Source organism: Drosophila ficusphila, unplaced genomic scaffold (assembly GCF_018152265.1).
Source record: "Drosophila ficusphila isolate 14025-0441.05 unplaced genomic scaffold, ASM1815226v1 contig_198, whole genome shotgun sequence".
Taxonomy (NCBI): Eukaryota; Metazoa; Arthropoda; class Insecta; order Diptera; family Drosophilidae; genus Drosophila; species Drosophila ficusphila.
In genome coordinates this window covers 8,015,885-8,123,979 of record NW_025064092.1, presented here as the reverse complement: position 1 = coordinate 8,123,979, position 108,095 = coordinate 8,015,885, and the positions used below count along the sequence as shown (strand labels likewise).

The following is a 108,095-nucleotide window of genomic DNA, read 5'->3' as shown; positions in this document are numbered from 1 at the left end:
ATTTTTCAGTTACTTCCTTACAAGCTGTTGACCAAAAATTACAATACTTTTTGAAAGGGCATGGCATAATAAGATGGGACTCGGAAGCGTATAAGACTTGAGTATTTGTTTTTGCCTGTTGTCGCCGCTGCTGTTGTTGGCGTTTCTGTTGTTGTTTCTGTTGTTGTTGCTGTTATTGTTGCCATTGTTGCTGCCACTGCCGGCGTCTCTGCCGGCGTCGCTGCCTACCTTCTGCCGCCGTACCGCGCACTTAAAAGTCGTTGAAATTCGATCGCCGAGCGGCAAACGAACTCAGAACGTTGCCGCTGCGCAGACGCAAAGCACGCGCCCCAACACACACACACACACGCACAACAACGGATCGCACCGCCACGCCCCCGCCGCCCCGAAAAACGCCTATGCAAGCCGGCTTGCAGGAATTTTTGGAAAAATTGTACATCAAAGTTTCAAGCTTGCAGGAATCGAAAATTCAAGTTTCCTGGAATTTTGTAAATTTCAATTAACATTACAATACCTCGATTTTTTTTTTCGAATTTTATTTTTTATCTTGTGCATTTTGTGTGTGCGTGAACAATTTTAAGTGCCAACTATTTACGGAGTGCAGCGTAAATTACACGAAAATATTCAGGTAATTTACCCAAGTTCAAGTTTATGGTCAACAATTTGTGAAACTTATTTTTTAAGTGACTGTTTTTCCTGTGGATTTTTTTGATGATCAATTATTAAATAATAAGGAAAAGTGAAGTTAAATATAGTTCAGCAAACAAGAAATTTAATTTCAAGAGCTCAAAGTTATTTTCAGAGTAAAAGTGAAATTTGTCCGAAAGAAAATACTTTTGGATTCGTTTTTGGAAACTAATTAATCAGTTGTAGGCATATTTTTTCGTAAGCCTAATTGCTTTAAATTTTTTGTTTAATTATTATAGGCGTAACTTATCCCTACGCTTGTTGCATTTAAAATTCAGAGGCAGAACAAAAAGTATCATAAAAGTAAACAGGAGGCGTTTTTATGCCCAAAATAATACCACATAAAAGTGAGCAGAAAGCGTTTCATAAAAACGTCGCCGAGAAATATTAGGAGTTCAGCGACACTGGCCAGCGAAATTCCGATTGCACCTGTTCGTCAATGCGGAGTGCTCCTTTTTCCCTTTTTCCCACCTCGCTCTGCTGTCATTCAAACAATCGAATTAGCCCCGAATCTCCCGAGAAGCCCCGTCCCAACTGTTGGACTGTTGAACTGAAAAGTGGACAAGTACCTGATCGGCATGCCGAAGTGGAAATGGAAGGCCCAGCGGAATGGTCAAAAGGGGATCCAAGTGCAGTTAATGCCATAGAACCCGCTACGAGCTTTACGCGTGCATTTCAATGAGCTGTGAGCTGTGAGTAACCGAGGGCCCAAATAATCGAGAAGACCCCCGAAAACTCTTAGCCGTGACTCAAAGTGTCTCGCCTGCACAGAAATCACTGCTCTGTCAGCCTATATAGCGTATATAGCATATAGACAAGCCCTGTATCATGGGCCTCACGTTGGCGGCTCTCCGTTTTTGGAGCTCGGCATTTTGGGCAGCCCGATAGAAAGCAAAAGTTCGATTATTTCGATTGTTGCGCAAGACAATTTCGTTTTCGTTGCAACTTTCTACCGAAAACGGTGAGGATGGTTGTTTAATTACTAAAGTGCAATGGTGAATAAATAAATTTTTAAGGTTTAAGCTTGGGAAACTTATTTGTCAGTTCAAATTACTGTAACTGCTTCTTCTTTTGATCCTAGAATATATATAGAAATTATAGTTTAAAGAACTGAATTTTTCTCAGTGCAGCTTGCAAGGGATCTCGATAACCATCAGCTGATAACTCCGCGAGCCTCCTTCGCTGCCATTCCAAAACTGACCTTCGTTGGGGCCGTTACGACGGTAACTGACCCCCCGTTTCGCTTTCGATTAACACTTTTTAAATACCAAGAGTGACAAGGATGCCCAGCCAGCCAGCCAGCCAGTTCCAGTTGCCAGACTCAGTTTTTTTGCCATTCATTTCATTTTCTGGACTCGAAAGAGATTGGCACGCTTGTTCTCACGCCTGTCAGTTGGCCATAAATTTCAGGCGGGAGTGCTAACAAAAGAAATTTTCAAAACGGAAATATCTGTGCGATGCCTCAAACCAAACTGGATATTTTGCCTAACTATTTGGGCGGTCTTTGTGCATTTCGGCCGACTCGATTCTAAGCCATTAATTGGGCCATTTGTTTTCGACAATCGTTGGCAAGTTGGCAAGCTTGATTCATTTGCGGTTTTTTTTTCTGGACAACTGGACAACAGCAGTCCAATTGACACAATGACACATTTTTTTTTGCCTTGAAGTCGGCTGGCTATATAGCATTGATTCGATCCGATCACCGATCGCCGATCAATTGAAGCCCTGTCTTGATTATAAAATTTACGCATGTTTGATGCTCCATGCTTTGCATGCTTGCCAACGTGATTGAAATTCGTGAGGAGTCCGGGCCATCGAATTGGACACCCAATATACCCCATAACACCCGCACTTCCCCCTGGAAAAGAATCACCTCGATCTATCAGAGAAGTCGTACACGAAGACAAAATAAAATTAGGCTAAAAGGAAGGGTGTTTAACAGCTATAAAAGAAATAGAAATAAATTACATTTTTGTAATGATATTAATTAATCTGAAAACATCAAATCGTTATTTAAATTAACTGAATTTAACAGAAAAAATATCTGAGTTTAAAATTCAACAACAAAGAGTTGATTTCATACTTTTTTTTTTTGTTTTTTTGACAAACACTTACAGGTGTGTTAAACAAATTTATGTTTTATTTAGGCAGAAAGTAGAGCTATCAAAGAACCATCAGGCAGAACAAGAAATGCGCGATGTAAACAAATTTCGTATACAAAATATTCGTCTCATGGCTTTAGATTTATTTCTTTGTGCCAATTCCGAACTTACCGCTCCCCCAACCAATTAGTGATTTTTCGAAAAGCAATTAAGAAGGAGAAATGCTAGAAAATAGCTTTTATAAACCGATTTACATTCTACAGTTCCAGTTTGCAAATCAGTTGAATAATTTTTCGGGCGACCTCCAAAAGGGGTCTTATAATATTATCAGGGGGAATTCACGGGGTAAAGGGAGTTGCGGATGATCAATTTGTCATGCCGCTTACAGAATCGTGACTTGTACGAAAATATTGACGTGTGGTGTTTATTATAATGCGTATCGATATCATTATTTGTGATTTATTCATGTCGCCCATTCGCCAAGTTCTTCTTTTGTGTGGGCCTTTATACTCGATTACTCATTCTTGTCCGGCGCCATAATAATAGAGTACCTTCGAAATCGAATTGTTAATTTGGCAAGCGGAAGAAATAATTGAAAAACACTTAAACTTCTTTTTGGTGGTCTGGCTGTGATCGAATTATAAATTTTATATTCATATGTTTGATTTAAGGGCTTAGTCTTTCTTTTTTTATTAAATTTTGTTGTATGTTTTATGTTATTTTCTCAATTACTATATCGTTTTTTACTCGAAATTAAGTGCAATTAAAATTCGATTTTATTAAGGGATTTACACAATGTAGGCCAACGTTTTGCTCAATTTCGCAACGCCCTATTTCCCTTCGCCTGACTTTTGACACTTCGTGAGTTTGCCCATCTGACAACTTTATTACTTGCCTTGCTTTTGGCCACTGTCACGCCCCCAAAAACTGAGGTCCCAAGTACAAGACATCGATTGCATAAGGTGATATATAGTACATTAAGTACATTCCTCTTTTTGCACTTCATTCGAGTGATTTTTTTGCAGTTTTCAAGGGGGGTTGAGTCCGGTCCTGCAATTCGATTGCGTAATGAAAACACACGCAATGTTAATAAAACAACAAACAATCAGCGGCCAATGTTGGTGGGCCCTTTTTTTTTTGGGCCGTGCAATTTGGTTAATTTACAACTTAATTTCTGCCATGGTTTTCAATTTATCGTCGCCCGGCTGGAAATGTCGTACATTTTAATTTGGCCATCAGCATTGGCCTGACAATTATGATAAACGTTGCTGGTTGTTGGTTATTGCAAGGACGTTTTTTTTTTTTTTTTTTTTTTTGCTCTGATTTTTCAGATTTTTTCCTCCTGGTTTTCTCCATCGCTTTTTGCGCTTGCACAGCATTTACTCCTTTTCGGTAGACGATAAATAGCCTTTTTCTCGTCGATTTTTACCTTGTCGTGCAACACGCTCATTTAACGCCAAGCAGTTTCCACCTGGCGGCTTATTGATTTCGGCGGTCCAATTAAAAATCAAGCACTCATGCCTAATTACATCGGCGGCAAAAATCGGATGGTTGGGGTTTAATCAAAGGAGACCTTAACCCTTAACCCTGTGCCTCGTTATTAACACTTTAAATTTATTACTTTAAATAGTATTCTAAAGTAAAGACCAGAAAAATCGTAAGCCCTTTAGCCAAATAACCGTTTGGCCTTTTAAATTAATATTAACACTTACATTTCTTAGAGGGTTAAAGCAGAACATTTTCCGCTTGCAGGAACTGCTAACTGAGTTTAACGATAATTCGAGGACTTAGTCATCAAATAATCAGTCACCGTAAGGTTTTATTTACTCCCTGCCAACATTGTTTTCAGTTTTGTTGATTTTTCGTTGACAACTGCTCGTTGAAATGCAATAAAAAATCAATATATTAATAATAAATTTATGAGATATAAAATCACATTTACAGCCAATTTCCTTATGCCCCCGAAACATCCCTGCAAAAATTATAATTGTGGCTCGTTAAACAACCAAGTTTACTGCCACACAGAGTCAACGGCCAAAAGGCTAAAAACAACGACAAAAAGAAAATATTTACTAAAACATTTCGGAATATATTGAGATTCCTCGGCGTCTTCTTCTTTCTTGTTTTGGTCTTTTGCCGATGGACAAATCAATTCGATTATAAGCCATATTGATATCAGGGAATGGGTTAGGCTAGAGTCCAGAATGCTGGGCTTTAAAAATGCAAATAAATAAGAGCACACTGGGAGAAATTAGGGTGCTTGTTCATCACTCTATTTTTAAACACACTACTTGATTATATTAAAAACAAAAAACAGTTTGAGCCACAATAGTTTCTTTGATATTTTTGTCTGAAAGATCAACCCATAGCACACTAACTGACTTTCAAAAACCTTTTTTGCTCAGTGAACCCTTTGCTTATAATGAGAATCGAGCCCGATCATCTGCATATATATTTTTAGCCCAGAAATCTCCGCTCGCTTTCGTATTTCGTATTTTGATTTCGTTGGGGGCCGGACCAAGTTCAAGTGCTTTGCGTATGGTAAACCCGTTTCTGCAGCAGATCCCCCCTTCGCCCGGAATCGAATCTGCGCAGACTAGATGATGCCATTAAAAGTAATGCTCGAAATTGAAAAACCTCACCAAAAAAAAAACACCAGGCATTGACAGTTTTTTCTGGTTTTTTTAGCGCCTTGACAAGCGAGCAAACATGTTTAACATAAAAGATAAGCCTCAAAGGGAACGAGAGCAGGGCAAAAAAAAAGTTATTTAAACAAAAAGTGGCAAATATACTTGCATTTATCCCCGTCTGTCTGGGTCCTTTTGAGACTGTGTGCGTGTGTGTGCGTGTGTGTGCGTGTGTGGGGGCATGAATTTATTTATAAAGGGCACCGGCCATAAAGTCGAAAAGCGGATCAGGTGGACGTCCTTGCAATCTGCAGCTAATTCAGCAAGTACTGCTCACCTCACAGTGGTTTATAAAAATTATTTCCCTCTAAGCAAACTAAAGTTTTTATTTAAATAACTAAAATGACATGTTGCCATATATATTTCTTGTTTTCGGACAGAAGCAATTTATTACCACTACATATTTATTTACGAAAGACAAAAATTGTAATAATTGTTATTGAAATAATCCTACAAGGATCTATGACACTTCACTGAGTTCCACTGTTTGGTCATCTCGAAAACTCGTTTGTTGATAAAGCGCATTCGATTTTAAGCCCTCCGTCTGGTGCACTATATCATGTTTCCCCGTCTGCTTTCTAGGCACCTGGGAATCGGGACTCGGGGATGTGGACGTGGATGCGACACTTGACAGCCGCCAAAATGGGCGTTTTGCCAGTGGGCGTGGTAAGTAGTTAGTTGGTCGGCCGCAGGTCAGTCAACCGAGAACACTTAATCCCCGGCTATACGTTTTCGTAGCTGGGACTGGTGCTCCTCCAAATGGCGATTTCGGTGCGGGGACACGGTCGTCTGATGGATCCGCCGGCGAGGAACGCCATGTGGCGATTTGGCTATCCCAATCCGGTGAACTACAACGACAACGAGCTCTTCTGCGGCGGCTATGCGGTTCAATGGGAGCAGAACAAGGGCCGCTGTGGCGTCTGCGGGGATGCCTATCACGTAAAGAAGCCGCGACCCCACGAAGCTGGCGGGGAGTACGCCAAGGGCATCATCTCCCGCTACTACACCTCGGGCCAGGAGATCGATGTCGAGGTGGAGCTGACCGCCAATCACTACGGCCGCTTCGAGATGTTCCTCTGCCCGAACAACAATCCGCGCCAGGAGGCCACCCAAAAGTGCTTCGACCGATATCCCCTGCTCATCTCCGGCAGTCGGGAGCACCGCTACCTCATCCCGCGCGACGCCAAGAAGAAGGATATATTCAGATACCGGGTGCGACTGCCTCCCTATGTCACCTGCACCCAGTGCGTCCTCCAGTGGACCTACTACACCGCCAACATGTGGGGCACCTGCGCCAACGGAACCGAGGCAGTCGGATGCGGCAAGGCGGGTGAGCATCCCTCTAGTTGGAGTAATGGCTTATGAACATTTTCCAAGAGTATTTACTAATTATTAACAATTACCAACTTGGAAAAGATTAATTGACAATTTTGGTAAAAAAAATACTACATTTTTAGTGGTTTTTCGGTTGTAATAGGGCCAAAAAGTTACTTACAGCGGAACCAAACATTGTTTTAAACACCTTATGACCACAGTTAACGAGCCCAATCACTTTTTGGACGATTAAAAAAAATTTTTTTTTTGACAATTTTTGCAATTTTGGTAAGGGGTAACATCGCCATTTTTTGCGAAAAATGGCAAAATTTCAACTTTTTTGGGTGTTTATACCATCGGAATCAGAATTTTATTACGAATTCAACGATGTATGCCATTCCACATTTGGAAGAGTACTTCCTGAGATATTGCAAAAAAACTCGGTTTTTTGTTGGCAATTTTATGTAGTTTTGGGCAAAACAAACATTTTCGCATTTTTGGTTAAAATCATTTTTTGCGAAAAATGGTTTGCCATTTTTTTATTTCAAAATTTTTAGGTGTGAATGCCATCGGATTCAGAATTTTATTACAAATTCATCAGTGCATAATATTATATATTTAGATCACTACATACCGAGATAGCGACCAAAAACGAAGTTTTTTTTATGATTTTATGCCTTTTTTCCATATATTTCATTCCATACAGCTGTCATTTGAACAATCATCGAAAATATAAAAACTCAAAAGAAAAAATCGACAAATTTTTGATGTTGTTTAGCCTTTATTTTGCATGTACGACATACCAAAGGTTCGGCAAGCCGAAGCTAGCTTCCTTTCTGGCTTTCTATTATATTGTATTATTTATTTGAAAACTGTTTTCTAGAAACCTTCCGCAACTGCGCTGATATAGCGATTGTCTCGAACACCGGCGGTGGCATTCCGCCGATCTTTGTAAACAACAAGTCACCATATCTGCTCTACTATCGGGATTATCGGGCGCCGGAGGACAACAATATCTTTCCACTTATTGTGCGGTAAGTGAGGCGTTGGAAATCTTAAAATTAATTCATTATGCTAGTCTACAGTTGTGTATTGTCGATCTCATATTTTCCAAAGCTTTCAGTTCCTGTTTATTTATTTATTGTTATTTATTTATACTCTCTGGAATTGTACTTTGTCTTCTCCATCTTCACAGCTTTTTTTATGATTTTCTGTATTAACAAATCAATTTTCTGTGATACTTCCTAAGATATTTATTTATACACAATTAACTTTCAATATTCACTTGTAAGTACGCTGTCTCTTCCGATTCTTTTAAACCGCTTCCGTCTAAACCTAACCGATTCAATGTTCTTTCTCTAACGAAATGTGTGTTTTTGTTGAGAGATTAGCGAGCACAATTTTAACTCTTGCTTTGGTTTCTAGCAATGCCACGCGGCATGCGCGCAAACGAGGCAAGGCTTAACCGCTTACCCGCTAGACAGCTTTCCCGATACCCGCTTAAAACCGCTTATCCGCTTCCCGCTTCGAAAACAGCTTCGAAAACTACTTTTCTAGCCTAGTCGAAACTGCAACCGAAAAATCAGAAAAAACTCAAAACACAGAACAATCCCGCTGGAATACCCGCTCAAAATCGATTCAGAGTTCATAACGAAACGGGTAAAGGTAAATTTTACGATCGCCTTACATTTTAAGTCTGCAAACGGTTATGGTCCACACACACTGCTGTATATAAATAAATGCTTAAATAAACACAAAACCTATACATAAATGCATTTATATTGTTTCGCTTAACCGGTTCGCCTAACCGATACGATACCTCGGGTGCTGGGGCATATAGTATATGTTTCACATTGCACATGAAATTTTATTAACATTGATCGACTTGCCACCACTGAGGCGCAGTAAAAGAACAAAAAATTCGAAAATCTAAGTGTGAACTCGAACACCGAATCGGTTTTCGGTTTTCGATTTCTGTGGATTGACTGTACATCCTCTCTGCCCATTAGGTGTTACTTAAGTCCAACGTTCTAACTTCACTGATCGAAATATTGCACAATTTTGGAAGAAGAGCTGGGAGATGGATGCTGTTGTGTCGTGTGTGTGTGTTTCTGTGTGGGGTTGCTTTAGCAACTGACATCGGGATAGGTAAAAGCCATGATTAGAACTAGAATAACAGCAACCTGGACCGTTCCGACCAGCACGGTTTTGAGCAACTGCATCCGGACCTTGGGCTCAACGCGAATTTGAATGGGCGGTTCCGGCGCCACTCGCCGTATGACGACCCTCGTCTTCTTCGGGAAGAGCTCCTCGAACTCTTGACGTCGCAGCTTGAGTTTCACCTCCTCCGACTTCTTTCTCTTGGCCAATCTGGGACTCGGATTGGGTGTGAAATCGGGCGAGTCGAGCTCCGTTTCCGTTTCTGCTTCCGGTTCCGGTTCCCCTTTCGGTTCCGTCTTCGGATTGCCCGGATTGCCCTTCCTCTTTCGCGGCGACTCGAGTTCCGTTTGCGTGGTATTGTGCACTTGGCTCAGACTTCGTGGCGCTCTGGCCAGCTGATCGCCGGCGGCCACGCCCACCGATAGCCGTGAGTAGGCAATGGCACCGCCGTAATTGGCCAAGGTAGTCCCACCACCGCCGCCGCCCGACTCCCGCGTGGCCAATTCGAATCCCTCGAGGGCGCTCCCGCCGGCAGTCTTTGCATCCGTGTAGGCGAGACTATTGAAGAACATCTGATCCTGGTCGAGGAGATTGAAGGGCTTGCCAGCGCCCGCCAGGAGGGGGGCCTGAGCTGCTGGAGCAGCACGTTCGGGTTCTCCCGCAGCTTGCGGAAGTTGGTGCGCTGCAGCGGCACCGTTTCCATCGTTTCCAGCTCCCGCAGGGGCGGCTCCTCCCGCGGAGCTGGCAGGTAGAAGCACTGCAGGTCGTCGGCCTTCTTCATTTCGGTCAGGGTCTTCGTCTCGATGCGGAACTCCTGCACCAGGCCAAAGTGATAGGCCCGGGCCACGATCTGCACCCGCTGCTGCACCAGCGGCGTCTGTTCGATGCGCAGGCAACCCAACTTGGTGATGGGCAGCTCCTCCGGCTGGAAGGGACTCGAGCGCGGCGTGTAGAACTGGCAGGAGGAGGACTGCCTATTCACATCCTCAACGATTTGGTAGCTCCTCCGTTTCGCCGGCGCCAACGGTTTCGGGATGTTCGAGGCCCGCAAGGTGGCCTCCAGCTTCTCGCCCAGCTGCTGGAGCATCCGGATCTCGTGCTGCAACGTCGGCAGATTCTGGCACACCTCGTCCAGGTCCAGCTGGCGCTGCTCCCGCTGCCGCTGGTCCTGCTCCAGCTGGCGCAGGTGGCGCTGCCTCAGCCGCACCTCCCGCAGCTCGGAGCGCAGACGCTCCTGGCTGACCGCCGAGCGGGCCTCCAGCTGCTGCTGGCGCAGCTGCAGCGCCTCCAGCGTGGGGCTGTCCAGTTGGCTCGAGGTGCTGGTGCTCGACGACTGGGTCACCGCCTCCAGCGGCAGCAGCTTGAAGCCCCCGCTGCGCAGAGCCTCCGCGGAGGCGGTTCTCTGCAGCTTCAGCGAGTCCTCCAGCAGCGATAGATCCTCCTCCAGCGGATGGTTGAGGTGCTCGCAACTGTTGCGTAGTCGCCGGACGGTCAGCAGATCCTTGACCTTCTTCACCGGCTTGCACAGGTAGACGAAGCTCTTGTTCTGGTCGTCCGGCAAACGGATGGCCTTGGCCAGCTTGATCTTGTGGCGCTCCGAGGAGCTGCTGCTTGCACTCAGGAACTCATCTGGAACACCTGGAACCGGTCCATTTGCTCCCCCGGTTCTTCGCACCGGACTGCTGCTCTTGCTGTCGAGCGGCGAGTTCATGAAGTGGCCGCTCTTCAGGCTGCCCAGTGTGATCTGCGACTGCTCCAACTTGCCTTCGGCCTCCGGGAGCCTCAAGCGATTCGGGTTCCGATTGGGCGACTTGGCCGGCAGCCTGGCCACTCGCGGCAGAAAGCTGCGCTGCCTTCGCGGCGTACTGCTCGGATTCGGGACGTTGGTGCTCTGAGCCAGTGGAGTGGTGGGTGGAACCACCTTCGGTGGTTGTGGATAGCGCTGTTTCGGCGACAACTGGTTGACCGGCAGGGACCAATCCTGTCCAGCTGGCGGGGCAGAGCGTCGGGGGTTTTGACCTGAAGCAAACACAACGAATCAAGCAATTAATAGTGATTACTTTTACTGCTGAATATAATAGTTTTGTTAGCAATAGAGTTTTGTCTTTTGCCAAATTTAGTTTCCAGGTCTCTGGAGTATATCTGGAGTCTAGACCTTTCTACTAAGGGAATGGTTACCCATTACTCACCAGTCGATGGTCCGCGTGACAGCATCTCGGTTCGGGTGTAGGTCGTCTTGCGGCGCACCGTCTGCACCGATGGCGATTGGAAATGGCCTCCGTTCTGGGACTGATTTTGAGCCTGGTTCTGTGTGTGTGTCCCTCCAGTGGCGCCAGTCGCCTGCATCTGGATGACCTGCTGCAGGCCCTCGTGACCCCGATCCATTTGCCGCATCTGGTTGATGCGGTTGCGATTCATTGTTGCTTCGGCTGGCCGGCGATCTGTTGCGGCATCTGCGATCTTCGGATCTTCGGTTGTGAAAAGTGGAATATTGTTTGGCCGGAAATGTTGTTATGTGAGTGGAAGCTGGCGACTGCCTTGAGTATTTGTATTAGCTGACTGGTCAAATGAACAACGTGTAGACAGGAGCTCAGATGACGTCCATGTTGGAATGAAATTAGAGCGACAGCCCGACGAAAAAATAATGGCTACTGCGATATTTGCTCGTTCATTAACTTGCTCAATATTTTATCGAATTTATAAATGGCAAATGAATGTTTGTGAAATACGTGAAGTGAAGTTGCTGAACTACAGTTCCATATCTGTCGGATTATTGGATTACTATTCGCTTATCGTGGACTTAAAACAAACAAGTTATCAATTGAGTAGGTAAATAGGTAAAATCGTTTTATTTGAATCGCTACATTTGGCCACTACTTGTTCGCCGTGTTGGCGTCCCTGAGACATTGGGCCAACAAGGAGCTGGCCAAGGCGCGCTTCTGCAGCATTTCGTACTGCCGGACAACGGGGTGTTCCTTTGGCACAGCCGGACTGGCCTCCCTGCGATCCGGCGAAAGGGGCGTGCCCAGCTGCCAACTGTAGGCGTTGCTCGTTGCCAGGCGGACCGGCGGCGGTGCTCTGGTGCTTGCTACACTGCGAGTTCGATTCTGGTTACCGGGCTGGGGACGAGCGGAAGAGGATGCGGCCTGGAGGATGCGCTTGTTGCAGTCGGAGATGGCGTTGCCGTAGCTAATCCGCAGCCCCGCCAAGTAGCGGCGCTGCTCGGCCCGACGACGATCCTCCTCGAACAACTGCATCTCGCGTCGAAGGTCCTCCTCCTCTTCTCCAAGCTGGCCTCCTGCTCCAAAACAGGGAATTTATCAGCACGCAGTAAAAGGTCACAGCTTACTGTTTGATACTGTTCTATATTCTATATGTTCTAGCTTGGGTTGCTTGCTTTTTCAAGGAAATACTGCTGGGTTTTTTTGGGGGGGTTGAAACAGGAATTAACGTTTAAAGGTAATGTCTTTTTTTTCAGGTAAAAAACGTAACTTAAGAACTTTCCCTTTTTTGTTGTATAACTATATATGCTTTTGTTATTAAACTCTCATCTGCACTTTCAGTGACCAGAAGTGCATAGGTGCTCCGGCCTTCAGATCCCTGCCAGGAATCGACAACTGGTGCGAGATCAACTGCCTGCGCTATCCGCCCAATTGTCCCGAGGATGCCTGTCATTGCCCGTAAGTAATCCCAAAATAAGACCATAACGAAATCGATTTCAAATAACCATTTAAATTTGAACCTGCAGGCAAGAGTGCGTGGCCATCGGCGAGCTGGAGGGCCAGGAGGGAGCCGACACGTACTGCATGGACAAGTGCCTCAACTACGGCTCGGAGTGTCCGCGCGACAGATGCCGCTGTTACTAATCCGGCCCAGCGATTCCGGATTACGAGCCACAGCTGTGCTGCCCACCCATTGCCACCCAGCCCCAGGAGGATTGCGCGATGCGAGATCCAATGAATTGAATTTAATTGACAACATATTAACTTATTTCGTGTTGAACTTCAATGGTTTGGGATGGCTCTGTATGGGGTTTATACTGATGTTTTTCTGTTTATGTTTCTGTTTTTGTTTTTGCTTCTGTTTTGGTTTATGTTTTGGTTTCCGGGAACACTGGAGCAGTCTACTCCCGCCTGTAGGCATCGTGCAAAAAGGGGCGTGTGAAGGCCTCGAGGAGTTCGCGTTGCTCTCGCAGCCGCCTGGTCTGCGCCGTCGGGGTCTCCGTGCTATCGATGTAGCGCCGTGCCCGGAACAGGGCCGAAACCGTGCTGCCCAGCTGCTGCCAGCGTTCGGTGGCCCGCGATTCGATCTGCAACGGTTCGGGGAGGACTTTCAGCAGGCTCGGCTGGGGAACAACAGCCTGGACTTCTTCCGGCGGCGCCACAGGATCGCCCGCGGGATCTGCGGGTGCCTCGACCATCGCTGGAGGAGATTCGCTCGGCGGCAATGGCATTGTCTGGCTGGAAATGAGCACCTCGGCGCGCTCCTCGCGAGCATCGTCCTCGCTGTCCGGCGGCAGAGCGATGAAACTGCCACTGCCACTGGCACAGTTGCGAACTTGGGCAAAACTCGAGGCGATCCGACGCAGTGGCACATCTCCGTCCTCCTTCGGCGGCTCTTCATTCGTTTCCACAGGAAGATTCGTGGACGTAGGTTGGCTGCCAGGCAAAACACCGCTGCCACTCTGCTTCGAGCGCATCCTGTTTAGATTTGTTTTGGAGACTTGGTTGCCATAACTGCGGCGCATCTCGGCGCGTTCGCGACGAAACTGCTCGACTTTGGTGGCAACCAGTTGGTCCCTGGATACCAGATAATGCGGCTTCTGTTTAATCTCCTTGATGATCGGCATCGCGATTCTATTAACGCGGTACAAGCAAAAAAAAAAGCGGGAACCAAAACGTACTGGGAATTTTGATTGCCGATGGGTTTCGAATAACGATTGGCAAATTGTCCCTAGAAATAACTGGGAATCGAAACACTTTTCACACAGAATGCTTTAATCTTAAAATTCGGAGGATTTAAAAGCTAAGCAATAACCCATTTTACTTCGCTTTGAATCACATACTTAATAAATCATCTTAAATGAAGCCTTAATTTATTTCTTCGCTCATGTATGAAAAATGAGAAAAGATAAGTTGGGAAGAGCAACGAAAGTTAGGCAATTTGGAAGTCCTACAACTTCCCTATTTAAAAGAAAATACCTGATTGGTTTCAGGATTTTTCTTTTGGAGAATTCATAACTTTTTCTTCAGACCACTAACTAATCCCTGATAGGATATTAAAAACAGGATTCGCTTAAATAATGCAATGCACTCGATAAGAATATTACGAACTATTGATACCTGAAGTGTACACTAGAACTGCAGCCGCTTCTTCTGGGCCAGTCCATTGCCTCTTACGGTGGTCTCCACCAGCTTTCGCTTGAGCGGGGGCTTCTCGTCGCCGCCCTGCGGATTGGCGCCCTCCTTGGCGGCCAATATGGCCGAGGGCATGGGCAGCTTCGGACCCACCGTCGGAGCGGGTTTGTTGCCGAAATACGGCATACTAAGCGCCTCCCGGCAGGACACCCGCCGCAGCGGATTCATGGCAAACAGGCACCGCATCAGGTGGATCAGGTCATTGCCAGCGGCGGTAAAGATGTCCTCTAGCGGAGTGCCGGGAAAGTTTCTGAACTGCAGGTAGTCGTGCAGCTTGCCCAAATGCGGCCACTCCACATCCGAGGGGGTTCCCAGCGTGGCGAAGATCCTGGTCAGCTGGTCCAGGTCCGAGTCTCCAGGCATGAAGGGTACCCGCAACATCAGCTCGGCCAGAATGCAGCCCACGGCCCACATATCCACACCGGTTCCATATTGCCGGGCGCCGAACAGAAGTTCCGGCGACCGATACCATCGGGTGACCACGTGGTGTGTTAAAATGCGATTCGGCGAGCCGAACGACTTGGCCAGGCCAAAATCACCGATCTTTAGGACGCCGTCGCTGTTGACCAGCAAATTGTTCGGCTTCAAATCGCGATGGAGTATCCAATTGAGATGTAGATACTCCAAACCCTTCAGCGTCATTATGGCATAGGCCTTGATGTTCGCCTGAGTGAGGATAATCTTGGTATCTTTGATGATTACCTCCAGGTCGGTGTCCATAAAGTCAAAAACAAGCGAGACATTTGAGAGCTGGCCGAAAACGTCGACCAATCCAATTATGTTCTCGTGCTGCAGCTCCTGGAGGATCTTAATCTCCCGCAGAGCTGTCCTATTGATGCCGTCGCGTGCATCCTCGCGGGATCCCTTCTTGATCTTCTTCACGGCCACAATTTGACTAGTCACCGTGTCGCGGGCCTTATAAACTATGGCAAACTGAAAGGGAAAATCTTATTTATTTTAGGTTTTCGGGTTGGTTCTTTTTACTTTGCTTAACTCACCTGACCCTCGCCGAGGAAGGACAACTTGGCGTAGCGATCCTTCTTGTCGTTGAGGTTCGGTAGCATCGTTGCTTCTTAAGATTCATAAATAACACAAAAATAAAGAAATGCCGCGCGGCCAAAACAAAACAAATTTCGCACAAGTTATCGATGACCGATTACCAATAGACGTCGGCGGTTGTTACGCCATCAGTGTTCAAAAAAGGCAAGCTAGTTTTTAGGTCATAAGATTACAAAATTATATTTAATAGTGTAAACTAATTATGAACTATATATTAAAATTATATATAAAAAAAACAATCGACACAACAGATAATTTAACGAAAGATATATATATTTACATACAATCAAAATTATATATGTAGCCATATATGAGTTCGAAATAAAATTGCTAGAAAAATAGTAATAGTAGTTGTAATTTGGTTTTAATATAAATTTTTAAAGTGTAAAATAAAGTTATTTTCATAAATCTAGCTACTTTTAATTAGCTCCCACATCGACTATGCAACACTGTAGTAAGCCGGTGCTGCAACGCGTTGACAGTTCTGGCATTTTTCAACACCGGCTGCACCAAAAGGGAGCATTTTTTTACGAGATATAAAGTTTGCTTGTTTTTGTCCACTTAATTGAATAAAAGACTGGCAAAATGGACGTGCGCCCCAATCAGACGATCTATATCAACAACCTGAACGAAAAGATCAAGAAGGAAGAGCTGAAAAAGTCGCTGTACGCGATTTTCTCACAGTTCGGCCAAATCCTTGATATTGTGGCACTCAAAACACTGAAAATGCGCGGCCAGGCATTTGTGATCTTTAAGGAAATTGGGAGCGCCTCGAACGCCCTGCGCACGATGCAGGGATTCCCCTTCTACGATAAGCCCATGCAGATAGCCTACTCGAAGTCCGACTCGGACATTGTGGCCAAGCTGAAGGGAACCTTCAAGGAGCGACCCAAGAAGATCAAGCCACCAAAACCGGCCCCAGGTGCCGAGGAGAAGAAGTGAGTATTCTTTGGGTCAGTCAAGCTGCTGCTTGATCCTTAGGCTTTTCGTGTTTGTGCCCTGTCATGGCCCACCATTTTGTGGAGTTTTTAAGGCCTGCGACCGGTCTCTCGCACTTTGTGTCCAGTTTGGGACACCTTTTTTTTCACTCTTCAAGAAAGAGCTCTTACTTATCCTTAACCATTTTCTGCCACACAGGGACAAGAAGAAGAAGCCGAGCAGCGCCGAGAATTCGAACCCGAACACACAGACAGAGCAGCCGCCCAACCAGATTCTCTTCCTAACCAACCTGCCCGAGGAGACCAACGAGATGATGCTGTCGATGTTGTTCAACCAATTCCCTGGCTTCAAGGAGGTGCGTCTCGTGCCGAATCGCCACGACATCGCCTTCGTTGAGTTCACCACGGAGCTTCAAAGTAACGCCGCCAAGGAGGCGCTGCAGGGATTCAAGATCACGCCGACGCACGCCATGAAAATCACTTTCGCCAAGAAGTGAGCTCAGCGCTTACACAGACTGTGTGTAATTTGGGCGACTCGGATGTTCGATATCCAATATAATGTTCTTAATTTAAAGTATAGAATAAATCAATATATACCTACAATGGTAATAATGAATTAAACTAGTGGGAATAAGGATATATGTAAATGCATATGCTCTTTTATAAGGACTAGCAATGAATCTATTCCCCTCTTCTTCCGTTTCGTGAATGCCTCTAACACGTATTACAACAAAGCTGAGAAATAGTTGGAAAACGTCCGAATATCCACTAGTTTCGATAAGTTAAAATAAAGAGTAAAATTAAATTGGCAACTGATTATTTGTTTCCTTATTAAAACCCCCACACCAGAAAACAAAAACAATTGTACTGAGTTTGCAATCCCATATACTCTGTTTTGAAAAATCGATCGTAAAGCAGTTTAAAATAAATCTGTAAAAGTACCGCAATATGTAAATAAATAGTTTTAGGGTGTTGAAATTGGGTGACCACTCGAAATCCTGCACAGACGCTTTTGCGACTATCTGGCAGCTGCGTTAAGCGATCCATTTTGGGGCGGCCATTTTGTTTTGCTCCAAGAGAGGCGCCAAAATTGCAATATTCAGCTAAAATTGGCGCGAATTCCACTCTCCAAGCACGTTTTCGGACCTATAAAAGCCCGCATGGAACAGCGGAGGTTACCAGTGAAGCTCCAAAGGGTTGCCACGTTGCACGCGAAGTTCTTGAAGTTAACACCTTAAAACCGCAAAGTTCTTGATTAGATAATTACCACCTTTAAGCCGCAGTACTTCTAATCCGCGAAAATGTCTTCTGTCCGCACAATGAGCGATTATTACAAGAAGATCGAGTCGGCGGGGGACAAACTAGTCGTCTTGGATTTCTACGCCGATTGGTGCGGTCCCTGCAAGCAAATCGAAAGCACCGTCAAGTCACTGGCCAGGAAGTACTCGTCCAAGGCTGTCGTAATCAAGGTCAACGTGGACAAGTTCGAAGGGCTGTCGGAACGCTACAATGTCCGCAGCATGCCCACGTTCGTCTTCCTTAAGAGCAACCACCGCGTGGGCTCGTTTTCCGGTGCCGATGAGGACAAGCTCGCCAACATGATGTCCAAGTTGGTGAAGTAGTAAGCGGACAACCCTATCATTAGTATTTCGGAGCAGGCTCTCACCTAGATTCAAACCATAATTGTACTTGTCTTAACTTATGTTTTATGTGATGTATAGCTTGTAAGCGATGTGTGAGTGGGAGATCCGCGTGTGGATAATTTTAATAAAATTCAATAACTTAACGTAACCTAACCTCAATCTTGATATATGTATGTCTTTAGTGCGTGAAGGCGTGTCTGCGACACAACCTCGTAAGTCCTATGCTTGTAATCTTGTTTAGGGTCAACTCGAAACGCCATCAAAATTTTTAAAACGATTTGTGAGTGAGAGATGCGCTATCATTCTGAACACCTTTCAAAAGCAAAAATTTAACCTGACCTAACTTTAATTTTGATATATGTATATCTTTAATTAAGCTTAAGCACCTAGCAATTCGATCAATAAACTGTAACCACTCAACCTTAATCTTGCACGTCTTTTTTATGTGGCTGAAGGGGGTATTTTTCAGGCTAAGTAATAGTTTGAGAAGGAATCAAAAACCCAATTACCAAGTAACCCATGACATTTCACTTCGAAGTTTAGGTGTAAAGTCAGAAACCTATAGTGGCGACTAGTCAGTAGGCTTCGGGTATTCATGTCACTGGTGTTTCTCCTTTCGTTGGCACTTGCTAACAAATCTTAAAATAACACACATGAAAAAATCAGTTTCGTCAGTTGTATTTCGCTAAAAAAAAATAACTTTTGAAAACTGCTAAATTGCCCAGAGCCATTGGAGTGCTTTTTCCGCGACACACAAACAATAAGTACATCAATCAAATAGACCAATAAACACGAAACAAGTAGCACCAACCTAGAGCTACACATACGGACACCATAATGTCGTACCAGATCAAATCAACGCCGTTTTTCCGGCGGATGTTCAACAACAGCAAAAAGAACGGACAGTTGCAGAAGTTGCGGGACGAGTACGAAAGGATCCAGGAGTTCAACGATCGCACCCTCGAGATGAAGATGCGCGACCTGCGCCTCAAGCGGCTCTTCCGCGAAATCGAGGAAATGAAGGAGGGGGCGGGTGGTGCCGATGCTGATCCGGGCACTAAAGCTGCTCCAGGTGCTGGTGGTACTTCATCTCCATCCTCGCGTGCCAGGCGATCCCACGGCGGAGATGGACGCACTCTCAACCGGCGCCACTACTCGATGGGGAACAGTCTGCGGGAGCAACGGATCCACGACCTTCGCGTGGAGACCCTAACCCGTGCACGGGAGCTGGGCAAGGAGATCTCGCGCCGGAATGCTCTGATGGCCGAGGCCGGAACCGGGAGATTCCTGCGTAGCGAGATCCGGCTGACGGCCAAAATGCAGGCGGCGGAGGACGCCCGTCGGGATGCCGACGATCGCCGGGAACGGGCCGCCAAGCGCATCTCGTACGGCAACGACATGTCCCGCCAGAACATCCAGCGGCTGCTCCTTAGTCGCCAGCGGCGCCTCCTCGGCGGCAGTCGCTCCCCGGCGGGCTTTAATGAGGTGCCCCACCACCTGGACATGAGGTACTTGTAGCGCCCTAAAACATCTTACAGATTTATATCGCTTCCATTGGCTGCGTATTTTCTTGGTTGAGCATTTCAGGTTCCTTTTTATTTATTTTTGCATTTATTTTCCCACAGGCCAATCTTTCCAAACTTTCCTCTGAACTTCAATCAACTGCGGGACGAGCAGGAAGAGGCGGACGCACTGGAGGCGCAGCCCTCATGCTCCACCATTGAGGAGGAGCCCCCAATGACGTCCGAGGAGGAGCGGGACAGCGAGGAGCGTCGGATTCGAGAGCTTCGCAACCGGAATCCCGAATTGGCCGCAGAGCTCGAGCGCCGGCGGCGGCGACGGCAGGAGGACGACGAGGCCGAGGAGGAGGAGCAGCTGCAGCGGCGGCGACGACAACTCCGCCACGAGGACACCTCGCCCCTCCGGCTGACCCGCATCTCGCTCAGTTCGATCGGAAAGGAGAATGGTATCATGAACGCCAGCAGCGCCGCGGCTACAGCAGGCACCTCGCCAATGGATCTGAGGTGTTCCTATCGAGAGCAGGACGATGCCTCCGCGGACTCCGACCAGGAGATGCACACCGCACCGCTGGCCAACGAGGATCGCCTCGAAGAATCCCGATGTGCGCTCATCTCGTTTCGCCAGCCGCCGCGGGGAGTGCCCAAAGTGAGGGATGCTGAAAACGAAAACGAATCCCTGGACGCGCTTAACAACTGGCACAAGATTTCGCTGATGCTGCCCTGGTTCAAGGCCTTTCCCGACCTCAAGTCGTCGCCCACCCTCCGGATGGGCACCGATGACGCGACGAATTGCGAGCGAGTGGCGCCAGCAACTGGCGCGGATCCCATGTACTCCAACCAGTTTGGCGATGCCGACGCCCACGACGAGCAGGAGATGGAGGAGCAATCGTCGCCGTTTCCGCCGCCCGACCGCGAGTTTGTGCTCTCCACCTTCGAGTTCGTTGGGATTAGAGAGCGATAGAATTCGGTAGCACTCTCCACGTATTCTAGAGAAGAAGAGGTTGGTACTGAAACACAATCTTCCATGTGCTATTTACATCTATAATCAAATGGTTCATTCCAGGGGAACCGAACCTCCAGGCGCCTTTCGTAGCTACAAAACCATTTTTTAGCACCATCCGCAGTCTTTGGCAAAAAATGTGCTTTGTAACTGCATCGATACCCCGACGACTTCAAATGCCAACAAGCAAATCGTTTAAATATTTTTCGGCAAGAAAAAGTACTTTTCCCTGTTTTTCATTCGGTAAATAAATTCTGTGTAATAGGATAGAAAACACTTTGATTTTTTGTTCGGGCTTTGCCAAAAGGAATAAATAAAAACAAAAACGTTTTTGGACTTGTCTGTAAATAGTTTTACAATGCTTTACGATAACAAAAAGAATTGATAGCTTTAAAAAGTTTACTTTTTTTTTTTTAGAAATTTCTACTTTTTAAAAGCGAAAAAGTCCACATAGCTTAGTCAACTATAGAAAATTCTTCTCGCTCTTCATTCTTGTCCATTTCAATGTGCTCAGCTCGATCTTCATAAGTATTTTTTTGCTCTTCTGGATCATTGTCACCTTGTCGTTCCTTTGGTCCGCTAATCGGCTCTTCAGCCTCTTTGTCCTTCGCCATCTCCAGCTTTTCCAGAACCGACCGGTTATGAGCCTCTCTTTCCTCTCGGCTGGCATTTCTGTATATCTGAATCCATTTTTCCTGCTCTTTTCGGTAGGCTGGCATCCAAGCGGCCAGCGCTTCTAGGAGGCCAGCTTGAAAGGGATTCGGTAACTTGGGCAGCTGGTATTCCTTGTAGAAAGAGGGGGAGTAGATGATGTCGTCGAACGTCCACTCGAACTCTTCATCGTCCCAGGGAAACAGACGGGACTCCAGCATTTCGAAACTTTTAAAAAAGCAAAATTAGCAATAGCAGATAGCATATATGGGTTAAATCCCACTCCCACCTGGGCAAACGCTCTCTCAGGTAGCGAACTCTTCTTCCGCAGTTGTAGTCGATGGTCCTCTGGCTGTAGTGGTTGCTTTCACCAGCTAGATTCGCAGCGACCAGCATCTGATTGATTGTGGGGTCGAAGGATTTCGTTTGTGAGACTCTTAGAAAAAGTACGCCCTCATCCTCGTCCAATTCAGTGACCTCGGCGAAAAGATGGGCATTGCGGGTTAGGCGCCGAAACTGAGACGTACTGTCAGGTGACCAGTGGACGCCCAGTGGATGGATGTGCGAGAGAGTTCCCCGCGCAGCCAGGGGCGGCGCTTCCGTAAACCATTCGGGCAGGAATCTTAAGTCACCGGGCTGCACTTGAGCCGCCGATGCATAGTCCAAGTAGTATATGGAAACCCAGTCGGCATCTTTTGGCGGAGTGACCAATATCTTTGCTCTCCGCCATTGCGTGTTATGTTTTGCTGCGCATATGTAACCGGCTTTCAAGAAGTACTCCGCCATCCTGTAGCCGCTGACATCCTCAGTGTTATTATTATAAAATTGACTGTGGATGTTACAAAAAAGAGACATGTTGATTGATCTAAAGCATATTTGTTCCATGTGCTTACTTTATACGCAGGTTCATGTCTTCCAGAAAACAAATATCGTACATTGTGCCCACAAAATGAAACCAAAACTGAAACGGACTATAAACCTTGGGGGTTAGTAAAGAAAGAAATTTTAAAATCGCACATTAAATGGTTCTAGTTCCACCAACTTCGCAAATGGAGATTGTGATGAGTTCTTTTGCTCGGCAGTTGTCCTCCATGCTCAAAGTGGGAAGCTTCTTGCCTAGTTTGACGGCATCTCGGGGTCTGTCCACCATGAACACATTATCCCTCTTAAATTATAAGCTAAATATATATCTAAGCAAGTAGTGTTGGCTTTAGCTTACCAAACAGCTTTTGGGAAATGCAGCGCGGAGTTCGATGCGTTCCAAAAACCTCAACATTCGTTCCTCTGTCGTTCCTTCTTCGTTATCCTGATCCTTCACTGTAAAGTCCTCGATATTATTGGCAAAGGGATTTTTGTCGACTAAATCCTCCTCATCACTGTCAGGGTCGGGTAGTTCTATAACTTTCTCTAAGTCCGGTTCTTTGGGCGACTCTTCACCCAACGAAATGAGCCATTTCTGTAGGTATTCCTTCCTGCCGTCCGGAACTTGCTTAGTACTTCCGGTATTTAGCTTGGCTTTCGGGCTTACCACCTCTATGGTTTCTGCTTTGGTTGCGTTTAAAGCCATCTTATCCAGCAAACAAGGGAAACCGAGGTGGGAGTATTAAGTATGTTTACAAACTCTTTAAAAGGTTTCTTACCTGATCAATTTGATCTTCACATGTTTCTGCCATAGGTAAAAACGGCTGAGCAGCAGACTCCACGGAACTAAGTTGATCAGTTTTGGGTTCAGTACTAACCTAAAAGAGAAACATGCTTGTTTTTTTTTTTAATTTTTCACTCATATAAAACAGTTATTGACCGTATTTAGCTTTCCACACGAATTCTTAATAGTCGTTTGTTGGATACTATTTAGCCGCTTCATTTTAGCCGTTTCATTTTGGCGCATGACATCCTTCACGAGTTTTCTTACTCGAGTTTTTAGGGGCGTAGTGTCGGTCAATTTACCCTTCATAGTTTTTTTTCTTAAAAAATTGGCAAGTTTTTGTTTTCCAATAACTTGGCTGGGAATGAAACCGTAATTTAAACTGGCGCCGGCTCTGGCAACGCTAGCATTAATTGGGAAATGGGGATGGACAAATCGATCGATGGTTGCAAAGCTTTATTCGATAGCTAACCGCTAGACTTATCGAAACTGCTGTTTGCTGCGTTTGTTTACGCACGTGTTGCCTTAATTTTTTTTGTTTTTTACTGGATTTTTAATAATCCTGGTCAGAAAATGGATAGCGAAAATGACGACTACGAGATCACCGATTCGGAGCAGGAGTACGATAAGGAGGAGCGTGAGCTCCTGGAGGATTTGCGCAAACAGCGCAACAAACGCCAGCAGCAGGATCCCCACCAGGAAGTCCTGGCGTTCAGTGACTCGGACGATGACGATAATGTGGCGGAACTGATGCGAGACAGCGACATCGAGGGTGCCGAGGACGATGACGGCGATCTGCCGAACACAATGGACTGGGGTAGCAAAAGAAGCACGTACTACAACACGGATTTCGTGGACCAGGACTACAGCAGCTACAATGCCCAGGAAGAGGAGCAGGCCCGCGCCGAGGAGGAGGAGGCCAAGAAGATTCAGTTGCGCCTGGCCAAGCGGCTCAGCGAGGCTGACTTTCAGCTGGACGATGTCCAGGCACCTGCAGCAAGCAGCGACGAGGAGGAAGCTGCCGAGGTCACCAAGGTGACAACCGATTTGACCGGATTAACGCCACGCGAACGCCTGCAGCTTCTGCAAAAGGATTCACCGGAGTTCATAGGCCTCACCCAGGACTTTCAGCAGCATCTGCAGGAGGTCAAGGACCTGATCACACCGGTTCTTAACTACGTGCGCAATCACGATGTTCCCATGGTGCCGGCCCTCAAATACGCCAGTCTCTACCACACCGTTCTCTCCACCTACTGCTCCAATGTGGCCTTCTACTTGCTGCTAAAGGCGCGCCGAAGCAACGTTAAATTCCACCCGGTGGTCAAGCGACTGGTGCAGCTCAAGCAACTGCGGGAGCAGCTGACGCCGCGCTACGAGGAATACATACGGCCGCAGCTGGAGGCTTTGCTGGAGCGGATTGCGGACGGCGATGCCTTCACCGTGCTGGATGTGGAGCAGCGCAAGGCCAAGCTGCAGATCCTTAACAAGTACAGCAACGGCGAACTGGCGGAGGTTAGCTCGGGTGACGAGGAGGAGAAGAAGCAGAAGGATCGCGAGGACAGAGAGGAGCAGGACGAGGAGGACGCAGAGGAAGGTGAAGAGCAGGAGGAGGAGGTCGCCCGACGCGGCATCACCTACCAGATGGCGAAGAACAAGGGTCTCACGCCGCACCGCAAGAAGGAGCTGCGCAATCCGCGTGTCAAGCACCGCGGCAAATACCGCAAGGCGCTCATCCGGCGCAAAGGAGCCGTGCGCACGGTGCGCAAGGAGCTCCAGCGCTACGGCGGCGAGATGTCCGGCATTAAGGCCACCGTCAGCAAGAGCGTCAAGTTCCGCGTATAGTTCAACTAGCCATTATCTAATAAATCGACAACTATCCCCTTGTTTTAATCAACGCTGTTTTGTACATTTTATTTCGGTTTCGGTACATTTAAAGTCATCTACGTGGCATTTTCTGGCATTCCAGGATTCACAGACATCGGGATTTCTCAATTACAGGGCTAACATTTATAAAACATGTACTTATATTCATAGTTTCTGTTTTTTTTCTCTCGACAACAAACTGAGATGTTCTTTTTATTCTTTTGATTATTCAAAAAATAAGTGTCTTAGTTCTGCTTGATTTTGTACAATTAATTTGGTTCAGTTTGTGTTGCCTAAATCTTATTATCTAAAATCCAAATATTCGTGTTTGAATACCAACTAACAGCTGCGGTAAACAATGGCTCACTGCCGGCTTTGCCGGCGGGCTAACGATGGCCTATTCTTTCAAGAAGAGCTTCCGGAAATCGTCGTTGGACTTCGGCGCTGCAGCAGCGGATGAGTTCTCCTCCTTGCTGCCTGCTCCGTTCGCCTCTGGCTCCGAGGAGTCATCGGCGGCCAAGGAGGTAGACGAAGAGGTCGGCTCGCCGGCGCCGTCTTGCTCCTGGGCGACCTCCAGGCGGCGCTTCTTGGCCGCGGCCTCCTGGCGCACGACTGTCGACGGGATCAGCGAGGTGGGCACACGTCTTTTGGGCGCCACACTGGGCTTGGGGGCATCGGAGGCGGAGCCTCTGGGCGGTGGATTCGAAATAGCCACGGAAATCTGGAAAATCCAAGCCATTAAAGGGCCAAGTAACGAAAACGAAAGCGGCAAGCACTCACATTCATGCCCTTAAATAAATAACCATCCTTTCCAGCCACCGCTCTTTGAGCTTCTCCCGGCTGCTCGAACTCCACATAGGCAATGCCCTTGAACTGTTTGTTTCTATTGAGGAAAAACACATTAAATATTTATAAGACGGAATACTTGTCTTAAACTCACTGCTTGTGGACCAGACGCACATCTTTTATGTTGCCAAATGGCGCGAACAGCTCCTGCACTTCGGCACTGGTGGACGCCGGATGGAGGTTCCTCACAAATATCTTGTTTAGCTCTATACTCTCTGCAAAGCGAAACTTATTTAGTCGGATTGTGTGGATGGTGTTAACGACTGGAACCTTACGCGAATACTTGAAGTTGCTTTCTCGAGGCTCTGCTGGCGGAGGAGCAGTGAGTCTGGCCTTTGAAGCTGGCGGCGGTCCATGCGGTGATTCGTTTCTGGGAGCGGACGGAGGATGCGGCCTCTTGGTTCCCCGCTGCGTCTGTTGCTGCTGCTGATGCGCCTGACGACGCCGCTGCTCGCGATTCAGGGGCTCGCGATTTTGTTGCGGCTGCGGGCGAGTCTGTTGCTGGTGGGAATTTGGTTTGCGACGCAGGTTGTTGTATTCGCGCGGCAAATCGAGGGCCTGACAGGCCGCTATCGATTCGTAAGTACCATAGCAGCGCTCGTAACGTCGGTACAGCTCCTGGACCACAAGGCCGTTCTCCAAGGCGGGCTGCGACAGAGCTTCCCGGAGTATGTCCCGTGTGCCCTGGCCGGCATTGTACTCGCTCTCCATCTGAGCGTAACCCAACCAGAGCAGTCCGCGATGTGAGCTGCCGGGATAACCTGAAAGAGGAGGGGATGGGGAAGTAATTAGATTACCTCAACAGTTTGGTGGGCGACCTTTACTCACCCATGATCTGCCGCCAAATGTCGGAGCCATTCGCTGGACTTGAAAGGTGTGTGTACTCCACTTGAGCCCACAGCTGCAGCACCTCGTACCTGGTGTCCGCCTCGTCGCCATACAGCGCGGACAGCTCCTCCCAAACGCGGGCGAAGGCAGCGCGCAAGCTGGCCGCCTGTTCCTCGTCCCCGGCATTCGTGTTGCGCACGCGATAGGCCAGGTAGTCCAGATGCAACTCCACCGTCATATTCATGTCGGGCACTATGCGCTCCAGTATTGTGCGTATCTGCTGATCGACTTCGGGCTGCTCGAAGTCTGCGCGCTCCATTAAGTCGAGAAATCTGTGGTTGAGCCGCACACTCGGACGACTTCGTACGCCTCGCTTGGCCAAATCGAGGGCGGTGCTGCTCAGGAAACCCTTGCTCAAGCGACTAGCTCGCCTGGCTGCCAGTTCAGCATTCTCCTCATCCTCTTCGATGCTCGATGCATCGCCCTGTATGAATTGGATGTAGGATATCCACAGGATGTCGGCGATGGGAAACTTGGCCACCGAGCGCTCGAATATGAACCGGATAACCGCATTCTTCACATCGTCCTCCAGGGACAACGTTTCCACTTCGGCTACATGGCTCTTGTGTATCTTCGACCAATCCCAGTCGTTGTGCTGCGCCTTCATGTCGTCCAGATGACGCTTGAAGTTATTGACGATGGGCTTAATAGCGCCGCGCTGCTCTTGGCTGCAGTTCCAAGTGACGCAGTGCTTCCGCAGAAGTTCTTCGAAGGCAGCGGACTCGTTTTCGTCCCTGATTGTGGCGAGCAGCGGGCGCAACTTGTCACCGAAGTCTGGACGCTCTACGTCGTAGTCCGCCAGGAGTTTCGCCCACAACACATGGTTATCCACGTTTCCCTGGTCCACCAGGTAGGCTATTATGAACTCGGAGAGCGGTATGTCTGTTTAGCAATATGTTAATTGGGTACTTCAATTTAATTCGATTTTTTCACTTACTGTAATAGTAGCTCAATGCTTTGGCGCAGCTATCCTCGAATTCCTTGCGCTCGTCGGACGTTTGTGTGACCACCAAACGAGCCTTCAGATATTTTAGCCAAATGTGAGCTGGCACAGTGGCGGCTTTTTCCAGCGAAAGCACCGAAGACTCGATCCTCTCCAGATCGTTAAGTTTGCTAGACGGTAATTTACAATAATTGCACATTGGTAACAAGATTATAGCCAATATTTTAGACTTACAAGGCCAATTCGCTGATGTTCACTAGCTGGGCAAACTGTTTGTTGGGCAGAGCCATTAGATCCTGGTAGGAACGCTCCAGCTGGCCAAATGGCCTGTCACTATCGGTATCGCTGTTCATTTCGCTGGCCGAGTCCTCAATCACGCCCACATCGTCGCTGCTGGAGGATTCTTTGTCGGCCTCCTCCTCCACCGAAGGCTCATCGTCCGAGGAGATCAGCTCGATGGTGTCCATCGTGCCGGCGGACGAAGATGGCCATGGTTGTTGGCGCAACCGCAGACGCTCGTCTAGCTTTTGCTCTTCATCCTCGTCCTCGTCGTCGTCCTCCTCTTCCTCCTCCTCGTCCTCCACCTCCTCGATCTCCTCCTGCTTCGGCGGGGACTTTGCCTGATCGGGGAGCACAATGAGATCGTAGTCATCGTAGGTATCATCGTCCAAATCCTGCACCGGCATCTCGTCCAGCTCCTTCTCCAGCTGCTTTTCCAGCTAAAAAATATGAGTTCGTATCAGTAGAAGGAAATCTTAGGGTTCACATTACTCACCTGCTTGTCGCCGTCCATGTTCTTTGCTTTGCTTCCCCAGAAACTATTCGGTTTTCTTTTACAATTTGTTTTTCCTGGCAAATGAGGTAAATAACAAATAAAAAACACAAGACCCCCACTGCAGGGTTGGCCAAACAAATATCGCGTTATTCGATACTTATTAGTTTCCCCCTCTTTTTCAGGGTAACGTTTATCAAGAAGGCTCTTGCGCCAAACAATATATTTTCTATGTCTTTCTGTTAATCCGCACACTAAATATTTGTTCGGTTTTATCGTGAAAAAAACGAGAAATGATTGAATACAATTTCATTTATTTTTCGACTGCTGGATAGTCTATGAGACCAGACTTTCAAAGAAGGAATTTGCCCAATCAGCGGATGACAGGGCTTGTGACAGTCTGGCAGCTCTGGCGAAGGCAACTAAATTTAACAATTAAACCATTAATAATATTATTAATTTTGTATACTCTATTTTTATTGAGACTATTTGCCACAAAATTAAATACAAATTAAGATTAATAAGAAAGAGTTCGTCTTTTTGTAATACATTTTTTAAAAATTTGTAGATCTCCCATATGTATTTTGAATCACATACTCTTAAAAATTGCCAACAAAAATAATGTGCTGCAAGAAGGAGCAATATCTATAGAAGGGATCGTTGTTTTGTTAATACCTTCCGTAATTTTCTGCATCAAAAAATATTTAAAACAAGTATAAGCACCCGAATTATATAATTTCCGCTTAGCCAATCTTGACTGTACCCACCAAAGACGCAGTGGTATTTCCGACGCCTGGTCACACCGCACTCGCATTCCCGCCAAAAATCCTTTGCATACGGCGTGCAATATTCGCGATCCGAGTTTTGTTTGCATTTGTGTTTGCTTTCGAACGGATCGGAGCTGCTATATATCAAAAACTGCTAAGAAAAAGCGATCCAAATTATAAACAGAAGTGGAAACAATGGCCCACGATGGGGAACAGTTCATCAAGGACATTCAGCGCGAATATGTGGACTTCCTGGACGATGAGGAGGATCAGGGCATCTACGCGGGCCACGTAAAGGACATGATCGCAGAGAAGAGCAAGCGCCTGATCGTGAACGTCAACGATCTGAAGCGCAAGAACCCTCAACGAGCCATGGGACTGCTGAGCAGCGCGGCGGACGAGCAGTTGGCCTTTGGGCGCGCTCTCAAGGAGTACGCCTCCACAGTGGATCCTGGCTATGCCAAACTGCACGAGGACCTCTTCGTGGGCTTCGAGGGCTGCTTTGGCAACCGGCATGTGACGCCGCGCTCCCTCACCTCCATGTATCTGGGCAACATGGTCTGCGTGGAGGGCATTGTGACCAAGGTCTCCCTGATTCGTCCGAAAGTCGTGCGCAGCGTCCACTATTGTCCCAATACCCGCAAGGTGATGGAGCGCAAGTACACCGATCTCACGTCCTTCGAGGCGGTGCCCTCGGGTGCTGCGTATCCCACAAAGGACGAGGATGGCAACCTCCTGGAGACCGAGTACGGCTTGTCCGTCTACAAGGATCACCAGACGCTGACCATTCAGGAGATGCCGGAGAAGGCGCCGGCGGGCCAGCTGCCCCGCTCCGTGGACATTGTGTGCGACGATGACTTAGTGGACCGCTGCAAGCCCGGCGATCGAGTACAGATCGTGGGCAGCTACCGCTGTTTGCCGGGCAAACGCGGTGGCTACACCTCCGGCACCTTCCGCACGGTCTTGTTGGCCAACAACATATCGCTGCTGAGCAAGGACAGCAATCTGGACATCTCGCGCGAGGACATAATGCTGTGCAAGAAGCTGGCCAAGAACAACGACATCTTTGAGCTGCTCAGCAAGAGCTTGGCACCGTCCATTCACGGACACGCGTACGTCAAGCAGGCCATCCTCTGCCTGCTCCTCGGCGGCGTGGAGAAGGTCCTGCCGAACGGAACGCGTCTGCGTGGCGACATCAATGTCCTGCTCATCGGCGATCCCTCGGTGGCCAAGTCGCAGCTGCTGCGCTACGTTTTGAACACGGCTCCTCGGGCGATTCCCACCACGGGCAGGGGTTCCAGTGGCGTGGGTCTCACGGCGGCGGTGACAACGGACCAGGAGACGGGCGAGCGGCGTCTGGAGGCCGGCGCCATGGTCCTGGCGGATCGCGGCGTGGTCTGTATCGATGAGTTCGACAAGATGAGCGACATCGATCGCACGGCCATTCACGAGGTGATGGAACAGGGCAGGGTCACCATTTCCAAGGCGGGCATCCATGCCTCTCTAAACGCTCGCTGCTCCGTTTTGGCCGCCGCCAATCCGGTCTATGGAAGGGTGAGTGTCTTCAGGCTGATCCTTTATTAGGTTCCTCTTTAATAAATTGAACAATTAATTTCAGTACGATCAATACAAAACGCCCATGGAGAACATTGGGCTGCAGGATTCGCTGCTGTCGCGTTTCGATTTGCTCTTCGTCATGCTGGATGTGATTGATAGCGACGTGGATCAAATGATTTCGGACCATGTGGTGCGCATGCATCGCTATCGCAACCCCAAAGAAGCCGATGGCGAGCCACTTTCCATGGGCAGTTCCTATGCGGATTCGATGTCCTTTGTTTCCAGCACTGATGAGGTGCGTTTCCCACAACTTCTTTTAAAATGTATTGAATTTTAAAAGGCCCTTTTTACTTTTGCAGAAAAAGGACACGGAGATGTATGAGAAGTACGATGCCCTGCTGCATGGCAAGTCGCGCCAGCGCCACGAGAAGATCCTGTCCGTGGAGTTCATGCGCAAGTACATCCACATTGCCAAGTGCATGAAGCCCAAGTTGGGCGAGCAGGCTTGCGAGGCGATTGCCAACGAGTATTCCCGCCTGCGCTCGCAGGAGGCCGTCGAAACGGACGTGGCGCGCACTCAGCCGATAACGGCGCGTACCCTGGAGACCCTCATCCGTTTGTCCACGGCCCATGCCCGGGCACGCATGTCCAAGTCGGTGACCATCGAGGACGCCCATGCGGCCATTGAACTGGTGCAGTTTGCCTACTTCAAGAAGGTGCTGGAGAAGGATCGCGGCAGCAAGCGGCGCCGGAACAGCGGATCCGAGGAGGAGGACAACGAGAACGGCGAGGCGTCCAGCCAGCGATCGCCGTCGCGACGCAGCAAGCGCACTCGCACCGCTCCCGTGGCCGGCGACAGCGACGAGGAGGACATCAAGACACCGCAGCCAGATGCCGGCGACTTAACGCGCCGCGAGACGCGTCGTTCGCTGCCCGCTCGCTCCTCCTCGCAAGCGGTGACCTCCAGCGAGGAGCAGTCGGTGGCCGACACGCCCGCCTCCTCGGAGCCAGCCACCATCAGCGAGTCGCGGCTGGGCGAGTTCAAGAACAGCCTGCAGCGGCTGTTCCGCGAGGCACGCGAGCAGAGCCTGCCGCTGGCCAGGATCACCGCGGCCATCAACCAAGGCAGCCAGGAGCCGTTCACCAGCGGCGAAGTCGAGGCCGCCGTCAATCGGATGACCGAGGACAACCAGATCATGGTGGCCGACGACATTGTCATTCTCATCTAATCTCACATTCCACCAGATCACCATTTTTCATCTGCTCACTATTGTAACCCTCATGTATTTATTAAGTTTTATTTTTGTTTAAATTTATACGATAATAAACATTTTGGAATTCTCCTTGGAACTTACTCTGGTTCAATTTGGTCCTCCAAAACAAATAATGAGAGGCCTTTAAAGTATAAAACAATCTTTAAGGTAATGTATAGATTTCTTATATTTGACAGTCATATTTATAAACTATTTATTTTAAACGATACACAATGTTTCACAACAACTTTTAAAAGAAACAAAATGATGGTAGAAAGAACTGGCTTTGAATCACGTAGTTCATCCCATAATATTTTGGAATTGAGACGAGGTTGCGGTTTCATTAAAGGTTTTCCACATGCATGACCACCAAATCATAATCTTTGAAATACAAACTCTTAAGTTAATTTTAAAATTCAGTTAGACAAATTCGTATTATTTGAATAGGTTGAACCATTTTATAGCTTTCATATTTGAGACAGTTAAGGGGCGTGAGCATTGTTTTTAGGGAATCTTTGCAGTTGTAAACGTTTCGAATAGATTTGAAAATATGAAGTGGGCATCGCATCGATACATTTAATACTTGGCTTCTACTAACATCTTTCGGCATCGGCTTCTGCTTTCCGTTTTCTTTTTTGTTTGTTTGTTTGCGATTATGATACAATTAAACTAGACACAAATACAGCAACTAATCTCCGGATAAAACTTATGTACAATGATAAAAAGCACCTCCCCCCAAGGATTGCAAAAAAAAAGCCACAATCAACGCACGCAGGCACACAATCACAGGATAACAGACAGACAGGCGGGAATCCTTGGGCGGATATGGAGCAGCCAAAAGGAGAGGGATTGGCAGGGGACATGATTTAGCTAGTTGGCCGCAGCAAAGATCAGAGGTTCACAACGTTCTTGAGATCCGGCGGCAGCAGGCCCTTCATGCACTCAATTTGCGCCCGTATCTGCTGCTGGGTGCCATTGATGCCCTCCAGCTGCGTGGCCTTGTCGCCATAGAGATTCAGTTTATGCTTGAGCTTGAGTATCATGTCGATGATCTCCACCTCCTGTTTGTCGTGGGCCCAGTGCTCCAGATTCGCCTCGGACAGGGCCTGCAGCTGGAGGTCCTGCAGCGTTAGTTGCAGCTCGCGATGGCGCGCCTCGTACCATCCGCGGAAGTTGGGCGACCGGAAGAAGCGTCGGTACAGGCCCTTCCAGTCACCCTTCAGCGGCGACGTGAGCTGCGGTCCAGCTGCTTCCAGAGTGGCCAGAAAGTCGTCCAGCTTGAAGCTGCTGGCATTCGGCGCCGACTTAAACGGACTGATGTCCTTCTGCAGCGGCATCAGCGAGCCCATGTAGCGCTCGAGCGGTATCATAAAGCTCTGGGTTAGCTCCAGCAGATGGCGTCGTATCAGAGCGGTCTGCACGTGCTCCGGCCGTTTGGTCTTCATGCCCAGCAGCACCTTCTTTATCAGCGCCTTGTCCTTTTTCAGATACGGCTTGTATCTGCTGTGCAGTCCCGAGGACGAGGCATCTCCCGAACCGTTGTTGGAGCTTCCATTCAGTCCCGCGCCGGACTTAAGGGCTCTGCCAGCCAACTCCGTTGAGCTGGAGAACGAGGTAGCCGATGCAATGTTCCTGGCGTGTTTTTGGCCCATCAGCAGCTGCTGTTGCTGCTGCATGTTCTTCTGAAAAAGAGAGAGATGGAGATACGTTTACTTAAAGGGTCTTGGTAGCTACAGCATTATAGCATGCCCACCTGATTGTCCACCAGTCTGAGCATGTGCGGCCAATCCTTGAGCAGTTTGACGAAGAACGGATTGGTCACGCCCAAAATGCAGGCGGGAAGTGTGGTTTTGTTGGTGCACTCCTGCGTGAACTCACGGAACTCGCTGTCGTGTATGGTGAAGTAGGGTCGTGCCTCGGCACAGTACTCCAGCGGAGCAATCAGCGCCAGGAGGGTCTGCACCATGTGCGAGCAGTCGGCGGGTGAGGTGCCCACCACCACAATGGGCTCGGCGGTGATCACGAGCTCCCATAGCGTGTACAGTTGCTCCATGACAAAGTCCAGGGAGCGGAAGAGCTCGATTTCGTTGACGGAGGCGAGCACTTTGGCCGCCGGACAAACGGCCAAGGCAGGCGTCGATTCGCCCGAGCTTGGGTTACCATCGGCAGTGGATTTCCTACTGCTGGTGGTGCGGGGAATGCAGATCTGGTAGCTGCAATCGAGCAGGCGCAGCTGGAGGGGATTGCCCACTCGCAGGCCAGGCCACTGGCGGTTGATCTGATCGCTGGCCAGCCGCAGGACATCGGTGCCCTCCTCAAAGTAGCGCGGCGCCAACTGGGACAATATGTCGTAGTACAGATTGAAGAACGGCAGCCGTGTAATGATTATGAAGCTCTTCTGGAAGTAACCCCGCGGCAGATTCGCATCCCGCTTCTGCCGGAAGTAGACAAAGCCCCAGTAGTGTGAACTATCCTGCCGCAAGGCCGGGGAGCACTCCGCATTGTATCCTGGCAAGGATTCCCGCCGTGAAGTGCAGCGCAATCGCATGTGGAACTTGGTGTCGCCCATGCAGCCGGAGTTCGAGTCCGGAAAGGCCATGTAGCAGATGTTGCTCACCTCCTGGTCGCTGGGCATGAACTCGGGGGGATACACGTGCTCCAGCGCCTGGCCAAGATTCAAGTCGAAGGTGACCACGCAGAAGCAGTGCATCCATTGCGAGAAATTCAACCAGTCGGTGGTACTTGGCTGCGCATTCGAATTGCTGACATCCACATCCAAGTCTTCGTCGCGTTTCTTGTCCTTAACGTTGATGTCCTGCGATGGCGCCATGTCCTTGATCCTTGCATCCGCGCTCATTCTATATTTTGTTGATATTTACATAAAAAAATAACAAAAACCTTTGCCTGCGACATTGACAAGGGGAACCAGAGGTGGGCGATTACTGCTACCTGTTCACCGTGACCGTTATCATCACCAGTCACGAGATTTTACAATTGATTAACTTGTTGTTACCAATACAATACAAGCCGAACTGCGATTTCTACAATCCTATGTTTTTTTTGTGCAATTGTCCATCATTTCTAGCTGCTCATTATTTCTTCAGTTTTATATATGTTATCACCATTTGTCACAGCTTCGAAGACTTACTCATCTCTGTGTTTTGATTTAGCATATCAAAACTTTCACTTTTTGTTGTTATTTATTATGACTTTCCAAAGGCGTTGCCACTTAGGTGGAATAATTGTTGGGTAAAAGGAGCTTGACCATGGGTTAAATATAAAAGAACAGATACAAGAAACATCTCTACAATATTCTTTTTTAAGAGTAGCAATAAATTTTACCTGGAAATAAGCAAATATAAAAAAATCGACCTCGAAATCAATCAGATTCTAAGTGGAAAGGTTTCGTGCCTTGGAAGCTTAAAAAAATGGTACAATTTCAAATGTTGTCTGTACGAAAATACTAGCTTGTCTCATAAAATCTCCAAACCTGGCGATAGTTAGCTAAACTGGCATCACTGCTAGTGATGTGCAAGTGCGCCCAGCAACATAGAGTTTATTTTTGAAATCTTTGTCAAAACAAAACAAGCTTAGGTTGCATTTCTTGCAGTAAACACAACAACCATTTAAATATTTCGTTCTTCTATTTTTGTAATTCTAAATCAGTAATATTGGAGCTGTTTGTGAGAAAAGATTGGTTGTAATCGAATCAACGAAAGCCAAAGGCATTTCCCGCCAAATAAGCGGCGTTCATTGATAAAATTGCGAAATGCCAATTGCGGTTTTTAAATCCGTACGCGAAGTGAGCAGTGAAGATGCGGTGAGTACTGTGCCTATATACATTGATATTCAGATATATATAGCTCCTGGTCGTTAGGTGCATGTGGCGGAGAATCTGCTGAAGGAGAATGCGGGCAAGAAGTGGCGAACCAAAGCGCCGGGTGAAAAGTCGGCCTACGTAATTCTGGAATTCGAGGATCCCCAGCAGATTACCGGCATTGACATTGGCAACGAACATGCCGCCTTTATAGAGGTTCTGGTCAGTAGGACTGGATGTCAGGCGGACGACTTCAAGGAGCTTCTGCTATCTAGTTCGTTTATGACTCCCATCGAGAGCAAAAATTCGAGCAATCAAAATCGGGTTCGCTGTTTTAGTGGTCCTGCTTTGGTGGAAAGTGTACTGCCGGAGAAATGGAAGCTGCTTAAGATTGTCTGCACGCAGCCTTTCAATAGACATGTCCAATTTGGCCTTTCCTTTGTCAAAGTTCACGTGGTGGGTGCTCCGCCAGCTCCTGCGAAAGTCAAATCCCTGCTGCCCCAGGGAATGATGCAATTCGGGGCCTTTAAGCTACGCGAGGAATCCCCGGACTCGGAAACGGACAACCAGGTTAACAGGTTTCAGCGCTGGAAGAAGGAGACACATCAGCAAACGCCAGCCGTTTCCACAGCGGCTGCCATTCGGGATGCGGGCTCCTCAGCCTCAGCCTTGAGAAGATTAAGTGTTGGCAAGGTTTCAGGGCTGGCTGCATCGCCATTGCAGTCTCCAAAACCCTCACCTTCACCATCGCCAATTCCCAATTCTCTGCGTTCGGAATCTCCGCCTCCTTCAGATGCAAAACCTCTCGATCGCAATCGATCTTCCCTTCTATTTGGCGAGGACGATGACGACGAGGCTGCCGACGAGGGAAATGCCAAGAAGCAGCGTCTGAGTAAACATCTAGAGGCCGACAAGGATCGACGGCGATTAGAGCAGGAAAAGGAGAAGGAGCGCAAAAGAACAAGTCTAGCAGGCATTCCTTGGATAAATCTACCAGCAAAGAGGATACATCCTTCTCGAAAGAAGAGAAGTCATCCAAGGAGCACAGATCCTCCTCCAAAGAAGACAAATCAAAGATAAAAGAGGAAAAATCCTCACCAAGGGAGAGCAAATCAGCAAAAAAAGAGGAAAGGTCCCATTCAAAAGAGAATAAATCTGGCAGGAAGGAGGCAGAACGCCGTGAATCAAAACACAAAAATGTTTCGGGGGCCAAGGAGAGTCCACGTCAATCAACCCAAAAGCGACATTCATCGCCTACCGCAGGAGATTCTACGCGCGCCAAAAAGCAGAAGGTTGCGGATAAACCAATCCAATATCGTCCCTTTAATCAGCTGCTGAAAGGAGTGGTGCTGGTCATTAGTGGCATACAGGTAAGGATATTTAGCTATTTTAAGAATAAGTCGTACAACCTATTTTAATCATTTCAGAATCCCGATCGTGCAGATTTACGCTCGAAAGCAACCGCACTGGGTGCCAAGTATAAAGCTGATTGGGAGACGGGATGTACTCACCTCATGTAAGCTGGATATTCTTTTGGCAAACGTAGACTTGTTCTAACTCCAAATTTTTAATCCAAAATAGATGCGCCTTCAAGAATACTCCCAAATACAATCAAGTAAAAGGCAAGGGCAAGATTGTGACTCGCAGTTGGATTGAAAAATGTTATGATTTGAAGAGGTATCTTCCCTGGAGACGATATGCTATAGATACAAAGGATCTTGGGGAGCCAGAAAGCGATGAGGAGGTGTGCGATGAGGCCAATAAGCCAAGTTCCCGTCGTGAGTCCAGCGAGACGGATGTGGAAATGCTTCAGGACATCCAGGTGAAGAGCACCAATAATGCAGATATTAAAGTTGAAAAGAATGTGGATATAAACCAAAATGCTTCCTCGGGCATTGACACAGAGGATGAACTGGAGCGGGTCACTCAAGGTTAGTCAGCTATTTCCTCTACTCCCAATCCCCTCCTAAGTACATAATTCTAATATATCCTTCAGAAACCAAAAAGAAGACCAAACTTAAGACTCCGGTCAAGTCTGAATCTCGTGACGAGTTCGACGCTAGCACAGATGAAGAGGATTATCTGGTGCTAAAAAAAAAGCAGTAGGCTTCTACTGTTATTCATACCTTTTGTATACCTATCTATGTTTAAAATTAATTTTGGTTAGTCTTGGACTCTTGTAAGCCCTCTTTTGGGTTTTGTACTAAAATGTTTGGTAATATTTCATATTCAGTAGAACAACTCATATAATTTTTGTTAATTAATAATCAACAATCAAGAAAAATTCGTCGAATTTGGATTTTAATTTTGGTCATTTTTCTGTAAGGAGAATTTTGGATGTGTTGTTTAAGTTGCCGAAAAAATAAATCGAAGTAAAATAAAACTATTGAATGCTAATATGTAAATTTAAATTTTGTCCGATAGTCCATCTCTTGCATGAGCTTAAGGATAATTTTCTTACGCACTTTTTTATTTTTTAAGGATGGCCAGCCAATAAGTATACTGTAAAAATTGCGCGAATATTATTTATCCCAAAAAACTATGCTTTGAAATTTTAAATAAAACGGGGTTGACAACTGTAAAAACCGTTTGCAACCCCCCAAAACAGGTGGAAAAGCAACAGCTGTCTGTATTTGACAGCAGCGCTCTCCTGCGCTCTCTTCTTGCCGTTTTCCGTTAACGGTGAAAAACTCTCTCTTTGTACGACAGTCGTGTATTTGCTGTCGAGCAAGTAGAGAGCATCTTCCTTTGGTAGTTAAAAAATCAACGCCATTGTTTATTTATGGTAACTATCTATGGGTACCACTAGGAACCTTTCAATGGGCTTTACGAAAGCCTCCTGGTTTTCTCAAAGAACCTAACGACATTGTGTTCCTGAGTTTCCACTCCCACGTTGGAGCGAATAAAAGAGAAGAAGTGAAAATCCCTGGCAATTTGGAAAATCGATACGATTGAGCCATAATTAAAAGTATGCTGATAGCTTGCACTCCGCCCTTTTCTTTTTAGAGTGTGTCAGTTATTGGAAAATTAAGAAATTAAACGCTAAAGCATCCGGACATTGAAAGCACAGGTAAGCGGTCGTTCTGTACACGCAGAGAAAAAATATAAACCAAATCATTTTTAATTTCCATAGTAGTTTACACTTCAGGGAAATTAAAGTTTTTTAAAAGTCTTTACCATTAAATTACCTTTGGTAACTAAAAATAGTTCTTAATATTTTAATCAATTTCTGTAAAAGTTTTGAACATTTATTGAATAGCTATTTAACTATTTATGAGGTTTAAAGGTTAAATTGTTGAAAGAAGATTTTGAATCTATTATAAAGATCTAAACTAAAAAAAAAAATCATTAACAAGAGATTTGCATAATCTAAACAGATAATCCATTGGCTATATCTTTTCTCTGTGAAAAAAATAGTAGTACCACTTTTACGATGATTCCTACCCGCAGATTAAGACCAGAGAAGCAACTAACCAAAGGCCAACATGGGTAACGAGACCTCCCTGCCCATGGACATGTGCTCCAATTTCGATGCGGACGAGATCCGAAGACTGGGCAAACGGTTCCGAAAGTTGGATCTCGACAATTCGGGGGCCCTGAGCATAGATGAGTTTATGTCGCTGCCTGAGTTGCAGCAGAATCCGCTGGTTCAGCGAGTGATTGATATTTTCGATGCCGATGGCAACGGGGAGGTTGACTTCAAGGAGTTTATCCAAGGTGTATCGCAGTTTAGCGTACGCGGCGATAAACTGTCCAAGCTTCGATTCGCCTTCCGGATTTACGACATGGACAACGATGGATATATCTCGAATGGGGAACTCTTCCAGGTGCTCAAGATGATGGTCGGCAACAATCTGAAGGACACACAATTGCAGCAGATCGTGGACAAGACCATCTGCTTTGCGGACAAGGACGAGGATGGCAAGATCTCGTTCGACGAGTTCTGCTCGGTGGTGGGCAACACCGATATCCACAAGAAAATGGTCGTCGATGTTTAGGAGCCATATAGTATACATATATTGTAGGAATCCAAAATGATTGTGTGTGTACCTTCCCGTTCATACTTGTTCGTTCAGCTTTATAATAAATGGTCTGTCTGTAAGTCTGTGAGGGCGTTTGAGGCGTGCCAAAAACGAAGCAGTTTATTCGATTTATTGATAACTAAACTATCGCATGTTGTACACTTAGACCCAAGAACCTGATCGATCTCTCATCCTCAGAATGCAATGAATTGTGTCTTATACTCATACTTGAAACCACCGGCAACGGACCACTATGAACTCATCCCTCTTCAATGAAGCATACTTTCTAAAAACTTTCCCATACGATCACTTTCGAACATCCCTTCGCTCGTATAGGTGGCATAGGATTGCTCGCATCATCCTAAACTAGTTTGTACTATATCCTAACTCTACGTTCAATTCAAGCCTAACAATTAAGTCCATCTCTTGACTAAATGTTGTGTATAAGATATGTAAAAAAAAAACCAAAAACTACGACTACAATTAAACACTGTTTATCGAAAAGCTAAACTAAAAACCCCCAAAACGCATTTACCTACCTGCCTGAATGTCTTTTTTTTGTTTGGTTGGAAGTGGGTGAAAGTGGACTGGGTTCTTTAACCGGCGGGCAAATGTCCTCAAGTCCTTCGGTCCGCGAGTCCTTGGACAAGGCAAGCACGTGCGTGTCTCTCTGTTCGTCTCCCAAAGCTCCCGAAATTCCGAAATAACCACAAAAAAAAAACAAAAACCCTCACCAGAACATAAAAAGCCAACCTCCAGCCGAAGGCGCAACCGAAAACTTTTGGCCGTTGGCAACGATTAAATGTTTTGTAGGTCACCGATTTTCCAACTGCTCGTGTGTGTGTGTAACCTCATGTGAGGTGTTGATACACCCTCAAAAATCCATGAGTTCTTTTCTATATCTACCTATATCTTTACCTATGGTATGTCACTAAAGGTCCCTTTGAAAAAACCTCCTTTGGGTTGTTCCCTTATTTCGTATTTTGAAATCAATGAGCATTTTAAATATTTTATTAAGAGGCAACTTTTTTGTTTAAATTTTCAAAGTTTATGTGGTAAAAGTATCATTATTAGCCAATAATAAAATGTGTTGTTGTTAAAAAGTGTTACGTATACGCCTCATTGCACAAAACATATATTAAACAATAATTTGTGAATCATCATTAGGGAAGGTATTTATTTTCAAATCAGTTTTTCATTGATAGTGCGGCAAACTTTGTTTAACTGGTTTTTTTGGCTTTGATTTTCAAAGTCAAGAAATTTTTTTCCAAGTGGCCACAGGAAGCCAGCCAACTAGCTGTTGGGTCCGTGGAGAACTTGTACGGCAACAGAGCCTTGACCACGGAGTCACCTACTGGGCCACTGAGCTCCTGAGCTTGGGAGGTCCTGCGAAGGTCCTTTGTGTGCGGGAATGCGTGAGTGTGTGTGTGTGTGAGAGTGTGAGTGTGCCTGGTATCAATAAATTATTATATGCTGTCTGTCGCAAGCTGGTTCGTTAATCATTTTTGCCTGGGACCCGCTCCTCCCGCCATCGCCGACTTCCAAATAAAGGCATTTCCATTTTGAAAATTAGTAGGGTTAATGCCGAGGGTAACCCCCGCAGTCCCCTCTTAAGTCGAGGTCCCTTAATTTCGCTCCCACGACTGACCTTTTTCCTTTGGTATTAATTGGTTTGATTAATGTGCTCCAATTTTCGGATGGTACGTAACTGCGTCAGGCCCCAATAATCGGGCTTTTCGGGCGTCTATCATTTTTTTCATTTATTTTTTTTAAGGCGAACCCGGACTTATATTAATCGATGGGACCGATACAATTTGTATCTTCGATGGGTTCCGGACAGGTGATATTTATTCCGGGCTAGGCAAAAAGATTACCAAGTTAAGATAATAATATGCTATTTTATATCGAAATTATCATGCCAGTTATAATTCAATTTCTAAGTTGATTTTGCGCAATCCCTAATACGTTTTTGATGTCTTCTGGTATAATTAAGCCCCGAAACCCAAAGGATATATCTTGCTATTATTGATTCTTTCGGTCGCCCCAAAACCCCGAAAACGCTTCGTTTATTTTTGGAAGCATTTTTTGTGGGTTCAGCTTGCAAGGTGGTCTCAAACTTATTTCGCTCGAATGACTTTGTTCCGGAGCCAACTATTTAGTCAAAAGGCCTTTTATAAATGATGTAAAAAGAGTTTCCCCAAATTTTAATGGGCTGGCGGGCAATGGGTAAATAACTGGTTCCCCCAAACACAAATCAATATGCCCTCTAAACATGTACATTTCTATATAAACGTGCCTGTTTATGTGTAATGAAGTTTGGACAGGCAAGGGATATCGCATAACCTCAAAACGAAATTGTCAGCTTTTATTCCTTATTTTCGTTTGCCACCTGGAATCTCTGGGCTCAACACAGAGCCCATTGGCTCTGGCATTAGTTTTTCGATACCCACACCCACCTGGGGAAAAATAAAAGCTTTTTAGTTTATGTTGCTTGTTTCCGCGTTGTTTCTCTTTTTGTTTTTGTTTTTTTGTTTTTTTTTGTTCGGCTGTTGTGTTTTTGCAATAATAATCGCGGCATTAAGTCAAAAGCAGCCCTGCAAAAACAAATGCCAAATCAATGTCCATGTGTGTGCCTTCCATTGACAGTTGCGGTCAAAATGTTAGACGTATTTACAGGTTGTCATAGACCCAGTAAGAATGATTTTCTATTTAAAGATTTAGAACAAATGCGGAAATGAAATAAAAGAAATATTTGTCTTCACAAAATGTATTTTCTTTAACACACACTTACCTTTTTTGCCACTTTCAAATCGAATTAAAAACACACCTATTTTTTAAGTGCCCACTATTATTTACTGCATAGCACAACATTCGTGTAATTATATTTTGCATTACTCTGTGCTTATTGGCTGGCTCATTTATTTAATTAGCCATTTCTATAATTCCGACCCCAGCTGTGCGTGTGTGTGAGTGCGGCTGAGTGGCATGTGTGTGTATTGTGCGATAAAAGTTGACTCGTGCCAGTTTCGAGCTGTAACCGAAAACGCATACAAAACAAAAAGCGGCAAAAAAATAGAAGTGAATGCGAGAGAATGGGGGGACATACAATGTGAATGGGAATTACAAAAACAAGGCATCAACAACCACCGTTAGCGCCAAGCGTCGAGCGCCAGGAGCGTTCTTTCCTCTTTCTCTGCCCGCCGCCATTCGCCGTTTACTGTTTGCCGTTCGCCGTTCGCCCTTCCATCTGTTCCCGCCCACAGAACCATAAATTCACCATACCACGCGGCTGCCGCAACAGTGCACCGCCCCCTCTTGCACGCCCTTTGACCCACCAACGACCCACTGAACCACCGACCCACCAACCCACCAACCCACTGAACCTCCGAGCCACCAAGCCACCAATCCAGCAATCCACCATTAAAGGTGGCAGCAAACAAACGCCGGTGACGCAACGGAACTCTGGAGACCCCGATTCCGAACCCGAATCGGAATCCGAATCCGAATCCGAATCCGAGTCTCCGAGTCCCCGAGTTCGAGAGCCAGAGCGCGGAGTCGAAAACGGAAAACGGGAAAACGGAAAACACGAGCACCAACAACCAGGGACGGACCTGAACCTGACCCACTAACCCTTCGAATTAGCGGCAGCGATTCCAGGTTCCCAAGGGAACCCAAAAAGATATGCCTATATACATAGGAATACATAAACAGATAATACATTTTTAAGCTTTGTCATGGTAGAACAAAAACGCTTTTTCATGCATATGTAGGATACTAACTTCGATCTTCAAAAAGTAAGCCAGATTTCAGTAAATATGTTAATAAAACTTTAAAATTTCCTAATGTTAAGTTTATTATTCCTTCACTTCAGATAAGCACATATGATTCAAGATGCTTTTACACTCGTAATTAGCTTAGCAAGCAAATGTTTTAATAAAACATTACTTTTTATCCATGTCTCGATCGTAAGGTTTAAATATATTATAATTTTTAAGCTATTACACTCGCATATCGAGTTGAATCCTGGGTCTAACCGTGGTAAGGTCAATGTTAAGTGTTTTGTAGCTGCCTTCCCAGACTCTCGTAAACTGAAATGTGGCAGTAAAACTGACAAGTGCCGAGGCACTCTAATGAATTTAATGAATACTTACAGCTCAACCAGAGCATAAGAAAATGGGCAGTTGGGCTCTAATCTTCCATTCAGTTTGAGTTGATCCGACTGTAATTAGGTTAATATTCGTAATTTGCCGACTTAAATGTGTTGAATTAAGTGTATGTCTCAAAGAAAAAATCTTTATCTTAATCCCAATTAAGTTTGACTAATGGCTTCAAATGGAATACTATTACCAAACTCCTGTTAGTCCGCTCCTGTAGAAATCGGGCCTCTAACTTCGACTCCGATTTTAACACTGACTCCGTTTCTGTTTCCATTTTCAATTCCGAGTCGCGACTCCCGATTCCCGATTCAGTGGCCCTGGCGCTACATGCACTCAACGAAGTGTCTTTATACTTGTATGCTGTTTTTTTCGGGCACACAAGTAGCAAGTGTCGTCCAGGGGCGTCGTCGGGAGTCCTCTGCAAGGGGGTTAACTATGGCAAGTCAGGAATAACATATTTTCAGGCCAAAAGCATACCTTATAACCGTTTACCTAAATATTACGTATACGACACGTACACCCAGCTTTTTTTTGGTTTTGATCAGATAATGGCAAAACTTAATATTCAAAACGGTATTCTATTTAGTTTAATGGTTTAAAATTGTAAGGTGTCGTAAGTAAGATTGCGTTATTTTTTATTGATTGCCTTATTGCATCTAAACTTGATGTTTTGAAAGTTTAAATCTAAAAATAGCATACCTTCAGGGGTTCTCCCATCCTATCGGGCAATCCAAACTTTTTCGCACTCCCTCTCTTTAGAACGTTAGAGTTAACTGCTGCCGCCGCTGGGCGGACTAAACGACTTCCCGCCCACAAAAGCGACAGAGAGGGGTGGCCAGAGAGGGGTGGAGAAAGCGAGGAGAAAGGGAGAGAGCGACCGAACGACCGAACGACCGACCGACTTACCAACCGACAGCCGAAGAAGAAGCAGAAGCAGAAGCAGAGCAACGGGAATGCCGACGAACACTATATACACGGTGCCGAGCAACAAATTGAGTCAGTATCGCACAAACAACACTAACGGAAACATCAACGTGAAAGCGAGACGGACGCCCTCCGTCCCGTTATATGCTGTGTCTGTCTGTCTGTGTGTTGAGAGTTCTACGTCGCGCACTCCAAAAAAGAATAAAAGAAAAACTTTAACACTCACACACACACACCTACACACATATGCAGTAAGGTGGAAAAATCAAAAAATAAAAAAGGTGCTAGGACAACAAAAGTCAGCAAAAGAGAGAGACAGTGAGCGCAGCTTAGATCGCAAAGACAGAGTGAGCCAAAAAGAGACAGTAGCAGAGCTTAGGGCTCCAAAAACAGTGATCAAAAGGCAGACAGTTAGATCTTCAAAAATTTAAGGGAGTAACAGGAGTTTCGATTAAAAAATGTCAGTTAGGTCGGCGTTAGCCTCTTTGCACGACCTAAGTTTTCATCTGAATTTTAAATAAGTTATGTATTTAAAATTTAATTAAATTAAAAAATATTGTTCAAATAAAATAAAAAGGGTTAAACTCAGATCGTGCAAACAGACCCTAGTTAAAAGATATCAAGAGCAGGGAGACAGCCACAGAGAGCAGGATCGCAAATCAGCGGCTTAATCTCAGAAATAAATCGTTGCAAAGGGCAATGTTTTGAAGTTTCGCAAACGTATTCAATAAATCAGTAGTTGGAACTGGCAAAGTTTGCAACTCCCCTCGGCCAAAAAAAGCAGGACCAGAATAGACAGGCACAGATGCATAAAAAAAAACCGTAAAATAGCTAAAATTCGACAAGCTGCGGAGTTGAATGCTCTTCGTTCGTCGTCGTCGTGGGTGTCGTACACATATACAAAAACATATATAGATGCAAGCCCCCTTGCCATCTATATATAAACAATATATATATTTTTTTCTTGTTATTCTATAGTTAATATATAGTTAAAACAAATTTAAGAAAAAAAGAAACAAGTGCAAGTAAAAGGTGCCCAATGTGGCCAATGGAAATGCCAAAGAAAATGCAGCAACAACAAATTCGACAGCAAACGCGAATTCTACGGCGACAACAACAGCAGCAGCAGCAGCAACAACAACAACAACAGTTGCAATTTCCCAATACATAAGTCCACCGAATTTCCGTCTTTGTCGCGCGCGTTTACACACAACAGGCACACACACACACGCAGGGACACATGCATGTGCATAAATGGCAATATGGACGAACAGCAGCTGCATTTGCGTTGTATACCAGCACAGTGACACGCGCGTGCCAAATATTGCCGATTTTATCACACGAACAACAACAACAACAGCAACAACAACAACACCAGCGGGACCAGCTATTAAGTAAAGGAGCCACTACAACAACAAGAAGAACAACCATAGGAACAACAACAACAACGAAAGCAACGAAAATTGCTGGAAGGCGTCGCAAAATATCAAAGTGGGTACCATTACTAATACTACGAAAAACAACAAAGATAGCATACTTACTAACACACACAATATAACACACAAAAAGTCTGAATTTTCACACCCACACACACACTCTGAAAAACTTGGCATACCAACACGAACGACAATAACTGTAACCAAAGTGCAGGCCGCGGCAGAAGAGGACAAAAGGGCAGGCCAGGAGCGAAAAACCGGAGCAGGAAGGATCAAGAAAGGGAGTGCTAAATGAGTTATGCGTGCACATTCCTCAACTTACAGCTGCAGTTGGCCACTTATCCACACACACTCACACACACACACGCACTGGAAGAAAAGTCCTGCTAAAACATAGAATATTTACAAACTTAAGGCATTCTCAAAGGGGAAAAACAAAGGAATAAAAAGTTCAAGAAGTTTTAAAGTTCATTAAAAGTTTAGAGCTTATATGAAACACTGAAGTTGTATTAGGATAACTTTCAGATTGAATCCAGGGCTAATGCAATTTGTCATGTCAAGCAACTCCAACAAAACTAATTAGGAAATTAACGAGTTCTGCATTTAAGAATAAAGTTTTCAAAAAGTTGAGTTGAGTCGAGTTGATAAGAAAAGAAAAGTACTCCGCTTGCTTTTATGAAATTTATATTTATATTATATAATATTATTTACCATTTATCTGAATATTATAAGCCCTATGTCTCTAGCAGCAATACACCTTGTTATATTATTAAATCAAATGGCTTCTATCCAAAGTAACTTAATCTCAAAAATTACATGAAGTTCGTGAAGCTCCTTTTCCCAACCACCAAAAGACTTTTTAAATCTTAAAACTCGAAAACAGTACCAAAATTAACCAAAATTAACTTTAAAGGGCCCGCAATCTCATAAATAAATCAAAATTTCTGGTTGCTATGTTGAAAACTCCAAAAATTGTCTAGGACGAATTCCAGTAAAAGTTTTGTTCATAAAATTAGGGCAACTTCGCATTCCGGCAGGGGCCCAAATAGATTTTCGGACCACTTCAACCCCACAAGAGCGTTCATGGCAACTGTCTAATAAGTTTTTCGGAATGGCAGAAACGGGATTCAAGTGCGGAATACTTGACATTTTTGCTCTCCGTGCAGTATATGCAGATTAGGCCAAGTTGGCTGAGTAACCGCAAGCCGCAAGCCGCAAAACCGCAGCCGAACAAGAACGGGAGCTTTCGAGTGCTGTGCAATCAAAGAAAGGACCCCAAGGAAGCCGGCAGGACCTCCGCTGCCGAAGAAAAGGCGCTCCACACCAACGATGACACGTTTGGCGGTGCAGAACGAACAGTATGTAACGCTGGCTGGCTTGCGGTCATGCAAATGCATAAGGATAAGTCCTCGAAAAGCGAAATATGAGATTGCCAACCCACTGAAACAATGACCCCATCTCCATCTCCATCTCCATCTCCGTCGCTTTTTAGCTCGCTTTTCCCGCTCTCCCACCCCCCTTTGACGCACATGGAAAATTCATGAAGAGCCAAATTGGGTTTGTGGTCGAACCCAAAAACATAACTAAAAATAAATTATTGAGTATACTGCCGCAACTTTAAGACCATTCGGGGGGTTCGAACTTTAAACTGAACTTTATGCTGAACTTTTAAAACGGAAATTGAAAGCATAGTGAATGGGACAATTACTGGAATTGGGTCAGTAATTGAATGCAAGCTTAGTTTGGGGTATTGTAAAAGCATTTTAGGAAGGGAATAAAAATCATTTAATAGCTCTTTTAGTTTGTAAAGCAATCGGATTTATCTAACCTTTAAAGTAACATTAAAGAGAACGCAAGAGATTTTAATACAACATAAAAAATCATTAAATTAATGTAAGATGTATATAATAACTGACATAAAAATAGTGCCCCGTTTTAAATGAACAAAAATTGTCTAACCTAATAAAACATAGCTAAATTAATTCCTGTAAAGAATACACTTTTTCCTAAAAAATAAGCCCCGAATACTTTGTTCTAAGAAAATTTTCCCTCGCCCTACCCTAAGCCAATTTGTTAATAGCTGATTTATTGTCTAGAAAGGCACTAAAACGAAAAGTTCCTCGCATCGAAATCATTGTTAATTACCCATCGCTAAGCAATACACACGAAAACCCCAACTAAACATTCCTTATTTTTATTGTAAATAACAAAGATCATAAACCCCGTGTACAATACATATACCGTAGGTCTGCTACTATTGTAAATAGAATGTCAATTGTGTTTATTTCCCAACCTATTATCCAAAAATACATCAAATAAACTTTTTGCAAAGAAAACACAAACATTTTTACACATTTTCCCCAGAAATTTCGTTTTTGTTTGGTTTTGCATTTGCTTATTGTTTTTTTTTGTTTTAAATTTTTCTTTTTGCAACTCTTTTCGTCTGGATGTCGCCGCTTTCGCTTTCGTTTTCGTTTTCTATACGATACGATCCCAGATATATCTTAATGCACTTGTGTGTTTTTGGGAGCGATCGTGTTGAATGTGAAATATGTCTGCGATGTAGGAATTCGCCATAAATAGACCCGAGATCCCGATGCCAATCCCTGTTCCCTCTTCTCAGTTCCCAGAAATGTCTCTACACAGGAACTCCCATATCTGTCCCCCTGGGAATCTTAAGTAGTCTCTTGTTTAGCTAATGGAAAATTGCATTCCTCCTTTCCCCGGCCCCCAAGGGAAATCGAACCTTGATTTATATCGTTAATCTTTTGAATTTTAAAAGTCGTCACCCAGCCGGTTTCGCTGATAGCTTCTCCCCAAAGTCCCCTGTCGAATGGTTAATGACCAGAAAAGCGAGCAAAGTGAGCGTAATTAATGGAAACTGTAATCAATCATGCGCTCCAATTAACCGACCCATCCCGTCCAATATTCTTGATATTCTTGTCGGATGTGGGACTGCAGAGGTGAATGTATATATCACCCTCCCTTCGCCGACTGCTGAATGAATGCTAATGGCGGTGGGATGTGGGATGTGGAGGCCCCCTTTTCCACTCCGCTTCGTAATGACACGGAGCGGTCTGGTGTACATTTCAAAACTCATTACGATTCACTCACTCGACGTCAGCGAGGCGTCCTAATGTGTATATATGGTATGTCTGTGATCATAGCCGACGAGTCATCATCTCTGATTTCTTAATTTTTTTTTTCGCATTCAATAAGCTCTATATTTTCATATTTTTCTTTGGTTTTTCATGAGGTACTTGACCTTTTCCAAGGGATTCAGAAAGTCAATTATTGGTATGCGGCACGCTTTTATGGGCAATTTTTCTTTAGAATTGAGGTTCCTTTGATTAGTGATATTGTGCTATTTTAAAATTAATAACTTCAATAGATTTCTTTCTTGGCAAGACCTACTTTTCTTAGCTATTCATTGACTTAGCGCCGTCAATAAATGCCAGCGACAAACGCAAATTAGATTTTTATTCGACAGTTTCCTGCCGCAATAACTGATAGTTGTAATAAATTGGTTTTTCCGGTTTTCGGAAAATTTATCGACAAAACATCCATAAATATTGGCATTAATTTTGGTTGTACATTGATAAAATGGAAAAGGACAGTAGAAAAAAAGAACACATCGTTATCTCGTTATCGATAATTAATTCAGCAAAAACCACTTGAGTCTACTTCAGTCTCTTTCACTTCAGCACTCGAACTCATGAATATCGAGAACTTTGTTTGGAGGGCTACTTTTTGGGGACTCTCTAACAAATCCCAACCGAAAATTCAATGCCCGTTCAAGATTGCTATTCATAAAAATCGCCGGAGAACGTTTGCGTCTTTTATTCATATCGATAATTGTTTGAACAATTTCGGTGAATACCAAAAATGAATTCATCGATTGCCTGCGGCCGTTTCCTTTTTCGCTTTTGCGTTTCTCTTTTTTTATTCGCTTCATTTACTTTTGGGTCCTGGGGGCGTTGGCCAAAAGGGGGAGTGGCAGCGGAGAGGAGCCCAGAGGACCCGCATAACCTTTCACCTCGATTGGGCGGGATGTTTGCGGGTGGAGGTGGACTGCGGGTGAGTATTTCACATTTGCTGATTTTTGACGCGTCCATTTACTGTTGATTGATTTTGCTTATACACTGGCCAACAAACCGCTTTAAATATTAAATTCTTGATTTAAGCCTGCGTTTCAAAATAATATAATATCAGCTGTGAAAAAACCCCCTTACAAATTATTTTAAATGTAATTACTCCTCAAAAAATATCAGAGCATTAAAATTTGATAATTATATTTTGAAGTTGCTGAAAAATTACAAATTATAAAAAGAAAAATTTCCAGCTTATATAAAAAACACAGGACAATCCTTATATGTCTGCATCTAAATATATACATTCGCATTAAATGCTTTTATTTAAAAAAGCTTCTTATATATCAATAAGTTTTAATCAAGCTTTGTTTTACATTTTTTTATTGTGTGCTTTTATAGTACTTAATATATATATCTGCTTGTATGGGTTGCGGTTGCATCTACTTAAAAATACATTTATTTCTGCGGCTTACAATAAGCGAGGAGACATGGAAATTGATCAAATATTTATACAGTTTGCATAGTTAATTTACATAAGTCCATCAGCGGTCCCCCTGTCCGTCTGTCCGTGTATGTGTGTGTGTGTGTGTGTGTTAGTGTGTGAATGATTTCCACGAGTGTTTTGTGGGTTTTAGTGTGTTTGTTAACCGCACCAACCACCAGTCACCACCCACCAGCCACCACCCACTACCCAACTTTCCATAACCTTGCCCGCTGTGTGTGTCTAGCCTTGTCCTGTCTCATCAATGTCAAAGCAATGAACCCGAATATCCATATTGCCAACGCTTCGCTTATTCAATTTCCCCGTCTGTCTATCCAACTGGGGCGGCTTTCCCCGATTTTCCCCCAGATTTTCCCCGTGGCTAATACCCTTTTCAAAAGCCTGGCAGCTCAACGAGGGGCTGACGAGGGGATGGCTTAGGGTATTAACAGCTTCGACTTGGCGCAATGGAAAGCAGCGTTTTTGTTGTTGCCCCAACAATGTTAATGTGTCTATATAAGCATGTACACAAAGGCATACAGTTGCGGACAGGATAATAGCAGTGCAAATTAACCTTTGTCATGTGTCCACACGTTCAGCGTATATCGCTTAAATGGCTGGCAAAACAATTGAGCACTTTGGTTTGATAATTCACTTTATTTCGCAGTTTTGTAGAACGGAAAATGGAAGTGGAAAGTAAATGTGATTTTACATTGAGATTTCAGAATATGGTCATTTAACTACAGTATTGATTAAAAGCGGGGAAATTACATAGCTCAAACTCTTAGAATTGAAAACCGTGAAGTATTAGTTCATTCATTAAACTAATGTTACTTAAAAAAATCTAGCCAATAAAAATATTATAGTTCCGTCCGTCTTGTCTGCGCTACCTTAACAATTTCCCCAGGGCTGTTGCCGTGCATATGCTAAGTATATACGCACTCAATTAGAAAGGAAAATGTGGAAAATGGTAGAATCGTTTATGACTCAGCATAGTGCGTACCGCCCCCCAGACCTCGGGCCTCGGACCGCCCGCCCGCATTTGGCCATTAAAAATGTTCAGGCATGTGTAATTGTTTTACACACACGAGATGGCCAAGATATTGAGCTGAAGTCCCCGGGGGGCGGGGAGGCGGGGTGTGCGTTTGATGTCTATGTGGTATGCATATAAGTACAAGTATATATATATATATATATATGTGAGTGTGGATGTGGGTATATCGGTGGCATCTATCTTGACAGGTGCCGACAACTTTCGGATAGCAATGTCAATTCTTGTCAAAACAATTTCTTTGCTTTCGGTTCGCTTGGAGTTACGCAAAGGTCCCCCGACTTGACTTTATATACCATACTCCACTCTATATATAGCTGTAAACCTGACACACGATTGTAAGTAGGGTTCTTCGTTGATGGCTTCATTAACTTCGCCTGGCTTGCTTGTTCGCTTTTTTTTTTTTCTCTGTGTTTTCGTTTTGTATGTTTGTGTACATCCGCCGACTGGCTGTCCATCATCTATTGTGAGTTTGCCTGTTCTTTGGACACTTTGTGATGGACTTTTTGCCCGGAGGCAGGATAAGTCAGACCCATATCGAAAGTGTCAGGACTGGCAACTGCTTTTTCGGTCCCCCCGACAAGTAGATTGTGCTGTCAGGTTGAAAGCGGAGGAGCTCGAGGCAAGTGTTTCAATCAATTCAAGTTTTGGACAAAGTCTAGGACTCACTGTAGCCAAAGTGGCTTAACATCCTCTTTGTCCTTTTTAGCAGGGTGGCCAGCTCATAAACTGTGGAGGTCACCTTTTCGTATCCCACTCATGATTTCCCCAAGTCCATTTGCCTCAGCTGCCATCTATTCAATTAGATTTGCCTAACTTTTTATAGTTTATTGTCTCACTTTGTTGGGCTAGTTAAGCTTTATCGGCGATGACAACTTAGTTGAAAATTGTTGTGCCATGAAGCACTTCAGAACTTTCTGAAGTAATAACTTGTTAGAATGATTGAGGCTATTATCTTTAATTAAAGATAAAGGTTACCGTTGCTATCTAATTTAATATATATTTGCTTTAGCAAAGTAAATTGCATTTTACATTTCCTTGCTCTCAGTAATAGTTACATAAAAATCCCCTTCAAGCTTTTAGCTCGGCTTTGCAACTGAAACCGAAACCTTAGACCATGTTTAAACTGTCAAAAGTCAAACTTAAAAGCCAAACAGAGATTAGAAGCCAGTTCAGAGACGGTAAGTGCACAGATTCCCAGAGAAAGCTATCAGGGTCAGGTCTTGTAATCCCAGGGTTTCCGTGCAATTAGAGGGTGACCCCTCAACTTTGGCCAGCTTGTGGCATCCTTTCTTTTTTCCATATTTTCCACTCGTTTTTCGTTCCTCGAAAATACAAAAAAAATAAAAAAAGTACCAGCAGAGCAGAGCTTTTGACGAATGCAACGAGGTCGTTGTTGTTGAGGTGAGTTTTTTTTTTTTGGGGAGGAGGAACGATGTGGAAATTCTGGGGGCATAATGTTTTGTGTGGCACAGGATAAAACAGGGCCAAGTTAACGATTTTCTTGCTTTTTTTTTGTGTGCTGTGCGAATGAAATTTATGTAGAGGGTCCTGCTCCTGTTCCGGCACAAAAAGCCAAAGGACTCGCCATTCACCATTCGCCACTGGGCACTCGGGCACTCTGCCTCTGATTTTGAGTTGTGCAATAAATTTTTATCTGTACATGCGAACGTCGGTAACTGGTAACTGATTGCCAGGACCTGGACGTGAATGCGGCGGATTGAAGGGTTTCCAACGCCCGTTGGCCATTAAACAACGCTGTCAGTTCTCAATGGCCACAGCCTGAAAACCAGAAAACCTGAAGCGGCCATTACACAATAGAAATTTCCCGTCTGTGTGGGTCCAACTTATTTGTATTGCTTTTGGGCTCCAGTGCTGTCGGTTGGTTCTGTCCTCTGGGTCCCAAGAAAGAGGTTAACCGAGAACAAAGTATAGCCAGAGGAAAAACTGGTGGTGTAAAATGCTTAAGAAGACAGAAAAAGGAGCACTCCGTTGCAGGGAGCTAATTCTGTTTTCGTTTAAAACGCAGTTGGTTTACTAACGTTGAATACAGAATTTGATTTTAATTAACTGGGATATACCAAATAAATCTTCAGTAAAATCAATATTCATTTTATTTTTTGTTAGGCATCCTTTTTGAAAACCTAATTGTTTGAATAGATGTGCGGGGAAAAGCTCAATCTAAAGTGTCAGCACTTTGCGGATGCAACCCACTATCTATCTATACAGTGTTAATATGGCCAACAATTGGCACTTTATTATAGAATAACAAGCGTTTCCACTTCGTCAAAGGCTCGGGGGAAGTAGCAATTGATGAAATAAAACCCGAAGCGACAGCACTACTTGATTGTAGTTCGAGGTCCTGTGCTCCTGTGCTTCGGTCCTCTTGGCTTTATTGTTATTGGCCAAGCTGCGTTGCGGGCCATGTTTTAGCGCTGAGTGCCGCATGACATCTGGGTCACCTGGGGCTCCCCGACCTGCATACATACACACACATACATATACCAATACAAACATATACCATATACATATATGTATACCTGTTTAACTTATTCCATGCCCATTCGGAGCTGAGGTTCCTGAGGTCCTTTGACCATCGACGAGGACATTCACACGCCGACATCTCCTTATTCCGTGTCCTTTTGCCGCACCTCCCATCGGTGCATGCTGAATAGAAGAATCCAGGGGCGGGGGGGGGGATACAGTCCGTCCCCAGGTTGTAAGGCGATTGATGGCTTAATGCCCCATGTTGTTGCGGGCATAACAACAAGGGGACGCCCACCTTGGATTACCGTGATTTGTTGTGCTAAGCAATCGAATTTGATTGGCCATTGAACAGTGGAAAAGTAAATTATCAATTTAAGTAGGTAAGCTTATGCTGGACATTGAATATTAGGGGATAAAGGAGAGTTATTGATTCATATTTATATAAGGCGGCTTTGGCTGGTTACGTGATTACTAACAATATGTTGTATGCCTCTGGAGTTGAATGTATACATATAAATAATAAGATATAGAAAATAAAAATATCCATTGAAACTACGAGCTAATATAACTTTTTTGTTTAACATGAATTAAAAGCTTTTTTGCTTTAGTTAATAATGAATGTCATTAATCTCATAAGCTGGTGAAATCAGCATACAGTTTGCAAAGTATTTACGAGGCGATTATCGCCCGGCAATCCAAATGAATTACACAGCTGAGCCGCACTGTACGTGCCCCTGCTCGATAAAGCAATCATTTTAATGGTGCGATTAAAATTTCATCCATTCTACTCATCGACCGAAATCGAATTAAAGCGCGCCGCATCGAAAGACAAGATGTTTATCAATTATTCGAGATTCATCTATGAATGAGTTTTTCTGCTGACTCAGCCGAATTGGTTTTCCCCTCACTTTTTTTTTGTGTCTCGTTTGTTTGGACCAAAGTGACTGACAAGTCAATCAATAGGCAACGGGCGATATTTATAGAATATCCCATCAAGAGTGGCTCATAAACAATTGAATTCATTTGCGGCCCCAAATGCGATTGCATTTGGCTGCCGAGAGAAAAAGAATTTTAACCCAATTTGAAGCAAGAAACCACGTTCCACGGCCGTCCGTCCCTTTTATATCTCCGTACGATATTGAAGCCAGTGGCGTGCGAAGGGGCTTGCCACGGATTTCGAAATGCAAATGTGAAAAGATAAAATATTATAGTTTGCCTGAACAGATGACTTAACTGATGGTTTAAAGTACCAATTGAAGTTTATAACTTCAATTTAAAGATCTGAGATCCCCTCTTTCCGCCATAAACTCCCTCGTACGCCTCTGTCTTCATCCGTATCTGTATCTGTGGCATTCCGCCTGGCACGGACTCCTCTGATATGGTCTATGGGATATGGGGCCCCCAACTATTATTAGCGGCACGCTCAACATGCAAACGTATAATGGATTCGTATATATTGTGTGTACGGTGTGTGCCTGCACATGTGGGCCACACAATGTCGGGGATATATGTGGGTATATATGGCCATGCCAGCCAGTCATCTAGCAGAACTCATTGCTCTGCAGGTGTTCAAATTTTCACATTTTTCGTCCAGCTCCACCAAATGTCCTTTTGTCCGGATCCAACGGTTGCCCCGAAAAAAAACACTGAGAAAAAAGTTATGTCTATTGTTTAATAAAAATAATATTAAATTTTTTTGGGCATATATAAACTTGTGTTTGCAAATTATTAGATAATCAGAATAATTCTTTAAACGCAAAAATAAACAAAAACAAGAGAAATACCAAGTTTGAGTAGGAATAATACTTAACTAACAAGATTTGTAGTATTTTCTTTAAATACACTTTATGGTAATATATTCACATCTAATTTTTCTACATGTACTTCTTCCGTTAGCCTACGAACCTCTGCATAACGGTACCTGCATAATTTACAGTTCTCGTTCGTATTTATAGTTGAATTATTGATTTTCATTTGTTAGATTTTTGAGAGTTGTTTCAAATTTTTTGTTGCTTCGTTTTTTTTATGAGGTTTTCCCTGGCTCCTCGGTTTTCCTTTTTCACATAGGTGAGCTGCGGTCAACGAGCTTTCCCGCATTTCCCCGCCGCACATGTGAGCGCTGGCTTTGAAGCTTTTGTGGCTTATCAGTTCTTTGTCACCGATGTCCAACTTCTGGCAAATAGTTTTCCCGGAAAGCTCGGCCACAGCTTTCGAACCCGTCTTTCTTTTCCATTTTCTATTTTCTTTATGGGCTCTTAAGCCGCTCCTTTGTCCTTTTGTCTTTATTTTGGCACTCACTTCACACGTCCTGCATATTTGCGATTTGTCTTGGATTTTATGACTTGTGATTTATTTTGACTCTTATTCAAGTTTTTCTTAGATATCCTGATGATTTCATTTCCGCATACGCAGTGTTGGCCATATCATTCATACGCACTGTTGAGTGGTTTTATTATGAAGCATAATGCTTTTTGTTAAAAAGAGCTGTGGATTATGTTTGATACTCTAGGGAGGTTTTAAATTATAGTTTCGCTTACAATTTTCTTGTTGTTCTATAGTATAATAAGTAAGTCCATTTGAAAACTGTTGATATGTTGAATTTTATGAAATAATGCTGATGCTTTAATCTATTAATTAAAGACTGGCTTATTTTTTTAAACAACTTTGCAATGGGTTCTAAAAATCTAGTTTTAAACATTTTTGTTTTTAATGAACTCCTTCTTTATATCCCTAATTCAATTCTTATTTTGTTCCCCTTGCAGATGTCAATTCAGAAGCTAAACGACACCACCAACTCGGGCTACGTGAGTTCCGAGGAGACGGACTCGCTGCTGGTGAGCAGCTCGAATCCCTCGAAGGGTGGCGGTCGGACGGCCCTGCTCCGCCAGGTGAAGAGCAGCTCCACGAATGGCCCGACCACGGGCGCATCCACATCCTCGTCGGGATCGGGGGGCGGGGGATCGGGATCGGGAACGGGAACGGGAACGGGAACCGGTTCCCAAGCGGGCTCCGCATCCGGTTCCGGAGCCGGGGCTTCCAAGCCGACGCTGATGCGGCAGGATCGCACTTCCACCTACCTGACGAGTCCGCAGCAATCGCAGCACGCGCGGATGGGATCCGAGGAGAGTATGCGCGGCGGCATCGGTGGCAGCGGAGCCACCGGGCATCCGGACGAGGATGTGGAGCAGGGACTGGTGCGCAGCAGCATAGTGCCTGACATCGAAGTACACGAAGAGGACCAAGAGCAACACAGCCAGGGAACAACGACAACAACGTCGACCAACAACAACAACCAACAACAACAGCAGCAGCTGCAGCAACAACCGACCATATCAATTATGAATTTAAGCCTAAAGCCCGACAGTCATAGCCACAGCTCCAGTCCGGGCAGCCATCCGAATCTGGGCACCTCGTCATATCAGAACCTGGCCTCGAGCATACCGCCCAGCGTGCCGAGTCGCTGCCGGGCGTGCCGCAACTGCAGTCGACGTGCTTCCACCACGCCCACCACGCTGATCGATCGCTCCGCCTCGCGAGACAGCGTCAAAAGTGCCTTCCAGCAGGGCAATCTCAGCGGCTCCATGGCCATCTGCATATCGAACTCGGCCCTGCCGCAGCAGCAGCAGCAGTATCACCTGCAGCAGCATCAGCAGCAGCACTATCAGCTGCAGCAGCAACACCACTTGTCGCAGCAGCAGCAGCAGCACTTGTCGCAGCAGCAACAGCAGCAGGTGCCGCCCGTTTTGATCACCTCCTCGCCCACGAATGGATCCAGGATAATACGGCAGAGCTCGCAGCCGGAGTCAAGCAGCACGGCGATTTGCTGCGGACCACATACCGCCTGCGTCGGCCACGCCCACTCGTACTCGCACACCGTGCCCAACGTTTCGCTGAAGCAACTGCGCGAGAGTTCCGGCGACGGCATCGCCGGCATTGCCGCCGACTCACTGCGCATCAACGGGGGAATGCGGCCCTTCAAGCAGGTGAGAATCAGCCGGCGGTCCCGGCAGCTTGCTCTAAATTAAAGCCCCCCACTCCCCCAAACACCCGACCGACCGTTTCCATCTCGTTTTTTATTGAGGGGAGCCGGCAAACCCACCACGCGCACTCGAAAAAAACCAGAAAGTCTTACTCGGATTTGATTTTTGTGTTAGTTGAGGATTTGATTTAAAGTCACATGCAATCGATTTACTAAATTTTCAATTAAAAATCCTTTAAGTGTAGCTTTTTCATTTTAAACTTTTTATGAAAATATTATAACTGACTGAAAAGCCCACACAGTTTTTAAATTTAAAGGGCCCTGCGTTTTTTTTCGAGTGCCCACAACGCTATAACTCCCTTGTACATAATTCATGTACATAAGCCATCTGCAATCGCCCAGCTCATAAATGTCCGAGTGAAAGCCACCCAGGAGTACCCTTAGCGCTCAATATATAATACATATATAGTACTCCAACTCTGAATATCCCTTCTCTCTGCATAAGTGCCATATATATATACCCGTAAATTATATGTTACGTAGCCACTATCGCACTCGATGTTCTGTGTTTATGAAAACAATTCCCAGATCTTTCCCAGATCGTTATTCTCAATATGTATTTGGGGTAATATTTTAAGGAAGAACATTTACTTAATAATAATTTCCGATAGTCAACAATTTATTAGGTTCAACCTGAAACAACAATGTTTTGTCCCGCAAGGTAGATTTTAGCATTTTTATTTCCCGTACGTCAACGATCGAATTATAGTCCACACTTTTGATGTCCCACTTATAGAACCTATAAAAAGTTCGCCTTATTACAATGGTAGTTCCTAGATGTTCATGTGGGTATATCGTACGCGAACTCACTGCCAATAACTCATCTCCATAAACACACGAACCCCCATAAACCCCTTCAAGATGTTTTTATGTTCAGTTCGGATTTCTTTATTTGTGCAATAGATGTTTTCTAATAATCATAAAACGCTGGCAATTTGTGATTTGCTTACTTTGTTGCTGCTTTTCTTTCGGTTTGTTTTCGTTGAATTTATTTCCTCGCCTCCCTTTTGGCCATTTAGCGTTTTTCGCGCGCTAAAATCCAATTAGTGAAAATCAATATTGCTCATACGCGGCGTTGGCTCAACAATTATTTTGTTCATTTGCCCGCTTGGCCACCTTCAATCGCATTTCGTTGCCCCCATACATATATATATATATATATTTATTTTTTTCCTCCGACTTGCTTTGGCATTACTTTCGGTGGGCATAATTAAAAATTTTGTTTACACGCCATTTGATCGAGGGGAATGGAAAATGGAAAATGGAAATGGGGCTTAGTAGGTGGGCCCCCAAGCGTTTACCATTTTAGCATTTAATGGATGAAATCCAACAAACGCAATTAAGACATTTCTTTCCTGCAGCCTGCAAATTGATTATTCATGTGGCAATTGAATTGTTAAGTGCTACGGAAAATACAATTTCTAGTCGCTCTATCTATATCTTTCATCTCGTCTTTATAATTAATATCAATTTGCGCCCGACGTGTCTGAACTTTGCAGTCCATAAATATCCGAAAAAAAAGAAGAAGAATTCATATATATAGATGAGGGGAATGGAAAAAATGATATTGCCTCTCCCTTCATGCCGGCAGTGACCTTACCATGATTGATGAATGTTTTCACTCTTTGACATTTGCCGTCGCGTTTTCCTATTTTCTCTTCCGAAGACCTCGGCTACCGCCCCTCATTTTCGTGTGTTTTTTTTTCGTGTATTTTTTCCAGTCTTTATAGATAATTGCGTTGGGTTCGCTGTCAGACACTTTCGGCAATAGTCAGGGGGATAAGAAGTAGTCCGAGTGGAGAATTGAAACGGTAAAACATTTATAGAAGCTTCGGGGCACACAAGCTTTCGTTTTCAAAAAACTAGCGGCAAAGATAGTAGTAATGGCGAATAAGTTGGGGGGGCAGGAGTCGCCTATACTTGAGGGCTCCCCAATGCAAATGGGCCAAAAGCTTTCAAGGCACATTTAACACGAATAAAAAAGACAACAAACAATTTGTATATGCTATTCCCCTGCGGTCACCATTTTACACTTAACCCCCTCGCTTTTTGAGAAAGCTCTAGAGGAGCTTTCGCTGCACGGGGTTAAGTGGCGAAAGCTCCAACGTATTTCAAGTTTTCAATTGTCTTCGGTTTTCCGCTTTCCATTTTCCGTTGGCTATATGTTGTTTTTATTGTTTAAAAGCTCTCTATTTAATTATGCAACATGCAATGAACTTTTCATCCATTCCACACTCTTTTCCATATAAATTAAACGCGACTGTCCCAAAGGATCACACGTGCCGAGAAAGTCTGTCATTACCTATCGAGCATATCCCTATCAAATAGGTCAACATTTAGTAGCATAACTAATTAGACATTCGACAGGATCCCGGCATTACTTTTCCTTTATATTTCCACATTGCTTATGTTTTATAACAACAATAACCATATATTATATATAGTATCTTTGCAATCGAATATCCTTTAGTACAGTGGCGAAAAAAATAATAGCACCACTCCAATACATTTTTTTCTGGGTAAAATAAAATTGTTTTCAGTGCTTGTTTATTTCAACATAACATTTTTTTGTAATCTTTAGTATTCTGTCTAACCAAAAAATGTATTACCATGATTTAAAACTCTGCCTATATATTTATTTTTAAATATTTTATTAAAAAAGCCCAAAAAATGGCGAAAAAAATAATAGCACCACTAACACATTTATTAGCAAATACCCCATATTTTGCTGAACAGCCTTAATACAAAGGAAGTGACAATAAGATTAGTCTATTATTTCAATATTTTGATCATAAAAAGTTTGACAATACCATTGAAATGGGCCGTGGAAAGCACTACACTGAGGAAAAGCGTGATATCACCCAAAAGTTTATAAAGGATGGAAAATCGTACAGGGAAGTTGGTCGATTGGTCGGATGTTCACATAAAATAATTAAGAATGCTCTAAACTATAACGAAAAACCTGAAAATCCTTGAAACATAAGGACGAAAGCGATCTATGACCCCCCTTCATGTCAATCGATTGATTTGTCAGAGCAAGAAGGATCCTTTCAAATCTGCTACTGAGCTTTAAATGGAGCTTAAAATAAATGCGACAGAGTAAACTGTGCTTACATATCTCAGGCAACATAATCTTAAAACCTGCAGCCCACGAAAGGTACCACTATTAAATGCCAGAAATGTATCTAAGCGAATAAAATTAGCCAAGGATCATGCAAATTGGTCACCCAAACACAGTAGGGGTATTTTATGGTCAGATGAGAGCGAGGTGGTTATGTTTGGTGGAAAAGGATCCAGATCGTATGTCAGACGTCCAAGGAACTCAGAAAACAAACCCCAGTACACCACAAAGGCCATAAAGACCATAAAGCATGGAGGGTGTAGTGTGATAGTATGGGCCTGCTTTTCGTATTACGGAGTAGGCCCGATACATTGGATCAAAAACATCATGGATCAGCATGTATACGTGGATATCATGGAGACGAGTAAGTTACCTTTGGCAGAGAATGAAATGCCGCTCGTGTGGGTCTTCCAAAAAGATAATGACCCAAAACATACCAGCAAGAAGGCAAATAAATAGTATGGGGACAACTCTGTGAACGTTATGGAGTGACCTCCGCAGTCTCCAGACCTTAATCCACTGGAGAATCTGTGGTCGGACATCAAGAAAGCAGTCGCTGCATCAAAATCAACATCCATTGGATCCCTTTGGGAAGTAATTAAGGAGTCCTGGACTCAATTCCCATAAAGCGATGCCAGGACCTAGTTGACTCCATGCCAAGACGCTGCACAGCTGTTATTTCCAATAAAGGATAGATCACAAAGTATTAAATGAAGAATATAACATAGATTTAATAGTTCAATACTGATATCTCATGATATTTGGTAGTTCCTATAATTTTAAAGCCATTTTTGAAAAGTGGTGCTATTATTTTTTTCGTTAAGTTTTATGAGTTTTAATAAAATTTCTTGAATTATTTAAAAACTAAAACAAAAATCAACTTTTGTTTTTAATTTATTGTTTCTTGGTTGCGATTCGATTCCAGAAAGGTATTGCATGTTTTGATAAAGCTAAAAATATAGGTAGGGTGACTATCCAAACATTGCTCGAGTAGGTGGTGCTATTATTTTTTTCGCAGCTGTATATAAAACTATTATCTAATGCCTTATCTAATATATCTTTGTAGTTTCGACTGTATACTTAAACAACCTTACTTAACTGTACTATATTTATAAACAGTGCGTTCTGTAAGGACAGAGGGGATATGATTAGTTCTTTTAAAACTATGAACTACTTTTAACAATTTAAACGATTTCTAATATGTATTTAACTAGTTAATATACTTAATAGTAATTAAAGAGATAACGCCCTACTATCTGTCACTTTCGCAACGCACTGTACTCGTAGGACTTTACGATCTGTGTCTGGTTTCTAGGTATTTCAATCGCTTCCATCCAGCCAGTTCCGGATCCTATGTCTAAATCCCCGCCCCAAAGAACCCATTGGAACTCCCACCCAAAAGTAGCTTAGCAACTAACTACAATATCTTTACAAATCTGTACTAATCGCTGTCGCATCAACTCTCGCAATCTCTTCAGGGCGTTCTTCTAATGCCTCGCACCTTGTCCGAAAGCCGAAAGTTGCGCCTTCGAAGGGCCTTCACCGAGGCCACTAACGAAACACTCCAATGCTCCAAAATGGTATTTAACAAAAAAAAAAAAAAAAACACTAAAACAATGCAAAAACCACAAAACAATTCCCATTTGCCAAAAATAACAATCTTGTTTTATGTGTACATAAATATTTAGAATGAACCAACGTAGTTCCAAAGTTCCAAAACCAAAAAAAAAAAAAAAAAAAAAATAAAACAAAAACCAAGTTCAATTCCAATGGCACCGCAATGACCTTCCCGCCCCCAGCGGTCAAGTAGCTTGTTATCGATAACATAAATGCATTATGCTGCAAAATGCTAAATGCCGCCGTGCAATCGGTTTGCGTTTGGCACTCGTTTCTTCCTAGTCTGCACTGCGTCAATGTCCATATTCAATCTTCCCTAGAAATCTCACCGAAATCCAGTAAAAAACAAAAAGAACCTATTTACAAAACTCAAAATACCCGTTTTCAAAAACCGTTTTGAGCATTTTGGCCGCTTTTGAAGTTTGAACTTCCGCATCCCATAATCTCGCATCCACTTCCAAATCCGCTTCAGCATCCCGTATGCCTTTGCATCCGTTTTTGAATGTAGATGAGTAGTTAATATATCACCCCTAATTAGTTTACGTATAACTATAAACGATGATTTATCGCTGCAGGTAAGATGTAGTTTCGATTCGCACTGAATGTCGTTGTTTGTGATGAACCCAAAATGCACCGATTAATTTTTTGAAGTACCTATGATATAAGAAGTGATTGGGGAAGAAACTAAAAATATAATAATATATACAATAAGTATTATTTCATAAATGAGTCATGAAATGTGGGATGGTATCTGTATCTTAAATATTTCCTAACGATAGATAGTTTTACATTTCTGCTTTGGGAAACCAATGAACCAAAGCCCCAGGGTATTCATATAGTTTATCATTTATTTTCCTGGGAAGACAGCAATTAAGCGCCGAGCGGAACCATTTAATATTTCCCCCAGTAAAAGCTGCAACATTTTCATTTCCATGACGTCGACGTGATCAGTTGTTTTCCGTTCCCCACCCTTCCCCTGGTTTTCCACGAGCGGATGTTTCTCTCATCGCTCTTCGAAATAGTTTCTCTCATTTGGGCCATCCACCTGCTGCTTTTTATCCACTTGGCTTCCACCTTCCAATTGGGATCCGATCCACATGATCTTAGCAAGCGTGCGGATCGAAGAAGTTGTTTTTTTTTTTTATAATCGGTAGTACCAAATAAAAAACCTATATTGTTTTATGGAAACTAAAGGAAAAGGTTTTTGGTTTGGGTTTAAAAATTTAGGAAGGTTGTCGTAAATTTTTTGTTTCTTTATCGGTTTAAAATAAGCCAAACACAAATTAATTCTGTTAAAATTCTAAAAATTATTTAATAACAAATTTAAATTTATAAATTGCTATTTTATATATCAATTTATCATATACTGAGTATAGCGAAGTCCATACCCAAACTCGGAGCACATTAATGTTCTCCTTGATTCTGCTAGATTGGCGGAACCAAATAGAAAAACCCGAATGCAGGAGCGCACCAGATTGGAATATAAATACAATTTTTTTCGGGGCAGCCCATTTGTGCGGCGTCGTCGGAAGGGATCGCTCTCGATTTCGCTCTTTGTCGCTCATTTTCCAGATCGGCTGCGGATCGTATCGCATCAGATCGGTCAATAATGGACGGGAATGGGTTGTGGAAATGCTGAATTGTGTCTGCATCCCCAATGCTGTTTACATTCTGGACAATTACGCAGTCGAAAGTCGAAACACTGTTGGCCAAAAATAATACCCAATTCAAATCAAAATCGAATCAAACTTCATCGGTTTTTCGCCTGTTGCGGTTCGTCGTGGGCTGTTTTGATTTTTTTTTGTCGTGAAGAAATCCTTTTTTTTTGTTGTGTATATGTTGACAAAGTGCCCTTGCTTGGGAAAGCATTCAGTGAACCAGGAAAATTGTGATATATTATGAATTCTAAGAAGAAAGCACAATGATTTATTGTTTAAAGATTGCGGTTTTGGCCTGTAACCGGCAAGATCTGAAAATCGCATTTTAAAATAAACAATGTACTTGTTTCCTTGAAAATCTTTTAATAATAATTAAAGCAACATGTTTGTGTGTAATTTTCCCGAAAACAACAACATTTGCCTTTAATTAAGAATACATAAACAATCAGATAACAAAGAAAACGATTCCAGTCTGGGGATATTTCTGGATCATTTAAAGGTTTTCCTAAAACAGCATACAAAGCCAAGTTATAAAAGCCTTACATTCGCGACTGCAAACAAATGTGGATCTTGAAATCATCTTACAAACTGAAACTATGAGAATTTCCTTAAAACAAAAGAGTGAAAGTTACCAATAAATTGAAATAAAGACTTTAAAGGAACACGAGATTATCTTTCTGGATCTTCGGGGATCCTAAACAACAACCGATTGGAGGAGCAGAGCATGTCGCCGGCCTTCTGCATGGATAACGACTGTAATCAGGGCGCTCTCTATCAGAAATGCCATGCCACGCCTCCTCGGCCGCAGTCGACGCCCACGCTCATGCCAATGGCCATAGCCATGCCCATGCCCATGGTTATGCCCACACCGGTGGTCGTGTCGACGTCATCAACCCCATCGGGCTCCCCGTCCGTCACGCCCTCACCCACGCCCTCGCGGTCGCCGTCGCTGACGCTGATGATGACGTCGTCACAACCGCCGCCACCGCCACCGCCGCCACCGCTGCCGCAAATGTCACAGCCGCTGAACGCGGCCGCCGCACTGATGACGCGAACGGGCAGCGTCGGTGGCGCCACGAGTGCCGCCCGCAGGAACTCCCTTTGGCTGGAAACGCTGCGCAACACACGCAAGCTGTCCTACGCCAACGAGCGGCCCATTTTGGTAAGCCTACACTGTACAAAAATATGCAGGATTTATTAACATTTGAAGTGAAAATAATTTTTAAATAGTGTTATGTATTTCCCTTTGATGGTACATTTCATAGTATTTGTCTTTAAGGATTTCAAAAAGATTATACAGGTTCCAAAAAGCGCGCTACATACTTTTAAAAAAGGACCATGGGTCGTATACGTTATATTTTCTGAAGAAATCACACATACGACACGTTAAATTGAGTTTAGTGTAATTAAATGTGTATGAAAACAACTGAATACAGTAATGTATTTGATGGTAAAAAAGTTTCCAAAAAGCGCGCTACTTAATTTTGAAAAATGAATATGTGTCGTATACGTTATATTCTCTGAAGAAATCGCGCATACGACACGTTGAGTTCAGTTTGGTGTAAATTCAACGAATCGTTTGTGTGATTTTTTTTTAATAAAAAAATAACGTATACGACGCGTTGAATTCAGTTTGGTGTACATTTAACGTGTCGTATGCGATTTTTTTTTTTTTTTTTAGAATATATAACGTATACGACACATATTCCTTTTTTTGAAATGTATACCATTAGTACATTTTGTGAATATTGTGTCACAATCTTGTATAAATATTTTTCAACGATTTTTTCCTGAGTGTTGCCAAGAAACTATGACGTATCTAGCTTATCTGCTGGCCATTTGTATGCCCATTTTCATTCGCCATTTCGTCGGCGGATTCCACGTGTCCGTTTTGCCTCAGAGCCCAAACTATAAAAATAAATAAATAGCCCGCGTTCCCTATTCGCTCTATCCCTTTCACTCACTTCGTCTGTCTCTTTCTGTCAGTCTCTGAGCGGTTCGAAGTTATTTTCAACCAAAGCATCTGCAGAACAAAACAAAAACAAATCGCAGACACACGATGGAACTCTTGGGGAAAATATTTCGGCAACGAAACTTTTGTACCCTGCAAAAAGTGGTAAAAGTTTTGGCAGAATTTTCTCCAAAGAGCAAATGGCAGTGGTTTTTTGAAAAGAAAAAAACAAATTTTAGCAGCGAATATACAGCCAATGGGAATTTAGAAAGTTTATTAAAGATTGCAGTTTTTAAAGAAATCTTGTGGTAAGGTTTTCGAGCACAAAAACTGTCAAGAATCTTAAAAACTTTAAAGTAGAAAACCGAAAATGTATACTGTATAAGATAAAATACCATGTTTGGGGTCTTCTATATCAATACTCTAATTATGAAATATATATTTAGACACTGTGTAGTGCCATAAAGAATGGCCAATTGAAAACACACTTATGGCGGAGATAAAGGCAGGATATTAAGTTGGAGGGTGGGGGCTATGAAAGCAATAACACAAAACAAATGTGGGAAAAAAGCACATTAACAAAGGCGGCTGACGAAGGGGGCGGAGCGGAACGGAAAGGGGGAGCCATCTATTTAGCAATTCCATCATCAGCATTTGAATACACATGAAAAAAATGGCCATAAAGACATAAAGTTCGCTCAAGTGTTCGGATCGTATCGCCCGATCCGTGCGTCTGTATCTATTGCTTTGATATATTGTTTACAAGCCAGGCGATTCAAATTCGAATCCGATTTAAATTTGGGTAACGATCGCATCATCATCATCAACATTATCGTTTTTAATGCGGGAATAGCTATAAAGTGGATTCAGGGCCACAATTTTTGGGTTCAAGACAGTCCATAAATTGGGTTACTACTTTATTTTGTGGGTTACATATGGGGCATTCATACTATATATATAGTACTCTCGATAGTACTTTGAAACACTGCCTTGTCGATTGAACGGCCAATTCCGGCGCATTTTAAACAATGCCAATCGCCGCGTAATTAATGGCATATGAGCAATGAAAGAACCAACCCTCGGGGAAAAACCTGGCCTCAGATCGTGGACATGAATTATCGATGACTGTGCGCTATACCATTTATACCGTTTATACCATATATCCCCCCCTATAGAGAGTATATATATATATATTATATCCTCTATTCCGGGCACTTTCTGTAAACGGGCGGAACAACACATGCGTGCATATTTAGATGATGATAAATATTATATGTATCATATATGTACATGCACTCCCAATGGGTATTACGGGGTGTCATCTAAAATATTTAAGGCATTTGCTTTGCGACTTTTGGCTTCCCGCCCATATGTCTGCATTTTGGAGGACCTTCCATCGACCAAGTCCACTATCTCTCTGTGTGTTTGTGTTTGTGTTGTGTGTGTGTGTGTGTGTGTTATTGGGTTTACTTTCAAAGTGCGGAGAGCCAGTCGACTGTGAAAAATGCTGGCCAGGTGGCCTCAATAGTCCAATAACTTATTGCCTCGGCATTATGCGGCGAAAAATAGTCGAGGAACTATTTAAAATTTCATGATAATAGTCTTCGACCGCGACTGCAGTTTTTCGCTCCGTTCCCCGTCCGCCTTTCCTATATATTATATATACTATATCCGCTTAGATGGATGTGCCCGTCCGTATATCTTCGCAAGTGCATTCAGGCTGTTTGCCCAAGTGTCCATCAATAAAATATGACAAGAGGCACTTTCAGCGGACTGTCCCCGAACCGTAAACCCCAAACCGTAGACCGCTCCGAATGGATGGGTCCGAAATCGCCGACGTCTAAAGGTCGCTCCGTGCCCAGTCCACTTGTTCAGCTGTTCTGAGTCATTTGCCAAGGCGCAGTCGCCTCGCCAGATGTCCGCCTTTGAGGGCACACACCTGGTGGTCGGGTGCAGTGCCTATGGCGACCGCTTCGATCCATGACTCACCTGCCAGGCGATCTTGACCACCTTTTGGGCGTGTTTTTGGTGACCCAAAGCTATACTTATGATACAGGACCAATCACTTCCCTAATTTGAAATGGCATACCAATAAACGTTTTTGTGTGAATTCTTCAACAAACTTTTCATTTTTTTTTAAGAATTTTCGAAACAGCTCATAACATTACCAAATTTCATCCGATTTTAAAGCGGATAATGAAAATTAGAAAATATGCAAAAAATAGTTTCTTTGATTTCTGACCCATTTGGCTGTAAACCTATTATCCAGTAACACATGGTTGCGGGAAATTACCCCATAAAGTTGTCAACTTGTTGAACATGTTGCAATTATTTATAGAAACTTCCACTGGGAAGTCTTACAAAATTTTGCAACCTCATTGAAAACCAGAGGAATCCCTCGAAGTTTTTCTACTGTTGAAAATGTTAATTAAAATAACTTTAAAAAGGGTTGAACCTATAAAAGCAATATGGTATCACAAAAACACTGAAACCTTTTAGATTTAGTAGCCCATTTTGAAAACCTCTTGACTGGCTAATCCGATTTTTGCAAGTCAGCTTGTGGTCAAAGTCGTATTTATGGGACTTGGCCGGCGGTGGAGATGGACTCTGTATCTTGGCCGACGGCAAGCCCAGTACCAAATAACCAAATAACCCATACCAGTGGCAATACCCACGTTGGAAAATAAGAAAGTGGGCGGCGGGAGGTGCCGGAATGGCAAATGGCTGACAAATGCATAAAGTTTTCATTTCAATGAATTATTCAAAATCCGACATGACAACATTTTGACTATCTGTCGTTTGCGTTGACATTTCCATTTGATATCTGGGTCGACGATTGTGCAAAAAGGGGGCGGTATTGTCATTTCTGGGGTGGTCTGGGGGGTCCGGGGCTTCGGAGACATGTGGATTTAGGTGCGATGTCCTATGTGCACGCTTAATGTCAAGTGATGGACACTCGAGACAATGGCAATGGTGGTGCTGCACAAAATGCATTAATTTATTTAAATGAGTGGTACTTTAATAAGGCTTTTGTAGTGCCATATGGATGAAGTGGCTGGGTGGCCGAGATTTCCAGGTAAGGGATTCCAAGTTCAAGTTGTTGATTGTTTGCGTTCGCAGGCAAAGCTGCTTAATTGCACTGTGAGAAAACTAGCCAGTTCACATGCCGATGATATTTTAAAACATTCTCTTCTATAATGTTTACTTACATTTTTGTACAATTGATTTCGTACGTTTGTTAAATATAAATATAAATCGTTTGGGGAATATAAAATGATACGTCGTATATTTGGATTCCATTACCATTTATATCTCTGAAATAAATCAACAAATCAAAGAGAATTTCGCACACCACCTGGTTTACTAATTAGATGGGATAAGCAGTGGCATTGAAATTGAGTGTGAATGCAATATGTTTTGAATTGCTCGGTGGCTCAAGTGATGCCTTATGGTTCCCAGATGCGGAATTAAAGGCTTAAAGTGCGGCCAGAACGAATGGCCAAGTGGCTGAAACGCGAGGATGCGTTGCTATAGCCCCGACTTCGGTTGCTAGGCCAATTCATTTGTCAGTTCATCAGCGCCAAAGAATGCATCAGCGTATCGGTAAGAGCGTTATTTAAGTGTGTGCCAGTGCGGCCGTATCTGTGTGATGTATGCGTGTGCTGGTGCGCTGGTGTCATACAATCAAATCCCACTATAAAGAACAATGGAACTTCCTAAGAGTGGGTTAAGCTTTCATTTATAGATAAGCGTTTAAAGCAAACAAAGCTTAGGTACTAATAACGTTCAGGCAAAAGTAAAGTAATCTAAAGAAGCTTAAATTGTTATTTGGAGTGGCTTTTATAGGGTGTGAATATTTTCTAAGAACTCCCAGGCTTCACTGTATATCCTTTGCATGCACAAAATATAGCTGAACAACGTGACTATAGTCGAATACGACTGGGGCAGCGGCAATTGCCGATGACAATGAAATCGCGTAGCTGGAACTTTGAATTGAGCATCCATTTGGGACTGCTTGGATGTTGGGGGAGTACCGGGGTACCGCGGTACGAATGGGGGGGATAAGATGGACGTGGGTGGGGGAGTGGGACAGGCCGCCAAGACCATCACCTTACGCAAATCGGAGTTTCCCAATGCGCAGGACCGACCGAAGGCCACGGACAAAGCCGCTCTCTCTCTTTCTCGCTCTGACTCTCTCCCACTGGCGCCCGCCGAAGGGGATATTCGGGGGCTAGGATTCGCTTTATAAATAGTGAACAAGCTGCTGCATTAATAATGAAACCCGATATCCTTTTTAATTCTTCTTAAGTTGTTCTGCTGCAATATTTAAAATTTTTTCAGCTCTTTAAAATTGAAGTTTGCTACGATTATAATACTCGAATCCCTTCCTTGAGTTCCAGGAATTCCCCTTTTGTGAACGCCACTGTCTCTTTAACCGCTTCCTCTCTCTTTTTGATTTCTAAAATGTAATTTTGAACGCCCGAAAAGGAGTATCTCTTGAAGTGTGTCTGTGTGTAACCGCAAAAGGATTAACTTGTAAAGTTCAATTTTGATTTTCGTATCGCGTGCCAGTCGACCATTATGCTAGTCCAAAGAAATAAAGAAAAAATTCAAAGCCGTAGCCAAAGCTCAAAGTTGAAAGCAGAAGAAGCAGTGGCAGCTTCTTCTTTTGGAATCTATTTCTCTTCCTCTGCTGCAGTCGCAGTCGACGTCGCTGCTTCTCCTTTGAGTGCGAGTGTGTGGGTGTGTAGATGTGCTACTCCTGCTGCTTTGTGCGTGTATTCGTGGGTGCGTGCAAGCGAGATGGCGATAGCACACCGTAAGGACAAACAGAGACGGAGAGAGCGAAAGGCAAAAACAAAGTTGAGTGGATTGGAAATCAGTCAAAGAGAGAGTGAGAAAGAAACAGAGAGAGTGATAGGCGAGGCAGCGCCGACTCTCTCTCCGACTTTCTCCGACTCTCTCTTTTACCTTAGATTTTTGGAGCTCCTTTCGCGTGTCGCCAAATTAAACACACACATGACAATGCCAATTCATTATGACCGAAAAAGCGAAATTGCAATTGCAACCGCTGCCAAAGCAGCGCTGCGGTCGCCGGCAGCGACAGCGACTGCGGCAGCGACAGCTGATAAAGACAGTTTGACAGGCAAATCTGGGTCTCAGAACGAAGAAGAAAACGGGCAGCACCCACATACTCAAACCAACACCCACACCCCTTTGCGCGCTGCTCACTTTTTTTAAAGGTACAGGAGGACCTCCCAAAGATTAATTTTCTGTCCAAAAAATTAAATGCAGAATGTCAAAAGTGTAGTGGAAAAGATAGCGATGAAAAGGAAACATGATTTTTTACCTACATTACTAGAATTGTTAAGTAAAAACTACTTAATATCGCATTAGATAATGTTTTCCAAATAAGTATGCTATGATTTTTATACTTGCCACGAGTAAAGGTGTATAGAAATTTGGTTGCAATTTTATTTTTAAATATATTTCGAACATTGTCAATTCTTTGGCAAACCTGTTTATTTTGATCCCAAATATTACACCATTTGCTTGTATTGTGATCATAAATCGAATATTTATTTATATTTCAATACTAGCAAAAATCAACAATGGAACTGAACTTTGCCTTTATTGCCAGCTGACGTTTGTATTAGTTTTTTTTTAAAAGAAGTTTAATAGAGGTTTTGAAATTGAAAACTAAATTGAAATTTTATTTTATCATAGCTTGGAATGATAGTCATTTTCAAGGATGTACTGTATTTCTGTGACTATTTATCAACCGTGGCTTGGTAACGGGATCTGAAAGCGAAGAGATCGGGTTTTCTGCTTTCTGGTCTCGAGTTCTCTCTTCGCTCTCCGGTCTCCTTCTCGTAACGGTAAAAATTGTGGTCGAGTTAATTCAAACTTTGGTAGTCGTTTCTCTCGCTGCCGGCGCCTCTGCTCGCGGCGACTGCGACGCTGGCCGCTGGCGTCCTCGCCGCTTTTGAAGATTCCGTTTCGTTTCGTTTCATTTTCAGTTCTCGGTCGGTTTCTGTTTCAGTCTGTATTGTGTTTACACCCATGGCTGACGTAGCGAGCGCAGAAGAGCTAAAACCTTCGAAAGCGAAAAATAATAATAAAATAATAGCACACATAAAAATATAATACCTATTAATATATAACAGATGAAACGAAAAACAGCAACAACAACAAAAGCATGAACAGCTGCAAGCACATTAACAAATAAAAAAAAACATAATAGCCACAGGAACAACAATTACAACAACTGTTATCGTTACAGTTACCGTTACACTTACAATTACGTTTACGAGTCCCGTTTTTTTTACAGTGCGTGAGTGTATGTGAAATTGTTATTATTAACAACAACAACGGCAACAACAGAAGTAGAAAAGAAATTGCGTTACTTTTCTTTTAACCGGATTCCGGTACTTACACACACACACATACACGTACACAAACACAGGCAGACACACACAGAACCCTACCCCACACACAGCAGCGAACAAACATTGAAAATGTAAGACGAAACAATGCGATAACGGGATAACTAACAAACAAACCAAAGTCTAAGAGGACGGGGAAGAGGAAGACGAACAAGAAGACAACAACAAGCGAATTAAGGTGAATAATATACACTATTTAGTAGGAAATATTAGAGATATCAAAAAACAGAAAAAGGAACAAAACAAATAATATCGCAGTCGCGAAAGTAACGGGAGTAACTTTGCCAACGCCTCTGCCGGCGTAGCATCGCCTCGGGCCAGAAAGAAAGTAAAAAGAAAGTAAAAGGAAATAAAAACGAAAACAGCCAAGGAAGGCATACACATAAAAGACTCATAAAGCAGAAGAAAGCAATCGACACAAAAAAAAAACCAAAAAAAAAAAAAAACAGAACTGGGAAACCCCTGGACAAAGGCGAAAGTAATATATCACAATATTTCCCATCCATAGATAAATATCGCGCCATAGTCTCCATAAAGATGTCGGGCAAAGAATTGGGCAAAGAGAAGGCAGTGAGAGGGAAGCCGGAACAAAGAAAGTTATTATCTAGTTTATTTCTATTTAGGGCTTTCGGAAGACAAGAGTATCGTTTTTCTTGTGAAGGAAGGTTCAGTTTAGGGCTCTCCTTTTTAAATGATTTTTCGTTAATTACTTCTTAAAAATAAACACAAAGGAAATACTAACAATGGTTTTTTTAAGACTTAAAACCTTAAAAGGAATCAGTCTGTCTATAATATTTATGACTCCATTAACCACGAACCATGCGAAAAACTTAAAAATATCACTAGACGATATTGAAAACCCTCTCAAAAAAGTATGGAGAGCTCTTAACTTTGCGGTTATGGAAAACGTAGCATATTTCTTAGCGCCCGCAACTCGGTCAAAAAAAGTACGAAAATAATCAGAAAAAGAGGAAAAACTTTGAACCGAATCGGTCGAAGAGTAGGCAAAATTTATGATTTTCCCGCATATGTGCGTGGACGAAAAGATACACACATATAAATTGATATATACATATAGATGTGTATTGCAATATGTGAGTAATGGAAGGGCGCAAGAGAAAGAAGCTCAAAGAGTGATTCAAACTTTTTTGGTTCAACCATAAACTTTTTTGCGCCTTGAATATTTTATGAAAAGCAGATGAAGTACACAAGTTGGAGTAAAGTCCATCATTAAGCGACCAATATATATTGGGCTATATAAAACAACGAAAAACATCTCGTGTAAATTTCAAAGTAAAAGTAAGAGAGATAATATTAATATAATTACAGTCTCCGGAGGGGCGGGGAAAAAGGCGCTCGCTGTCATATCTCTTCAGCATTCCGGCTAAGAGTTACGACACTTTTTGGCCATACTTTCCCTCTGCCCGCCTTTCCTCCACTCGGAATTTTGCCATCGCCCCGTGGATGTTTTTTTTTCGGTCCTTCTGCTACACTTTAGGTTAAGTTATCCTAGTCATAGCCCTTGGAGACTGGCTCAAGTCAACCCATTTAACCGGCAGCACATGGCCCTGTCGTACCTGGTTTCCCCGCCATCTAACTGCTTTATTTTCCCTGCTTTTCTCTCTCGGCTTTCTCATGGCTTTTCTTCCATTCTCCTCTTGTTTTCCTCCTGGCTTTTATGACAGTTTCTGTTGCTATTTTCGATGGTGTAGGAATTCCAAGCCGGTTGCATTAAGTTTCAGTTCCGGCTTGTTGATTGACATTTCCTCTGCTCAGTCTCTCCCTTCTCCATTCTTGGTTTTTCTGTTATTTTTTTTTTTGGGACTTTGTCACATACCTCCGTCTGTCCGCGTGTGTGTGGGTGTGTGTGTGCGTGCGCTTGTGTTAGCCTTATCCTTTAGCCGGCTGACAGTTTTGGCCAATAACAGGGAGAAGGCAAAAAAATGAAATGGCATTTTTTCGTGTGGCAATGGCCATGGCAATGGCAATCTTATGCAACTCGCTTCGTTTGATAAACCGCAAGTGGCACTGTGTGTGGGTGGCGCTGGGTGGCCAGGAGCTTGTTATGTAAGCCCGTGGATGTAACAACAATGGCCAAGATAAGAGCATCGAAGCGCCAAGCAAACGAAATGAGCAGCGAAACGTGAAAAACTCCAAATAATCTACAATAAAACAAGGGGGGAAACCAAAAGACAAAAAAAAAAAACGAGGGGGATAAAAAGAGAAAAAAAAGGAAAAAATAAATGGCAACGGGGCGAATGGTGAATGTTGAATGGTGGATGTTGCTCATTGCGTATACGTCATGTTGCCAGCGCTCGGCTTGGCTGCTTGCTGTTATTGTTGTTACTGTTATTATTAGGCAGGAGTGGCCAAGTGGGCGGCTGGCTCTCGAAAGATAACGCATACGCCGCATGGGTCCACGTTCGCCGCCGCTTTAAAAGATGCAAATCCCAATGAGGCCCACAGGCTGCAAACAATTCTGAATTATTAAGTTACTCAATCAGGCTTGGCCCTAAGACCTTAAACTCACTTGAAATGGGATTTGGCCGAGGGTTTACGTACGTCTCCGTTGTTGGTTGGATTATACATCTCTTGCGGGTTCGGCGGACGGAGCTTCTCGCAATTGAAGGTGGAAAATAACGAAATGCAGGAAAAAAAGAATTTCAATTAACAAATTCGCCCTTCGAATATTCGTATCATGGGCGCACGCATACACAAATCTCCAGCAAAGTTCCGGGTTGTGGAAAATTTCTTTAAGGGATTAAATTTCCATGCCTCAGCACCCTCGAACGGCTCTTACACCGAAAGAATATGTTGCTATTTGTGGCTTAACTTTATGTTCAACAAACTTATAAGCAATTTTGTATTACATCTTCTCCGTTTGTTCTACACTGCTTTGCGTATGAAAATTAGTTACACTGTCTAAAGGATTTCGCAGGCAAAACAATGTTGTTTCCTGCAGTGTATATACACACACACACATAAACGTGGAGGGACACGTGCCCGAGATGGATGCCTGCTCTGTTTTGCCAGCTCTTTTCCCCAACCGCCAGTTAAATGTTTTTTGATATTCCCAGCCTTATTACACACTCACCTGTCCACGTGTGTGAACCGAAAGTTTTGTTTTTGTTTTCGCACTGAGCAATGGGAGCAGCACGTGGCCATGACCGTCATGTTCGACTGTCCTGGAAAAAAATCAAAAAAAAGAGAAGAAAGCACACACACACACACATACAGAATGGCTAAAAAAATCAACAGCAAATTGAAGTTCAATTCCAATAGAATCGAGTGAAATCAAGTCGAACCTGCTTGCATATGTATATATAGTTGGTCGTTTGTCATTATGGCGGAAGCAAATCATTGTAAATGAAACCAAATTGGTCGTCCCTTCGTCGTCCTTTTGCCCCATTTAATGCCGCCTGCTATTTGCATTTCAGAATTTCCCTCTAGATAATTGAGCGAGCATGCGACCCTAACTGGGTCTAACCTTCAGTTAGCTAGCTAGCCAGCTAGCCCAACTAGCTCTGTTAGCCCTTCTGCTAGCCCCTCTGCTAGCCTGAACAGTCAATAGTCTAACTCCGACAGCCCTTGGACCTTAGACCTAAGCGGCGCCATTTCCACATTTCTACATTTCCACACCCGCGCCGCTTTTCCTTTGCGGCTCATCCAAAAGTGAAAACATTCGAGTCAAGGCCAGTCGAATGGCTCTGTCTATTTGGTATCGTTTGTTTATTAATTATTTGGTTAGGCTTTAACCCGCCCCCGTTTTATACACTCAGCGCAAATATTTAATACGGAATTTTTAAGTTGTTAGGGAAGAAAACAGGAAAAAAGAAAAACTGGAAAACATGAAAATCAAATTCAGAATAGTGAATTGAACAATCAAATATGTGCATAAAACGATTAAATGTAAAATCCTATTAATTAGTAGTTAATTTCATATTTTATTTTTACCTTTTTTTTTGTATTTGAAAATAGTCATTGTTTTGCGACTTAATTAGAAATAAATTGAATGACTTTTCTTTTATAGTTTTTGGCTTTAACCCACCATGTCCCCTTTTTAGTGGCCCCCGCCCATTTTGGCCCATGTTTACCTTTTGGCTCAGCAAATATTTGAGTATTTGCCGTCTTCCACTATTTGCTTTTGTGACTTTTGTATTTTTAATATGTTCCACTGCCAGTCGTTCCATTATGCAGTCGCTAAGTGTGTCAACTTTGGCGCACAAGACGAAAGTAAATAATTTTCAATTCCTCAACAAATTCTATTATTTTTTCGTGGCTCTTTTACCCACTGCTCGAGTCACCTTAACGATTCTTGCGTTTGTCTTTTCGCATTTCAATGGACGGTATAGTAAGTGTGTGTGTGTGTGTGTGCGGTAACAATAGGGTTAGATATATTGATTTTCGATCATAGGAACCTGCAACATGCAAAGTCCGACCAACACCTCGCCCATTGTATAGGTGTGTGTATAGGGGTATATATATATTGATATCTTTATATATGTATATAGACATCGGCCCAGCGACACGCCCCGCCCATTGACATTAGCCACATTCGAGTCTCCTTGGAGGGCGCTGCTCGAAGACGGCTCCCTGTCATTGTCGAGTTATCGTTATTATATTAAATGAATGCGCCGCTTTGGCACGCTTCAGCCTCTGAATCAGAATCAGAATCATCCTCAACCTCTTCCCCATTCTCCTCAGTGGCTCTTCGCCTCGGTGCACCCGATTTGCCACGCCCCCTGATTAGGGCTTGTTATATATGCGAGTCGGCGGTTCCGGCAATCAATCTTCGCCAGCTGATCTAAAGAATAGCGAACGGGGGGCTTGGAATTCGCCGGGCCAAATGGCACCGATTTGATTAGCGATGAAAGACCAACTACAAACTAACCGCAGAGTCACTCCTCCAGCAAAATGAAAAAAGATGGGAATAAGTAAGCCCCAACTGACCAAATTGTGCACTCAGGGTGAACTAATTGTGTAATTCAAAGTTTTCAGGTCCCAAATACACAACACACATACAAGGGCACTGGCAAAAATGAATAATTTTACGTCTTCCTCAAGCTTTACATTTTTAATAATATGTATTTAACAAGTATGAGATGTATTCATAATATTTTTTAAAACAGAACAGGATTTTCATAGATTAGATTCCTTTCTATGATTTAAAACTAAATATAAACTCTTTTAATTTGTATGATGTATGTAAGATAGGTTCTTATATTATGTTATAAAACAATTTTTACTTGGAGTTGGGAACCTTTTCTCTCAGTGCTTGAATTTTTTCTTAAGGGTGCGCTACAAGGCAGGGCAAAAATATTACTTATCCGCCTAATTAAGCTCCAACAAAGCGAACACTTCATTATATATTTCCTGCACTCGGCAAGCAGTGCGACAGAGAGGCAGAGATTTCCGGGGAGGAAAAGGGGAGGGAAAGGGAAAGGGAAAGGGAAGGGGGAGTGGACTTTCCCTGGCGGGGAGAAGAAAACGTAACCTTAATGTAATGTGAATTACGCTAAATTTATTAGGCAACAATGAGTGAGCAGGAACGGAAACTAAGGCAAACCGAATAACGGGAAGGGGGTGAAGAGGAAACCCACACACACATACACCCTACACACACATACACCCTGCACACACAAACAAACGCATATGGCTGAGGCTGGGCCTCTAATCGTTATCGTTAACTCCAACTTCAGGACCTCTTCACCCTGGATTTTCTAATTTCGTCGCCTGCTTCGACTGTATTTTCTCTCCTAGTTTCCTAGTTTCGGTTTCCCTTTGGCTCTCGCTTCGTTTTTGCGTGCTGGTCGCGTTTTGTATAGGAAACTCGATAATTTCCACCAATTTCCTTTCACTGCACATGTATGTGTACGCGGGGTGCGTGTATGTGTGTATGTGTGTATGTGTGTTGGGCCTGTTAGCTGGCAAAGTATGCGTGTCCATGCGAAGCTCATAAACTGTGTGTCGGCAATGAGTATGTTAATTTGGTTAAAGGTGAGAACGCAGGTGAGAAATAATTTCGGGGCGTGGCATCGGCTAAATGCCAATGCCAACATCTCTTTTGTGTGCGTGATCGGCGATGGAATAATAAAAAAAAATTAAAGTGGGGGACAGATAAATTTTCGGGGGAAATGGGGTTGCTAACCCCCAATCGAAATTACTTACTCAAGTACTTGGAAACAAAAGTTTGCCGCAAAAAGGGGGAAAATTGCCCCAACCAAATTGCACTTTTGCAGCAAACTTTTTAACCCGTTTATTTAGCTATTTGTAAAGTTTGCTTACTTATACGTCTATTTGTCAGGAACATAAAATCGCAAAACAAGTTATTTGCATTAAAAATAAGAGATTCCTAAAGTAAGAAAGACTTTTGTTTAACAGCAAATATCCAAAAACAAATGAGTACATTTTTTCGTCCCTTAAAATTGTTAACATTGATTTGCTCCTTGACTAATTTTTTCAAGTGGCCACTTGAAAGGATTGTGTGGATTTAGAAATTTGATTATGCTTGTATAAGCACATAAATTCTCCATTTTTCACGAATTTAATTGAATCCCACAAGAGGCGAACAATTTGTTTGTTTTCGCTATTGTTGAAATGCCATCAGCGTTTTAGTTTCATAGGTTATTCTATTCATAACATTCCGCCTTTGGAATTCCGTGTTAATTGAAATTCTCCCCCATTTCATTCCGCAGTGGTTTTTTATTTCACTCCGCAAATTCGGAAAATGCGTTTATTTTATGCTCGCTGTTCTCTCAATTGTAAGTTTCCCGAAAAGCGTATTTTCCTGCTCTCGAAAAGTTGCTACATTTTCAATTCAAACGACTTCCTTCAAAATCATTTATTTAATCTGCTGTTCGGTTTTTATTCTTTCTTAGGGGTTTTCCGCTTCCCGCTTCGCTTTTCAACTTAATTAAGAAATCCAATTAACATCATTGACATTAGATGTCCTGGAATATGCGCAATTTGTTTTGTTTTTATACGTATATAGATGTATGTATTGTTTTTTTTTCGTTTTTTTTTCGTTGCTGTTTTCATGAGCACATGGCAGCCGAAAAACAGACAAACACACTCACGCATCTGCCGAAAAATAGATTTTCCTTTTTCTTTTTGCATATATGTATGTGTGCGTGTGAGAGTGTGTGTGTGGGGTGGGGTGGGGTAAAGAACCTCGCTGGCCACCACCCGAAATCCACACCCTTTGCTGACAAGTAGGCGTTGATGTTGATGTTGACGTTGGTCTCGTGTGTGTACCTCCTTCCCTCCCTTCCTCTTTGGCACGTTGCGTGTGTCCCTAAGTTGTGCGTGTGTGCGGCCGTTTTCCAGGGGGGGTGCCCCAAAAAGTGGGCGGCAATGGGTGAAAGTGAGCGGAAGTGGGAGAAAGTGGGTGGCCAGCACGCAACAAACAAATGATAACAAACAATTGCGGCAACGACATTCGGATACTCGGTGTCTCCTTTCCCCCTCCTTTCTCCTCCTCTCCTCTCTCCTCTCTTCTCCCTTCTCCTTTGGAGTTCTCCATTTGTCTTTCCCTGATTTTGGTTGGGAATGTCGGGCAAATGCTGATTGTAAAGGCTGGGCTGGGAATCGTGTTTTGAGTCGTGTTTACTGCCATGAATTAGGAAATGTCCTTGAAGGGGCTTAAGGAATTTCGAGTGTCTCTCAGTTGTGGCTTACAATTCAGATACAGTTTCACCCAGAGTCTGGTTTTAAAATATTAAACAAGGCGACACGAGCTTGGCATTACCAGATAACTTGATTTAGGTCATTGTCAATTATATTTATCGCATTTACCAAAACTACCCTGAAAAGTATGCTACATTTTCTCGTTTGTTGCTCTTTGAGGTGAAGATTATTTGGGAATCGAAAACCTAAGGGCAATAAACCCATACAAATATCTTTTGTCATTTGATTAATAGCTCTCTATTTGTACAAATTCAACCAAGTGCCAACCAAACCAATCGAAGGAAAACAAAACGCTTGCACTCCGATTTGTCGTTTCACTCAATTATGATAACACTAACCGGGGTCAAAGGTTAGTCCAACCACGTCCACGAATCTGTCAAATTATCCACATGATCGTCCCCTGTGTTTCGCTTTAGCCGAGCTCCTTCGCCCGCCCCTCGTCCTTCGTCCTTCGTCCTGGGTGCCCAGGAAATCGGAGTCAAGTCGGACAACTTGGGCTCATCTCCTTTCAGCTGGCTTAAACAGTGACACAAGTAACACAGTAACACAGTAACAGCTGCACGAGGAGCGGGAGCCACATTCAAGCAAATCTACTTAGCATAAACCAATTCACACACACTCCTAGGGAAACACACGCACACACACACACACACAAAGAGAGAGAAAGGGAAGGGAAAGCAGGCAGCTTTCATTACAGGGGAGTGGCTGACTGGCTGGCTGGCTGGCTTGCTTTCACCGAGCAACTGACAAACTGCGAAAGCCAAAAACTGATTATGGCTTTACCCATTCAAAGCGACAGCATTCTGCACTTGCAAATAGACAAATGTATGGGGAAGTGCTCGTTCGAGTGCCACCAGAGAAAGTAGAGAAAGCAGGGAAAGCAGAGCAGCAGAGACGCACACAAGGAGAAAGGCTTTCACTTTGTTATCGCTTTTTATAAAAGGTTTTCCGATCCTTGTGGAACAAATGTGATACAAAAATGTATTTAGCAAGACACTATTAAGGCTGAGTGAAATTTAACGCTTCAAAATATTTCAAGTGTCTTGAAATGAAAATGCAATACCATTCGAATACTCAATTTTTTCTTCAATGTATTTTAAGTGCACGGCTTAAATGAGAAATAATCGAGATAGAGAGATAGAAAGTTATGGCTGCAACAAAGTTCGATTCTAAGTGAAAATTGAGACATTTGCAGGGAAAGAAATTAAAAATTATGCTATGTACTTAGCACTCAGCTTGCTTGCTTTTCCCGCTTCATCTCCTTTCCCGACATTTTCCACGCCAACATTTTCCGGACTTTTTCTGTGCCACTTCGCCCAAGATCCCGTAAGTGAAGTACAAGTTAAGCTCGAGCCTTGTCGCCCAGTCACGTAGTCTTTTTTCCCATGGAGAAGGTGTCTTTGTGGGCGGTTCGGGGCACTGAGCTCTTCTTTATAAACAAATATTTGGATTTAGCAACTGAGTGAGCAGTGGGAAGGCACAAGAAGCTTAAACTCAAGCTCGGAAAAAATAAGAGGACCTCGAGGAACGAGCAACGAATTTTATTTTCAAGCTGAATTTTAGGCAGTCCTATGGGTCTCTCGACCACCCACTCTTCCTCTTCTCTCTGCGAGTGTCTCTGTGTGTGTCTGTGTGTGTGTGTGTGTGTGTGTCTAGTTTACGACTTTTACTACTTTCTTTCCACTTTCTCGGTCTCTTTCTGGCCGCCAGTGCTTATGCAAAACCGCACCCATATTGGAGGACAAGTAGGAAAGCAGATTACTTATCTTTTAGTTTTCATTTAAATATGAAGACCAAATTGTACACACACGCCGCTTTTTCCTTTTCACTTTTCTCGGCCATTAGAGGGTTATATATATGTATATATATATATATATATATACGAATGTACATCTGTTAAGGGAAACATGAAAAGGAGCTGCTTGGGTTTTTGTTTTTCACGCAAAACTCTATCTTTTAGCCAGATAAAGATAGAGCAAAAAGCAAGTGGATTTTCTTTTTATTTCCCGCCCGCCCTTTCAATTCCGGTTTTCATCTGCACGTTTATTTTCCCTTCTCTTTTTTTCGTCTATTTTTGGTTAGACAAAAATAATTGGATTTACACCGAATCAAGAATCGAGACGGAGAAAAAGATAGAGATGTGGTATGTGTGATGATGTCGTCATTCCGGGGGATAAAGAACGCTTGACAGCAGGATGATGTCGGTTGTAAAGGGAGCACAAATTGGAGATATTCATAAGTGAAATTTGTTATTCAAATGGAAGGATAACGGAGGGCTTTTGAGTTTCAGTTTGAGTTCTTTTTTTTTTTGTTTTAAATGAAAACCATAAAGCGAAACTATGGAGGTTTTAAAAAGAAAGCCATAAAAAAAGTGGCAGAGGTTTCCTAAAGCGAAAGCCATAAAGGGAATATGCTCTCTCTTAAAAAATAATAAAGTTTTACCATATAAGAAGTTCCGAGCGTACAAAAACCAAAGCAAATGGTTGATGGTAAAGTATGTTAGCTCAGTTGGTTAAACATAGATTTTCACCCAATGCTTGTTGCTTAAGCACCCGAGCACCGAAACCAAATACACACAAAAACACAACTCGTTTGCTTATTGTAAATCAATTCTAATTCTAATGGCCTTTGGAATGAATAAATTCTAGCTCCGCAAACCGGCGTCGACACTCTCAATTCCTGGCTCGATGAAAACACCTTCCATTGCGAACCGGGAACAGATCTCATCTGGATGCAACGAAGAAGCGGCCGAGGCACTAGTGGGTATCCACTCAGACTACCCTAGGTATGAAATGTATGTATAGCCGATCCGCCAGTAGCGTATGTATCCCTAGAAGCGTGCATTCATTACACCTCCTCCGACTCGCCCCTCCCCCTCCCCTCCCCCTTCGTCGACGAACCATTCCATCTAGAGTCCAGTATTCGAGCTGATTTCCCGAGTTCCCACACTTAGCAAAATCGTCGTTATGTTAGTGTTTATTTTTATAATGAAGAGAAATTAGTTGACCTACCGCAAGTAGATTTTTAAGCCATTAGGTGATTGAATAGATAGATAATTGGTAGATGTTTCGAAAGTCAGAAAGATAACCCCAAGAAGTCAATCTTAAAAAAACATTATTAAATATTAAACGAACCTTAATGGAAAATATCTTTTCATGACCAATTTCCACTTTAAGATTATTTTTTTCCCAGTGCACTAGTTTGAGAAGGTGCACTGCCAGCTTAGCTCGACATTCGGGGACTGAGGGAATAGGAAACGATAACCGTAACTGTGGGCAAATCATTGACTGATGGATGGACTTCGTACTGCCCGGGGACAGTAATTAGCTGTCAATGTCAGGAGAAGTGACCCCGGAATGATGCTGATGCTGATTCTGATGATGATGATGATGATGATGGTGACTTTGCGAGGGCAAAAATTGAAATGGGCCAACTGGCTGGCCGGGGTAATATTCATTGGGGAGCGCTTGAGAGCCCGCGCGATTCAATTTGAGCACTCTAAAGTGAATTCCGCTCACGAATGGATGCTTCGATTCTGGAATACTCAGATACACTCGGATACTCGGATTCTGGGACGGTCGTTCGGGGTCCACATAAATCTCTATGAATGTCGTGGATGGCAAGATATTTTCCTGCAATCACGTTGGCAATTTGGCACAGTTCAGCAGTTTATAGAGGGGGCCAGCCAGAAGCCAGAAGCCAGAAGACGGGGAATTGGTGGATATATGGCTATGGCAATAGCTATAGCTTTTGCTATAACTACGACTACTGCCACGATTGTGACTGCGGCTATATGGGCAACGAAAACGAAAAACGAGGACAGCCAGCTGTGTGTCAATGTGAATGTGAATGTGAATGTGACTCTGTGTCTGTGTGTGTGTTTTCATTTGTCAGCAAAATTTTTATTGGCCATCTTTGGCTCATCCGAAGAGTCGCCCTGCCTTTCCCCCGCTCGTCCATCGGTGTCTGTGTATCCATAAGATACAAATTGATATGACACATTTAGGAAAGCCAGAGCAAAGCGAAAACACACAAATCTGTCATTCAGGCCGTAAGATTTATTAAGGTGCCGACTAGAGTTGAACGGAGCTGAGTTGGATTCGCTCGAGTTGAGTTGAGTCGAGTCGAATGGCGTTGCGTTGAGCTGGGTTGACTTAACCCCCGGTAACCCCCTGAGAAATCTGCGTGGTATCTCTCGACAGCCCTCCCGACACTTGAGCATTAGTCAGCGATCTGTGGAAAGCACTTAGGGGCTGAAAACCTGTGAAAATTGCCGGGGATAATGGAACAGGAGTTCCCAGAAAATCCCCTTGCCACGGTTCCCTTTATTTAATTGTAATTTAAGAGCAACACTTTTAAATAGGTATCTAAACTAATTAAAAAGTAGTTGCCCCGCTTTATCTCAGCGATAGAACAATGCACATTATTCTTGCTCATTAGTAGACTATAAATAAATGTGCATATCACAAGCAGCTTTAGATTTCAAACCTTTAAAAGAGGCATTCATGACAGGGAATTAAAAGGGCTTACCAATACAAACGGAGGGCAAAAAACAAGCCACTAATGAAAGGGTTGTCGAATGAAAAATGCAAATGAAAGGTCATGGAATCGAGGAAGACAAAAAGCGTGAAATCAAAACAAAAGCAGAGGATTAAACGATTCAATTTAATTATGAGGTTCGAACATAGACACAAATCACTTTAGAGAATAGTTATTTTTGTATTATTTATCTGTTGAAGCACTTGACGCTGCATTCATTAATAACTACATATATATAAATAGGTCAGGTTAGCTTAAATAATATTTCGTACAACACGAAGAGCCATCGCGACAGGGAATAGTTGATACTATAATTATACACCCCGACATAGCCGTTAATTAAAGTAGTTAACAATCGATTTTTCGGTAGTGGAAACATATAGTACAACAATTCGGTTAGCTCCTTTGGGGAAGAGAACGGGGAAAGGAACGGGGAGTGGAGTGCAGGCTTCGAATGGCCCGGCGACAATCTGATTGAACTCGAATAACCCCGCAGGTATATGGAAGAACGTGCCCTTACTGGCGGCAATACGTCCAGGAAGCCATCGACTAACTCGGCCAAACACAAACCCAATGTGGGCTATCGCCTGGGAAAGAGGAAAGCCCTCTTCGAGAAGCGCAAACGCATCAGCGATTACGCCCTGGTCATGGGCATGTTCGGGATCATCGTGATGGTAATCGAAAACGAGCTGAGCAGTGCCGGTGTCTACACAAAGGTGAGATTCTATTAAATCAAATAAAAAATATAATTTACCAAACTATTTTCCTAGAAACATTTATTTAAAATATCCAATATCATATCAAAGACTAATACTTGGAATTTCTTCTTCTCTGCAGGCATCGTTCTACTCGACAGCGTTAAAAACCTTAATATCTGTTTCGACTGTGATTCTTTTAGGACTTATAGTAGCTTACCATGCTTTGGAAGTGCAGGTGAGAGTGAGTGCAAATTGTATTCTTCTCTTCCAGATGTTATTGATGTTCTTGCTGATGGTCGTCATCGTTAACTGTTTTAACGTTGCCGTCGTCACTCTCGTTCACTGTCACCATAATACTACCGATAGTCCCCCCAGATTGCGCCAGAAACCCACCCACCCAACAAGCCAACCCAACCCAACCCAAACCAAAAAAAAGAAAAAAAATAAACCCTATATGGTCATGCTTAACCCTCGAAATCCCAACTTCCTCCCCTTCTTTTTTGGGCCACCTGTCATCATCGCCATCTCGGTTTGTTTGTATGTTTGTTTGTTAGTTAGTTAGTTTGTTTGTTTGCTGTTGGAAAAACGTTTTCTTGTATCCGGTTATGATTTCGATTAACTTTCAATTGTTTTCCGTTTTTTTTTACTTTCAACGTGTTTCTCGCATTTTGAGAGCGTCAACCAGATTATGTAAGAGCGATAGAGACTGAGAATGCATGACAGTTAGTGTGAGTGAGAGAAAGTGACACCTCGTTTCCGATTCCGATTCCGTTTCCCATTCGTTCATTTCACCACCCACCACCCACCACCCAACCTCCCACTTTCCCCACTTTTACCTCGCTCCATTTTCTCATTTCTCTGGACATCTTTCATTTGGACCCGCTACAAAAAAAACGAGAGTTACATTCCACCTTGAAGAATCTCGAAAAAAAAACTGAAGAAAGCTGAAACACTGTACATAAAGCTAACCATTCTCATTCACCCAACTCACCTGGACCACATACACTATATTCACCACAATTTGTTCTAATTTTCAATCCCCACTTTTTAATTATGGTAAAAACCCAGTTAGAAACAGAGTTTATTTTTATTTAAAAAAAAATCCATTTTTTTTAATAAAAACTATTGAAAGTGAAATTTTCCTAATTCCCGAGCTTACCTTTTTTTTGACATTTTCATTTTCTTTCGTTTCATTTCATCAAATGCAGATCTTCCAAACATGATTTAGACCGGAACTTATTGACAATACTATATCCATTCCATACCAAAATCGTTATCGTACTCGTTTACCCTTGAATATGCGCTTCAATTACCAGTTGCATGTACAGCACTATAATTTGTTTCATTTGCTCAGCATATTTTGATATATATGATCCATATATATATTTATATATAATCTATACAATTTCCACTTCTACTTCCTCTTCTTCAATTCTTATTGGTTTTGTATTACTTTTCTCGTTTCGTTTACCTTACAAATAAAACAAACCACAAAAACCAATAAATTTAGTTAAGACATGTGTTGAAAATTATCGTTGGCATGAGTTAAATTGTTATATATCGATATCACTAGAGAACCTCAGCCGATTTAAAAAACACATTCGGTTGGGGATCGTTTCGTTTGAAGCTTAGAAAATGTAGAGAGCATGGGAGCATCTATTTGCCTAGTACGTAATTCTGTTGATTCTATCTTTAAACATGAACAAAACATAATAATATACAACCACATGATTGATAACAATATTATCTATTAGCAATATACTCGAATAAAGCCGAAGAGAAGTGGAAGATACTCGAAAACCCTAAACTTTGCAATACTGATGTTAGTAGGGACAAAGTCCTGTGTTCAGTGATCGAATTTGGATTGGTAATTGATGTCTCCATGTCGATAACTCGGCATGGCTATCGATTGTCAGCAAATCGCCAACCTCGTTATCGCAAACGCAATCGAAAAAGCAATAGCATAAACAATCAAAAAGAAAACCCAAACCCCAAAACTTTCACAACTGCATTCAACCATTACCATGATTCCATGATTCAATCAAGCCAGGTCATTGATCAGTCGTCTGTCAGTCAATCAATCAACAAACCAGTCGTCAATCAATCAGTCAATCAATCAATCCAATCAAACCAGTCAGTCAGCTGATATACTTAATATATATATTATACAAAGCCCCCAAAAATCTCATATTTCGTATTCTCTTCACACAACTTGTTCTCTCTCTATTATACAATATATAATAACTCCGACTAAATGTTTAACCCCCCAAATTAATGTTGATGTTTAAAAGTAAAATTTTAATATGTAATTACCTTCCATTATGCTTTGCAGAATTCAGTAAGTAATACTTATTATAATATCTACCATACATACTTCAATATTTGTGAGTAAATCCAAATCAAAACCATGCATAGTGTTATGTACCATATACGGAAGCAACCAATACCAATACCAAAACCAACTCAAATCAAAACTTAAACAGAAAAACAGAAAACAGAAACCAAAAACCAAACCAACAAAACATGCCTAGAGTAGATGAACCATAGATCGTACTTAGACAGGGTATACGTATATATACCATATGTATACCCGAAAATGCATTATGAAGCCAAAAAGCAGCAACGAAGCAAACTTCAAGTCGATGTTTAGTTGAACCCGCGTATCTGTACCTATATCGTGTCTAGTGTATATATACTTTCCTTATTTTTTTTGTTTTTCTTTTTTTTTTTGGAAACTATAACCGCAAAATCCTCAAGCTGAAGATACAGATACAGATAATACTGTCACACGCTGTCCAAGATCAAAGGCAAACGCTTAGCTGTTAAATAGCGAAAATTTTGGCTTAGCTTTGCACCCAGAAACCACCAAATCGCAATCTCACCTTGTCTTGCAGTACAGTACAGCGTACAGTGAACACTGGCCATGTGCGAACCGATGGTGAAAATGTTTATTTATAAGGTGGTTGTTTAAAGCAAATGAAGAGCAATGCTCTCGAAACTAATGGTAGATTCCTTAATACTTTACGTCCCAACTCAAATAAATATAAATCGATAACAGTCACAAAAAGCAATTACAAATTTTAATAGATTTTCTTTTAAAAAGCTTTTAAAATAACTATTTTGAGAATGGTTTTTCTTTGGTCTTGGAACTTTTCAAAAATATCTCAAATATTTTTAAATCCCTTTTGGCTTTTATCACCTGAAATTTCTATGAGAAAAGATGTTGAACTGAGAAAACCTGATATAAAAAACATTTTCCAATCGGCGCTTGCACACATAAAATATTCTATAGATGTACATGTGCACTACATACATACAAGCATACCGCATACATATGAGCATTCCCATTGCTAAGTCGATACTGAATATATATATATATTTTAGTCGATATATGTACTATCAAGCATCAAACCCATCTATCACCAAAATTAAAAGCAAAACAACGGAGTTTGGCCAAACCAAAAGAAGAAGAACACAGGACTTTGTGAACGTGAGATAGGAGAGACCTTGCACCCTTGCAGTAAATCGATAAAAAACTAATCAGTCGGCTTAACTTGCGAATGGCTCATATGCGATTTAATACGAAAGACACACAAATCAGAAGTCCATGCCTCTCCCAACCAAAAACATTTTGAATGCACATCATTTAGATTGTTGTGCCAACTGGCTTTGCATTTGGGATGGGGAAACCTATCGATGTTACCTGAAAATTACCGATAATTTCGATATTTCTCCATCTCTACTCTGCCTAGATGTTGTGATATTTTTATTCATACGTTTACGTTACCAATGGCCTATTTGCACTGCAAACTTTAGATTAATGCAGTTGGGGGCCCGATTGAATCCAGTGTGAGGTGATTTTGAACTTTAGAAAAATTGATTTGATAACAAGAATCGAGGCAAAAGTAAAGAAGAAGGATAAAGGTAAAACAGCAATCAAGAAAATAAGAAAGAAATCGAGTGAAATGTGCTAATAACACGAGAACACGCACGCTGCTTTCTAGTAAGTACTTGCACTCACACATGCACCGGAGCACACACACAAACGCACAACAAACACACATACACGAATACCGAGAATAAAAACACAAGACACGGAATGAATTTCAGAGGAGATTCCAAATTGCTTACGATACTTGAACTTGACTCAGGAATTGCTTCCACCACTGAAACAAAAACCATTAACACACACAGCCATACACTCACACACAAACACATACACACACATGCACACATACACACAAACACGCATACACCCCATTGACGTTGTACTTGTCAAATAATTCATGCTCGTATATTTGAGTGTAATTCATTTTTGTTTAGTCGCAAAAAACCAAAACCCAATCAATAAATCTCCAATTATAATTAATAAATGATATACTTGTTCTCCTTTTTTCTTTCCTTCTTGTCTCTCTCACCTTTTGGCATACATCGAACAACCAACGAACTTAATAATTGTTAACCCACATATAAATATATATAATGCGACAATAATCCCAATCGAAATCGAAAATCGCAGTTATTCATGATAGATAACTGCGCCGACGATTGGAGGATCGCAATGACATGGCAACGAATTAGTCAAATAGGGTTAGAACTTTTTATATGCGCTATACATCCAATTCCTGGCGAATACTATTTCCAGTGGACGACGAAATTGGCCAATAAGAATAAAACAATTGGCACCGAAATGGTGCCATATGACGTAGCTTTATCATTACCTATGTTCCTTCGATTATATTTAATCTGCCGCGTAATGCTGCTGCATTCAAAGCTATTCACAGACGCATCATCACGGAGCATTGGCGCTCTCAATAGGATAAATTTTAACACAAGGTGAGTTGGCCCATTTAATTTCGATTTAAGTGCTTTAAAAACATTAACTATGTATATAATTTAAAGAAACAATTTATCACAATATATCACAGTTACTGTGAATTAAAGACTCTATAATTCACCAGTAGTTACTCAAATTGTATTTCTAAATTTAAAAAAAAAGTTGAATTTATTTTATATTGTAAAGATTTATCGTTACAAGTTTACTTTTAAAACAATCCCCTCCCATTCTAATTTGCCTAATAATATGTGTCTGCCCATTTCAGATTCGTTTTAAAAACTCTAATGACAATATGCCCGGGAACGGTTCTATTGGTATTCATGGTCTCGCTGTGGATCATTGCATCCTGGACGCTGCGTCAGTGCGAAAGGTAATGGCTATATTTATTATCCATTTTATGATATGATATTTCTACTTGTTGAGATTTTCATTTTTCTTTATTATTTATTTTGATTGTATTTATGCTTTCGTTTTTTTTTTTGTGTTTTCTCAATGGTTGATTGGTTTCCTTAGTTTTTCGGTTTTTCATTTCCCTTATTCCTTACTCCGTTTTGCGTTATCCGTGTTTTTCTTACGTTTTACTCTGAACGCCATTTCCGTTTACCGTTCTGATTCAATGTGTTTGACGCTAATACTTTGACATAACTATTCAACGTATGTATTTAATATCAATGTATGTATGTACATAAATGTATGTGCCAAGCATTACGTAATGTCTTCTCCAAGAAACTCAAAAAAAAACTCCAAGCTCGAAAATTACAAACGTCTTCGTCACAAGTTGTTTTTGCTTTTTTTTTACTCTTCTGCATAAAACATATCTTAAAGTTGTTGAATACATGTTAAAGTCCGGAAGAAAGGGGCAAGAGGGAATTTGAGCACAGACACAGCTTAAAACATACACAACAAAAAAAAATAAAGCGAATGCATTGTTGCTTATTCATACGTGCTAAAGAATTTACATGTAGCTTGCATTGCATTTTATCCACATACACAAATGAAAACGAAATCTCCGACGAAATACCGAAAATGTAACGAGTTCGAATGCGAATCTGTAACAATCGAAATGCAATTGTCACTGTCACGTAGCAAACGATTGGATAATGGATAATGCTTGCATGTGTTTCAATTTATTTACATTTGGCATTCGGATTCGCTTGTTTTTTACCACCGCCCAATTCTCCCCCCCCCAAAAGAACCCTGATTGCTGATTGCTTTTTTACATTTATCTTGCCTGTACTTTTCCCCTTTTTCTGACAACTGACAACTTATCGATATATTCGATGAAAGTTGACTGAAGTCCTGCACTTATCGAGGAGAAGGGGGCAACAACAACAAAGCAAAAGACACACACATTCATTCTGTTAAAACACAAAAGCAGACCACGTAGAATTGGAGAATGCAGTGAGAAGAATTCAATGAGAAGATCCAGAGAAACAAGATGATGCATGCACTATTACGAATTTGATATCGTTATCGAAACAATCATTAAGAGCCCATCTTTTTTCTCTGTATGGTTGAAAACACGTATATACATGAATATTTTTAACTACGCCCGTATTTATCCCATTTGAATTTTTGTATACTTTTATTAAACTTTGAATCTTTGAATCTTTGTGCTTAAACGTTGAATGCTAGCTCTGTCTCTCTTTCTTCTTCGCTATCTTTAACTCTAACTTCTTCTTATTCTGCTCCTCTTCAGCAATTTCTTGTTGCTTATCTTGGATAACCTTTATGTAACGACACCCTTTGTAAGCTAATTGAATTGGCGCACCATATGTTCTTCTCGCTCTTCCCCTCGAATTTCCCATGGCTTTTGGGATCCCGTTTCTTACCCTTTTCAATTTCCTCTTCTCTCTCACTCTCGCATTGATCTATATCAGTTTCTTACATTTTTCATTTAATTTTATTGTGGATTTACGACGTTCCTTAATTCTTTCGTTCTTGTTGTTGTTGCCGTTTAGTTTTGGGAAACGAAAAAAAAACAAAAAAACAAGTAAATTACATTTTTACATCGCATATTTATTTAATCAATTAAGCTTCAACTTGTGGATTGAACTGCGCCTGCATTGCTGTAGATCATATTTAAACATCCATATATAAGTAACCAACCAAATACTTGAAACAAATGTGTAAAACCAAAACAAAAAAAAGGAACGAACACCCGCCCGTTTAGGGACCCTAGCTTTTTTGAGCCAACCGATAAAGCCAACAGCTGTGTTTCTGTCTAGTGACGAAAGCATACACACCATTCTATAAGTCGTTGTTGTTGCTGCTGTTGTTGTTGTCGTCCTTGTTGTTGCGTTGTTCCTGTAGACAATATATCCTCACATGTCTGTGCAGTTGAATCCATCCATCTGGTTATATATTATATATAACAGTATTTGCATTGCCTGCACAGGCATGTCGAAAAAAAATCGGACAATCACAGCCAAATGACAGAAAAGAAAAAGAGAGACAGAAGCACTTGTACATTCCTCCTTCTCCTTCTTCTTCTTCTTCTTCTTGTTCTTCTCACTCTTCTTCTACCTCTATATATGCCATATAAATATTCTCGACTTTCATTTTACTTTCGCGTCAGATGAGTGACACGTATTGATTTGCGTGTCACATCCTCCGCTCGATTTGTTTCTGATTTTACTTTCCCACGTTTCATTATTTTGTATTATTTTTGGCACATGGCGATAGACTGGACTGCTTAACAAACAAATGAAAAAGCTCATTGAGAAATAAACGAAAAATAAATACAACGAGTATATCCTTCAATTTCGAAAACAAAACGAAAAAAAAACAAATACCCAAAACACGCAGCAAACTTATGTATTTATCGTAACGATGTTGAATTTTGTTTCGAAATCCATACTATAACCGTATCTTAATGTTTTTTCTGTAGCAATTGGTAGAATTGGTTCTGAATTTCCTAAAATTTTATTTTCCGATCTGTCTGTTTTTTAGCCGGGTCCTCCTGTGGTCCCAACTTAATATTTTTTTTTTGTTTTTAACCATTTATCTATCTGTGTCCTGTACGTGTGTCTGTATGTGTATGTGCGTATTGTTGGAGATTCCTGGAAATTGTATCTTAACCAACCATGCATGCTCTGCTCAGCTCGGATCAAAGCTCTGTGAGTTAGATACTAGGACAGGGGGGTTGCAGAAGAAATATGGGGCAAACCAGGAGGAAACACGAGATTTGTGCGGAATTATAAGGGTGTTTATAAACACTGCACGCACATGCTTACACAGAGCAAACAAATTCAAATATACATTTTTTGTTAAAAAAAATTGTTTAATATTCCAAACACTGTTAAAAATAAAAACGCAAATAAGCGCTGAAATTTAGCTAAGGTAACATTCAAATTTTGTCCGAAATGCTCGGTAATGCCGCACTTGTTCATATGTAAAAAAAAAAAAAACAGTGTGACCATGCACTTCCTGCTGAATGTGTCATTGCTTTCATTGTATACATTTGTTTTGCATTTTGAGGAGCCACACAATAAGAAGTATCTTTCAAGTAGTGTGTACGAATTGGTTTTCACAGTGTACGGACTCTTGGCATTCATTATGATTTTTCCTTTGCAAATTGGTTAAACCTCCCATTCAGACACAAACCACTCACCCACGCAGCCTTCGAAAAACGGCACCCAACGGAGCTGTGCCTGCAGGCATGCCTCAGCATTTAGTGGCCACATCTCTAGGGCTTCAGGTGGTAAGCCTCTTCAGGTAGAACAGCGGGGTGTGGGCATTACATACAGGGCTTAACTCTCGGATGGGCCATTTCAGTCGTTTTGCATGTAGTCACAAGTGTGCGCCGTTTTGTGTGAGTGCGAGTATGTGCATTTGTGCCGTTCAGATCAAGAGTTATCAGTTCAACAACCCACCACCGAACCCAAATCCCCATCCTAAGCCCCCTTTCCCAATCAGACTTTCATGCCCCTGGCAGGAAGAAGAAGAAGAAGAAAAAAAAAAAGGAGCAGGAAGAGGATAAATGGAGAATTATATTGAAGAAAGCAGTTTTTGAACCGATGCCGAAGCAAGTGTTGTATTCGAATTGCCAAACTACTACTATAATTATTCTATATTATTCATTGTCATTGTATATTCCAATATATTCCCCCGCCGTCCCCTTTAAAATCAAATCTATCTACCTATCTCTCTATCTGTATCTTTCAATCTATCTAACTATCTCGCTCTTATATTCTATTGAGGAATTTTAATTCGTTGCCCAAAAGAAAAAAACAACCCAAAATAATAAAGCAAATTATTTTCCTGTTTATTTTCTTGTTTTCCCTCTTATTGAATTTTTCTTTATTTTTGCCTTAAGTATTTGTTTCATTTATTTTCTATGTTTTCTTTGTACTTATGAGTATTCTTTAAAAAACATAAAAATTATCTAAAAATATGACAAAAAATTTACCAAATTGTACTCTTAATTTTCTCAAAAACAAAACCGAAATAAAAAATAAATAGAAAAAATTTAAACAAAAATGTTCACATAATTTCACATCTGTTTATTTGTTTACTCCACTTCTCACCCTACTTCTGTATCCACAAATTGCAAAAAAAAAAAAAAAATACCAACAAAAATGTATGAAATCGAATATATATGAAATACCAAACAACAAACGAAAAACCAACCGCAACTTGAATACGCATACGAAATACGCACTACGCATCTGAAATACCGAATTCTATATATATATTTTTGTATACTGACAACCGCAAAAACCCAAAACCGCTAACGAAAAAATCCAAAAAAAACGGCAAACAAAAATCAATAAAAAAAACCGTATCATAAATGATTAACCAAAACGAAATGACTGAAATTCGTACCCCATTCCCACAAATGCCAAAACGCATGCCGATAAATTCCAAAACAAATAACCAAAACCGATACGATCCGATCCGATTCGATTCGATCCGCAAAAAAGGTTCCACGATGAGGAGCACGCGAATTTGCTTAACTCCATGTGGCTAACGGCCATCACATTTCTGTGTGTCGGCTACGGCGATATTGTGCCAAACACGTACTGTGGACGCGGTATCACCCTCACCTGCGGCATGGTGGTAAGTATTTCCTCAAAAACCTAAAAAAAATCAAAAGCCTCAAACCTAAAAGAATACAAAAAAAAAAAGATTCCCAGAAACTCCATTTATGATACCGTAAATACCTTAAAAAATACCAAAAACAAACTAAATCAAAATAAATACAAAAAATAGAACAGTACAGAACAGAACAGTTGCAAAGATAAAACAGAACAGCAAGAAAATATATATACAAACAATAAAAAAAAATCCTATAATAAGTTAAACAATAAACTACAACAACTACAACAACAACAAGTACATACATCATCATCAACAAATACAGCAACAACAACAGCAAACTTTCATGCATAAGAATATGAGAAATCAAAACCCATCGCAAGCAGAAGAGAAGTAGTAGAAGATAAAGAGGAGGAGGTGGAGGTGGAGGAGAAAGGAAATTGGGGCCCAGAAAAGTAGCCGCCACTCAGGCGCCCCCAGAAAAATAAAAAAAAACAAAACAAAAACCCCCGTTCCGCAGAAATATAGCATTTTATAGTAATTGTACCTGCCAAATCAACCAATACACACGTACGCACACACTTTTGTCTACACCAAAAAAAAAAACCAACCACAGAAAACGTCTAGGGAATTTAGCTATCGTTTTTTTTCCTTCGAAAATCAAATATTTTTGGTGCCATATCATTTTTATTTGTACCCAAAATGTGAGAGTTAACGAGCTCCTAATTGCATTTATTCTTCTTCTAAAAATTTATCCAAGCTGAGAATTTTTTTGTAACAACACAAAAATACAATTTTTTAAAATTTCATTTTGATCTCATAATGTGGAATTCAGACATACTGGCCAATTTCTTCCTGTGTACGTGTGCAGGCGTATTCCCTGACCTGCCTTCGAGTTCCTCTCTGTGCCGCCCTTTCCGAGTTAAAAATTCAAATTCAAAGATCCAAAATCCGTTTTGATAGAGGCTCCACCCACACAAGCAAAATATAAAAAAAAACAAACATCCATTTTTCGTAGCATACATTTCAGCGCACATATTTTAGATGCCGTTTTGTCTGCCCAAATCGTCGCCAGCAAAACCCAAATAAACTGAAAATGCGGAAAGCAAATGTCGAGCAATAGTTCCCAAATCTGTATCCATCTCGCTCTATCTGGTTTTTGTTTCAGCCAGGCCGCGATTAGTACACACAAACACATGACATTCCCACCCACCCACAAACACACACACTCTGGCAATCTGTTGTAAATCATCACCAAAAAAAAAAATTTATATATATATGTTACCACCCACTTTGTGTGTGTGCTGTATTATAAACATAAGCATACATTATATATATATTTAAATATATGTACATAATCACCAAGCGCGCGTGTGTGTGTTTTTGCAGCTTTAAAGAGCGCAGATAACAATGTAACTTTTCTTCTTTTTATCCTTTATTTTCTGCCAACAAAACTAAAACAAAAAACGTGACAGACACGCACACACACAGATATACTTTAAAGAGGAAGCAGAGGAAAAAAACGAGAAAAGTTTTTGCTTCCTGGCAAAAACAAAAACAAAATCAAAACAAATCTTTTCTGACAGCTCCGGCAAATTCTATTAATGTGCACATTTAACTGTTTGGGTGTGAGCGTACTTCTCTGTGTGTGTGTGTGTGTAAGTGTGGGTGTGTGAGCCTTGGAAATTAAATTGAATTGTTTTCTGCACCCTTAAAGATCCTTTTTTCTCAAAAAAAAAAATCAACCCACTAGATTTCGTAAGAACCATAAGAAAATATATTTTGAACTCTCACTATTGTACAGCAAGCTTATATCGGGCAAAGAAAACCCTCATGGTTGTACATATATACATATATATTAACGGTTACGTCCATAACTGTCAGCATCTCAATATATCCGAAAAACCGAAAATCCCAAAAAAAAAAAAAAAAAAAAAAAAAACCCATTAAGCTCTTTTTGGACCACTGTATTGTGTGCGCTCACCCGTTTACTCGTCCATTTGTTGTTAATCTCGTTTCCTATATGCAGAATGCTCATTCTAACTTTTACCTTTCGTTTCCACAGTTGGTTTTTATACTTTAAGTTGCGTTTGCGTTGCTACTTTTGTTAACATTTTCATTTGATTTTCAGTTGATCTAATTTTACCTGTGCCAGTTTAGTTTTTAATGGATTCTTATAGTTTATTTTTGAACATTAAGCCAACAATACGATATTTTTCTCTATCTCTCTTTCCCTTTCATTTAAAAAATAAACGCGTGTATTCAATTTGACCCCTGAAACTGAAACTTCAACTGATTAAATCCATAAAAAAAACCATAATCGATTCAAAAAAATATATATATATTTCGAACCAAACAAATATATATAAAAAAAAACGAAAAACAAAAACGCGTACTGGTTTATGGAACAGATTTCATGATGAAGAACATGCGAATCTTTTGAATGCAATGTGGCTGATAGCGATAACATTTTTGAGTGTTGGTTTCGGTGATATTGTTCCGAATACGTACTGTGGACGTGGTATCGCTGTCAGTACAGGAATAATGGTGAGTTTTTAACAACAAAATATTACCAACAATTGCACACAACATAACAATCAAGAAATATATACTCAAAGAAAAAAAAAACAAAACGTCGAAAAAAATATTTAAAAAATCAAGATCTTTTTAATAGAAAAACAGATATCACATGTAAATAATTACATAAACTGCATACGAATGTTTACCCGCCCACCACAACCGCCCCTCGCCGCCACTTTTAACAAAAACACAAAGAATCTAAACTCACCTGAATCGTAATTTTTCTAGTAACTGTACATACATTAAATTAAAACCTAGTTGAATCACCAAAACGAGCCTAAGAACTTTGATTTGAGGAGACTACTGCATGATATTAGGCAAAACTGAGATCAGATTGAGCAGTTAATTAATTTGAGCCATCAAGTTTTCGCCAGTGAAGATTAAAAAACCAACGAAATCGCTGATAAAGCATAGCATACTGTCTAGGCAATAGCGCTTATAACCAACCGAATAAAATTTCTATATTTTTCACCTTTAACTTTTCCACTTTTTAACCAGCTCTGCTTCTGTGTGGCTTACTTTCATTCTCTCTCTCTCCCTACTTACATATATACCTATATATATATATAACTCTATTTCGATTTTTCCCCTTCTAACGGTCGTCTGACCATCTGCTTATTTCTTAGAGTTTTTGAGATATTTATCATGTCGTAGTGGGCAATAAATAAAATAAAATAAAGCTATGATAGATATTTCCACTCCTAACATGACTATGAATTGTGATTTATGGTTTCAACTTTGTTCCCTAGCTAATTGTTTTGTACTTATGTGTGTATGTAACTATCTGCCAGACACCTCTAACTGTTGTATTCCATATAGACATGTGCCGAACCCGAATCCAATAACTCTTATGATATTACTTTAATCCAAATCTAAACCCACATGCAACACTGTATCTCGAAATTCTAACCAAAAACGTTGCTGCATTCGAATCTATCCATCTATATCGTAATTTCAATTAGAAGAAACTCATCCAATCATTCAAACATCTCTACTCATTCAACCTACTCACCCATTAATCGATCAGCCATCAAGAAGCAAACGAATAACAAAGTGAAAAGAAAAGAAAAGGAAAAGAACCGAAAAGAACAAACCTAAACATAACATATATACATGTTGTAACATCCATAAAAGTACTATATCTATTGTGAGAGCAACAAAAAAAGTTCTGGACTACATAACTTGATAAACAAAAGCAACTTTCATATTGAATGCATAAACCAAAAGTGAAAATAACCAACTGACATTACAGATGGCCGGGCACCCAACCCCGAAAACCACCCAAAAAAAAAAAAAAAAAAATGCCAACATCAAAGAAAACAAGTGCAATTTTGTCACAATTAGGAAAATTGCCTTCGACCACTTGCCAATTTTAGCTAATTTAAGGACATTCTTTCCTTATTTGGGATATGGCACATTTTTCGCTAGATATTCAGCGCAATTATCTTTGATATGCTTGATTAAGTTTATTGTAAATCATAAAACTTGAACTTTAAGTGTTGGAATGTAATGTAAAGAAATGATTTGAATTCAATCTTGAAGTGATTAAATGCTTTAAGGCAATTTTCTGTAATTGTGGCATTTAACCTAGATGCACTTACGGAGTTGGGTGTCCCCAAATCAGGCCGAAACTCACCTCAAATTCGCGCGCTGTTCACAATTCAGGGATCAATCTCACCACTCTCCACATCGTCGTTACAGGGCGCCGGCTGTACGGCTCTACTTGTGGCCGTAGTTTCCCGGAAACTGGAGCTGACCCGTGCCGAGAAGCATGTGCACAACTTCATGATGGACACGCAGTTGACCAAACGGGTATTGATCGTGTTCCAAGTCTCTCAACTCTCTCAGATCCGATTCGATGCGACCGACTGACCAAACCGGAGCTACCATAAATACCAAATACCCCCCAAAAAAAAAAAAAAAAAAAAAAAACCAAAAAAAATTAAAAAACCAAGCATAACCATTTATCCATCTACCATGTATCCATATTGCATTCTAATTACCTTTGTATACGTTTCTTCTTTGGACCAAAATTTAGCTGAAAAATGCTGCGGCGAATGTTCTGCGTGAAACTTGGCTCATTTACAAACATACAAGACTAGTAAAACGGGTTAATCCCGGCCGTGTAAGAACCCACCAAAGAAAGTTCCTTCTAGCTATATATGCGTGAGTATTTTTAGAGATCTATCAACAACCAATCAACCAACAAAACCAACCAACCAAAAAACAAAAACCAAACCAACCAACAAGAATAAATACCAATATAAAAAAAGATAATAACTAAAATCAAGAAAGAGTGCCTAAGAACCAACTAAGAACATGGAATGGTATCGGATCGAATAGTAGTTTTTCAGGTCCTTGGTTTGGGGAAATCATCGATCGATCGTCTCTGTTCGTTTATGTTCTGTCTCTTTTCTGTCTCTAAATATTTTTCGTGACTAACTCTCATTTGTCCACATACATATATCTGTGTATCATATGTTTGTCAGACTAGCTAAAAAAAGAAATATCAACTCCCCCGGTTCGTATTAAACCTGAATTGAACCTGTCCTGTTGCCCGTACCCCAAATCATAATTAGACTCATAATTGTGCCCATCAATAATCGTAGGCAAGCTTTGGGAAAGTCATCCATCAGAATCTGTATATACATCCGTAAAAGAAAGTATAACTTAAACAAACAAGAAAAAAGAAATGCGAAGAACGAAAAACAAACTAATCAAACTAACAAAAACGATAATTACCAAGTACTAAACTGAAATGTTGAAACCACAAATGATTGAACTCGTTTTACTAGCCTGTAAATAGGTTGTAAAGCCCTGTTTTTACGTTATGCAATAACCGAGACTAGCCACATAACCTAGCATGCTGCGTTAAATATTCTAGAATCTCGTATCTAAAACTATCGCAATATCATCTGTGCTTTTGCCTAGTGCCCATCGTCACTTCATCAGCATCCCATCTGTTCACTAACTGCCAACAAAAAGAAACCCAATCAAAAGGCTTCACAGCATTCCCATCGCATTCGTAACACCCGATTCTTGTACTCTGTCCATAAATCTCAAACCTCGTCCCGCCGAATCCTGTGAATCGTCGTAGTTTCATCCATCCTAATCGTTTTTTTCGCCCGGGGAAGTGGCTCACGGATCAGCCGAATGATATTATGATACTTTTACGATACGATTTTCTGCAATTTTAACGCCCGAAAAGAAATATGGACTTTTTTCCTACTCCTATCTAATCTTTCTATCAACTACGGCACAACAAATGTTTTTCACAAAAAAAATAATAATCAAATAAATATATATACATTATGCAGTGCGATTTGAAACCTTAAAAGGGAAAACCAATCTACAAATTTAATATGAAATTTTTCCTCAAAAAATCTTTAAATATGGAATGTCTTATAAATAAATAAATATTGAATGCCAGTAAATAAACGAAAAATTTCCCACTAAAGTTTCAAAACAGACTGCTACCAATTTGTCCGATGTTAAAATAGGTCTATTTGAGTGACTATAAGGAAAGTGAGTTTTCGGCTAGACGAAACGATTAAATCTTTTCCAAATAAAAAAAAAACGTGTGAGTGTGTTTTAATTGTGAAAAAGACCCAGTAATATTTCGCGCTTAGTGTTATATGTTGGCGATCTAAATACTTTATCTAAATAATGTTCTCTCCAATATTGATGACTCTTCCCGATGCGATTCAGGTTGCGAAAAGTTAAAATGGATCAACGCAAACTAATGGATAATGCAAACACAATAACTGACATGGCAAAGGTAGATAAAGCAATTTAAATAAGAAAACAGTCGAACTTTTATTCTTATAAATTGAAGAATTATTTTGGTGATTTTGTTAATAAGTAAATAAATTAAAAGTTTTATTTATTTGAAGTTCGACTGTAGAGTATATAGTATTGAATTGAATTGTGCGCGAGCAGCGATGTGCAATGCATGTTTGTGATTGTGTGAATACCATTCGCAGACACAAAACACGGTCTACGAGATAATATCGGACATGTCTAGCCGTCAGGATGCCATCGAGGAGCGCCTAACCAACCTAGAGGACAAAATGCAGAGCATACAAGTATGACAAACAATCGGTAGTGGCGTTTTGCATCGTGATTTACTTGAACCCCTTTACCCCATCACCCACCCCGCTCATCGCATCGGTGGGTGAAATTTCATTTCACTGTTTTGCAGGAGCACATGGAAAGCCTTCCAGACCTATTGTCTCGATGTCTGACCCAGCACCAGGAGCGGATCGAGCAGCGGCGGAACTTTTTACATCCAGACACAGCTGCAGTTGCCCCCATTCAAGCGCCAACGCCCCAATCGATGTTCAATGCAGCGCCCATGCTGTTCCCCCATTCTAGGTGAGTCGCCGCTCGGCCTCTCTTTCTCGCCCCACTCTCTCTCTGTCTCTCTGTCTCTGTCTCTCTTTTTCTCTGACTGTCTCTGTCTATCTATCTATGTGTACGAGCCATGTCCATTATCCTCATCCGCACTGACATACTCGTATGTTCGTTCGTTCTATATCATTAAAGCGAGACTTGTGCCTGTCATTTCAATTTGTTTTTGTTCGTTTGTCTGCGAGTCGTTTGTCTCCTTGCCGGGAAAATCGGGGTCCCCACATCCCAACAAACATCCTGTAACCCATCCATCCTGTCATCTTGTGTAGTCACTTGTATATATATATATTCCGTAGTTGACCACTGCACACACTTGAGTCCTCCAAATTACATCCCAAAACTCTGTGGCTGCCAAAAAAAAAAAAAAAAAAAAATAATGAAAAATAAAAAAAAAACCTACTCCGTCTTCTATGCAAGATTCAAGTGATTTAAGACTGATTAAGGAAATTATAGTTTTGTTTTTTGAACATTATTATGGGAAACTAGGGGCTTTTCTTGATTTCCTAGCTTTGGACGAAAATTAACTTTAGGTTTTACATTTAACTACATTTTTTTCTTTACTGACTCTTCATGGCTTTCCATTACTCTGACATTCATGACTTGCATCGAATCAAACCATCGCCATTAAAACGAAAAAGAAACAAAAATTTTTCTTTATTTTTGAAAGCGTACTTGATAACGACAATTAACATACTGCTTTTTGCATAGAAGTGTTCCCTCATCCAATAACGCCGCTGCTACTTACCATTGGCCAACAAGCCCTATTTTGCCACCTATATCTAGTAGAACACCACATTTAGTGCCTGATACTCACATGCCATCAAATGGATCTGCAGTTAATAGCTACGCATCTTCCAACAAATATGGCAGCTGAATGTCAGAAAGAGAGCGCTCCAACTCCGTGATTAACATCGAGATGCTAACAATAAGGCCGGATCGATGCTGGCCAACATCATCATCCGCACACCAAAGATCAACATCAACAACATCAACGTCTACGTCTACGTCAAAATCTAAACCCGAATTCGCAATGGCCGAGACAGCGCTGAGGCAACGCGTCCCATCGCCGTCGTTATCGCAATCGCAATCGCAATCGAAATCATCGTCGATATCGCAGGAGCACGTTTTGCGGGATATCCGGGATATCCGGGAGATGGTCATGCCGATACCAGTGATACCCGAAGATGCCGAATCGCTGGCGAACACCAATACGAATAGCTATAGTTCGCCCGATCAGCAGAATGTGCCTGCAATTGCAGTACCGCCGTCGAGTTCAACGCCCGCATTCACAACGACCGGAAGTGGGTGTTCGATAGCCGGAACTAGCTGTGGCATTGTCAAATCGATAACGATGAACGAACCGATTGCGACGGAGACCGGCAAGGCGGTTGCCTCGAATAAGTTTACTAGGAAAAGAGAACGTGTATGCAATAATAGTAGTTAATAGTGCTAGATATAGTGATAGAAATAATAGAGGTAATAGTAATATTAGTAATTCTACAAGTCGAATTTCGAACTCGGCCTTTTGTAAATAAGCCTCTTCGAAATGAGAAAAAAGTCAAATGTTAGCATATACATATATAATATACATAGTACACAAACACTATATATCTGTATCTGTATGGATATATAGCACTCTCCCGAAACCCAAAACAAAAAAAAAACAAACAAACAAAAACTAACGGAAAACCAAACAGAATATATGTATACATATATTTACAATTGTGTAATTTTTTTTTCTAAGTTTTAGGCTAAACGTATTTGTAATACTTCACCTTGGGCCAAGGCAGCCTGTACTTGCATACTAAAATACATAACTTTAAATAGCTGAGAGTGTGCGTGTGTGTGTGCGAATGCGTGAATGCGAGTGTACAGGGCGCGAGTGCTTAGAAAGTAAGGTCAAAGGACATAAATTGTAGGATACCAGCATGTGGAATCGAAGTATATAAAAACGAATAACGCTCAGAAAACAGAAATAGCAATAGAAAGCCTGGAAAATCTGCCACCAAAAGTCGCTACCCGTACTGCAACCTCATAAATCATCTGCACAGTCCTTTTAAAGCTGAAATCCCAAAGAACCCATTAAACCCAAGAGAACAGTGAACCCCTTTCAACAACGATCCCCTCGCAGCACTTCCGATTTCGGTGCATCCGAGCAACTGCAATACAACCACGAACATGGCAAATTCTAGTGTCCGTCTGTCCAAAACTTGTGTGTAAATTTGTATACATATGGCGAAAGAGATATGTATATGTGTATGTGTCCGTATCCGAAGAATGTGTGTCCGACCTGACTGTGTGTGCGAGGCAAGTGAAAGCATACGAACAACCAACCAACCAACCAACCCATGAGAACCCCGAACAATTATATACAAAACGAGCATAACAAAAAACTAAAACTAAACCCAAACCAAGAACACAAAGAACAAAGAAAAACTATCTAACTGTAAAATGTATGTTACGAGATTTAGAAAACAGCGAAATCAGAAAACCAAATATTAAAAGATAGAAATAACGAAACCAAGAAAAAAAGAAAAAAAACCAAACAAAAACTAAAACTAAAACTAAAGCTGTGGGAATACCCAAAACCGAGGATAAAGATAAACAAACACACAAAAATGAGAGTTCTTACTTAAAACATCTACCAGCTCTGGCTTTAACTAAACTAACGAAACAAGTTTAAAGGAAACAAGTTTGTTGTCTTCTTTTTCTACACATATATTAAAATATATATAGTATATATACATACATATATATTTTCGTTGTTGTTGTTGTTTTTCGCCTATTCTTTTCTACCAAGAATTATGAACTCAATTAAGAACCTGAATAGCTTTCGAAGGGTGTTGAAGATGATGATATATAGTAGGGTAGACTCAAGAAAACAAAACACGAAGCAAGAACTAAAGTTTAGCATAGTCTACATACTAAAGAGAACAATTTTAATTGCAATTTTGTAACATATTAAAGGTAATTCGCATTAATATACAAACTAGCTGGTAAAAGTGTAACAACGGAACAAACTACAAGCTCCAGATAGAAGATAATAGAACAACCGAAACGAACAGAGGCGAATTGAATTGAATTGAATTGAAGTTGAAATTGAAATTGAAACGAGTAGAGCAGAATAGTGTAGACATAATAGCAGAAGTGGCCGAGCTACGTATGGATTTTCTAAAGATTCTAAAAGGAACATTATATATACTATATATACTTACTATAAAGTATTAACTGAGAGCATCGAAGTTATTTAAAAAGAAAACCAAAGTAAGGTTACAAAAAATTAGGTAATATGCAACCCTCTAACGCTTTGTTAGGATCCCAATGGAAGGCAAATGAGATTTACAACTGAATTCCCCGAATCGTGCCCCCCCCAAAAAAAGATTTCCCCTTCCTACCACCTCCCAAATTCCCCAGTCAGTTAGACAGACTCTGCACATTATACAGAACCAGGGCCAGAAAGGATCAAAATATCTGTAAACTATAGATTATATAGCCATAGGATGCAGTCCACTTAAGCCAACTAAAAGTATCGAAGTTTTGCCATATTGATTTATCACATCTCCAAAACCCCTGGCTTACAATTTTTATTTACGAAAAAATGAAAAATTCCTCAACCAAAAAGTTTCCCAACTGTCTGATAGGTCTTAACTTATATACAACAAAATTCCCAAACAAGCAAAAGAGTCAAAGGAGAAAAAACAACAAACAAACCAACTAAATGAACCCCTAAACAAGTGTGTGTATACCTATTTATAATATTGAATATTTAAATTGAAAAGAACGTTCAAGACTGCTGTCAAAATAGCTTTATCACAATAAATAATGAAAAACTACACAAGACGAGACACACACAAAACAGAACAGATCAAAAAAACAAAAAACTAAACAGATCGATAAACATCGATTACCGGATCGGAACAGACACCTAAAAGAAACACACTACCACACAGATACAGATACAGATACGAGATATGGAATGCGCCCAGCTTTAACATTATGTATTTATGCATATTTGGGTTTCAACTCTACAACAACTTAAAACGAATACGCAAAATAATACTGAACAAGGATCGATAAACAATTAACGATATACGAATCAAATCAAATCGAATTGAAATGAAATGCATTGAATTGAATTGAATTGAATAATTGGTACAAGATCAAATTCCGTTTGAACTGGTTTCCTAAGCCCCACAAAATACCTTTTAACACGAGATAAAAACCAAAAACTTTGATATGAGGGACCGAATTTCCAAAGACAGGTCTTTATTATACAAAATACCGAAAACTTTAAACCAAAATAACGAAGTAAAGCAAACCAACAACTTACAAAGAATTCCTACAAGAACTCAGCCCGAAACAGTAACAATTTATAATACCGAGGATTTTTAGCCGCCTTTGAGCTGGGATACAACAAAAAAAATAAATCTCATGAGGATCGTATTGCACAATGTCCTTGGTTGACTTTCGTAACATCATAGGTCCGTCTCCCACTGTCCAGCTTTTGTGGATATTGTCTACTTCTGTTCGTCTTTTCGTAAACCAGAATCGAAAAATATATATGTATGTATTTTCTTTTCTCCAGCGAATCGTAGAGCTCTAGGGGTACTTCGAGAATCATGCTCCAACCGAAACTCTTCTAGCCAAAGCAGGTCCAATAAATCATATAGCCCAGCCAATGCCAATGCTACAAAAACTGGATTCGAGTTTTCGGAATCGTATCGATCCGGACTAAGACGATGCAGCCATTTTGGTGACTTTACACGCTAGAAACTAGGAAAGGTCCTCCCAAAACCAAAAAAATATCCCCCATTCCCTCTTCCCAGCGCCTAACTAGATCGAGGTATGCAAAATATATAAGGTTACATATACAATATCTAGATATACAACACACATATACTCGTATATACATGTACAGACGGTCTATGAGGTATATACCCCCAAAACCAAACCGAAAAAACCAAATGAGAACCCAAAACCCCACACTAATAAGATCATATTTGACTTTATATGTATTATAGTAATGTATTCAGTAGCTAAATCGAAAGCCGAAGCAAAGACCAATTTATTAACAACAAACTAATAAGGAAAACCCAAAAGGAAAAACAATTATGTTAAACTAAACAATAAAAACTTACGAGAGGACGAAACAATTTTTTATTGAAAAAAAAAAAAAACAAAAAACAAAGTAAAGTAAACTAAAATGCATTGCATGACTTAAACAAAGAGAAGAAAAACTAATAGAAACCCAAAAAACTTAACTAAAGCTAAACGAATGTCAACTAAAACTAATCC

General features: G+C 42.1%; 15 protein-coding genes across 35 annotated transcripts; 9 read left to right on the top strand and 6 right to left on the bottom strand.

Moving 5' to 3' along the window:
* Window positions 1-297: 297 nt before the first annotated feature.
* On the top strand, window positions 298-12,824 carry LOC108095335. Of its 2 annotated transcripts, XM_017196416.2 has the most exons (6): window positions 298-628; window positions 6,059-6,142; window positions 6,215-6,806; window positions 7,674-7,824; window positions 12,514-12,630; window positions 12,699-12,824. In XM_017196416.2, exons 2-6 carry the CDS (start codon window positions 6,083-6,085, stop codon window positions 12,814-12,816), a joined length of 1,038 nt encoding a protein of 345 aa, XP_017051905.1. In that variant the 5' UTR covers window positions 298-628; window positions 6,059-6,082; the 3' UTR covers window positions 12,817-12,824. The 2 variants fall into 2 exon arrangements, with proteins under 2 accessions (XP_017051905.1, XP_017051906.1); XM_017196417.2 differs by lacking the exons at window positions 12,514-12,630; window positions 12,699-12,824 and adding an exon at window positions 8,216-8,478.
* On the bottom strand, window positions 8,633-11,661 carry LOC108095333. Its single transcript, XM_017196413.2, is given in 3 exon segments — window positions 8,633-9,570; window positions 9,573-10,969; window positions 11,140-11,661. Coding segments are annotated over 3 exon segments (2,280 nt in total). The 5' UTR covers window positions 11,369-11,661; the 3' UTR covers window positions 8,633-8,916.
* Window positions 12,825-12,902: 78 nt separating the features above from the next.
* Window positions 12,903-13,803, bottom strand: LOC108095336 (biotin carboxyl carrier protein of acetyl-CoA carboxylase, chloroplastic). Its single transcript, XM_017196418.2, has one exon. The coding sequence runs from the start codon at window positions 13,797-13,799 to the stop codon at window positions 13,074-13,076; it is 726 nt and encodes a 241-aa protein (XP_017051907.1). The 5' UTR covers window positions 13,800-13,803; the 3' UTR covers window positions 12,903-13,073.
* A 123-nt stretch (window positions 13,804-13,926) lies between these two features.
* Window positions 13,927-15,518, bottom strand: LOC108095334 (cyclin-dependent kinase 7). The gene is made up of 2 exons (XM_017196414.2): window positions 15,366-15,518; window positions 13,927-15,300 (listed from the first exon to the last, which is right to left on the bottom strand). Exons 1-2 carry the CDS (start codon window positions 15,429-15,431, stop codon window positions 14,305-14,307), a joined length of 1,062 nt encoding a protein of 353 aa, XP_017051903.1. The 5' UTR covers window positions 15,432-15,518; the 3' UTR covers window positions 13,927-14,304.
* Window positions 15,519-15,907: 389 nt separating this feature from the next.
* LOC108095350 (U1 small nuclear ribonucleoprotein A) lies at window positions 15,908-16,967 on the top strand. Its single transcript, XM_017196430.2, has 2 exons — window positions 15,908-16,364; window positions 16,564-16,967. Exons 1-2 carry the CDS (start codon window positions 16,012-16,014, stop codon window positions 16,859-16,861), a joined length of 651 nt encoding a protein of 216 aa, XP_017051919.1. The 5' UTR covers window positions 15,908-16,011; the 3' UTR covers window positions 16,862-16,967.
* Window positions 16,968-17,539: 572 nt separating this feature from the next.
* On the top strand, window positions 17,540-18,433 carry LOC108095351 (thioredoxin-1). Its single transcript, XM_017196431.2, has one exon. It carries the CDS (start codon window positions 17,666-17,668, stop codon window positions 17,984-17,986), a length of 321 nt encoding a protein of 106 aa, XP_017051920.1. The 5' UTR covers window positions 17,540-17,665; the 3' UTR covers window positions 17,987-18,433.
* Window positions 18,434-18,580: 147 nt separating this feature from the next.
* LOC108095348 lies at window positions 18,581-20,809 on the top strand. The gene is made up of 3 exons (XM_017196429.2): window positions 18,581-19,515; window positions 19,633-20,527; window positions 20,591-20,809. Exons 1-2 carry the CDS (start codon window positions 18,845-18,847, stop codon window positions 20,486-20,488), a joined length of 1,527 nt encoding a protein of 508 aa, XP_017051918.1. The 5' UTR covers window positions 18,581-18,844; the 3' UTR covers window positions 20,489-20,527; window positions 20,591-20,809.
* Window positions 20,810-20,908: 99 nt separating this feature from the next.
* On the bottom strand, window positions 20,909-23,205 carry LOC108095347. 2 transcript variants are annotated; one of them, XM_017196427.2, is made up of 7 exons: window positions 22,980-23,205; window positions 22,819-22,917; window positions 22,398-22,745; window positions 22,221-22,343; window positions 22,072-22,157; window positions 21,468-22,007; window positions 20,909-21,406 (listed from the first exon to the last, which is right to left on the bottom strand). In XM_017196427.2, exons 1-7 carry the CDS (start codon window positions 23,130-23,132, stop codon window positions 20,983-20,985), a joined length of 1,773 nt encoding a protein of 590 aa, XP_017051916.1. In that variant the 5' UTR covers window positions 23,133-23,205; the 3' UTR covers window positions 20,909-20,982. The 2 variants fall into 2 exon arrangements, with proteins under 2 accessions (XP_017051916.1, XP_017051917.1); XM_017196428.2 differs by having other exon boundaries at window positions 23,126-23,140.
* A 98-nt stretch (window positions 23,206-23,303) lies between these two features.
* LOC108095353 (something about silencing protein 10) lies at window positions 23,304-24,713 on the top strand. The gene has a single exon (XM_017196434.2). The coding sequence runs from the start codon at window positions 23,397-23,399 to the stop codon at window positions 24,663-24,665; it is 1,269 nt and encodes a 422-aa protein (XP_017051923.1). The 5' UTR covers window positions 23,304-23,396; the 3' UTR covers window positions 24,666-24,713.
* Window positions 24,705-28,483, bottom strand: LOC108095352 (RNA-binding protein 4F). The gene is made up of 8 exons (XM_017196432.2): window positions 28,139-28,483; window positions 27,598-28,082; window positions 27,358-27,533; window positions 26,361-27,302; window positions 25,808-26,293; window positions 25,627-25,747; window positions 25,467-25,569; window positions 24,705-25,407 (listed from the first exon to the last, which is right to left on the bottom strand). Exons 1-8 carry the CDS (start codon window positions 28,154-28,156, stop codon window positions 25,084-25,086), a joined length of 2,655 nt encoding a protein of 884 aa, XP_017051921.1. The 5' UTR covers window positions 28,157-28,483; the 3' UTR covers window positions 24,705-25,083.
* A 454-nt stretch (window positions 28,484-28,937) lies between these two features.
* Window positions 28,938-31,809, top strand: LOC108095342 (DNA replication licensing factor Mcm3). Its single transcript, XM_017196423.2, has 3 exons — window positions 28,938-30,456; window positions 30,521-30,754; window positions 30,819-31,809. Exons 1-3 carry the CDS (start codon window positions 29,098-29,100, stop codon window positions 31,686-31,688), a joined length of 2,463 nt encoding a protein of 820 aa, XP_017051912.1. The 5' UTR covers window positions 28,938-29,097; the 3' UTR covers window positions 31,689-31,809.
* Window positions 31,810-31,874: 65 nt separating this feature from the next.
* Window positions 31,875-34,904, bottom strand: LOC108095343 (protein DENND6B). The gene is made up of 2 exons (XM_017196424.2): window positions 33,466-34,904; window positions 31,875-33,394 (listed from the first exon to the last, which is right to left on the bottom strand). Exons 1-2 carry the CDS (start codon window positions 34,567-34,569, stop codon window positions 32,603-32,605), a joined length of 1,896 nt encoding a protein of 631 aa, XP_017051913.1. The 5' UTR covers window positions 34,570-34,904; the 3' UTR covers window positions 31,875-32,602.
* A 338-nt stretch (window positions 34,905-35,242) lies between these two features.
* Window positions 35,243-37,813, top strand: LOC108095384 (DNA repair protein XRCC1). The gene is given in 6 exon segments (XM_017196463.2): window positions 35,243-35,532; window positions 35,590-36,478; window positions 36,481-36,899; window positions 36,957-37,045; window positions 37,111-37,460; window positions 37,526-37,813. Coding segments are annotated over 6 exon segments (1,908 nt in total). The 5' UTR covers window positions 35,243-35,481; the 3' UTR covers window positions 37,636-37,813.
* Window positions 37,814-38,222: 409 nt separating this feature from the next.
* LOC108095388 (calcineurin subunit B type 1) lies at window positions 38,223-40,093 on the top strand. Of its 2 annotated transcripts, XM_017196467.2 has the most exons (3): window positions 38,223-38,314; window positions 38,536-38,599; window positions 38,980-40,093. In XM_017196467.2, exon 3 carries the CDS (start codon window positions 39,015-39,017, stop codon window positions 39,525-39,527), a length of 513 nt encoding a protein of 170 aa, XP_017051956.1. In that variant the 5' UTR covers window positions 38,223-38,314; window positions 38,536-38,599; window positions 38,980-39,014; the 3' UTR covers window positions 39,528-40,093. The 2 variants fall into 2 exon arrangements, with proteins under 2 accessions (XP_017051956.1, XP_017051957.1); XM_017196468.2 differs by lacking the exon at window positions 38,223-38,314 and having other exon boundaries at window positions 38,355-38,599.
* A 4,626-nt stretch (window positions 40,094-44,719) lies between these two features.
* LOC108095295 (small conductance calcium-activated potassium channel protein) lies at window positions 44,720-103,759 on the top strand. 18 transcript variants are annotated; one of them, XM_017196350.1, is made up of 16 exons: window positions 44,720-44,888; window positions 45,611-46,123; window positions 56,941-58,161; window positions 62,817-62,918; window positions 83,345-83,490; window positions 85,732-85,951; window positions 86,073-86,174; window positions 90,453-90,769; window positions 91,036-91,140; window positions 98,222-98,357; window positions 100,092-100,202; window positions 100,429-100,556; window positions 102,099-102,168; window positions 102,374-102,475; window positions 102,592-102,764; window positions 103,671-103,759. In XM_017196350.1, exons 3-16 carry the CDS (start codon window positions 56,941-56,943, stop codon window positions 103,672-103,674), a joined length of 2,937 nt encoding a protein of 978 aa, XP_017051839.1. In that variant the 5' UTR covers window positions 44,720-44,888; window positions 45,611-46,123; the 3' UTR covers window positions 103,675-103,759. The 18 variants fall into 18 exon arrangements, 17 of the variants coding, with proteins under 17 accessions (XP_017051839.1, XP_017051838.1, XP_017051826.1 ...); XM_017196349.1 differs by having other exon boundaries at window positions 103,637-103,723; XM_017196337.2 differs by having other exon boundaries at window positions 44,720-44,883; window positions 103,509-103,675.
* The last annotated feature ends 4,336 nt before the right edge of the window (window positions 103,760-108,095 follow it).

What these genes read in the sequence shown, in the direction of transcription:
- LOC108095388 (XM_017196467.2), top strand. Translation starts at nt 39,015, where the DNA reads ATGGGTAACGAGACCTCCCTGCCCATGGACATGTGCTCCAATTTCGAT.
- LOC108095295 (XM_017196337.2), top strand. Translation starts at nt 56,941, where the DNA reads ATGTCAATTCAGAAGCTAAACGACACCACCAACTCGGGCTACGTGAGT. An exon ending in ACACGCAGTTGACCAAACGG is followed by an intron (nt 100,203 to 100,428) that starts GTATTGATCGTG and finishes ACCAAAATTTAG; the next exon opens with CTGAAAAATGCTGCGGCGAA. An exon ending in TTCCTTCTAGCTATATATGC is followed by an intron (nt 100,557 to 102,098) that starts GTGAGTATTTTT and finishes GATGCGATTCAG; the next exon opens with GTTGCGAAAAGTTAAAATGG.
- LOC108095336 (XM_017196418.2), bottom strand. Translation starts at nt 13,799, where the DNA reads ATGCCGATCATCAAGGAGATTAAACAGAAGCCGCATTATCTGGTATCC.
- LOC108095348 (XM_017196429.2), top strand. Translation starts at nt 18,845, where the DNA reads ATGTCGTACCAGATCAAATCAACGCCGTTTTTCCGGCGGATGTTCAAC. An exon ending in CCCCACCACCTGGACATGAG is followed by an intron (nt 19,516 to 19,632) that starts GTACTTGTAGCG and finishes ATTTTCCCACAG; the next exon opens with GCCAATCTTTCCAAACTTTC.
- LOC108095342 (XM_017196423.2), top strand. Translation starts at nt 29,098, where the DNA reads ATGGCCCACGATGGGGAACAGTTCATCAAGGACATTCAGCGCGAATAT. An exon ending in CCAATCCGGTCTATGGAAGG is followed by an intron (nt 30,457 to 30,520) that starts GTGAGTGTCTTC and finishes AATTAATTTCAG; the next exon opens with TACGATCAATACAAAACGCC. An exon ending in TTGTTTCCAGCACTGATGAG is followed by an intron (nt 30,755 to 30,818) that starts GTGCGTTTCCCA and finishes TTACTTTTGCAG; the next exon opens with AAAAAGGACACGGAGATGTA.
- LOC108095335 (XM_017196416.2), top strand. Translation starts at nt 6,083, where the DNA reads ATGTGGACGTGGATGCGACACTTGACAGCCGCCAAAATGGGCGTTTTG. An exon ending in AGTCGGATGCGGCAAGGCGG is followed by an intron (nt 6,807 to 7,673) that starts GTGAGCATCCCT and finishes ACTGTTTTCTAG; the next exon opens with AAACCTTCCGCAACTGCGCT. An exon ending in GAGGATGCCTGTCATTGCCC is followed by an intron (nt 12,631 to 12,698) that starts GTAAGTAATCCC and finishes TTGAACCTGCAG; the next exon opens with GCAAGAGTGCGTGGCCATCG.
- LOC108095351 (XM_017196431.2), top strand. Translation starts at nt 17,666, where the DNA reads ATGTCTTCTGTCCGCACAATGAGCGATTATTACAAGAAGATCGAGTCG.
- LOC108095350 (XM_017196430.2), top strand. Translation starts at nt 16,012, where the DNA reads ATGGACGTGCGCCCCAATCAGACGATCTATATCAACAACCTGAACGAA. An exon ending in CCAGGTGCCGAGGAGAAGAA is followed by an intron (nt 16,365 to 16,563) that starts GTGAGTATTCTT and finishes TCTGCCACACAG; the next exon opens with GGACAAGAAGAAGAAGCCGA.
- LOC108095347 (XM_017196427.2), bottom strand. Translation starts at nt 23,132, where the DNA reads ATGAAGGGTAAATTGACCGACACTACGCCCCTAAAAACTCGAGTAAGA. An exon ending in GTGAAGATCAAATTGATCAG is followed by an intron (nt 22,746 to 22,818) that starts GTAAGAAACCTT and finishes TTGCTGGATAAG; the next exon opens with ATGGCTTTAAACGCAACCAA. An exon ending in CATTTCCCAAAAGCTGTTTG is followed by an intron (nt 22,344 to 22,397) that starts GTAAGCTAAAGC and finishes TTATAATTTAAG; the next exon opens with AGGGATAATGTGTTCATGGT.
- LOC108095334 (XM_017196414.2), bottom strand. Translation starts at nt 15,431, where the DNA reads ATGCTACCGAACCTCAACGACAAGAAGGATCGCTACGCCAAGTTGTCC. An exon ending in CCTTCCTCGGCGAGGGTCAG is followed by an intron (nt 15,301 to 15,365) that starts GTGAGTTAAGCA and finishes TTTCCCTTTCAG; the next exon opens with TTTGCCATAGTTTATAAGGC.
- LOC108095343 (XM_017196424.2), bottom strand. Translation starts at nt 34,569, where the DNA reads ATGAGCGCGGATGCAAGGATCAAGGACATGGCGCCATCGCAGGACATC. An exon ending in TCAGACTGGTGGACAATCAG is followed by an intron (nt 33,395 to 33,465) that starts GTGGGCATGCTA and finishes TCTCTTTTTCAG; the next exon opens with AAGAACATGCAGCAGCAACA.
- LOC108095352 (XM_017196432.2), bottom strand. An exon ending in AGCATTGAGCTACTATTACA is followed by an intron (nt 27,303 to 27,357) that starts GTAAGTGAAAAA and finishes ATTGCTAAACAG; the next exon opens with ACATACCGCTCTCCGAGTTC. An exon ending in ATTTATTTAAGGGCATGAAT is followed by an intron (nt 25,408 to 25,466) that starts GTGAGTGCTTGC and finishes TGGATTTTCCAG; the next exon opens with ATTTCCGTGGCTATTTCGAA.
- LOC108095353 (XM_017196434.2), top strand. Translation starts at nt 23,397, where the DNA reads ATGGATAGCGAAAATGACGACTACGAGATCACCGATTCGGAGCAGGAG.